Below are 143,759 nucleotides of genomic sequence, written 5' to 3'. Positions count from 1 at the left end.
ATGCAGATTAAGCTTGAAAGGGGGTTGTGTGTGCATTTTTCTTTTTCAGAGAGCTGGTTGTTAAACACTTATCAGGTTGTTAAACATATATATCCCTGGGGCAGGCCACCATAGCTGGAGATCACTGCCTCTTCTTCCTTCATTGAATCCAACCAAGCACCCCTCAAAGTATGAGCACACACATACACCCAGTGTCCTTTTCGTGGAAGAAAAGCCAAGTGCAGGGTAGGGTTGTGGGGGAACCTAAAGAAAACAGCATGAGTGGCCGGCAGTGTGAATGCCTGTGTAGACACACACTCGCTCCAGGTCCTCCCATGCCGTCCAGTTCCTTCTCTCCTGCTTAGAGGTGAAATAGTCCAATTTGTAACCATGGAAACCAAGACAGAGAACCAGGCTTTGAACCCCAGAACCAGCTTGGGGTCAGGATCCAGTTCTTCTGGCCTTACACTGGGGTGAAGGGGAGGGGTCCGTCTGATAAATCTTAGTTGAATGGACTCCAGTTACCGAGCAGAAGCTGAGGCCCAGAGAAGGCAAGTGATTGGGCCAAGGTCACACAGCAAGAACTTGAAGCATGCCTCAGATTCCCGGCCTGGGGCCCTTCCCAGGATAAGGTGGGGACATCACTGAGAGGATGAAGAGGGGCCCCCCCAGGCCCAAAGCCCAGTGATTGGCCTGGGTCTGGTCTGAGTGTGGGGCAGACGGTGATTCAGGAAGAGGCTACCCCTGGGGAAGGGCTGGGCCTCAGCTGATCTCGTGCCCTGGTTTCCTCTCCAGGCCCCGTCAAGAGTTGCTTGTCAGCTGTGGGGGGGGCTGATCCTTGGAGGGGGAGACTGAACAAAAAGACCGGGGCAAGGACAGGTCAGCACAGGCCCTCAACCTCACACATCCCTCCAGGAGCCCTTCCCTGGCCTGGCCCTGCTTCCTGCTCCTTGGGGCCCAGCTGGGGTCAGGCAGAAGGGTCACCCGAAGGGAAGCATCTTTGCGGGGGCTTCCTCCCAGCTGGGTTGTTTGTGCCTCCGTGGTAGCCCAGCAGGGAAGGGGCCTGATGGGGGAGGCTCCATCCTGGCATGGGGCGGCCCCTCTGCCTGCTCACTGGCCTGGAGCTGTTGACAGAGAGTGAGTCCAGCCTGGGGAGTTGGGACAAAGGGGGACTTGTGACCCGTTGGCCCCGGGGATCCCCCAGCCCCAGCAGGATGGAGACAGGAGGCATTCTGGGAACTTCTAACTATTTGCTAAGCTCAGCCTTGGGGAGGAGGGGTTGGCAGCCTGAGCCCATTGGAGTTTGGTTTAAGAAATCATCACAACAACCTGCACCGTGAGAGGGGGGTACACGGCTTATCTCACTTGAGCCTTGGGCTACCTGGGAGGTAGATGCCCCCCCATGCCCTTTTAACAAATGGAGAAATTGAGTTCAGAGAGTTGCCTAGGATCGGACAACTAGCAAGTGTCTGAGGTGAGATTTCTATGGAATTTTCTCTCAAAGCTGAGCTTTTGAGCCAGGGCTGGGCATCAGGAGAGCTGGGGCCAAGACCCAGAAATGAAAGGATTGCTTAGGAGCCCCTTACTCCAGTCCCATTACTTTACAGATGAAGAAACTGAGGCCCATAGAAACTAGGCAGGTTATACAAGGATACACAGTATCAGAGCTTGGCTCTAGCACCTAGAAGAGTTCTTAGAATGTTGTTAGCACCTGGGACACTGTTGTTGCCTGGATCATGCCTAACCATGTTTGCTACTGTTGTTCAGTTGTGTCCGACTCTTGGTAACCCCATTTGGGCATTCCATTTACAGTTCTTTTGTTTTGTTTTGTTTTGTTTTGTTTTTTGCAGGGCAATAGGGATTAAGTGACTTGCCCAGGGTCACACAGCCAGTAAGTGTCAAGTGTCTGAGGTCAGATTTGAACTCAGGTCCTCCTGAATCCAAGGCCAGTGCTTTATCCACTGCTCCACCTAACTGCCCCCACCAGTTCTTTTTCCAGATGAGGAAACTGAGTCAAATAGGGTAGAATGACTTGCTCAGGGTCACACAACTAGTAAGTGTCTGAGGTCAGATTTGAACTTGGGTCCTCCTGACTCCAGGGCTGATGCTCTATCCACTAGTTCAGGGGTCAATGAGACATTTTGGTCAGAATGCAGCCTGAGAGGGGCAGCTAGGTGGCACAGTGGATAGAGCACTGGTTTTGGACTCAGGAGGACCTGAGTTCAAATGTGACCTCAGACACTTAACACTTACTAGCTGTGTGACCCTGGGCAAGTCACTTAACTCCAATTGCCTCACCAAAAAAAAGAAAAAAAAGAATGCAGCCTGAGAGCATATAGGTTTTTCTGTTTGTTTGTTTTTTCTCTCTCTCAGCCCTTCGGGCTGCTTCCAAGACTTCACAAGTAGGTGGCGCCATAGTGCAGAGAGTACCTGATGGGCTGTCAGGAAGATATCTCCCTGAGTTCAAATCTTGCCTCAGACACCTATTAGCTGTGTGACCCTCGGCAAGTCACTCAACCCTGTTTGACTCCCTCTCCTCATCCATAAAATAAGCTGGAGAAGGAAATGGCAAATCACTCCAGTAGCTCTGCCCAAAAAAACACCAAAAGGAGTCACCAAGAGCCAGACACAACTCAACAACAACAACAGCAGACCTTATTAGACATGATCCCAGGAAATCTAGGAGCAGTTCCAGGCATCCTCATTGATACCACCTGCACCCAAGACAAGGCAGCACCAGAGCCTTGGCAGCTGATGGACATCACTACTGGCTGGGCGTGTGCAAGGACTACAGATGTGGCATCTAGGACATAGCTGAGTTGAGATATGAATTTCTTATTTCCAAGTCACGAGAGGCAATATATAACTGTAGAAAGTACATGCTGTGGCTCTGGAATTAGAGGTCTTGAGTTCAGCCCCCACATGCCATAAATCATTTTCTTCTCTTGGATCCTCTCCTTTCTCTAGGTTTAAGAAACACCCCTCCCCCTACTCCTGGCTCTCCTCCTACCTGTCAGACCACTCCTTTGTCTCACTGCTGCTCACATTCACTGACTGAGGGTGCCCCCCTCAGGCTCCATCCTGGGTCCTCACCTACTTCTCATTTGTGGTCCCATCAGCTCTCATGGTCTCAATGATCATCTCTATGCTGATAATTCTCTTATCTATTTATCTAGCCCTAACCTCTCTGCTGATCTCCAGGCAACCTGTCACTTCCAGCATCAAAGAGGAAATCTTCTGTTTGGCTTCCTAGCCTGGTCCCTCCCCTTCCTTCCTAGTCATTGGCTACCTAACTCCCCTCTGCACACCTCACAGGCCTCCTTGATGAGACAACACTCCATCTCCTCACTTTGGGTGTTTTGCTGCCTCTTCCCCATGTCTAGAACTCTCTCCCTTCCCTCTGGACTTCCCTGGCTTCCTTCAAGTCTCAGATGAGATCCTGGTCCCTCCAGCCACTTGTACCTTTCCTCTGGGATACCTTCCATGATGGGGAAGTTAAGTGGCACACTGGATAAAGCACTGGCCCTGGAGTCAGGAGGACCTGAGTTCAAATCTCACCTCAGACACTTACTAAATGTGTGACCTGGGGAAGTCACAACTCCAATTGCCTTAGCCATCCAGGACCATCTCCAGTCATCCTGATGTATATCTTGCACTGGACCCAGATGGCTCCGAAGGAGAGAGTGAAGTTGGTGACCTTGCACAGCCCTCCCTCACTGAAATCCAATTCAGTGCAAGTCATGACATCACCCTGATATCATGGTCCTCTTTAGGAATGAAGGACAAACAACAACAATAATTTTCCAAGATAGATAGAAGGATGGATGGACAGATCGATAGATGAATAGATGGATGGAAGGAAAGATATATAGAAACAAGAGAGGTAGAGATATCTTACATGTACATTTTTGGGGCAAGTTGTCTCCCCCATTAGACTGTGGGCTCCTTGAAGACAGGTTTTTGCCTTTCTTTGTATCTCCAGTGTTTAGCACAATGCCTGATCCATAGGAGGTGCTTCATAAACACTTGCTGACTGACTGACAACCTATCAGTGTCCCACACTTCTCTCCAAGACTATGGTCTTTATTTATATCATCTTTATACTGCCTTAGTATGATAAGGGTTCCCTCATCACTATAGCAGTGAAATCACAAACCTTGTTTCTGTCCTATTGCTGCTGGGTAAGGTATTTCCCCTCTCTGAGGCTCAGTTTGATCACCTGTAAAGTTGATTAGACTAAGGTTTCTATTTCCCCTCCCTGGGCTTCAGTTTCCCTATCTGTTAAACAGGGGTCTAAGATGACCAGCTCGAAGGAAGATAGTAAGTTTTAATAAAGCTCTTGTTATGTGCGTTTTACAAATAGTATCTCATTTAATCCTCACACCAAACCTGTGGAAAGTGTTGCTATTACCCCGACTTTACATTTGAGGAAACTGAGGCCAACACGAGGTTAAGTGACTCACACAGCTAGTAAGGGTCTGAGGTCAGATTGGCACTCGGGTCTTCCTGACCCCAAGCCCAGAATTCTCTTCACTGCAGATCATAGTCCCAGAGCGATGATTAGAAAGTTTAGAATCATTTCTCCTACACTGAGAGCTGCCAATGCCAAGTCTGGCTTCCACTTGGCCCATGGCTCCCCTTGCGAGTTTCTCACGGCGGCCAGGCAGCCCCTTTCCCAGCCTCTCCCATACCCAGGAAAGGGGAAGGGGAAGGGGGAGGGGGCTGGGCTGGGGCTAGCACATCCCCAGCCCCTCCAGTGTTGAACAAACGCTCCCAAGTCCCCTCGATGGGGGGAACTCTGGTTTGGAACTGGAACCATCTCTTATCACGAGTCCCCAGCTCCCGGAGGGGGTGGGGGACAGGCTGCAGCCCTCCTGTGACTGTCCCAGCAAAACACACCCCCAAGGAGAAGGAAAACATTTCTCTGGGCTCTGGGAAAACACTGACAAGCTCTCACAGCCCCTTGGGTGGGGGTGGGGATGGGGGGAGGGCTTGCTTCTCTTTTCCGCCGACAGACTTCACAGACAAATGGTTCATGAAAGGAAGGGGGAGGTGTGTGAAACCCGGTGAGGAAGAAGGGTAGGTGAGTGTACATAGGGGGAGCATGCTGTACTTAAAGAGGAAACTGAGGCCCACATTGGCCACAGGATTACCGACCCAGGGGTGGAAGTGATATCAGAGGTCATGTTGCCCCAGCCCCTTGAATTTACAGAAAGGGAAATCGAGGCTCAGAGAGTAAGTGACTTGTCTAGGGTCACATGTGTGGTGATGTTCAGAGCCAAGGTGTAAAGATGAAAGGGCACTGTGCTAAGTAGTTGTGTGGATCCCTGGGAGGGAGGGAGTTGTGTACCCATGGAGGGTTAGAGTGTTGGAGGAGAGGGGGAAGGGGGAGAGACTTAGGCATAAGAGGCCGTGAGAGGGAGGGGAGAAAGGCTGGAGGAGGGTTGAATGTGAAGGAGTGGAAGGAAGCAGTCTGCGTGGGAGAAAGGTGTGGGGACATCAGTGAGAGGAAGAGGAAGAATGAAGGGGCTGTAAGAGAGCGGAGGCAAGAGGGGGCAGAGAGCCGGGAGAGAGCCGGGATGTCCAGGACCGGACGGGGAGGAGGGCTGGCAGCTAAGGAGAGAGGTTAAGGACCTGGGCGCGTGTGTGTCTGCCGACGAAGGAAGCTGGAGGGGATCGGGGTACGCCAAGGCCCGTGACTGCCCCGGACTCAAAGGGGGTTCGGAGAAGGAGGTAGCTACTCTGTGCTGCGCTGGGCTGCGCTGAAGAGGCCGAAACACGCCGGGAGATCCGGAGGAATTGGTTTGGGAGTGGGGTAAGGAGAGAGGGCAGTGGCAGCTGGGGGTGGGGGGCGGCTGGGGGGCCCCGGCAGTCGGCATCCCGGCCCATCCTGTCCCTGCTCCCGCGCTGACCGGCAGGACGCTGTCGAGGTTCCCTCACTCCCCGAAGGCAGCAGCTGGGCTCCCCAGTCCCCACAAGGGAATGGGGAGGGGGAGAAGGGAGTAGTGGGGAGGGGGCGGCGGGGGGGAAGGAGCTCCCAGAGAGGGGGCGGAGTCCGAATGCGGCTGCAGGGGGAGGTGAAGGGGTCCGGGCTAGGGGAAGCTGGAGCAGGGCGGGGGACTGGGGGTGGTCGCTGGCTTCGGCCCTTCCCCCGAAGGGGTGGGGACAGTGGCAGCGGTGGCCGCCTCTCTTTATAGGGCCCAGAGGGGCCCTCCGCCCACAGACTCCGGCTTCGGGCCGCACTGAGTCGCTAGTGACCGCCAGCCCAGACGGGACGGGACGGGGCGCAGCGGCCGGGCCGGGCCGCGCAGCCATGGAGCCCTGGACACCCGAGCCCCGGGGCCCGACGCTAGACTACTACTACGATTACTACAACGGCACGGGCGGGGCGCAGTGCGGCAGCGGTGAGGAGGAGGCGGAAGACTGGGAACTGTCCTACTCGCTGCTGCCGGTGCTCTACATGCTGGTGTTCGTGCTCGGACTGTCCGGCAACGGCGTGGTGATCGTCACGGTGTGGCGGGCCCCCGGGGGCGCGGGCGCCGGGGCTGGGGCCAAGCGGCGCGCCTCGGACGCCTACATCGGTCACCTGGCCTTGGCCGACCTGGCGTTCGTGGTGACGCTGCCACTGTGGGCCGCCTACACAGCGCTGCGCTTCCACTGGCCCTTCGGGGCCGCTCTGTGCAAGGTCAGCAGCTACTTGGTGTTGCTCAACATGTTCGCCAGCGCCTTCTGCCTGACCGGCTTGAGCTTCGAGCGCTACCTGGCCGTGGGCCGCTCGCTGGGCCGCCGAGGCAGCCCTGCCCCTACGCGCTCCCGGCACGGGGCGTCCGCGGCGCTGGCTGTGCTCTGGTTGCTGGCCGCGCTGCTGGCGCTGCCTGCGCTACTGCTGCGGGACACTCGCGCGCAGCCGCCCGCCAACCTCACAGTGTGCGACATGGACTTCAGCAGCGTGGCGGCCGCGCCTGAACACGAGGCCTATTGGCTGGGCGGGCTGAGCCTGGCCACCACGCTGCTGGGCTTCGCGCTGCCCGCGGGACTCATGGGCATCTTCTACTGCTGCATCGGCTGCGCCGTGAACCGCCACTTTGGGGCCAGAGGCAGTGGGCGGGGGGCTGCGGGCGCAGAGCGGGCGGTGCCCCGGGGCCGGGGCCGGGGCCAGCGGCGGCGCCTGCTGCGCCTCTTGGCCGCACTGGTGGCCGTGTTCGCGCTCTGCTGGCTGCCCTTCCACGTACTCAAAAGCCTCTACGTGCTCAGCTGGCTGGGGCTGCTGGCGCTGCCATGCGCTGTGCAGGCTCTCATCGTGCGCCTGCATCCCTATGCCACCTGCCTGGCCTACGTGAACAGCTGCCTCAACCCGCTCCTCTATGCCTTCCTGGACCGCCGCTTCCGCGCGCAGTGCCGCCGCCGACTGCTGCTCGGTCGTTGCTGCCTTCTGCGGCCGCTGCTGCCCGGCCGTCAAGGGCGCCATGCCTGCCCGGCCGTATCTGGACCCCAGCTCGGGGAGCCCGCAGCGCCCGCTTCGTCCAGCGCCAGCGGAGCCAGCGGCCCCAGCGGCCCCACGCAGCGCTCCGAGCTGGCCTCGCTGGCCACCAAGGTGTGACAGGGTGGGTAGTGGACGGACAGAGATTTCTTACCTGGCAGGCCCTCGCTCAGCTGGAACCCGATAGGAGTCTGGCACCTAGGGATCTGGACAAAGGGAGGGAGGGCACTGGGGACCAGGCCAAGCTGTTTGTGTGTTTGAGTGTGGCTGCCGGGAGTCCAATAAAACTCTTGGCAGGAAAGGCAACCTTTCGTGTGCGCTTCTTCCTAGGGCAGGGCGATCAAGTCATAGGATCACAGATGAAGAGTTGAAGAGGACCTCAGGTGTCAAGTCCAAATCTCATTTTACAGGTGAAGAAACTGAGGACCCGAGAGGGAGAGGAATTTGCTCACACCCATGGTAAATGTCTTCGGTGGGACCGGAACCCAGGTCTTCAGGTCCAGCATTTTAACCCACTACCCAGAATTCAACCAATACGTGCTTATTAAGCACTGGGCAGAGAGCAGTCAAGGACAAATATGAAACAGCCTTTGATCTCTTGGAGGGAAGCTCTGGGTTCTTAATTCCCATAGTGGGCACTTACGTGGGCGTTAAACAAACGGACATTATGTATCCAAAATACTAGAGGCAGCTTGGCCGCTAGGGCAGAAGACGGACACACCCTGTCAAAGTAGGGCTGTGTGACTGACTCCTGCACCAGGCACCCCCAGTTCTCCCCAGAAACTCGACTGTTAAGTTTCAGAGCAACTGCCCGGCTTGACCAAAGATCTGGTCCAAGGGAGTTTATTCGCCGGGAGTTTCTAATGAAACCAAGGTCTGCTCCTTTAGTACACATACAGTGAGGGGGGTGGGGAGAGGGCCCCGACAACTCGGCAGGACTTCACCTTTGCCCTTCCTCCTTGACACTCTGGTGAAGCCCACGGACGCCTTCTCAGAATCATGTTTTTATACCATGGATGGAAATGCTAACTTTCAGCTTAGAGTCTCGTAAAAATAAAGATGCTATTCTCCCCACCCCTGCCCCATAGCCCCATCCCAACCCGGGGACCCCCTGCAATCTAACCCGGGAGTCCTGGAGGTCCTTGGACCCCAGGTTCGGGACCCTCAGACTAGAGGAAGTCGGCTAGGGCTCCTGTAGGAGGTGTGGCTAAGGTTGTACCCAGAAGGGAGTTCGGGCTTCTAAAAGGAGACTCGTGGCCCGCAAAGGTGCGGGGGCGGGGCGGGTAATAGAATTTTGGGAGTGAGAAACGGTACACTGATTGGCCAGTTTGACTTTAGCCAAGGGAGAGTGCGCAAAGGGGATTGTGTTATTGACCAGGGAGGAAAAAGAAACTTTGTTACCGTTTTTTAAAGTGGTAGCTTGGGGGCAGCTAGGTGGAGCAGTGGATAAAACACCGGCCCTGGATTCAGGAGGACCTGAGTTCAAATTCGACCTCAGACACTTGACACTTACTAGCTGTGTGACCTTGGGCAAGTCACTTAACCCTCATTGCCCCGTCAAAAATAATAAATACGTAAATACATAAATAAATAAAGTGGTGGCTATCTTCAGCCCTAGGGCCGAGTGCTGGACACAATTTGAGACCTGGGTGGAGGAAGAGACATACCCAGACCTGGAAGGGGGGAGAGTAGGTGTGGGCTCTCCCGGGCTCTCGGAAGTGGGTGGAGAAGGGGCTTTAAGAGGTAGAAAGCTGGAGTTCCTAATTCCCAGACTCCCCGCCCCCGTCCGCTCCACCCCCGTTCTGCTCAGGTGGTGCTTGGGCATAGGCTCTGTTTCCCTGCGGCCTCCTGATCACCCATCCTGCCCCACCCCTAGCTTTCTTTGTTTCCTTTGTCCTCTCCCCCGCCGCCCCACCCCCAGCCCCCACTTTCCTCCATCCAGGCCAGTGAAGATCCCCTTTCCCGAGTTTCCGAGGGTCAAGACCCTCTTTCTGGGAATACTAGATATTCGATCCATTCCCCTCAGGAGACAGAGGAGGACATTGAGGCCCAGAGAGGGGAAGTCACTTGCCGGGGCCCCACGCCCGCTGGTGGGACTGGGACCCAGGTCTCCAGCCTCCAAGGCCAGGCTCCCTCCCCTTGCCCGAGCCCAAGCTGCCCAAGCCTTCCACTGTCCCCCTTTGGTCCAGGGGCCCCTTGCAACGGGCCTCTAGGGAATGAGGGACAGTTTTGGGTGCAGGAGAACAGAAATTGGCCCTGGTGGAGCCAGTAGGTCCCGCAAAGTCCCAGACTCCTCCCTCCACACTTCAAAGGGTAAGTAGCATCGAGGTTGGGCCATTGAGGCTGTGGGCTCAGAAGAGCAGATGCTCCATTAAAGCAGCACCACCCCTTAAATAACAGCTTCCTAGAATGGCTGCTTGGAGATTCCTAGCCTGAGAATCCCAGAAACAGGGCAGCAAATGACCTTGGCGGGAAGCCATTTCCAGTCAACACCCTCATGACAGGGGAGGAAACTGAGGCCAGCGGAGGGAAGTGTCTCCAGTCCCACAGGCAGCAGTAGTAGCATACATTTGCATAGGGCTGAAAGCAGCTGGTAGGGGCCTAAATGCCATGGCGGGCCATGGAGCCAGGGCTAACGCTAGCTCTTGCAAGGTGTTCAGACTAGTTTATATCTCTTCTTTGAACCTCCCAGCACAAGCAGACAAGCTAGTCTGTATGACTGGGGGCCAGGTACTGTAAGGGTCATTCTAGAGCAGAGCAAAGCTCTTGGGACCGAAGACCCAGGGCTGGAGGGGAGTAGAGAGGTCAACTAGCCCCTAGCTTCTTAAACTGTGGGGGTGACTCCCTATGGGGCCACGTAACTGAATGTGGGGGTCACCAACAATTTGGCAACAGTAAAAGGTTTTGGGTGCCTATTTTATATACCCGGGGTCACGGAAAAAATTCTCAGAAAAAAAGGGGTCTTGGGTGGACAAGGTTTAAGAAGCTCTGATCTAACCCAATCCCTTATTTTACAGATGAAGAAAGTGAGGATCAAAGACCCTCATAAGTGACAGAGACAGGATTCAAATGCAGTGGAGTCCCCGGACTCCACATTCCAAGCCCTTGATGTGGGACATAGCCCAGAGCAAAAAACTTCCTCTAGGTCCCATCCCTTCCCTAAAGGGAGGGGTTCCAATCTTGCCTCAGATGCTTATTGGCTGTGTAGCCCTGGGCAAGTCACCACTCCCCACTCCATGGGCTCAGTTTCCCCAGATGTAAAAAGAGGGGATTTATTAGATGATCTCTGAGATTTCTTTCAGCTCCAGATCTATGATCCCATGTCACTTGTACAGCTTATGCCTTAAATGGGATCTCCCCAGTGATGGGGAACTCCTTACCTTTGAGACTGTCCAATCCTGGGTTTTCTCCTCCTCTTCTTCACCTTCAACTGGATTAATTTAGGCAAGATACCTCCATTCTCTCTCCTTTCACCTTCAATAAAAAGCATGTCCAGCCAATCTCAGGATTTCAAAGTGTTTTCAGATTTTAAAAAGAAGGCGGGACCCAACAATCCATTGGTCCCCTCCCCAACACCCACCAATTCAGCCCCATGTCTATGCTAGCCCCTTAGCTTGGAAGTTTCCATATCCCATCCCAGACTATGTCACTGCTTGGAGACTCTGGTTAGAAAGCTGTTGGCTCCTTTAAGGAAGCCCTCAGTCCTTTTCTCCCCAAAACAAGAAGCCGGGAGACAGCCAGAGACTGGACTGGACATCAGTCAATTGTGGCCTGGCCTTCCAAGCTCTTCCCTATCACTGTCTTCCTTCCAGTTTGTACTGGGTGCCTCCCACCTTGGACTCTTTCTAAATGTGTGCCCTGAGAAGACTTGTATGATGCACAGTCGAGCAGGCAGAACCAGGAGAATAAGAGTTCAAGATATTAAATGACTTGCCCGGGGTCACACAGCAAGTCACTGTTTAAGGTGATGGTTGAACTCTTTCCATTGGGTCACATTGTATAGAGAGCCCAGAAAGAAACAACGTTGTAAAAATGAACAGCTCTGAAAGCCTCTGATGAACTTGGTGATCACCCATAAATCCGGGGAGGAAGCTGCTCACCTTCCTCCCAACGGAGAAGTGATGCTCTAATGAGCAGATTAAGACACACATTTTTAAACATGGTCAATATGGGAATTCGTGTTGTTTGTTTTGTTACAAGGGTGTTTTTTTTTGTTTGTTTGTTTTAAGAGTAAGGTGGGGGGGGGGCAGCTAGGTGGCTCAGTGGATAGAGCACCGGCCCTGGAGTCAGGAGGACCTGAGTTCAAATCCGGCCTCAGACACTTAACACTTACTAGCTGTGTGACCTTGGGCAAGTCACTTAACCCCAATTGCCTCACTTAAAAAAAAAAAAGAGTAAGGTAGGAGGGAGAAAAAGAAACTTAATGAAAAGATCAAATATATTTTTACAAATAAGAACTGGTTATCTGGGCTTCCAAATACAAAAGAAGAATTATGTCCAGAACTGAATGCAATAATCTGTGAGAATTAGCTTAAGGAGAGTTGGAATAGATCCAAGACAGGGTGGTATAGTGGGAAGTGTATTGGATTTAGACTGAGAAAATTTGGGCTCATGAGCTACTTCGGTCACTTTCTTCTGCCTGTGTGACCTTGGAAAAGTCACTTAAGTTCTCACGGTCTCAGATTCCTCATTTATAAAATAAAGTGCTTGGACTAGATGACCCTTTAGATCCCTCCCAGCTAGGAAATCTAAGATTGTATGATCCTCGACACCGCCCCCCCTCCCCAATCCCATGTCTAACAGTAGGCAGAGGCGGTGAGGAAACAGGGAGAATAATCGGTGTCACGGGTGGCCCCAGGGGGTTTCAGTCAGTGCCTTTCCTGGTCTCCTCCGATCTGCCCCCCTCCTCACTCAGACATGGCCAATATTGGGGGAGGTGGGGAAACACAGCTGATACAGGCACCCCCCCCCATGGCAGCTGGGCTTGCTCAGCACCCTCCCTGCCTCCTCTCCCACTCCGTGGCTTCAGAGAAATGTCACCTCTTTTCACCTGGGTCACATTTCCAGCACCGCTTTAAGGGTTACAAATTCTTTATACACTCGTTTAATCTTCACAACTACCCTGTGAAGTCAGTGCTTTTACTAATTCCATTTTACAGTTGAGGAAACTGAGGCTCCAAGATATTAAATGACTTGCCCGGGGTCACACAGCAAGTCACTGTTTAAGGTGACGGTTGAACTCTTTCCATTGGGTCACATTATATAGAGAGCCCAGCTCAATTTCCTCTTTCCCCCTCCCCTGGTCCCCGCCCCAGCCCCCAGCTGCCCTGGGAGGGTTGCAGGCAGCCCTGTCAGTGACAGGAATTTTGCTCCTTCCCATGTTGGACAGCTCCTCTCATCAGGAAGTCTGGCTGAATTGAGCAGGGCTCTGCTAGGATCTCATCTATGACGGCCTCCCACCTGTGGTGCCCCAGCGCCTGGCAGTCCTGTGGGGAGTCAGGACAAGGGCCCAGTGTGTGCCCAGCAGGAAGCCTTGGCACTATCCTCGGGGCTCTTGGCTCTGGGGGCCACAGGAATGATACCGCTAATCCCTTTCACCATCAACTTCCCGCCACCTGCAGGCTGAGGCAAGAGGGCTCTGTGGGGAAAAGAAATAGTGCTAACCCCCCTCCCTGACCCTCCAGAGAAGGAGAGGAGCAGCAGGCCCCTGGCTAAAGATGCTTCTTACTGCAAGGGGGGTTTCCTTGGAGACAAGAGCCGGGCTGCTGATGGAGGACAGAGAGGGGCACACACTTCCCCTCTGTGCCTGGACTCAGACCCAGACAATGGGCTGCTTCACTCATAGCCACCTCTGCCTGGACCCCCACCGGCTGCTTAGCTACTCTGGCTCCCACCTGCCCCAGGAGGGGGAGGTAACAGTGAAGCCAGTGTCAGGGACTGAAGAGAGCTGAGGAGGACCAGAGATAGCTGAGGAACGCAAGGCTAGAGGTCTAGCAGTCAGGTCAGAGAACTGGAAAAGCTTCCAGGGATCTTAGAATATAGGTTGGGGAATTTCAGAGATGACAGGGACCTTAGAACAGAGAAGTGACTTGAGAATGTGAAAGTCTAGCTCAGATATTCTTTGATCAATTAACAGAATTCATTGAACGAATGTTCCCTTCCACCTGTGGCATGTTCTAAGGCCCCTTAAGTCTTTGATGTTCCCTCTTCCTATAATGTCCCTGCCTGCTATGACATGAGCAGGGTAGGTGATCAACAAGGCCAGTATTTTCACAGCCAGGAAGCTTAATCAGTCCCTCATAGCTCGAAGCTCTAGGGCAGGGATTCCCAACCTGGGAATCCCTAACCCTAGGCACCTTCCTCCTGGGATCCATGGATAGATTTCAGTGGGGCTATGACCTATGAAGGGGGAAATGCCATCTTTCTTTTCACTAACATGTGGTTTCCTTTAAAATTCTATGTATTTTATTTTATGCATTTAAAAACAAGATTTTTTTCTTTTCTTTTTTCCTTTCTTTCTTTTTTTTTTTGCAGGGCAATGAGGATTAAGTGACTTGTCCAGGGTCACACAGCTAGTATCAAGTTCTGAGGCTGGATTTGAACTCAGATCCTCCCGAATCAAGGGCTGGTGCTCTTAAAAACAAGATTCTAAGCAAGAATCTAGAGATGTCACCAGGCTGCTGCAAAAGGGTTAAGAACTCCTAATCTAGGGGAGCCCATTCTTGGGGATTCTTTGAGCCACTGTCTTACTCTCATTTTCCCAAAGGAGAAATGACAAAAATTCCCCAACCCCCAACTCCCAACTCCCAACTGGGCCTTTTTTTCCTGCCCATAGAGCTTCTTTACATTGTCAACATTCTAGAATAATGTCGACATTTCTTGTTTTATTTATTTTACTTTTCCCCCATTTATTTAGAATTTTATTTTTTCCCCAATTACATGTAAAAACTATTTTAACATCCATTTTTAAAACTTTGTGTTTCAAATTCTCTTCCTCCTTCTCCCCCCCACCCAAACACAAGCAATTCAATATGTTATACATGTGTACTCATGCACATTTCCATATTATTCAGGTTGTGAAAGAAAACAGACAAAAAAAAAACTTAAGAAAAAGAAACAAAAAAAATGTTTCAGGCAGCTAGGTGGAGCAATGGATAAAGCACTAGCCCTGGATTCAGGAGAACCTGAGTTGTCACCTCAGACACTTGACACTTACTAGCTGTGTGACCCTGGGCAAGTCCCCCCCCCCTGCCAAAATATGCTTCAATCTGTATTCAGATACCATCAGTTCTTTCTCTGGGTATGGATTGCATTTTTCATCATAAGTCCTTCAGAGTTGTCTTGGATCATTGTAATGCTGAGAGTAGTTTAGTCATTCTCAGATGATCATCTTACAATATTGCTGTTATTTTGTAGACAGTACATTTTGCTTTGCATCAGCTCATGTAAGTCTTTCCAGGATTTTCTGAGAGCATCCTGCTCATCATTTCTTTTTTTTTTTTAATTATAAAAGTATTTTGTTATTTTCCAGTTACATGTAGAGATAGTTTTCAACATTTGTTTTTATAAGATTTCTAGTTTCAAATTTTTCTCCCTCCCTCCCCCTCCCCAAGACAGCAAGTAATCTGATGTAGGTTAAATATGTACAATCACATTAAACATATTTCTGCATCAGTCTTACTGTGAAAGAAGAATCAGAGCAAAAAGGAAAAACCTCAAAAAAGAAAAACAATAGCACCCAAAACAAAAGAAATAATATGGTTCAATCTGCATCCATATTCCACAGTTCCTTTTTTTTCCCCTGGATTTGGAGCTGCTCATCATTTCTTATAGAACAATAATGTTCCATCATAATCTCATCCTGCCATTTATTCAGTCATTCCCCAATTGATGGGAATCTCCATAATTTTTATGCTTCTCTAGAGTCTTGTATTTGAAGGTCAAATTTTCTATTCAGCTCAGGTCCTTTCATCAAGAATGCCTGGGGCAAGGGGCAGCTAGGTGGCGCAGTGGATAAAGCACCGGCCCCGGATTTAGGAGTACCTGAGTTCAAATCCAGCCTCAGACACTTGACACATATAAGTGACCCTGGACAAGTCACTTAACCCCCATTGCCCCATTAAAAAAAAAAAAAAGAATGCCTGGGGCAGCTAGGTGGCGCAGTGGATACAGCACTGGTCCTGGATTCAGGAGGACCTGAGTTCAAATCTGACCTCAGACACTTGACATTTACTAGCTGTGTGACCCTGGGCAAGTCACTTAACCCCAATTGCCTCACTTTAAAAAAAAAAAAAAGAAGAATGCCTGAAAGTTCTCTCTTTCATTGAATTGCCATTTCCCCCCCTGAAAGATTATATTCAGTTTTTCTGGGTAGGTGATTCTTGGTTGTGTGATGAAATAATGGGATTTAGCAGATACTCAAAGACCCACCTGGAGATTAATCGAGACTGATTGAATCAAGTGAGAGTGACTGACTGCTGATTAGCCTATTTCAAGTTAACTGGATTGTAATCTGCAAGCCCTGGAAAGAATATATGTGCAACAAGAGGAGAGACAGGTGTATGTAAGTCCATGGTTTGTTTATGATGGCAACTATGTAGAGCACAATTGCTAGACACAGTCCGGTTCCTTCCTCTCTCCCTCCTAAAATAACCTAATTTAACTGAACTTGTTTCCTTTTTGTCTCACTCAGTCTAATCACCTGTGGCCTAGCACAATCACTGGCTGTCTCAAAAACCTGTATGCTTTTAATAAATATTTAATGCCCAAAGACTGGTGCTGAAGCTTCTAATTTAAGGCGACCACAATTTAGATTTTAAACATCACAGTTGCAATCCCAGTTCTTTTGCCCTATAAAATATCATTCCAAGACCTTCAGTCTTTTAATGTAGAAGCTGCTAAATCTTGTGTTATCCTGACTGTGCCTCCACAATAATTGAATTGCTTCCTTCTGGCTGTTGCAATGTTTTCTCTTTGACCTAGGAACTCTGGAATTTGACTATAATATTCCTGGGAGTTTTCTTTTTGAGATCTCTTTCAGAAGATTCTTTCCATTTCTATTTTACCTTCTGGTTCTAGAATATCAGGGCAATTTTCCTTGACAATTTCTTGGAAGGTGATGTCTAGGCAATTTTCAAATTATCTATCCTAGGGGCAGCTAGGTGGCGCAGTGGATAGAGCACCGACCCTGGAGTCAGGAGGACCTGAGTTCAAAGCCAGCCTCAGACACTTAACACTTACTAGTTGTGTGACCCTGGGCAAGTCACTTAACCCCAATTGCCTCACCAAAAAAACAAAAAACAACAAAAAACAAATGATCTATCATGGACCTATTTTCCAAGTCAGTCATTTTTTCAATGATATTTCAAATTGCCTTCTATTTTTTCATTCTTTTGGTTTTACTTTATTATTTCTTGATTTCTCATGAAGTCATTAGCTTCCATTTGCTCAATCCTTTTTTTTTTTTTTTAGGGAGGCAATTGGGGTTAAGTGACTTGCCCAGGGTCACACAGCTAGTAAGTGTTAAGTGTCTGAGGCTGGATTTGAATTTAGGTCCTGCTGACTCCAGGGCTGGTACTCTATCCACTGTGCCACCTAGCTGCCTCTCAATCCTAATTTTTAAGGAGTTTTTTCTTCTGAGGGCTTTTGTACCTCCTTTTCCATTTGGCCAATTTGGCTTTTCAGTAATTCCTCACTGGCTTTCAGTAATTCTTTTACCATTTGGCCTAATCTGGTTTTTTTTCAAAGTGTTATTTTCTTCTGTTGACTTTTAAAAATGATTTTCTTGTATCGTTCTCATTTCTCTCTCCATTTTTTTCTACCTCTCTTAATTTATTTTTGAAGTCTTTTTTGAGCACTTCCAGGCCTGAGACCAATTCACATTTTTCTTGGCAGCTTTGGATGTAGAAGCTTTGACTTTGTTATCTTCTTCTGAGGGTGTATTTTGTTCTTCCTTGTCACCATCAAAACAATCTATGGTCAGCATTTTTTTCTGTTTCCTCATTTTCTCAACCTTTTTCTTTTTCTTATTTTTCTTTTATTATTTTCCAGTTACATATTACATATCAGGATGATTTTCAACATTTGATTTCACTGGACTTTTAGTTCCAGATTTTTTTCCTCCCCCCTCCCTTCCCTCCTTCCTCCCCAAGACAGAAAGCAATCTGATATAGGTTGTATATGTACAATCACATTAAACATATTTCTACATTAGTCATCTTGTGAAAGAATCAGAGCACAAAGGAAAAACCTCAAAAAAGAAGGAAAAAAAACAGTCCAAAAGTAGAAACAGTATGGTTCAATCTGCATTCATAATTCACAGTTCTTTTTTCTGGATGTTGAGAACATTTTCTATCATGAGTTCTTTGAAACTGTTTTGGATTGTTGCACTGCTGAGAAAAGCCAAGTGTATCCCCATTGTTCATCACACAATGTTGCTGTTACTGTGTATAATGTTCTCCTTGTTCTGCTCCTCTCAGTCAGCATCAGTTCATGTAAATCCTATCAGGTTTCTCTGAAATCTGCCTGCTCATTGTTTCTTACAGCACAATAGTATTCCATTACATTCATATACCACAACTTGTTTAGCCATTCCCCTATTGATGAGCATTCCCTTGATTTCCAATTCTTTGCCACCACAAAGAGAGCTGCTATAAATATTTTTGTACATGTGGGTCCTTGACCCTTTTCTATGGTCTCTTTGGGATACAGAAATAGCAGTCCAACCTATTTCTTGACTTTTAACTTTGTTAAAGTGGGGCACTGTTTCCAGGGTGGAGGGCACACTGTCCCAAGTTTCAGGGGGTTTGTGCAGCTGTTTTCAGAGATGCTTCTAGGAATTTGTAAGTTTTTAGTTCTTTCCAGGTGGTATGATTTAAGGAAATGTATGTTTACTACTCTCCTGGCCTGTGCTCTGGTCTGCAAGCAACCACAGGCCTGCTTTTCTGCCCTGGAACTATGAACAGAATCCCATTCCACTGTGGCTGCAAGCTCTGGTGTGCTTGTGCTCCTCCCTGGCCTGGGGCTGCCACCCAAGACTGTGACCTGGATCTGAGTATGGGCAAAACAACAGAGTCCTGCCTCAGTGCTGGCAAAGAGATCCCTGTCATCTCCTTCTGGCCAATTGTTTGGCCCCCCTACCATCTGTGAGCTGAGTTCCAGAAGCAGTTGCCATTGATGATGATTCAGAGGTTCCCAAGGCCTTCTCCTGGTTTACTGTGGCTGTGGCTAGGTCCCATAATATTGGCATTTCTGGGATGCTTTCTGGGTCTCAGTTTTTGGGAAATGGGTGGAATAGGGTGAGGTTTGCATAGACTTAAATGACACGTTGACTGGGGAAAGTATCCCCACTAGAAAGCAAGTACCAGATAAGACAATTGGCCAGAAGCCCCATGTGGCTTTTGACAAAGAACCAAAGACTAGAAAGACATGTGGTTTGAGACTATAGGCAAACAGTCTGAACCCAGAGCCAAAGACAGATTCTTTTCCTCCTTTCCTTCTCTCCTCCCTCCCTCTCTTCCTTCCTTCCTCCCTTTCTTTTCTTTTTCTTTTAAACCCCTCTTCTCAAACTACCCACCTTAGTTTCTTTTTCTTTCTCTTCCTGTCTGTCTCTCTCTTCCTCCCTCCCTCCTTCCCTCCCCCCTTTTAAACCCTTCTTTTTTTGTGTGAGGCAATCGGGGTTAAGTGACTTGCCCAGGGTCACACAGCTAGTAAGTGTCAAACATCTGAGGCCAGATTTGAACTCAGGTCCTCCTGATTCCAGGGCTGGTGCTCTATCCACTGCACCACCTAGCTGCCCCTAAACCCCTCTTCTCAAACTACCCACCCTGGTTAGAGTTTGTTTTTCTCAAGAATGATCCCTCCTTTAATCTACCCTTCCTTTCATTTTCTCCTCTCCTCTTTCCCTCCTGTTTCTTGATGAATGAAATGCATTTATGTACCAAGCTCTGTGGGTGTACCCTTCCTTCCTTTGACACAGTTTGGATGAGACTAAGGTTCAAGTATCACCTGCTTCTTCATTTATATGTCTTCTACTTTTACACCCCAATTATCAGAGATAATTTTTCCCAACCTTCATCTCCCTCCCCACTTCTCAGGGTATTCGTGTCCCTCTCCCTTCCATTTTTCTTTTAAGATCATCAAACATAAAAAACCCACTCCCAAGATGTCCATCTTATTAGACTTACTCTGTGACCTTTCATGAAGAGAAGGTTCTGAGGGGACACACATACCATCTGTAAATAGCTTATCATTGTTTAGTCCATAATGATTGCTCTCTCATGTTTACCTTTTTACATTTCTCTTGATTCCTGTGTTTGTATTTCAATGTTTTTACAAAGTTCTGACCTTTCCATCCGAAATGCTTGGAAGTCTGGAGTGTAAACAGTAATTATTTTATGTTCAGGCTGGAAATCTAAGAGTCTTCCCCTCCCAAATTCATAGTTTTGTGATGGTGAATTGGGCCATCTTTTGTCTCGATTCTTACCTTAGTAACCAAATGGGCAGGGTCTCAGACAAACTGAGACCTGGGAAAGACCTCATTTAGAAGGGCCAAGGTCACCTGCTGTATATATCCCGGGGTATCACCAGTCATCTCGACTTTTGTCCTGCCATTGGATTCTGATGACTCTGGAGGAGCGAGTGAGACTGATGGCTTTGTGTAGCTCTGTTCCACTTCAATCCGATTCACACTCCAGTCAAGACATCACCCTTGTGATGTCATCAGTCCTCTTTGAGAACAAAGAAACAGCTTGGAAGTTCTTTGATTTTATCAAAGGTCCATTTTCCCCGTGGGAATACACTCAAGTTTGCTTAGTAGGTTTGTTGCTAGGTGGCATAGTATAGAGTGCAGGGGCTGGAGTCAGGACAACTCATCTTCATGAGTTTAAATCTGGCCCCAGCCATTTACTAGCTGAGTGACCCTGGGCAAGTCACTGTACCCTGTTTGCCTCAGTTTCCTCATCTGTAAAATGAGCTGGAGAAGGAAATGGCCCATTCCAGTATCTTTGTCAAGACAACCCCAAATGGGGTCACAAAGAGTAAGACACAAATCAAAAATGACTGAACAACAAATATTCTTGGTTGTAAGCCTTCAGGAATATTATGTTCCAAGCTCTTCACTTCTTTATACTGGTGATGGCTAAATTGTGTTTGATCTTAAGTGTGGCTTTTTGGTACTTGAATTATTTCTTTCTAGCTGTTGCAAAATTTTCCCTTTGACTTGGAAGGTCTAGATATTGACTCTACTGTAACTAGGAGTTTTCATTTGGAGATTTCTTTCCGGAGGTAGCTGGCAGATTCTTTCTATTTCCACTTTACTTTCAGTTCTAAGAAATATGGACTGGTTTAAAAAAATGATTTATTGAAATATGTTGGGTACACCATCATGCTTCAGCTGTCTTGACTCCCTTCCTGTAAGCCCCTTCTCCCATTATTGAGTTTTTTCTGGGACCTCCATTTTGGAGAAGGCCTCCAGACCAGCCATCCCCCATTCTCTAGATTACACTACCATGGCCTTACCTGGCTACCTCCTTCCCTCCTCTCTTCTGCTCCTCTTTTACATATTGTTTTCTTCCATTAGAATATAAGCTTTCTGAAGTCAAGGGCTGTCTTTCTTCTTGCTTATATTTGTACATCCATCAATGAACACAGTGTCTGTTATATAGCAAGCATTTAATATTCTTTTTTTTTTTTTTTTTTGGTGAGGCAATTGGGGTTAAGTGACTTACCCAGGGTCACACAGCTAGTAAGTGTTAAGTGTCTGAGGCCAGATTTGAACTTGGGTCCTCCTGAATCCAGGGCTGGTGCTCTATCCGCTGTGCCACCTAGCTGCCCCCATTTAATACATTCTTGTTGACCAATTCACTGACTAATCTTTTTGTCATAGCTTTCAGGTAGTCCAATAATTCTCTCCTCAATTAGTTTTCCAGGTCAGTTGCTTTTGTTATGAGATACCTTACATTTTCTTCTATTTTGTTTTCAGTCTTTTGCCTCTCTTTTGCTACTTCTTATTGTCTTATGAGTTATTATCTTCTATTTGGTCCATTCTACTTTTCTGGAAGTAACCTTGGTAAGGTTTTGTATCTCATGTCAAACTGTTAATTCTCTTTCCATTCTTTCTTCCAGAGCTCTCAATTTGTTTCCATTTTCCCCTCTAGCTCTTCCATTTTATTTAGCAAGACATTTAAAAAAACTATTTAAAAAAACTCTTACTTCACTTCTTCCATGACTTCTAATTGAACTTGTGCCCAAGCAGTGTTTTCCTCCGAGGCCTTTCATGTAGATAGATGTTTTGGGACCATTCTCTTCTTCAAGGTATAACATCAATATATATATATTACTATGTGCTAGGAACTTCGTTAAGCACCTTACCACTGTTATGTCATTTGATCCTCACAACAATACTGGAAGGTAGGTGAGCTATCATTATCCACTTTTTATAGTTGAGGAAACTGAGGCAAACAGAGGTTAAGTGACTTTCTTAGGGTCACACAGTCAGAAAGTATCTGAGGCTGGATTTAAACTCAGGTCTTACTGACTCCCATTCCAGTGTTCTATCCACTGCTTCACCGTGCTGTTGCTGCTGTATGTGTGTGTTTGTGTGTGCATACTTGCACTGAGCATCCCTGTCCCCATAATATGTTCTTTATGGTGGGCTTATTTTTTTATTTGCTAATTTTTTCAGTCTACTTCTTGACTTCAGACTTTATGTTAGGATCAGGTTCTACTCACTTCTAGAGGAAATATCTGGGCTCAGCTTGTGCCCTCTTGGGTCCTTCTGGTGCTTTCTCAGGGGTGTTGAGTGTTTGCTTATTCCAGGATCTCAGGGACAGCTTAGACTGGGGACCTGCAAGCTTTCAGTGGTCTCAAAATGGTCTGCTCCAGGGCAGAATCTGCTGCCCTTCTGATCTGAGTTTTATAAGTCCTCAACCTGGCTTTAAGTCTGAGTAACACATCCACAGGCTTGCCTATCGGTGAGGTTCCATTAGACTGTTGCTGGGTTCCTTTACAGAGGGCACAAACTGGACTCTCAGTTCACTCCACTTTGCATCTGCTGCCTTTCCTGGCTTCAATTCCACAGAACAAGATGCCCTCTGGTGTCCTTCCTCCCTCCTTTTCCTGCTTCTTTTTGTGGGTTGTTGCACTCTCAATTGTAAGCTCCTTGAGGGCAGGGACTATCTTTTTATTGCTTGTATCTCCAGAAATGTAGTAGGCACTCAACCAATACATGTTTATCAGACTGGATTGATTTGTTTTGAACCACTGTCGGCCAGTTGGAGGGCTCTGCTGTTTCAGAGTGACAGAACTGTTAGATTTCCCTTTGGTCTGGGATATCTGCCCTGGTTATTCCTCTGCAGGTTTCAGACTAGGCTGAAATCTGGATCTCTATTCCTAGTATTTAACAGAGAAATACATACCCGATATGGGCAGCTAAGGGGCGCTGCAGTGGATAGAGTCCTGGGCCTAGGATTAGGAAGACTCATGTTCCTGATTTCAAATTTGGCCTCAGATACTTCCTAGCTGTGGGACTCTGGGCAAGTCACTCAACTGTTTGCCTCAATTTCCTCATCTGTCAAATGAGCTGCAGAAGGAAATGGCAAACCACTCCAATCAGATCACAAAGAGTTAGACATGACCAAAGAAACAACTCGGGCAGCTAGATGGCGCAGTGGATAAAGCACCGGCCCTAGATTCAGGAGTACCTGAGTTCAAATCCGGCCTCAGACACTTAACACTTACTAGCTGTGTGACCCTGGGCAAGTCACTTAACCCCAACTGCCTCACAAAAAAAAAAAAAAAGAAAAGAAACAACTCAAGAACAACAATACTTATAAGTCATTATTTGGCTATTAAAATACTCCTTCCGGGGCAGCTAGGTGGCACAGTGGATAAAGCACCGGCCTTGGATTCAGGAGTACCCTGAGTTCAAATCCGGACTCAGACACTTGACACTTACTAGCCGTGTGACCCTGAGCAAGTCACTTAACCCCCATTACCCCTCAAAAAAAAATACTCCTTCCTTTTCCAGCTATTTATCTTTATGAGGCTGGATTTTCTTGATATACTTCAACCAAAGCAGCAGATTGATGAAGAAGCAGATAGAAGAATCCAATTGCTTTCTACTGAGCTAGACATTAAAGAGATTTGTAAAAATAGGTAAAACAATGCCATGCTTCTCACTAATTGTGTTTTGGAAAACATAATTATTATCATAAAAACATTTTATTTATATTAACATGGAATATGTTTATTATTTTAAATCAGTTAATAAATATTTTTAAATGCATCCGTTTAATTCTCTAATACAGCAAATATTGAGAGATGGAACCCACATAAACAAAAGCCCTTTGGGGCATCCTCAATAATTTAAGAGTGTAAAAGGGTCCTGAGACCAAAAGTTTGAGAGCTGCCTGGACCAGAGACCATGTCCTGTGGGGTTTACCTTCTTAGCCCTGAAATTCCCACTGTCCTCATTGATGAATACCACCCAGCTAGGTCAGTCTCACTTTACTTACTGGCTAGTGTCTTGACAATCATCTCTTGGCCATGCCCTCCTCCCTCCCCAGTTTTGGAACTCTAATCAAACCCACCCTGATATTGCTGTTGGAAAGGGAGTCTCCTATGCCCTAACCAAAATACCCTCCCCAAGGGCATCCCCTCTATGTGTCGTCTCCCTGATTAGAGTGCAAGGAGAGTTTTTTTTTTTTTTATTTCCATCCCCAAATCTAAGTCTAGTGCTTGGTACATAGTAAGGACTTAATGCATTATTTTCCTTCCATCCATCCTTCCATCCATCCATCCAGAGCTATTCCAAAAATGGAATAGGTAACTTCAGCAGGTCCTGGGCTCCTAGCATTACAGATCTTCCAGCAGAGACTGGACAACCACTTGCTAGGTAGGTTTGTAGAGGTGATTCTTAAGTATGGGGAGGACTACCTGGTGGCTGGGGGCGTCTCCAGTTCTGATAGTTTTTGAAGAACCAATGGTCACAATCTTTGACTGGAATCATGAGCTAGGTCCGGGGCTGAAATGGGTTCTGGGAGGGACTGGGAAGATATTGTCCTCTATGGTACTAAGGAAGGCGGGAGGTGGGGAGTTTTAAGGTGAAGACGAGTTCAATTTTGGACTTTAAGATGTCTGTCGGACATCCAGTAAGAGATGTCTGAGAGGCAGTTGGAGATGCAAAATTGGAGGCTGGCAGAGACTGGAGGAAAAAAGGTAGATATGAGAATCATTAGCATAGATGGTCATTCAATTCATGAGAGCTGATAAGATCAAATGAAGTAGTATATAGAGAAAAGTGGGCCAGGACAGAGTCCTGAGGGACACCTATGGTTAGAGGATATGATCTGGAAGATGATCCAGTGGAGACAGAGAAGTGGTCACAAAGGGAGGAGGAGACCCAGGAGAGAGAGGAGTGTCCGAAAAACCTAGAAAGAAAGGATCAAGGACAGTGATCAACAGCGTCAAAGGTTGTAGAGGTGTCAGGGAGAATGAAGATTGAGAAAAGGCCATTGGGAGGCAGGTAGGTGGCGCAGTGGATAGAGCACGGGCCCTGGATTCAGGAGGACCTGAGTTCAAATTCAGCCTCAGACACTTGACACTAGTTGTGTGACCCTGGGCAAGTCACTTAACCCTCATTGCCCTGCAAAACAACAACAACAACAAAAGAGCTCATTCATTGGGAACTTTGGAGAGAACAGTTTGGGTAGAATGCTAAGGTTGGAAGCCAGATTGTAAGGGAGAAGAGGAGAGAAAGCAGAGGCCCATGTTGCTGATGCCTTTTTGAGTCTGCTTCAAGTTTAGCCACAAAAGGCAAGAGACATATAGGGCTATACTGGGGATGGATCAAGTGAGGATTTCTTCAGGACTGGGGAAACATGAACATGTTTGTAAGCAGCAGGGAAGGAACCATGAAAGAGGGAGAAACTGAAGATGACAGGGTGAACAATCTGTTGGAGGAGATGGATGGAATGGGATCACTTGAGCAGGTAGAGGGGTCAACCTTGGGAAAGAGTAAGGCCACCTCATCAAAGAGGGATGAAGGAGAGTGGCAAAAGGCATCTGAATGATAGATGAGGAAGAGGGGAGAAGAGGGAGCTCATGGTGAATGGCCTGAATTTCTCAGTAAAATATGAGGCAAAGTCTTCAGCTGGGGTGATGGGGGGGAACATGGGAGGTTTGAGGAGAGAGAAGGGTTTAGAACTGCTGTGGAGAGTGGGACAAAAAAGCCACTCTTCCTTCTTCCCACCTGGCATGTACTCCTTGATCTAGTGACATTGTCTTCTTTGCTGGTCATCATAAGACACTACATGGCCCAGCCTCGGGCACTTTCAATGGCTCTCCCCAGCCCCCCCATGCCTAGCATTCTTTCCTTTCCCAATTCCACCATGACTTTCATAGCTCTCTTTAAGTCCCAAGTAAAGTCCTCCCTTCTGCAAGAGACCTTTCCTGACCTCCCTTCCTTCTAGTGCCTTCCCTCTGAGATTATCTCTAATTGATCTTGTATGTACCTTGTTTGACTATAGCTGGTGGCATGTTCGCTCCTTGAAGGCAGATCTGTGCTTTTGTCTCTTTTATGGCATCCTAGTGCCTAGCACACAGGAGGCATTTGATAAAAGCTTATTGACTTCACTTGGCTTGTTGGCCCCTTAATGAAGGGACCCTGGAGATGGCTGAACTGGATTCTGGGAACCAGACTTGCTGTCCACCTACCTCCATCTTCACAAAGATAATTTCCAAGAAGCTCTGCTTAAAAAGCCCGGGTAAACTCTACCCACCTGGTTGCCCTGAAGCTCACAAACGTGGACACTGGGTACATGCATATATCTTCGTCACTAACTGTACTGTTAAAGGAAGGCAATTCTGGTTCTTCCTGAAGCCCCACAGGGACAGTCATTTTCCTTTCAGTCTTCCCTGTGCTCATTCACGGCCTTGGTCAGCGACAAAGTCTTGAGCTTCCAGAACAAGGGAACAAGGGCAGCACTGGCCTGGGTGGGAGCGCCACCTTGCGGCGGCATCATGCCATAACAACTGCATTGTGTGTGTAATGATGCTATCTGGTCCAACCCCACCCCCCCCAACATCCACACGCATCCTGTCTATAATTTCACCAATTAGTTATCCAAGCTTTGCTTAAAGGGCCCCAGGGATGGGAGCTCAGAATCACCCAAGTCTCAACAGTGGAAGGGAATCCAGAGGCCAAGAGACCCCTTCCTACCCTCACCAGCTAGACAACCCAGTGAGGGAGAACTTCATCCCGGCTTCCACCGAGCTCCTTCGCTTTCTCCTCTGAACCCACACCACCTTCCACTTGGGGACAGCTTTTTCAGAGCCTAGGTTCAAGCTAACATTCCTTGCACCTGAGGCTTGACAAGAGCACAGCATCTGGTTGGAAAACCTAGTGGAGTGATGGTCAGGGCATGCTTCAGGGTGAAGAAGATGGGGAGGAGGGCACCTCGTCACAGGATGGTAGACCTGGAGCCAGAAGGAACTTTACAGGGCACGCAGTCCAACCCCTTCATTTTATAGTGGAAAAAACAGGCCCCAAAGGGGAAAGGATCTGACCGAGGCCACGAAAATCAACTGCAGAAAAAACCCACATTTGCTCACAGAACTTGATTTGGAAGAGTCCCAGTGGCTGAGTTCAGTCCAACATAGTCAGCGAGGGGTCACCCAGCCTGTCTGGAGACTTCCAAGGAGAGGAGCCCCCAGCTGGTGAGCAGTCCAGCCCACTCTGGGGCACCTCTCATCGTCAGACCAGGCCCCTAGGCTGAGCAGAACAGTGATCGTGGCCTCCAAGACTCCTGGCTATTCAGGTTTCATCTATCCACGCCCATCACTACCCTGCCTGCCTTCCTCCCAATGCGCCCCAGCTGGCCAATGTCCTTAAATCAGCGCTCAGAACCAAACACTCCGAATGGTACTGGAAACTACATATGCCCCTCAATGCAGGCCATCACCCTGCTGACTCACACTGAGCCTCACCATGGTCCATTTAAACCCCAGATCTTCTTCTGAACTGTTGTCTCTCCACATCTCTGCCACATGATGGTGGTGCTTTGGGGTCCTCAATATAAACCACTGAATTTCCTAAGATTCATCCCAACGATAGCCTGTTGAGATCACATCGTTATATACAATTATGGTCCGTATTTGCACAGCACTTTACAAATAACTCATTTGGTCCTCACAACAACCCCGGCTGCGGGAGCGACTTGCACAGGGTCACACAGCAGATAAGAGGCTGAGGCCAGACTTGAGCTAAGGTCTTCCTGAGCCAAGCGCTCTATCCACTGCACCACCTTCTTTTCGATTTGGATTCTCTTCGTTGTGTTAGCTTGAGCATAATGACTTTATCCAAGTCATCACAGGGCCAAGTGACGAGCCTGGGGGTGGGGAGGTGGGGCCTCCCTGGAGATGTTAAAGACAGTATTCACCAAGTCTGGCCACATGACCAGTCCTGAGCCCCTCCAACTCCATTATCATTTAATCCGTCTCTCTCCACATTCTCTACAAGGACACAAGATACTTTATTATCAGAAACTTTGCTGAAATCTAGTTAAACTCTACCCACAACATCCCTCTCATCTACTAGTTTAGTGATCGAGTTTAAGAAGGGAATAAAATGAGGTCCAGGCTCCAAGTCCAGGCTCTTCTTCCCCAGCCCTGCCACCTCCAATGGGGGGGGGTCGATGGGGGGTGGTCATGAGGAGAGCACCTGGTTGAAAATGCAGCAGCAACAGTTAGTCCCAGTGCATAAGAACCAAGGAAGATGAGCTTTGGGCCAACCATGTATGAAGTAGAGGAGGCTGTGAAGACATCCCAGGTCCTTCCCCAGCAGTTGAGCCCCACAACCACCTCCACAAGGGGCCCACAGGGATCTGGGAGGGCAGGGAATCTTGGTGGTAGCAAAGATCATCCTGGGTGCAGGCTTCTGGGGGGTGAGGGCACCCCTCCGATCCACAGGAGCTGAGCTCATTTCCTGGACAGTTTTGTTGTTCAGTCATTTCAGTCACGTCCGACTCTCTGTGACCCCATTTGGGGGTTTCTTGGTTTTGCCGTTTCCTTCTCCGGCTCATTTTACAGATGAGGAAACTGAGGCAGACCAGATCAGGTGACTTGTCCAAGGCCACCCAGCTAATGTCTGAGGCCTGATTTGAATTCAGGTCTTCCTGACTCCAGGCCCAGTGCTCTACCCGCTATGGTGCCCCTTGGCTGGGAGAGATGGGATAGTCCCAGGATCAATGATGCTCACGGCGGGAGATGGTCCGGCTTCCAGTTGTGACTGTTGTTCTCTCAGTCTCCCAGTTGAGTTCAATCTGTCGCTAGGCAGACACTGGATGCGGGGCCTCCTGCAAGGGAGGGGCATCAGTGAAATGTGTCCAAACGCACCAGGGTCCTGAGGGAGCTGGGAGACAACACTGTGACCACACCCCGATTCCCTGTCTTGGGTCCCAAGAGGCTTGCCCAAATCCTAAGGTTTCCTGGGTTCCTTGGGCAGCCTGGAAGACAGAGGGACGGGCACCAAATTAGGCCATGGTTGGACTTGGCTGATCTTCTCAATGACCTTCTAAAGCGTGGGGACTGGAGGCTGGAGAAGCTGCCAGGCGCCAGCTGAGGGCCCTGGCACAGGCCTGCTTCCTTTATCTTTGGCACATGGGCTCCCTCGGACCCAGTACAGGGTGGGGGGCCCAGGAGAAAAAGGACAGATAAAAGACCTGCGAGAAGCACGTGGAGTCGTCTACACTGGCTGTCACGGGCAAGCTCTCAAGCGGTGTCGCTTGGGGGTGGGGAAGGTCAGAGAGGCTGCCCCACAGGGCACGGGAGGGCAGCCAAACCAGACTAAAGCAGAACTGGGAGATGCTTAACACAACAGCCAAACAGAGATGTTACATCTTACATTAAGTCGACATATGGCCCAAAGGGATGGCTCCATGGCTGAGTGGTCCCTGTTTCTGTAAGGTGGGTGCCACTGGTGTAGAGGACACAGCACCAGACTTGGGAGTTCAGAGATGTGGGTTCAAATCCTGCCTCTGACACCATCAGGATGAATCCCTTGGTCTCTCAGTGCTCCAGTTTCTTCAGTCACAATAGTAATCAAGATAAAAATAGCAGCAGCTCACACACACACACACACACACACACACACACACACACACACACACACACACACACAGCGTGCTCAAGGCTTCCAAAGCCTCTGTGTGGGTGATCTCATTTGATCCTCACAACCACCCTGGAGGGACAGGCTATTATCACCCTCATTTTACAGAAGAGAAAGACTGAGGCAGGCAGCAGGGAAATGAATCGTCCAGGGCCCCAGGCTGCTGTCCGAGAGGCCAGATTTGAACTCGGGTCTTCCTGACTCCAGCAGCCGAGCACAATGGACATCACCTCCTTCCCAGGGCTCCTCCTCACACAGGCACACACCCCTGGGCCGGTGAAGTCACAGGTGTAGACCACCCTCACCCCCCACCCCCCCCCATACACACACGCACACACAGATACAGCTTAGGGATACGCTACTCATTCCACGCAGGGGCTCATGCTGTTATCGATCCACAACAAAAAAGACGCGCCTGACTCATCAGTGCCAAGTCTGCTTGGAAGAGATCAGCCCCACGCCAGGCAGGTCCTTTGAAACCATCAAGTCCCACAATCTTCCTTTTTCAGAAGAGAAAACTGAGGCCGGTGGGGAAAGGAGCTTGCCCAAGAGCACCTGGTGGAGGTGGCTGAGCCAGGGTTCAAGCCCGAGTGCCAAGGCTCCAGGACCAGCTTGTTCTACCGGTGGCGTGGTGTGAAGCATCTTCAAGTCAGAAAAGGAAGAAACAAAGATGGTGGGGCACCGAGCGTTAAACCTTTTATTATCAGCAGGTTGGGAAATGTCCGCTAGGGCCAAGGGCAACAGCTGGCAAGGCGCTCTCTGCTCTGCCAAGGGCAGAGGACCCACAAGGATGCCCAGCCCATGCCTGCATCTTCTTCATCCCTCCTCCAAGGTCAGAAATGGGGGGAGTGCCCGAATCCATCAAGTCTGTCTGCTGTCTCAGAAGGCCCCAACCCCCTCCTTCGCACCCTTATCCCGGGTAGCCAAGCATATCATGCCCTCGGGCCGCCGTCCACGTGCATAAGCAGGGGTAGAGGGGGAGATGAGGGAGCTTCCAGAAGACCACCCCCCCACCCGAAGGGCCTCTTGCGGCCATAAACGAAAAAGCATTACCTCGTGGGCTCTTGTTTCGTTTAAAAATAAATATTTATAAACAAAGGGAGGGAAATCTGAAGAACTACAAGGTTTCAAAGCTTCCCTTGTGACGACACAAGTGTCTTGGGTGGGTAGAACCTCGAGAAGGTGGTCCCGTGCCTCAGGGCCAGGCCAGGTGCTGCCCTCTTGGCCGCCTAGGTCTCCCTGGCCATTGGCACCTGGCTCAGTCTCCCTTGGTGATCAGGTCCTCGATGTAGGCATCCAGCTCGTCGTCAGTGTTGATGTCGATGTCCTAAAATGGGGTGTGAGAGCCAGGCTGAGCCAAGCAGGTGCCCTGGGGACCCTTGAGAGCCAGCCCTGGCCGGGCCCAGGGAGGCCACTGGGCTCTGAGACCCTGGCAGGGGTGGGGGAGGGGGCTGTGAGGGGCTCTCGCCTGGGCATACACAGCCACCTGCCTTCACCTGGGGCCGCCACGGCTCACTCACGCTGGCCCCCCAACAGCTCCATAGGTGTGTCTCACCTCCACCCCCTCATCTTTGCTCAGGCTGTCCCCTGAGGCCTTTCCCCAACACCCTCCAGATGTTAATGCCCTTGCATGCTGTCTCTCCTGGCTAGGCTGTAAGGCTGCAGAGACCAGTGGAGGGCGCGGCACATAGTGGCGCCTCATTAATGCTTACTGAATGGCCAATGACCCTCACTGTTGCTCCTGGAGATGCTTAGGGTCAATGTCCACCCCAATATCTGGGATCGTGTGCAGGATAAAGACTCTGCATCTGCCTCAGACAAGGTCACCCAGAAGTCATTCTGGGCTAAACTCGAACCCAGAGCTCACACCTGTACACCACAGATGAGGCCCTGCTTACCTCTTGCACTTTCTGGAGCAGGGCCACAATGTTTGTCCTCAGCTTCTGCAACTTCTCTTCGGTCTCTCGCAGCTTTCTCTCTGAGGTGCGGAGGTTCTCCTCCGAGGCCTTGGCGCGGGCATCGGCACGGGTCTGATACGAGTTGCACAGATTCTGTAGGCCTACCTCATACTGTTTGAAATACTCCTTCTGCAGAGGAAGAGGAAGGCAGTCAGGCTGGGTACGAGGGGCCCGAGGGCAGAGGGTCAGCCCCATCTCCTTCCCATCCAGGGTTGGGTCCGAGTCTGGCCCTTCTGGACACAGGACAAGGACTGAAGGAAGAGACCTCCTTCCTGGTCAGCCTGACTTGTCCTGATCTCAGGCAGATTTTTGCAGGACTTCAGGGACTCAAGAGATGCCCACCAGGGGCAGTGTGGTACAAAGGACTTAGGCTCAAGGCAGCTTGAGAGACCTGTGGGCCTGGAGTCAGTAAGATCTGAGTTTGAATCCATCCTTATCCCCCTGCTGTGTAACCCTAGGTGAGTCACTTGGCCTTCATTTGCCTTGGAGCGCTGCTGCGCAGACACTGGGTCTCACAGTGAGGATAGGGCCACAGGATTGGATGGCCTTCAAGGCCCAGCGGACAGAAGATGTCCTTCGCTCCCCTCAGAGCCTCGGGCTCTGCCCAAAGCCCTCCCAGGACAGCTGCAGAGGGGCCCAGCCCTGAGTGGCAGCAGTCTCTTCCCGAAGGCTCTGCGGCATCCCCATGGGGCCGTCTGTATCATGGCCTGGCCTCTGGGCTGGCTCTGGTCTGTCACGGTGTGACTTTTGGCGAGCCCACAGCACTTTGGTGTCTGTACCCCAAGGCCATCCGATGCTGCCCCTCCGTTCCCACGGGTTGAGGAGGCCTGAAGGATCTGGGTCTGTGGATGGGAGGCCCCTGGCAGTGAGGAACCCACAGAGAGCAGCTCGTTTCACGGAGCCGAAGGACCGGCACCCTCCACACCCTGCATCTTCTACATCTTTCGGGTGGCTGTGAGAGGGTGACGCTGCACGGGCCGCTATTCAACGTCACCTATGGAAGCCAGCTGGGCACAGGCAGGCACACAGGCCGGGCGCCAGTGATGTTCTTTCAGTCACCTCTCTCCAGTTCTAACCAGGGCCAAAGTTCCATGTGTGTTCCCATCCAGACCTCTGGCTGATGCTTGACAGGCTGGGAGGTGGGGGTGGGCCTGGCCCGGGCCTCAGGGGAAGGCGCTGCTTCCGCTCTGCTTTGTGCGCAAGTCCCTCTCACTCTCTGGGCCTCCAGGTAAGGCCCATCTGGCTCTCGCTCCATGCCCGGGCCCCAAGCATCACCATTCCAGAACTCTTGGGTGTCTTCAATTTGCCTTGGAATTCCAGGCTGGGACAGGAAATCTGGCTGGCAGGTCCTCAGCCCAGGCTCTGGGCTACTTTCCTCCAAGACGAGTCCACTGAGTCCTGCTCTTTGAGTCTGTGACAGAGCCAGCTGAAGTCACCTCAGTGGTCTTCCATGGCCCAAGTGTCATCTTTGCCTTCCTCATCCTCCAACACAAACAACCTGACTGACAACAGCCAGGCGGATTTGGGAGGTGAATGAAGGGAATGGGCCGGGGTGGGAGCTGTGGGGATGAGAAAACCACCTGCAGACACCCCCAACTCACCAAAGGAAAGGCCATCAGCTCATCCGGGCTCATAGAACTCAGTTCCTTTTTTGAGATGGGGAAGTTGGGAGGCAGGAAATACCGGAGACAATTCCTACAGAGAGGAAACAGACCGGACATGAGGTGTCCCAATGGGACCAGAAGGGCCACACCTGGGGGCCGACAGAAGCAGAGACACCTACCGGAGGGTCTGGACCAGCAGATCCACGGTCTCGTGGCTGCTGCTGGGGGCCGTGGTGTCCGGCTCGATGCGGCTGCAGTCCGAGGTGGAAGGCTCAATGGTGACCACATCTTCGTCCTCCTGCTGCTGGGTGTCGGGGCTTTGGTACTCGGGGGAGGGGGGCTTCATCAACCTTACATCATCACTGCCTTTCTCAACCCTGCCAAGGATGGGAGAGCCACGTGAGTGTGGCTCCGGAGCACCCCTGTGGAGACTCTCCCCGCCCCACCCAGACCAGGGCCTCACCAGCGGTCTCTCGGCGTGGTGTCTGTGGGCACGTAATCAAACTTCACCTTCCAGCGCACCACGTGCTTGCTCACCTCCACGGCAGTCACGCGGCCCGTGTACCACTCCTTGTTCACCCGCACCTCCACGTGCAGCCCTTTGTCTGAGAGAGACGACACTTGTGGGGTTTTCTACTACAGCTCCCCACCTTGTGCCTCAGCTGGAGCCGGTTCCCTCCTTGGTCCCAAGGGAGTTGAGGAGGGGCTTCTCACCAGACAAAGCCCATGCCACACGGAGCTACTAAAAACAACTCTCCTGGGAACAAATGCCAGGACTCGGCCACGAAGCTGGAAGGCCACGTTCCTCCTCCACCCACTTATGGTTCCCGCCCCCTCCCCGCCAGGCTGGGGCGACTTTCCTGGCTCCTCACCTTTCTGGGCTCTTTTAAGCTCTGCCAGGTCTTCTTCGTTGACACTGTCTGAGAGCTGCAAATAGACAAAACCCATGGCTTCATCCAAAGGCATTCCAAGAAGACGGGCTGCCGGCTACCAGCTCCCGTGTGGCACTGCCCGCTTCCTCACAGCAGCCTTCCCCATCACTTCTCCCTGATACATCATTCCCAGGGATGCTGCTGGGCCTGGCAGCAAATGGGCTGTGGGCACCAGAGAGGGGGAGGGGTAAACCCGAGTGACCAGGAGGACGGTGAGACCCTCAGCAGGAAGAGGAAGGGTTTGGGGAAAAAGAGTGAACTAAATCCAGGCTGGGACATACGGAGGTTAAGATGTTTACGAACATCCACTCTGAGGTGTCCAATAGGCAGCTGGAGATGGGAGAAAAAGTTAGGAGAGAGGTCAGGGCTGGATAAACAAATCCAGGAACCATCAGCATGGACCTAACGGAATCCACAGGAGCCCAAACAGAAGAGAGCAAGAGGAGGGTCCCAGGACAGAGCCCTGGGGGACTCCCATGGTCAGGACACAGCAAGGGGACAGAGGAGCTGCCAGACAGGTAGATGGAAAAGCAGGAGACGGCAGTGACAAGCGAGAGAGAGGAGGGAGATCAGTGGCGTCCAAGGCTGCCAAGAGGTTGAGGGGGATGAGGGCGGATTTGGCAGCTAGGAGACCGCCGGTCACTCTGGTGGAGTGATGAGGAAGGCAGACTGCAGAAGGCTCGAGGATACCGCCTGCTCAGGGAGGCCGACCACAAAAGGCAGAAGAGATGTGGGAGGACAGTGAGGGGACAGCCTGAGGAAAGGTTTGGGGGCACAGGGAGACATGGCGTGTGTGGGCACTAGGACAGTAGCTGGGAGACAAGGAGAGGCAGAAGCCAAGTCAGAGCATGGGGTGCTGGAAGAATGGCTCTAACCTCCCTCTCCCTCCCTTTGCAGCTGCTGGCACTGAACTTGGAGGAAAGAAGGGGCATGTCCTGGAGGAGGAAGAGGAGGAGGAAGAGGAGAGGGAGAGCCTCTAGTGGCCACAGCTGGGGAGCGAGGGGCACTCCAAATGGACATGGGTGAAGGAGAACGAGTCCAAGTGCGGCTGGCGCTGGCCAAGGTGGCCAGGGATGGTCATCGGGAGGGAGGCAGGGCTCAATGAGGGCAAGATGGAAGGACTGGGAAAAGAAAGGGTTGGGAGCAGCTCTTCCGAGGGCACCATGGGAGTGATGGGGGATCGGCAGTGGGAGTGGGCATAGAGAACGGTCCAAATAATGAGAATGGAGGGGAAGGGGGCAGTGGGACGACGATGGAAGCCGTTCATCACGGAGGAATGGGCGCTTTCAGAGCATCAGGCACAGTGTGTGGGGAGAGGAGCAGGGCTCTGAACATCTGAGACTCGACGTGCCCCCAAAGAGTCCCTCACTTCTCTCTTCCCGCTGAGGTCCCCAGGGTACCGACTGCACTGTCCTCAAGGACTCACGCTCTCACCACCCACATCTCACACCATCCTCTTCTCTCAAGTCACATCCCCACCAGCCTAGATTAGGAACCCATCCCCTCCTGGACCACCGCTCTCCTGCCTGACACATCACCTCTCTGCTTGAGAACCTTCATAGTCGGCTCCTGGAGGCCTCTAGAATCCAAGAGGACTCTCCTGCCTAGCATCTGGATCCTGCCCAATGGCTCTACTTCCTCCTTTCCAACCTGGGCTTCCCCCAGCCCCTTAAGGGGGTCCATCAGGGCTCTCCCCTATCTCAAATCCTCCTTGGCCTCCCTGGTGCATCCCCAGCACCTGGCACATGGGGCAGATGCTCAATGGGTGCTGGGCGCACTGGACTGTCCGCTACGTCCAGCAGGCGTCCACTCATGTAACCTGGAGGTGAGCTCAGGCAGAACCCAGAGTCTATCACAGCTAGAAAGGCCACGGGCCACGGCCCGGTAGCGTGTGGCTGTCCTTGGGCAAACCACAGGCCGAGCAGGCCAAGCAAAGACTAGGAGGTCGGGGCCAAGCTGGTCTGGGTCCCTGCCTCTCACTTCTCCTGCTTTCAGTTCACCCTCCACACTGCCTGAAAACTGAGTCATCCACCCTTAAAGCACCAGATCCCTCCCTTGGCACAAAACCTCCCAGGGCACCTAGTGCCTCCAGGATCAAGAACTGCGAAAGCCCTGGGGGACCCTGCTCCCAATCTACACCCCGCTGTCATCACGCTGGCCTCCTGGTCAGTCCTACCTGGGCCAGGCCTTTTGGTCCTGAGAGAGGGGGCCATAGGCCTTACAGGCACCCACCTGCCTGCCCATGCAGGCCCCAGGATCCTGGCTCGAGCTGCCCCCTACACACAGCCTCCCCAACTGCTCAAGGTCACTGGATCCCTGAATTCTCTAGAGTTGGAAGGTTCCTCCATGGCCAGTAGTCCAAGCCCTTCATTTTACAAAGGAGGAAACTGAGGCTCAGGGGGACACCCAGTTACGAAGTGCCTCGGGTAGGACTTGAACCCAGAGAGTGGCCGGGCTGCTTTTCAGCTGTTAGCGCTCCCAAACTGCTATGTGTATATGCTGTCAACACCCAGTGGAACATGGGCTCTGGGAGGCTCGTTTAGCACAGGGTCTGGCATACAGCAGGTGCTTAACTGCCGCTCACTCAGTTGCAATCTGTGCCAGTGGAGGGGACACCCACGCACCTGGAGTACCAGAGCCTGCCCTGGGCCAGCTGCTGTCGGGAGGTACAAGGACAAACCCCCGATTGAGGGGGCTTCTGGGCGGGTCTCCGGTCGGGAGTGGGGGGCTCACCTCGACGACGACTTCACTCGACTCCTTCTTCTCGTCTTTCACAAGGATTTTGCCGCGCTTGGACTTCTCCTTCTTCCTGTCCATATCTTCCTCGGCCTCATCCGGTGTCAGAGGAAAGCTTCTCTTCCGGGCACTGACAATCTGGAGACGAGAGGAGCACGGGTTTGTGAAGGGGCCAGAAGACAGGCTGGGTTCAGGCCCCAGGGGCTCTGCATAAGAATCCCAAGCCAACTGCTCGGCCTCCAGGACTCGCATGGCACTCTGCCACACGTCCCTGCCCCTTAAGAGAGGGGCCAAGGGGACTCCAGGAAGCCTCAGGTTAGAGATCACTTCTGACAGGCGCCTTCCCACTGAGAGGTCTTAGGAAGCCGTACAAACTGGGCCTCACCTGGGAGACAGTGGGGTGGGGGCTGCTGGGACCATCCAGAGGACAACAGGGGCCCCCCCCAGTGCAGAATGGCCCAGAGTGCTCGGCCCTTTTCCTTGTCTGGGTTTCTGCTGCACACCCCGGGCAGCACTGACTTGGTAGAGAGAAGGGAGCCCTGGCCTGGCCTGGCCCTGCTCTTGCTCTGCCCACTAAGTGTCCCCAAAGGGAGCCTCTTCCTTCTACACACACAGTAACGAGCTCTCCCCTTCACCTCAGGGGTGGGCAGACACCGAGAGAACAGAGCAGGAGAGTCCTGCATCCATCGTCTGCCGAGCCACCTCCCCCAGCTGTCCCCTCCTCTGACGTGTCTGTGTGCCTCAACTTCCTCTTTGGGAAAGCAGGGTAACGCTACTCTCCTAAGTGCGACTACGAGAGAAACGGACATAAGTGGACAGTGTGGGCCTGAGTCAGAAGGATCCTTGGCCCACTCCTGGAGGAGACACACACCCTTTTACCTTACCCGGAAGGTGGCACGTGTCTAGAGTAAGCAAGGCTCAGACCAATCAGTGGAGGGCAGCTGCTCCCAGGGCAGGCCTGAGACCCCTGCAGATAGTGGGGAGGACAAGGCTGCTGGGGGTGGGCTACAAGTGGCGGAGAAGCGAAGTATCACCTGAGGTTTACTGGGCGGGTCTGGCTTCTTGAGCACTGGGGTCTTCACCGGTTTGGGGATGGGCACGTCACGGGGGGGCCTGGAATTCAGCACAAGCGATGTGGGGGACCTCACCACGGAGACCACTCTGGGAGCCGGTTTGACAATGGCGCCGCTGGACTTCCGGGGAGCCAGAGCTGGGTGAGACATCCTGGATGTGCTGGCTTCCTCCTGGGCCGGCGAGTGGGCTGGTCTCGGGGAGACGGACGGAGGGCCCCTTCTGGCCTGGAAGACTTGTCTGGGAGTTGGTGGGGGTGGGGGAGGTGGGGGTGGGGGTCGGCTTGGAGCGTTCTTAATCACAGCTGGCAGTGGGGGGGACCTGGGGCGCGCAAGTCGGCGTATGGTATGGGACTCCTGGAAAAGAAGGGAGCAGGTGAGAAGAGTAAGCCCACGAAGGCCGTCAGCCCTCCATGAGGATGGGGGGAGACACCCCTGAGCTCAAGGTGGGGCCTTGGATGCCTTTACCTCCACCGAAGGCCTGCTGCTCACCTCCAGAGGTAGCTTCTTCAGGTCAGCCTGGGATCTGATAGGGATCGTTTTCTGCAGGGAGGATAATCAGACGAGTCTGCCTGTGTCCCTCGATCCAATTAAACAGCAGCTCACCCCCCACCCCCCCAAAGTCACCCGAGCCCTCACACAGAGGTCCCAGGGGAGTCGAGGCCAGGAGGTTTACCAGCCAAGAGGGGGACACTTTAAGAGAGGAGGAAAGTGAATCGGAGGAAGGCAGAGGGATGGAAGGGGACGATGGGGACCCGTTCAAATCCAGATTAAGCTCATCCATCCATCCATCCACCCATCCACCCATCCACCCATCCACCCATCCACCCATCCACCCATCCACCCATCCATCCACCCATCCATCCATCCATCCATCCATCCATCCATCCATCCATCCATCCATCCATCCATCCATCCATCCATCCAGCGAGCCTGCAGAAGCATCTCTGTGGTGCCAGGCCTGCTGCTGGGCAGCCTCTGCCCCCTGTCTGAGGGTCTACCTGGGAGATGCTCGATGGGCACATGGTAACTGGAGGACAGGCTGAGTGCCAGCGAGGCAGAGGCCTGCCAGGGCTTCTCCCACTGAGCTCTATGAGGTGGAGGGAAGGAAGGGGTGCATTCCAGGGAGGAGGTGGCAGGCCGAGCCTGGGAACAGTGAGGTGGACGGTGTGCCCAGAGCAAGGCATGGGGAAAGGGAATTCTGAGAACAGGCTGATGGAGTCCAGAGGGGCCTGGCCCACCCAAGGAAGGCTCAGGGGCCGAGCCTGGCCAATGCCTTGAATGCCCCAGGCAGGAATCCTGCTTACGGGGCACCTTCTTCCATGTGTCTGGAGCCCTGTGCCCAGCTGGTGACAGGCTCCTGGCAGCTGTCCAGCCCAAGCTCCGAGGGGCGGAGGGCAGCCTGGGACCCACCCACCTGCAGGGCTTCCAGCTTCTCCTGCTGTTGCCGGATCTTCTCCGTCAGCTGTTTCTGCTTCTCCTCTTGGGTCTTGTAGTCCTTCTTCAGGGTCCCCAAGGGAACCTTTTGCTTCTGCTCAGATGCGTTGCAGCTGTGCCCCCCCAGACAAACAGGTGATGCCGAGGATGAACCTCTCCTGAGGGCCCAAGAGCCCAGGTGGATACCCAGGGGGCACCACCTGAACATGCAGGTGCTCTGCTGGGCACCCCACCCTCTGGGAGCTTCCTCCCTAGCCCTGGTGCCCAGCTGGCCCCCTCACCTGTCCTGCTCAGCATCAGGGTTCATTGTGCACACCCATGTGTCTGGATAGTCCCTCTCCACAGAGCTCAGCTGGAAGGGCAGGGTCCGCCACTTCAGACACAAATCTGCCAGGCAGAGCACAAAAGGTGGTGGTTAGCAACACCCACCCATGCCACTCTTACCAAGCCCTAAGCTGCTGTGGGTGCCGAGCACTGAAGACACAAAGAGAAACAACCACGTCAAGGAGACAGCATTCTCCTAGGGCTGACTTCTTCCTAAGCAGCCGGAGTTGTGGCTCCTTGGGGCGGCAGGACCCTTCTAGTGCAGCCTCTGCCTGAAGCAGGGAACCCACATCTAACTGCCCCTCTCCTCTTACATCCACACTGCACATTCTGAACCCCCGAGGGCTTTCCAAAGCACTCTCCTCATCACCCCCATTTTTTAGACGAGGAAATCGAGGCCTTGACAAGAAAAGTGACTTTTCCAGTTTCTAAGTGTAAGCGAACACTGATCGTCTGATGCCAAAGCCAATGTCCTTTCTCTTAAAATGGCTACCTAAAGACCCCCAGGAATGGAGGGTGGGGGTCCCGCTCTGCTCCAGAACAGCTCCAATAGCGGGACGGTTCTTTGTTCTGCTGAGCGGGAATCTTCTGATCTTCCAGGCCTCATGGGCCCTGAGAAAGGCAGGTCTGCTAAAGGTCTCCAAGCGGGAAGTAACAATGGGCCCCCTCCCCACTCTGTTCTGGACGATCACTTCTGGACACTGAGTCTGAGCCCAGCTCCAGGCCACCCCAGAGGTGGAAGGGAGAAGGCAGAAGTCACAGCCACCCCAGCTGAATCTTCAGTCTGAGCCACTGCCGCCTTTGACATCCTAAAGATATCATGGGGTACGAAGGCCTAGGCCTCTGGCAAAAGTGCTCTGGATCTTGGCCCCAGGGAAGTGAGAGGGCACCAGTGGGGCACTAAGGAGAAAGGGTGTGGTCTGTGCTGTCAGACAGTTACTCTGTTAGCTGGTTTTGTCCAGTTGTTAAAAGGAGAGGGCTCACAGTGGGGTGTATCTGGAAATGACTGATATAAAAATAAGCATCAATAATAATTCTTTAAAATATAACTGAAACCAAAACCTCAGCTCTGGCCACTGACCTGTGGCTGAGCATTTGGACAGGTACTCACCACACTGGATGGTGGTGGGAATCTCCATGGCCCTCCTCCGTTTGTAGCGAAGCTCACTGGATGGGGGCTGGTTCCAGTTGGCTGAGAGGTAGCCAAACTCATCCCAGAATTTGATGATTCCCCGCTGGGCTGGAAAGCAAACCATCCGGAGTGCCACCCTTAGCAGCAGGGAAGGGGCCTGCCACAGGCCCCTGCGCCACTCCTCCCTGTCGCCTCCTTACCAATGGCCACGTCCTTCCAGTACTGGGCCAGGTGCTCGCCCATAGCTTTCAGCAGGTGCCGATACTCCTTGGCATCGGCAAAGTCCTGCTTGTTGTGGGTGGGCTCCAGGACCAGATAGGGCACATCTACCACTCCAACGACCCCACCACAGGCCCTGAGAGAAAGAAAGGAAGATGCCCATCATTAACAGACCCTCAGATCACCAAGAGAGGCTGGCCCATGGTTGGCTTGTAGAAGATACTCACATGCCTCCCTCGAGCTGTGGGCCCACCTTCTCGTACATCTTAATCAAACGACTGCAATTGTATATGAACATGCCGTCCAGATCCCGCTGCTCGATGTTTACCCCAAAGACAAAGTTAAGCTCCTTAGGTTCTTTGAGGGCCCTGGAGAGAGATGAGGGATCGACTGAAGCTGGGGGAAGGCCCATTTCTGAGTAACAGCAACAGCTCTGGGATCCCACGCACACATTCTGGAGCTTTTGGCAATGGTGGAAGGGTGCTCAGGACTCTGAGTGGGTAGAAGGAGCACCCAAGTGGCCCGGACACTGCATATACACGGTCAACTAAATTCAGTTCAATGAGCACTCATCATGCGCCCACTATGTGTCAAGCTAACAGAGCTGGGGAGACAAGGACAGGAACACAAACCAGACCCTGCCCTCAGAGAGCCTACAGTCTATTAAATGGCTCAGAAACATGTGGCCAGAGTAGAATCTGAAGGTCTACTAGGGCTGCCACACGTCTCTCCAATTCTCATAATCTTGGCTTTGACACAACACAACATGAAGCCAGGTCAGGCCGCCCACAGGTGGGATTCTTTCAGCTGAAGCCCCTGATCCTTCAGTTTCCCTCTCAGCCTTCAGGGAGCCATGATTTTGTAGCATGGCCACGCCTTGCACTGACCTAGGCCCTAACAGAGCCTCTGTTAGGCCATGGCTAGAACCCCCACATCACTGGGGGCCAAGCTCAGATGAGCACATTCACACAGGACAGGACCAGCTGATCTGTGGCTGCAGAAGGAAATCTGCTTAAGCTCCTGGCTGATAGGACAGAGGGCTGGACTCTGGGAGTCAGGGAGACCTGGGCTGGATCCTGCCTCAGACACTTCCCGGCTCTGTGACCTTGGGCAAGAGCTCTGACCTTCCAGCCCGTTTCCTGATCTGTAAAAAGGGGATACTAAGATCACCTGCCTCCCAGGACTATTTATAGAATCTGAAGACCATGTTTGTGAAACACTTTGTAATAAAACCCTAAAGGAACTCTGAGGTACCACCTGACATCTATCAGATTGGCTAAAATAACAAAAAAGGAAAATAATAAATGTTGGAGAAGCTGTGGGAAAATTGGAACACTAATGCATTGTTGGTGGAGCTGTGAACTGATCCAACCATTCTGGAGAGCAATTTGGAATTATGCCCAAAGGGCGATAAAGCTGTCCATACCCTTTGACCCAGCAATACCACTTTTGGGTCTTTTTCCCAAAGAAATCATGGAAAGGGGAAAGGGACCCACATGTACAAAAATATTTAGAGCTGCTCTTTATGTGGTGGCAAGGAATTGCAAGTTGAGGGGGTGCCCATCAATTGGGGAATGGCTGGACAAGTTGTGGTATATGAATACAATGGAATACTATTGCGCTGTAAGAAATGATGAGCAGGAGGAGTTCAGAGAAACCTGGAGGGTCTTGCGTGGGCTGATGATGAGTGAGATGAGCAGAACCAGAAGAACATTGTACACAGTATCATCAGCATTGAATGCTGATCTACTGTGATGGACTAGATTCTTCTCACCAATGCAATGGTACAGAAGAGTTCCAGGGAACTCATGATGGAAGAGGATCTCCAAATTAAAAAAAAAAAAAAGAACTGTGGAGTATAGATGCTGAATGAACCATACTATTTCTTTTGTTTTCGGTGCTGATGTTTTTTCTATTTTGAGGTTTTTCATCATTGCTCTGATTCTTCTCTTATAACATGACTAATGCAGAAATAGGATTATGTTATTATGTGTGTGTATATATATACATATATACATATATATATATAACTTGTATCAGATTACCTGCTGTCTAGGGGAGGGGAGAGGGAGGGAGAAAAATCTGAAATTGGAATGCCTGTATAAAGAAAAGTTGAGGGGCAGCTAGATGGCGCAGTGGATAGAGCACCAGCCCTGGAGTCAGGAGTACCTGAGTTCAAATCTGGCCTCAGACGCTTAATATTTACTAGCTGTGTGACCCTGGGCAAGTCACTTAACCCCAATTGCCTCACTAAAAAAAAAGAAAAGTTGAGAACTATCTTTACATGTAAGGGGAAAAAAATAAAATACTTTATTAATTAAAAAAAAAAAATACAGGGGCAGCTAGGTGGTACAGTGGATAGAGCATCGGCCCTGGATTCAGGAGTACCTGAGTTCAAATCTGGCCTCAGACACTTGACACTTACTAGCTGTGTGACCCTGGGCAAGTCACTTAACCCCAACTGCCTCACCAAAAACCAAAAACAAAACAAAAAAAGACAGAATTAAAAAAAACCCAAAAAAACCCTAAAGGGATATAGAAATGGGAGCTAATGGTCAGCAATGTGCTGCCCACCAGAGCATTCAAAGAGAGGCCTCCCGTACTGCTCTCCAACCTCTCCAGGCACCCAAAAGCCCAGCCTGGGGCCCAGGGACCATGGGCAGGCAGGGCCCTCACCTTCATGAGCCCTACCTAGTCCCTTCAATCAAAGGGTGAAAGCATTTTCTCATCTAATCCATAAAGTGACGCCCCTGTGGGCTTGGGTGACAAAGATCACTGCAACAATGCCCAGGGGAGGCTGGCAGCAGAGTGACAGGGGCCTTGGGAGGCATCAGACGTGCCTGACGCTCGGCTATACAAAAGGCTGAGAGGAGGGGGTCCCGGCCCATACACTTACCGTTGTTTGGCCTCTTTGATGCGCTTCTTAATGTCAGCTTCCCGGCGCAGGTTAATGGCTGTGCCTTGGACCTGCCGCAAGGCCGCCTAGAGTTGGGGAGGCAGGAGAAGGCACATCAATGGTGTGATAACAGAAAAAAAAACCAGAGACCTGCAAGCCATGAGATTTGCTTCTCCAAGTCCTGACTCACCAAGGTGTTGAGACTGCCCCTGTACAGAGCTCCCTAGCCGTCAAGAGCCACTACAGCAGGGAGGACAGGAGGGTTCTGTGAGCTTAGGCTCAACTTGGGGCTACCTCAACCATCCCTGCTGCTTCCCCTGCCTCCCCACCTCCCCCTGGACATCAGTGGAAGAAGAGAACGTGGAGGCTGGGCGTTCCCTGAGGGCAGAGCCTGCCCTTTGCCATTTTTGTAGCCCCAGCACTCAGCATGAGAGCATACTCGGGGGTGGCTTCCAGGTCACTCAGACCACCACCTTCAAGCATCAGAATGGCTTTCACAGGGAAGGGAGGGCAATTCCGCTCTACCTCAGAGCTCCGCCAGACAGAAGTGAGATGCATCCATCCCCAGGGGCCACTCTCAGCACAAGGCATGTCCAAACACCAGCTGGCTGGTGGAGGTCACTCCCTTCACTCTACATCACTAACTCTCCACTTCGGACACAGGTGCCTCAACCTGTCACGCCCAACACCCTCTCACGTGCGACAGGATGCCATCCTAGCACAGAGATGGGCAGCAGCCCCGGCGGCTTACCCTGGATTCCCGGGTTAGGTCTCCTCCAAGCCTCAGCTCCAAGGCTCGGGCTTTGTTCTCAGCCTCTCGAGCCTTTTCTTCCGCTGAAATCCAAACAAGGCCACACTGAGGGATGTGGGAAGGAATGGGGAGGGCAGCCCTGGGTGAGTGATCCGAGAGTCAGGTATCTGGGGTGAGGGGCAGGTCCCAGCTTCTCAAGCAAGCTTAAAGAGGAGCAGGAGACTCTGCCACTTACTCTCCTTCCAACCTGGGACCCATTTCCTCCTCCATGCAAAGGGGGCGAGGGATGACAAATCTGTAGCCCATCTCTCCCCCTCCGCAGAGGGTGAAGGTTGCTCAGTCTGCAAGGCAGGGAAGGAGACCCCTGGGACCAAGAGATCTCAAAGCCCCAATCAAGTGGGAGAGAATCCAGGGCAAGTGGGCAGTGTCCTCCTCCAGGACAAGCTCCTGTCTTTAGAAACAAATGGAGATTGGGGCAGCTAGGTGGCACAGTGGATAAAGCACTAGCCCTGGATTGAGGAGGACCTGAGCTCAAATCTGGCCTCAGATACTTGACACTAGCTTTGTGACCCTGGGCAAATCACTTGACCCTCATTGCCCTGCAAAAAACAAAAACAGAAACAAATGGAGGGGGGCTGGGTCTGTCCCTCAAAACGGGCTAAAAGGAGGGCAGGAGGTGCCTCACCAGGAAGAGCAGAGTTAGGCCCAGATGCTGGATGGGTGAGGGTCAGAGGGCATTGGGGGGAGAAAGGAGGGCCATGTTACCTATACGAGCCACATGCTCTGCCTTCTTCACCTCCTGTTCAGCTCTTGTCTTGAAGCGGTTGGAGGTGTATTTGTACATCCTGCGGCAAGAAGACAAGCTGAGGCTTCCAGAAAAAGGCACTACCCTAAGAAAGGTGACAGCCAGCTCCCCAACCTCTGCAGACCTTTGTGAGTGAAATTTCCCCCAACCCTCAGAGATAAGTGATTCAGTATGAAATAATCAGCTCTTTGGTTCTATACTGTGACTCAGTGGGCTGAGTATTCTTTAGTAAGGAGGATAGAAATGATTTAACAAGTTCTCATGTGCCATCTTGTTTCTTGATCATCCTAACTGATGTCCCTTTCACTGTGGTTAAATGTTCCACCAAGGTACTAAAAATAGTATCTTCTAAACTGAAGGAACCAATCAGTGCTGGTAGAATAAGTACTAAAGGCAAAACCTTGGTAACAACCCTCCAAATTAACCCAATGACTTAAAAGCGGCAGGAGGGGCGGCTAGGTGGCGCAGTGGATAAAGCACCGGCTCTGAATTCAGGAGTACCTGAGTCCAAATCTGGCCTCAGACACTTGACTTACTAGCTGTGTGACCCTGGGCAAGTCACTTAACCCCCATTGCCCAGGAAAAAGAAAAAAAAAGCGGCAGGATTGTGGAGCAGCTAGGCCCAAGATGGCCGAGGTGACCCTATGGTCCCATACCACCAGATTATGTCATGGGAATGCGATGGGAGGAGTTGTGTCTCTCCAAGCAGTGTATGAACACACTGAGGCCCTGGCTGAGTATAAGAGCCCTTGGATTCTGCAGCTCAGGGTCTCTCTGATCCTAGACCTGTCTGAGACTGGCTTATTGGGGGATAGGCCCGTGTCCCTAGGGCTCAGAGACTTTGCTCTTTTTCTTGGTCGGACCCAGCAACTTGGAAATCTTCCCTCACACAGGGAGGGGTGCGCTCTCCTCAGGGCAGAGCTTCCACTTTCTTCCTTCCGCACGCCCTGGCCCTCAGGGCGCCCAGGGCCCAAAGCCCCATGAACAGAGCCGGGGACCCACTCTTGGCTTTCTGTCATGGCACCCCAACCCACTCTGCCCTCAAGGGCCTGGCTCAAGAGCTCCCCAGCATGCCACAGCCCAGCTCTGCTACCCGAGACCCGGGAAACCTGGTCCTCTAAAACAACGGCGTCAGCCCGTTCCCGGGTCGACATTCGGCGGGCCTCACAAGCCTTGTGCCCCTGGCTAGGAGCTGGCCATCGACCTATGCCTACCTGGGCTTATACAAGCAGCATGAAAGTCGCTTGGTCTGCACTTTGTGGCCATGAATGAAGATCCTCATTCTGGGGTCAATGTAGAGGACGGCGGCGTAGGCGCGGAAGGAGCGGCGCTCGGGCTTCCTGCAGGGACGAGGGCCCCCCTGTCACTCTCCTTCTCAAGCTTGTCAGGGCCCCTCCTCGGCCTCCACTCGACCTAATGCTGACCAGAGGTGGGCCGTGGATTCTGATCTTGGCTCGCTCACTGACTGACTGACGTGGGCCCCCTGGCAGGTCATCTCCCCCCACATCTTCTTGTCAAATGAAGGGCTTGGCCAAGACCCTCCTAAGGGAAAGTCTGTGGCTGCAGAAGGGCCTGTGAACTCAAGGGGAAAGTGCCCGTGTCTGCAGTCAGAAGGTGCCCAGTGAGCACGGGGCCGTGGGCACCTTTCTGGGCCTGAGAGGCGGCTTCCTCCTCTATAAAGGGTGGGGAGCTCTCCTTTTCTGCTGGTTGCCCCAGGAAGAGCATTCAGAAGACACCATAAGAACCCCCTGAAGTCCTACAGAGCCTCTTGGCAAGGATGTGCCAGCCAGCAGGGCGTGTGGGCACCCCAAACCTCTACTCACGTGCCCTCAGGGGACGTTTCAGCCATCTGGATGTCCCGGGGGTCCGAGACAACATCCAGCTCAGGTTCTCCATTGTCTGTGAGTTTGAGGTTAAAGATGATAACCAGGGTTCCTAGGAGCAAACGTGGGATGTCATTCGTGCTGCCAGGGACTTGGGGCCTGCACTGAACCCACACCCTCGTGATGGACAATCTCTACGCGGTCAAGCCTTCACCCCCTCCCAGAATGAGGCTGTCACAGGGCCCCTTTCCAGGTACACAGGCTGTGGCTTCCCCTGCCTCCCCCAGCGATACAGGGACTGTTGGGTCCACCTCGGGGCTGAGGGACACTTACCCGTCTCCCCAGAGATCTTCTTAAATTGATCCATTACTTGCTGCTCTGATTTGAAAGGCGAATACTTATAGATGAGGTCAATCTCAGTGGAAAACTTGTCCATGTTCTCTGTAATGGGCTGGTGAGTACGGGCATTCCAGGTGGGCAGTGGTACAATCACCTGGAGACCAGAGGGAAGTGACATGGCCCTTCAACAGTTACAGGAGCTGGGCTGGGGATGTAGAGGGGGCATGGAGGGAGAGCGTGGCCCCAAAACGGACCTACATGTGGTGTGTGCTGACAAGGCACCCCTTCCCTGGGGCAAAGGTTGGGAAGGCTGGTCTGGATGGCAACCTCAGCTCCCTCCTCACATGACATCTGAGTCCACACCCTTCTATGGGTGTGTTCCTCCACAACACACTTGGGGCAGCATCACACACTAGCACAAGCAACCCCATTTTATTTTATTTTATGGGGGGCAATGAGGGTTAAGTGACTTGCCCAGGGTCACACAGCTAGTAAGCATCAAGTGTCTGAGGTCAGATTTGAACTCAGGTCCTCCTGAATCCAGGGCCGGGGCCTTTTTCCACTCCGCCACCTAGCTGCCCCACAAGCAACCCCATTTTAGAGCAAGCAAGACAAGCTCTGAGGGACAGGACCAAGGTCCCTGGCCCCCGGGGCAGTGTCTGGGCCAGCCCAGCAGGGGTGAACACTATTTTACTTTGTATTATTTTCCATTTATTATGTATAAACAATCAACCCACATTGTACTGGTTGGCCCCCTCATTCAATGAAGCCCATAGCTTCACTTGCCCATTGTAAAATTTGAAAACTGACATTTCATGATTAATTATTAAGAATTGTATCTAATCATAATCAAGATTGTGGATCACACTCAGACTTGTTAAAATGGCCCTATTTCTGAGTTTAATTTCCCTATTCCTGTGAACCACAAAAATTTCAATGTGTGAGCCAGGGCTGGCTGAGTCAGTCTGGTGATAGGATATTTTCCCCCTGTGGGACTTTCAAAAGTATGTAAATCAGGGGCTGTTGGTCCACCTGGTAAGCAACTGATACAAGCAGCATGAACCCATCAGGGGTGAGATACGTCTGTAAAGTCGCCGTGTAAATGACAACATAGAGTGGCTCTGCCTATCAAACGCATGCTTGACAACTGAGGGACCTTGGATCCAATGCATCAGTATTTGCTGGTCATACTGACCATTGTCAGAACTTTGTGCCTTGGTTCTCTTTATCGAAGATTTTTATTGCAACATTCTCCAGTGGAGTGTACTCCCCCACTGCACCCCCCCCCCCCCCCGCAGCTGTTTGGCAGAAAAAGGAAGAACCTGGCATGGGGTCTACTGACAAGAGGCCATAGTAATGCTTGTGCTTACAACTGTCAGATGCCACACTGGGAAGGGGGAGCTGGCCAGAGCATCACCCAGTTCCCTTCTCCTGGCCCTAGGTCTAGAAGGCGTCAAACCAAGACAAAGTCACAGTGACCCTCCAAAAGGGGAAGGGTCTCCAGGGGGCCTCTGGCCTCCATCTGAAGTCCTCCCATGACGGGGAGCTCACCATCTTCCACAAGGCAGTGACAGAAGTTAAACAACCAAGACAGAAGCTGTGAGCAGGCTCCACTACACCCACGTGATTCAGTGGATTGGCCACAGGCATACAAGAGCTGAAAGCTGTGTTCTGATCCAGGCCTCCTCCCGTGTCAACATAACAAGAGTCGTCACTTCCTGGGCCCAGCCGTACCAGCTCTCCGCAAGGCAGGCTCTGGGCTCCCTCTGGGGCACATGCATAACAGCCACCACAACAAGTGTTCTCTGTGATGCCAGAGGATGGATGCTGTCCTGGGACCCATCTGAGGGGTAGACAACAGCTCTCTGGGCCACAGAGCCCATCCCCGCTTCTCCTGGTGACTGCCATGTGTCTGGCAGTGACTCCTGGGGGGGCCATGTGCTTCCCGTCCCACAGGCCAGGCTGGCTCAGGGTCAGTGGGCAGGCAGACCAGGCCGGCTGTGTGTGAAGGAACTCCCCGAAGCCTGGCAGAAGCATGCCTACCTCATCAATACCTTCTTCTTCGTGAAATGTGCGAGACAAGAAGAGGCAGGTCATGGTATCATCCTTTTTGGTAAAGAGGATGAAATCTTTTCCAATTCTCATGGAGCCCCTAGAAAAGAGGAAACAAAACAATTCTAATTCTCTCTTTTTTTTTTCTGGGGGGGGGCGCCAATGGGTCACACAGCTAGTAAGTGTCAAGTGTCTGAGGCTGGATTTGAACTCAGATCCTCCTGAATCCAGGGTCAGTGCTTTATCCACTGTGCCACCTAGCTGCCCCAACAATTCTCTTTAGACATTGAAAGGGGGTCTCTAAAAGAAGACTCACCCCCCTCTCTCCTGAGAGGGAGGCCTCGGGTGGGGCCACCGTTATCCTATCTCACCACCTAATAGGTAGAGAACCATGCCACCGGTTTTTATTAGAGCTCCATCTTTTTTTTTTTTTTTTAACATGTCACCCTGTTGCTCTGTGGTCTTTCTGGGCTATTTCTGGGAGCACGCATCACAACATAATAGAACTGACCATGCCAGGAACAATGTCTCTCTAGAACAGGGAGTCCAGAGTGAGCTAACAAACATTTGGCCAGTTGGTCATTGTCCTTTGTTCTTTCAGACCAAAATGACATTGCAGTGCCCGACTGTGGCTGACCGTGATACCACAGGTTGGGTACAAATAGTCCGTGTGAAAGTCTGGGGTGGAGATGGTTCTAAACCTGCACATCTCACATTTCCTTTGAGCTCCTGCCATTCTGTTTTGCTCATAGAGCATGGCACCTTCTTTGGCGTGAGCACGCCATGCTGGGCGGCCCTGGGCCAGGGTCTCCCATGTCCCACAGTGGATTCCAAAGTTCTTCAGAGAGACCATGAGCGTATCCTTGTATTTCTTCTTCTGGCCTCCATGGGAGTGCTTGCCTTGTGTCTAAGATGGAGGCCACACTGGGCCCTTCCTCTCCCAACTGCAATCCCATGTTTGTCCCCGGGAATCCTCCGCAGGGCCCACTGACAGGCAGGCCCGCAGGGAATCAATCCTGGAGAGCTTCCCTGGGCTCCTGGCACCGTGGGAACAGCCTCTGATCTGCAATAACCGCTGGATGCCCAACACTGCCCTTTCTACCTCCAGGAAGCACGCTACTTGCATCCCTCCTCTTCACTCCAGTCATGTAGTGACCCCTTGGATTCATACTCATGCTCACCTCACATCTCACATGGACTAAATATCAAATGGCCTTTGATTCAGTGGGTCTCCCTGCCTCAATCCCTGTCACAGGACTTGACAGAAGAGCAGGTCACTCCTCCAGAAGCATCAGTGGCTCTCTATGGCTGCCCGGACCAAACCCAATGGCCTCTTTAGCTCTGAAAGCTCTTCATGACCTCACCCCCCCCCCATCTGTCTGACCGCACTGTACACTCAGCCTTCCTTCACACACCAGACTTGATATGATGCGGGGGCCTGAAGAACGCCCTTTATGAAAAGCTGGGCTGCTGCCTTCTCTTGCCTTTATTGGCACGCCCTCCACACCTAAACGAGTTATTCTTATGACGGTTCTGTATCAGTGGGAAAGGGGGCATCTCAGTCACTGGTCACCAATATTCTCCCGGCTGCCTCTGGTACAGAGAGGAAGCTAAAAATAAGGCCTGGGATTCTTTCCAAGGAAGCTAAGAAAAACTAGGCTCCCCAGATGTATTTATATACATAACTAGCCCTCAAATAGAAAACCCTGCAGAATATTTGGTTTATGTACAATAGTCCTAACTTGAGAGCATCCAGGGGTCCAAATGGCTGTGCTTCCCACCCCCACCCCCTCCCACTTTGGCTGATGGAGACTCGAGTGTACAGGTCACAAACTGGAGGCAGAGCTTGGCCCCCAAGCTCCTGTACACTCTCGGAACCAGCTCTAAAGCTCTGCAGATCTTTGCAGCTTCCTGGGGTCTAGGTGAACCCTCAACTGCAGATGTACAACCTTCCTGGAGGCCACCTAGGTACCAGGGTCTTCCCAGAGCCAGGCTGGGGGAGCCCAGCAGCTGGCCGTGCCTGGGCATTGGGTGACAAGCAAAGGGCAGGTCTTTATTAGGTGATTGAACAAAAGCGCTGTTACCTACACACCAACAGATCCCCAAACACTTCATGGCCCTTCCAGGGCGGGTGGGCAATGGGACAATCTGGGTGACATCCCGGTGGCTGCCAAGCCCCAGGCCTCCTCCTCCCTCCTTGCCCAAGGTGCTGGCAACACGCAAACTCTTGTCACTGATGTTGAGCTGAGCCTCCCCTTCTTAAGGTTTTTCTTGGCTAATTCCTGGGATTTGTCTTTCTTTTGCCCTAATTTGGCAATAATCCTTCCAGATCCCTGATCACAGCTGGAAGAGACCTTAATGATGATCTAGCTGAGCTTGTTCCCCCTTAATCTGCAAAGGGGGAAAGGGAGGCAGTGAAAGGGTCTAGCAGCCAAGGATGTGGGCTCCATTTAACCACCCTGCTGCAGGCAAGAGCTGGGCACAGAATCTGGCGTCTAACAGGTGGGGGGCAGATCCTCCGTGTTTTCCTTGTCTATAGGACTACAATACCCAACACTGTGTAAGTCCATGGAGCTGTGTAAGACCTGAGACAAAAGGGTAGAGACCGGGGAAGGTTTTCCATCAGAGGCGCCATCGGAGTTGTTGGCATAACAGGTGAAGACAAGGAGCCAGGATGTCCCCAGCAGAAGGAGCAGCTGCAGCAGAGGTCCAAGGCGCCAGCACCAGAATCCCGGATCCCAGCTCCACTCCCACCAGGAGGCTGCTCCCAGCCTTGGCCTGGCCCCCAGGGTCCCCTGAGGAACCAATGAGAATGGGCCTGCAAATGCCACCCATCCAGGACAATCAGCTTGCTCTCCAGCCTCTGCTCAAAGCCCCCTCCCCACCCCAGCACTATCTGGGGCCCTTCACCTTCCCCACCTTCTCCTTCCAGCCCTCTGAGATCCATTTCCCACCTCTGCACCTTTGAACCAACTACCCCCATGCCTGGAACTCCCTCCCTCCTGACCTCTTTTGTACAATCTCTTGCTTTCTCCGAGAAGCTCCTTCCTCACTCCCAACTGCTGGGTCCCCCCCCCACCCCCGTTTGTCAGAGCACGGACTCAAAGCTCCAACTGGGCACCCGGTCCAACCTCTCAGTTTGCAGATGAGGAACATGAGGCCCAAATGAGGCAGTGATTTGCCCGGAGTCACCCGACTTCTCAGTCTCCTGACAGCAAGCCAGGGCCCACCCATGCCACACGCTGCCTCTCCCTGCACACAGCTCCTCAGAGTGAGGACGGCCCCATTCCTGTAAATAGGAAGTACCTCTTCCCCAGGCTTCTGAATAAGGCCTAGAACAGCACAGTCTCCGCTGCCCAGCTTGGGCCCCTCTCCCTAAGACACGGTGGTGTCTGGAAGGGAGCACCACTGGCTCACCAACACTCAACCAATCCTGCTCCATCTCTGCTCTCCACTCTCTCCCCAAACCCGCAATCTAAATATTCCACAAGATGCCCCTCACCCTCTGCACGAGGGGCTCCGTCTCCCTGGGAGAGCACCTTAATTAGCCGGGAAGATGCTCAACTGTGGTGGCTAGGATCATCACGGCTTCCACTTCTCTGGGTCCACTCCCTGCCCCCAGCCTTGCTGGGCATTTAGCCCACCTGGCACCATTAGGCAAGACTCCTCCTCCAAAACAGAAACGCCCTGTCACCACTCCATGGCAGCCTGACCTGGGTCTCCATCTGTGTCAACGCTGGCTCCCCTAAATCATCTGCTTTGGGGCATTTCAGAAATAGGCTGCAACAGAACACCACGCCCCAAGCCCCCAACAAGGAAAGTCTGCAGGCAGCAGGGATGAGGGGGAGCATCCCATTACCGTTGGCCCCATCTCAGCACATCGAGAATCCACCCGGTCACCTCCCATTGATGTGGATCCACATAGATCAAGGGCCTGCGGGCCTTGCCTGATGAACTGCTGTGGACAAACCCCTCATTTCCCAGCACTCGGCCTTGAGGGGAGCCCCTCGGCACGCAGCATCACTAAGGGCCAGGCTGGTCCCCTGGCCAGGGCACGTCCCTTTCAAAGCTGGCAGGACTATCCAGCCTGCAGCCTTTAATCCTTTAGCAGAGCCGCCAAGGCCCCAGCCAACCTCCATGCCACAACAGGACCTGTGACTCTCCTCTGGTGCTAGTGATGAGGGGAAAAGGACAACTACCCATCTAGGGCCATGGTTCACCTTGGGAGAAGACACAGCCTCCCAACAAACACACCTTCAACAACTTTTAACTCCCAAGAACTTCATAGGACGCCCCTCCCTCCCCCAACCATCTTCCAAACAAAGACATCTGATCCTGTCTGAATTATCTGCCACTCCAAAGATGGTCAAAAAGAATCAATGCTAAAGTGTGGAATGTAGTATCTTGGTGAAGGATGAGTGGGAAGGAGACATGGAAATCCACAGCCTCGGGGGCTGTGCCAACACTTACGATTTCAAGCCATTGCCATACTGCCCAATCTGCGTGGACTCCGGGGTCCGCTTGGCTGACTTCCCAAACTGTATGACACTGGCGGCATCACCTGAAACATGAGACAACAAAGGAGTGGGAAGGGAGACCTGGGCCCCTGGAGTGCCAGAATCAGGATCCCAAAGTACCCTGACAGGCTCAAGCACTGGCCTGAATCAAAGATGAGGAAATCCAATAGGGTAAATGTCCAAAAGCCAACTTCGGAGCTCAAGATGTGGGGAGGAGCCACGGTCAGGGAGGCTTCTCTGAAAACAATGGAGACTTTCGTGGGCCTCAGGCTCAGGAGGAAGCAGAGGGCACTGAGAGCACCACTACATCAACCTGGGGGCCTGGGCTGCTTTCGGGGCCCAAGCAGATAAGCTGCAAAGTATCCAAAGATAGGCAATCGGAACAGTCACACCAGAGAAATGACCAAAGGGGATGTCTGGCCTAGGGAGGCCTTGGGGGTCACAGAGAGAACCACAGAGAGGCCTAAGGGGGATGAGCTGCCCCGGGAAGCCACGGGCCCCAGTCTCTGACAAAGGCTCATACATAAGCACTCATGGTGGGTGTCACCAAGAGGGTCAAGACCTGGGCTGTCTCAGGCGGCCTTCTCTATTGCTGAACCTCCCAGACCTTTCCACAGCCTGAGTCATAAAAGACCCACTTTTGACCTCCACGTCTGCTTACACGTGTGGCCCAGGCCCAGAGGAGCCGTGCTCTGAGCCTGTTTCCCGTCTGTAAGACAGACCTACTCCCTTCTCTCACAGGTTTGCTACAGAAACAGGAGGTGCTGCTCCCGCTGGAAGGAGGAAGCCCTGGCTCAGAGAGGTCGAGGGGTTGGCCCCAAGTCACACAGAGAACTGTGAGAGATGGAAGGGGGATGCTTGTTCCTGGGCTCCCAGTCCAGCGTTGGCCCTCCGTCCGACGTACTTCCTTGTCAGAGGATGGGATCTGAAGCTTGTGCAGGCACACGGTGGCAAACAGCACCACAAGATAGATTTATAATTGAATAAGTGACCCACTGCATAAATGTGGTGGGGTCTTTCCACACCAGCCCCCCAACACTAAGTGGCTGAGGGATACGAGCCCTCGAGTCTACAGAAAGCAGGTGCCACGGGCCCAGCCTCGGGGGCCGAAGGGCAGAACTCTCCAAATGCCGCGTCGAGGAAGCCGTTCAGAGAGCCCGGCTTCTGTCCAGGTGGGACCTCACGACCCTTTACGACAAAGGCTCTTAATCTGGGGCCCAAGTACTTGGATGGAAACAAAACACATCTTTATGTTCACTAACACTTGGCCTCCTCTGTAATCCTGTGTCCCCTAGTTTGTGCTCTGACAACTGTGATTCAGAGCAGGGGTCCTGTGCTGCTAGTAAAGGCTTGGTAACCACCGCTCTTCTCCCCAGGGGCCCTCAAATCCTGAATGAGCAGTGCTTTGTGAGGGGGTTACCCCATCCCCCACCACCCCTGCTCCCCAGTCACCTACTTGAATCCATTCCCGCGCCATCATCCAGAAAGCAGAGCATGAAGCCTCCCTGGAGATTCTCCCGGTGCTCTGTGAAGAAGCAGTAGGAGACAGTCAGTGGTCAGTAGGTGGTGGCATGCAGCAACAAAGCAGACCATTTTTCAGCCTGGGCAACACCTTAGTGGCATTTAACGACGCCACTAACATCTCAATCCAGACCTGGTTGTGTGACCTTGGTATCCCAGACACCTTCCACAGCAGCCACCTCTCCCCTCCTGGCCCCTTTCTACTCCTTTCCTGGGCCAGCTGCCCGATGCCAAGTCTACCCAAGGTGCCATCCTCCCCCACCCCCCCATCTCCCTACAGAGCAAAGGAAGCTAAGGGCAGCTGGGAGGATTGTGCTGAGCCAGCATTAATACCAGAGGGTGAGGGGGGAGTCTGACCACAGCCAACGTGCTCTTTACCCAATGTAAAGCATGTGGAGCCCAGGATGGGATCCAGGTCTCCAGGGAACAGCCCCATGCCTTCTTCAACAAACTGAGAGCAACTCTGCCATGCCCAAGAAGCTGGGCCCCAGCCACCAGAATAAGCCTGAGCACAACACTGGCCAGCCGGAAATGGACCGGAGCAGGCCCCATGACCTGGAGAAGCCAGTCGTCTCCAGAGCACACAAGCACCAATGCAGGCAGGGAAGCAATTGTTCATCAGACCCTAATGGGCAAAGAGAGTCATCAGTAGGAAGACAGTATGAGCCTGCCTGTTGCTGTGCCCAGAACTGCTGCTGACAGATGGTATGGCCAGCCAGGTCTGCAGGGCTTTCTACCATCCACCATTTATCCAGCCAGCCAGCCAGCCCTTCGTTTCCTTGTAATTCATTTCTCCCTCAAGTTTTGGTTTCTCCCACTTTGAACTTTTACTGTGTGTGGTTTTGTTTTGTTTTTTTCATTTAAAAGAATTGGGGGGGAGGAGGCAGGAATAAAAAGCTGGAGTAACTTCAGAGGGTACCTGGTCAAGGCCCCAGTCCACCCCCCAAGAGGAAGCTCAACCACATCCCCAACCAAGGGTCTGCAAGAAGGCCTCCTGTGATGGGAAGTCCCTTCAGCACCCCACCCCACCCCCACCCCCGGCTGCCCGAGTTCCATCCCCTTCCTGCCTCCACTCGACAAGCCTTCCCGTGTCTAGCCAACCATCCTCTGCCCTGGGTCAGGCTTTCCCTTTCCAGACTAAACACCCTGCGTTCCTTCCAGGCATTCCTGCTCGGACAGGGTTTCCAATTCCTACAATCTGGCCAAGTTCAAATGGCTCTGCCACCTCCAAGTCGGCTGTACCCCGGACAAGGGATACCCCTCATCTATCCATCAGCATGTATCTGCATGGGCATGGGCGTGCAGACCTCCGCCTAGAGAACTCTCCACCTGAACTCCCCATGAAGAACCTCACAATCTGGCAGGGAGCCCAGGCTATGCCGTGTCCTGCCCTTCCCTTGCTTCTTCCCCCAAGGCCACCATCCAAGACTGGGGGCCTCTGACTCTCTTCCTCAGCCCCTCAATACTGGATAGCTGGCCATTCATTGCATTCCATAGTCACACCTCAAGAATGTCTCAGGGCCAGTTACCAGAGGCCTTTGATTAAATGGTGAAGGTAAAATTACTTGAAACCTAGTCCAAGAGACTAGAAATCATGTCCATGCTCCCCAGGGATCCCATCAATAGAGCTCAGGAGCCCAGGAATGGCTTTGGAAAGGCTGGACGGAGGAGAGAGCAGAGAACCCTCGAGAAATCCAAAGCAGATGCAACACAGAGGAAGCAGGGCAGGAAAAAAGCCCCAAACTCCCTTCCAGAAGCAACATCCTGTCAAAGAAACAGCCTCCCCCCGCCCCAACCTTGGCCCCAAGTGGGCCACGGCTCACGATTTAGAGCTGCAGACTCTAGAGGTCACCAGCTTTATCCTATCTCAATGAGAGTGATTTTCTGAGCTACAAGTGCCTGCATCTCTGTCTGGCCGTGCCCACGTGGGCATGGGCTACTGGCTATGGGTGGGGCCAGGTGTCAGTGGATGGGACACTGTCCCAGTTTGGGGTCGGGACGGTCCCAGGGGACAGCCCAGCAGCAGGTCAGCCCCTCCACAAGGAGGAGAAGTCTTTGTGTGGATGGGGCAGAGAAGAGTTCCTGGACTAGCCCCAAACGAAAGTCCAACTGACATCACCTCAGAGGACTCGTTAATGGACTTTCCAGAGCAAAATGAGCTTCCTAGTCAGCAAGTTTACACTATTAAAAAAAAAAAGTGTAAGGTCCCTGAGGGCAGATGTCTTGCTTTAGTATTTGTATCTCCCTAGAGAGATGGGGTTTGCTGTGGATAAAGGTACTAGACCTGGGCACAGATGAACTCACTGCAAATCCAGCCTCAGTCACTTCCTGGCTCTGTGACTTTAGGCAAGCCTTTACTTAGTCTGCCTCAGTTTCTTCAACTGTAAAATGTGGCTAATAGCAGCATCTACCTCACAGGGTAGTTGTGAAGATCAAATCAGACCATGATTGTAAAGTGCTCAGCCCAGTGCCTGGCTAACAAGAGATGCTTAATAAATGCTTATTCCCTTCCCTTCTCTGAAATATAGGAAGTACATTCATTCATTCATTCACTGTACTATATAAAAATGCTCCCTGGGCCTCAGTTTCCCCCTCTGAATAAGGGGCTGACCTAGAACTGTGCTTACTTGAGGTCTGAGCTTTTTTTTTTTTTAATGGTTTCATAATGTCTATTTCAATATAACGGATTTACTTTGTAATTCTATGTATTTTATTTAAATCATCTTCAAACGTTCTGAGAAGCGGCCGTGGCAAAGGGGCAGTCCGAGCTCCTGGAGCACAGGACAGATCACCAGGCTTTCTCTTTGAGGCCTAGATGCTAGTTGGCCTATGGCCAACCTGCACCACAACTGGGTGGGATCCTTTAACCAGGCAGAAAGCCCCCTGAGGCAGGTCTTGTCCACCATTTGGCTGGGCAGGGACTCAAGGACCCGCGGAAGCACCTTTGGGACCAAGGTGCTCTGGCACCTGGAGTCCTTCAGAACCTGGACCCACATACTCTTTCCTGGTTTCTTCTGCACTACAGCCCAGCCATGTGGGCCCACCATTCCTAGCTTGTCTATGCTTGTCTCTAGTCTCCATGCTTTGGCACGGGCTGTGCCCCCATGCCTGGTTTCCTTTGAGACACAACTTAAATACCACGTCGGTATGGATACCAACGTATATGTGTGCATGCTGTTAGGCTGCGAGCTCCTTAGCGCAGACACTTCTTTCTTCTTCGTGTCCCTACTGCTTAGAGCACAGCGTGAAGCACAACACAGCTTTTAATAGATATTTGCAAATGGGAGCTTTAGGGGCTAGCCCAAGAACTGGAACCACACGGGTCTCATTTAATACAACCATGGGCTGGGCCCATTCGTCTATAAATGGGCACATCTGCTTTCAGGTCCAGGAGATTCCCATGTGGGCAACAAAGAGAGTAGGAAGGAAGCTAGCCCAAGGAGATAAGCTGGTCTGAGGGCCTTGTGGGGTTAAAGGTCTAGAACAGACTAGGGAAATGGCACGTAAGATGAAGACAACAGAATTCATGCTTCTGCTCTGTATGCTTCAACACCCCATCGCAAGCATGACCTGGACGACACACACACTCCCTTTACAGGCCTAGGTCCCACTGTAATCCTGTGCTGTTCCTCCCTACACTCTTCACCCAACAGGCTCACCAAGGCCTTCCTTCCTCTGAGTCTCTGGGGTCCATGTCCATGGAACAGGAGGGTCTCCGTTTGTAATCTCTACTTCTGTCACATAAGCAGCCTGCCTCCTCTTCTGGATGTTGTGCCGGCCATCCTTGTCAACACAGCACAGCCTGCTCTTACCCACCATAAGCCTCCCCAACACCGGTCTTACTCCGCTACAACTGCTGCCTTTGTCTGTTTACAGCTCTCCAGCATTGCCATGACAACAACTGGGGTGCAAAGTGAGGATCACACTATACCACCCACAATTCCCCAGGCTCAGTGCAACCCACTCTGGTCATCCTACTGCTTGTTAATCTGGACAAGAGATACTTTTCACACATTTAATTTTTCTCCCATGGATTGTTAAGACTAATTACTTTTTTTGGGGGGTGAGGCATTTGGGGTTAAGTGACTTGCCCAGGGTCACACAGCTAGTAAGTATCAAGTGTCTGAGGCTGGACCTGAACTCAGGTCCTCCTGAATCCAGGGCCGTGCTTTATCCACTGTGCCACCTAGCTGCCCTAGACTACTTCTGAAATAATTCTGGATCCCAGTGAGGCAGTGCTGAGGGCACTGATCTAACGAGGACACTGTCGCCCACAAACATAAGAATCAAAACAGGCTGTGTTGATTCTAGAGAGAAGCCCTCTTCTTCTTGGACCTGGTGCAAGGTAGCCTCCATGCAAAGGTCGACAGACATTTTTCTCTTTTTTCCTCAGTTGCGATTAATCACAGAAAATTGAACCGTTAACGGCAATTCCATTTATTAAGGAATCATGCCCCAACATAGGCCAAGATTCCTTGGTGGAACACTTTAAGGCTCTATCATGGCAAACATCTTTTTTAATTTAAGTTTAATTTTGGTCACCAACAATCACGTGGAGTAGGGTTGTTGCATTTTCTGCACATTTTGGTCATAAAAATAAAACTTCATGGTAAAGAAGTGTTAGTAAGAGCCTGCCTATTCCCTTACATTTTCATTAAGGATACCCTCAAAATGCTATTGAGATCATTACCCCCTGATTCCATAAAGAAAAGGATGCAGGCTGTGGTTACTGTCAGTGCCTTCTGCGTATGATCCAGATGTGATTTCTTCCAATCTTTTGGCTCCTTACCCAACTGAGCCACCCTGCAAAGTGACCTCCATGCCTCCCAGACTGATGGCTTCTACGTGTGCTTGGTCTGTTCCAGCTCCAATTCCCCATGACTATTTCTCCAAGGCCTGAGATGGCCTATCCCCCTAATCACATCAACACATCTGACCCGCCCATGAAAACTCCAATCTTGGGGTGATGGGACTCAGTTGGGTCTCACATCACCCTTTCTCTACCCCTGTTTCTGCTTCCACAGCATTTGACAGTTTGATAAAGCAACACTTCTTGGAATCTCCCTCAGTGTCTTATGAGCCTGTACAGTTGCTCCTTCCACCTCAAAACTTTCCCCACAGCAGTTTCAATATATCTCAGGTCAACATAAGAAACTAAATGGGAATTTGGGGGAGTTTTGTGAAAGCTGCAGATGACTTTCAAAGACCAGATGACACAGAGCCTATGACCAAATATTAACCCAAACTGTACACATTCCATAAAAGAAAAAAAAAATTCAGACTTCTTTGGTATGAAGGGAGGGCCAAAAATTTTAGGTGGATTTTCCAGATTGTAGGGACATCGTGCCCCTAAACCCCCTCGAGGTGGAAGGGGTAATTGTATGCTAAATCAATATTGCCTTTATGTGCTCTCTATTTCAGCTATGTCTATCATTTGCCAGCTTCTGGGTTCTTTTGTCCTCTTAATTGTCATTGTCAAGGTCAATATCTCTGCCTTTTTCTATTTCCCAATTTTCAGCATCAAGAGGACATTTGAATGGAAATGTCAATTAGGTTATTCACACCTACTCCTCATCCCAAGCTTTTCTTCTAAATTGACAGCATGACCTTTGTTTTGACATTCCACACACATGATCAATTCTAATCGACTTCTGCATTAGCACCTTGTCCATGTTCTATTCCATTGAAACACAGCCAATTTCATTTTTCCCCAGTGTTATTCAGCGCTCTCCATGTCTAGCATTAAAAGAAGGACCTCATGAAGGCTGTGTTAACACAAGAATCAAGAATTCTCCTAGAAGACAGATGATGGTGCATGCCCCCTTCCTCTTGGCAAAGGAACACAAGGTCACATGTACTACTGGGTACAATCACAAGAGCAGCTGCTCTGGTTGCACCTGAGCTCCAGTGGAATGTGGGGTCCAATAACCTGGCTGAATCCTGGCTCTGACGGTTATTGTCTGGGCCAACATGGACAAGTCAACCTCTCTTGGCTTTAGTGTCTCATTTGGCAAATGCGAACTCTGAAGTCCCTTCAAACTCAAAATCTATGATCTAATGGAAGAAAGGATTTGTTTCTGGGGATTGGAGGATGGGAAAAAAGAAAGAGGGCATAGTATGTGAAGAAATGACTCGTTTCAAACTGTTCTAAACCCTTAACTTTCCACTCCACCCTTTCTCTCCAAGAGTATCTCCCTTGTAACTTATGTTGGCCATGTGGAAAACACATGCCTCACTCAACACCTTGTGTAGGCCAAGTTATGAGAGCTGCTTCCTCCTTATCCTTCTGACATGTTCCCTGTTCAATGCTTCCATTAATCAAGTTCCAAGTTCTCTCAGAATTCTTCACATTAGCATGGTATAAATGGTTCTGGGTCTGCTCATTTGCTTCAGTAGGTACCAGTCTCCATCTTCCATCAGTGGCTCTGCTTGGGTTTTGCTCCCATCGAACAGCATGAACCCCATGCCCTTGCCCTAGGTACTCTCTGGTTCCTCTCCCCTTTTCCACTTCCTTTTGTATGCTGTCTTCCCCCAATAGATTGGAATCTCCTTGAGGGCAGAGACTGTCTTTGGAGCCGCTGTATCTCTAGAATTTAGCACAAGGCCTGTTTGGCATATAGGAGGTGCTTCATAAATGTTCATTGAATTACTGAATTCAATATCTATCCAGGCCCTATCAAGACCTGGTAACGTGGCACAAGTGAAAGGCCCTGACTTTGGTGTCACAGACTTGTCACAGACTCAGAGGTGAAAGGGACCACAGAGGGCATTTGGTGCAGCCCCCAGTGCCACCCCCAACTCCCACAAACAGGGAGCTAGACAACCTCTCCAGCCAAGGTTGCATGAAGACCTCCAGACTAACACATGATGTTTACTCTTTAGCCTGAAGTCTTCCTAGGTTTCTCTGAATCTGTCATATTTGTTCTTTATTATGACACAATAATATTCCATTACATTTATATCAATCAATAAGTGTTTATTAATTTCTTACTATGTACCAAGTACTGTGCTAGGCCCTGGGATACACAGGCAAAATCACAGTCCCTGGCCCTCAGGGAACTTACATTCTAAAGGGAGAGACTACCTAGAAATAACTGCATATACAAGCTATATGCCATGTGACTGGGAGGTAACCTCAAAGGGAAGGCACTCCAAGGAGGTAGGCAGGGGGCTGGGGGAGCCGTATCAGGCTCCTCTTTTGTTCTGGACATTGTGCTAAGTGCTGGGAATACAAATACAAGCAGAAACAAAGTCAGAGAGCTCATATCCCATCAAGGGAAGACAACACAGAAAAAGAAGCTGAGGGAAGCAGAAGCAGTAGCTGGCACAGGACAGTGGTAGAGAAAGTGCGCACTCAGGGCTAGCCTGGGCACCCTCACGGGATGCTCCTGGGAGAAACCATGCAATGGGGGGTGGGGAGGCAGAGTGTACTTCCCAATGAATGACTCCTGGGCTGAAGTGAGCTCCCAGAAAGAAAACCCAGTCTGGAGAAAGAATGCAGACCACAAAGGTCTCCAGCAGAAAGTAGGATGAAGGAAGCCCAGAAGGTGAAGAGGGTGCCCCTTTCCATCAAGGCCAGCTGAGGAGGTCAAGGGACTTGCCCACAGTCACACACAGAGTAAGTGGCAGGGCTCAGCTGGAACCCGAGCAGCCAGCCTTCAGACAGGCAATAGGAAGTCAAGCTAACTGCTCCTTTTCCTACCCTCTTCTTTTTTAGGCCTGGCAATGACGCCGAAGAAATGGGTCCTGGAAGACTGAAGGTCTGACTTACCTACATAAATATCTATTCTGGTGGCATCGGCATCTCTGAAAGGAAAAGAGAGAGAGTATCAGTACCTCAAGTAGGAGCACCAGGAAGCAGGCCCCCCTCAGCCCGGTTTTCAGTCTGTTCCATGGTTTCCACCCAGCTGACCTCCTGGACTCAGCATTCTACAACTCACACCTCCTCAAAGCATTTCCAGAGCAGGCGCTTAATAAATGTTGCTGACCCTGACTCTAGTGGGGGACTTCCAAAGAGCGATCTCTCTCTCTCTCTCTCTCTCTCTCTCTCTCTCTCTCTCACACACACACACACACACACACACACACACACACACACACACACACACACACACACAGCCAAAGTCTTACTCCTGACTCGCCTTTATATGTATGGGGTATCTGGGGCTGGTTGTGGGATGAGACAATGGGACACAGCAGAAACATTTGCAAAAGGATTAAGAAAAGCTTTCTCTACATATCACGCAATGATTCATCTAGGAGTCTTTTACATTTTTAGTTGTTTTTGTAAACTAGAAAGCATGACGTATTATCAGACCCACTGAGCTTGTCATCAAGAAGCTGGCCAGAGGAACAGAAGTCAGACCTAGAAGGGCCCTCAAGGGGAGGTTCCAAAGCCCAGGCCAAAGTGACTGGCCCCGAGGCAGGCAGCAGGTCCACCACACTTTTTCTCCCCACTCTGATGCTTTCCCCTGGCTTAGTGGAGAACTCTGTTGCCATGGTTCAATGGAAAAGCAGGCCAAATGGAGAGTGCACAGCACTCAGTATGGTCACAAGGGCTCATCTCATTTTCCTGATCCTGAAAAGCAGACGTCTCTCCAAGGATAGTTATCCACTTAACAGCCTTTCAAGCTGGAGCTTAGTCACAGATTTCAGTCACCAGGATCACGGTGGGATCCTGGCTCAAACTGGCCCTCTTTGTAGGATAAAATCCCATTTTAGAGCTGAGAGGACCAGACAGGTCAGTAACCTCCAACACCTCCAGCATACAGGGGAAGACTAAGAAATGGCTCATTAAGTCATCTCAGTTTTAAAAAAAAAAATCAGCTTCAGAAATCCAAGATGGAGGAAACATGGGGGGTAAGGGGGGAACTGATCCCACTCAGGTATTGGGTTGTTTTTTTAATGAACCAAAGTCCATGGTATGAGACAGCTCCCATCACAGGGAACAATGACGGAAACGTATGGAGCAAGGCAAGCTTCAGTGTGGCCACCTCTGCAGCCTTCAGCTTGGGGCGTTTGTAACAGGATGCAGAGGGACCTGCAGACCACATCCTAGGAGGGAGGCCTCCCTTAAGAAGAGCTTTCAGGATGCCCGGATCACTAGGTCCAAATACCTGGCTCACTGAGAATCATCTCAATAGCACAAGTCACGTGCAGGCAGAGAGCGCCCGCTTGTTACTGCGGATGAGTTGGCTCAGAACCAACCCCATAGAGAATGGCTCTGTGAGGTGCTGAGCACCTTCCATCTGGCCCAAAGGCCCAGGCTGGATAACCATATGCTGGGCCCAGCATATGGGATGGGAGGCTGGACCAATTCTCCAAGGTCCTTTTCAACTCTCATTATCATAAGATCATGGCTGGAAAATACCTCAGATACCATCTAGTCTAGTCAACAAACACTCATTGAGCACCTACTATGTGCCAGGCATTGTGCTAAGCACTGGAAACAAAGAAAGGTACAAGAGTCTCTACCCTTGAGGAGCTCACAGTCCAATGGAAGGAGACACATGTGGCTGCTCTCCTTCATACCTGCAGAGAACCAAGATGGCCTCACTAGGTCAGGGCCAAGGTACCATGTGTCCCACTGAAGCTGGTAAGACCAATATGAGCTCGGGAAGCTGGACCACAGGTTGGACCCAAACAGACCATATAAGACAACATGCAAACAACTATGAGCCGACCAGCCATAGAGAGCATATATAGGAACTACTCAACAGAGGCAAGGCACTAGAATTAAGAGGGGCTGGGAAAAGCTTCCTGGACGAGGGACTTGAAGGGAGCCAGGAAAGACAGGAAGTGATGAGGAGGGAGTTTTTCAGGCATAGGGGACAGTCAGTAGAAATCACTAGAGGTGACAGATGAGTGTCTTTACTCAGGAATAACCAGGAGGCCAGCGTCACTGGACCAAGAGCGCATGGAGGGGAGGTGGAGGGCTATAAGAAAACCAGAAGGGGAAGAAGCGCTAATGAAGGATTGTGAATGTCAACAGGACTTTATATTCAGTCTTGGAGGGATAGAGAGCCACTGATGGTGAGGAGGGGTGGGGGAGTGACATGGGCAGACCTGCACTTTAGGAAAATCACTTGAGAGGCTGAATGGAGGATGAGCTGGAGTGGGGAGGGACTTAAGGCAGGCTCAGTCACCAGCAGGCAATTGCAATAGTCCAGGTGAGGAAATGAGGGTCTGCACCAGGGTGAGGGCAGTATCAGGAAAAAGGGGTGTATGTGAGAGACGTTACAAAGGTAAAATGGCAGGTTTTGACAACAGATTGGATGTGGGAAGTGAGAAATAGTGCTGGGATATAAATACAAAACAGGAAGTCAGTCCCTGCCCTCCAGGAGCTTACAAACTAAAGGGGGAAGATAAGACACAAAAGGAAGTTGGAAAGGGGAAGGGGCACCAAAAGATACCCAGTCCATCTGTAGAGCCAATCACCAATCACCAAGCTGAACTGCTAGAGGGAAACAAAGTTCCCTGGAAAATTCTGAGCCCCCTCTAACGGGAGGTTTGAGGAGTTCATTGCTGTACCCTCCAGCCCACCAACTGGGGGGTGTGGGGCGCGCAGCGGGAGTGCCAAGGAGGTGTGGGGTCTCCAGGTTCAATCTATCTCCTGAAGGAGGCAGGATGCTTGTGAAAGAGAAGCAGCCAGGAGAGGAGACAGGGAAGAACTGGAGACAAGCAAGTGAGTGGGAAGGACAGAAGGGGAACCTGATAAGGAAGACAGGATGGAATGGGCTCACTCTCACCAGAGGAAGGCATCTGGGGGACGGGAGACGAGGAGCAGAGGGGGAGTTCACAGTAAATGGCTTCAATTTCTTCTAGTAAAATGAGGTTCTCAGCTAAGGGAGTGGTGGGAGGGGAGAGGGGGAGTGAGTCATGAGAGGCTTGAGGAAGGGCTGGAAGAGGTGAAGCCGACTGTCCAAAGGAAGCTGTAACCACGAGTGTAGATGACATGAATGCACCAACGTACAAGTGAGCAGAGTGTAGTCCATCCATGCCCACCCCTCCTTCGAGACACCAGCTAAATGTGGTAAAATATGAAAGTTTTTAACAGTCGGTTAGGATAACTGAAAGACGCCAAATCATACCAATAAAGTGGCATATGCCAAAGCCATATTTCGAGTCAGTAAAAATGGTGGCACTTTCTGAAACAATGTCCAGACTGGAGAAATCTCACAGTAGATAGAATTAAGGAACTTGCAAATTATGTCTTTGACTCACATGAGGAAAGAAAAAAAATCGCCCCTCTGAACAAAACTTTCCTCTCTTCCTTTTCTGTATTGTTGTTCGCATATTATTAGTCAGCAAAAGTTATTATATTCTTTTTACTGTTCCATCAAGGAAACATTCCGTTTCTTGAGGAAGCAAAGGGGGGAAATGTGGTAAAATATGAAAGTTTTTAACAGTCGGTTAGGATAACTGAAAGACACCAGTTTTTCAAGGACCACCCTTTTGGGGAGGAGATGAACAGTCCGCCTGCTGCACATGTCAGACTGCCTGCCGGGTACAGTCCGCCTGCTGCGCATGTCAGACTGCCTGCCGGGTTTTTGACTTCCGGGGTGGAGAGAACGAGGGTAGGCCTTTTGCCTGCTTGGCGGGACTCCTGACGGCGCGGCACAGACGGTCTCTCTCTCTCTCCAAAGGTGGCCTTTTCGGTTTGATGAGTTTTTATAAGGAATATAGACTAAGCCTAGATTTAAGACGATTTGTATTGTATTTCTATTTTCCTATCCTTCTAATCAACATCACCTTGTGACTATCATACAATAAAGGCTTTATCTAGAAAACCAGAAGCTTCTTCCATTTACTAGTCTGGGAGATAAATTAGGGAAAAGTTAAGTAGGGGAGATTTATGATCTAATATCCAATTTTAAATCTCACATATATCTACCCATCAATATCCCACTCTCATGAGCCTTCTGAACTTCCTGACACTGCAGGGACCCCAACGAGCACAAGGGCTGTCTTTCACGGAGTCTTCATTTCTGCCAGGCCAGCCCACCTCCCTTCCTTGGCCATTTCTCTGCTTTAGACTCCTGCTGGGCGATTCTTCATTGGCTATTGCCTTCTCATGCCCACCCTGCTCTTCTCCACCTCTGATGACTTTCAATACTAATTCCATGGAGGCTGTGGGTAGACAATGGCCCAGTCACGAGGTGTCAAAACACGGGAATGTTGCCGTCTGGGGTCAGTGAGGGCACTGCAGAGGCACCCTAGCTCTTCCTCCTTTGGTCGTTCAGTTGTGTCCAATTCTTTGTGACCCTATTTGGAGTTTTCCTTGGCAGAGATACTGGAACGCTTTTGCCATTTCCTTCTCTAGCTCATTTTACAGATGAGGAAACTGGGGAAAGCAGGATAAAGTGACTTGCCTGGGTTACACAACCAGCAAATGTCTGAGGTTGGATTTGAACTCAGGTCTTCCCATTTCCAGGTTCTGTGCTCTATCCATTACACCACCCAGCTGTTCCTATTCATAGCTAAACCTAGCCCTTTGTCCATCTGCAATGTCAGCCAAGATATCCGTACAATCCAGTGGCAGTCTGGACAATGATCATTCTTTATCCACTTGGTTTTTCCTATGCAGATACTTAGGTCGAAGTATTTTGACTTGTGTATCTCACTGAGAAGGCTTGGCAACATTCTAGGGCTTGAGCTCATCACCACCTAGATGGACTCAGTTTTTTGCACTTATCCCATTCTCACTCCCATTTGATTGGAGGCCTGGAGGGTGAGCCTCCCTTTACAAAGGGGACTCTATTTTCCATCAGCAGTTCTACATGGTTTCTGCTACAGGGACCATGTTGTAGGTATCCTCAGTGGCTCCTTACACCCCAATTTTCAGCTTTGTTTTATGTTTATCTTTTCCCATTAGACTCTAAGCTCTGTCAGGGCAGTGCCTAGCACACAGTAGGTTTTTAATGAAATTGAACCAATGTAGCCAACATGTTTGCCTGTAAATGAGGCCACCTGGAATCTCTTCCATTTGGCGTATGACCTAAGCCTCCCTCACAACAGTGGCAAACACCTCTGGCTTTTAGAACTCATTTGATATGAGCAATAAAGTCATTTCTTCTCTATCTTTCAGAGAATCTTCCAAGATGGACGTATACAGAGGAGACATCTTGATGGAAGAAAGTTTCATAGGGCATCTTTTGCTATACTGCCTCAGTTCTTAACCTGAGGTCTATGAAGCTTTTTTTCTTATCTTTTGATAAGCGTTTCACTGTAACTCACTTCCTTTTAAAATTCTATGCTTTATGAATTTTAAGACATGATTCTGAGAAGATAAGACACCCGTGGGCTTCGCCAGGTGGCCAATGTCCTTAAAGTTTAAGGACCTGTGCTCTATGGAATCTTTTCTTTTGCACTACAACAATGAGCACAGTGGGATAATCAAGGCATCTCTTCATGTTTGGCCCATCATATGACTGTGGAGCTGAGGTGAGCTGTAGCATATGGCTCTTGATAGATTCTTGCTCCCTTCTCACACCTTTATGAAGACTGACTGATAACTGAACTGGCTGAGCTTGGACAGATGATGAAACGCACCTTCCCTCTTCTCTCAATGGAGGTGAGGGAAACATTGTCAGTGGCTGCTGGTTGGGTTGACAGGTTTCACTTGACTTGTTTTTCCCTCATGAGGATGAAGGCTGAGAAATGATTGAAGCATAGAAACACAAAGCACCACCAAAGGAGGTCCTGGGTGCATCCTCAAGACAACTTAAGATAATTCTGCAGTGAAGCCCCAGGGGTTAATGTTGTTGGTTTTAAACTGCCTTATTGCAGCAATCAAGTCCACAAGTTTTCTCCCTTTCAGCTTTCTTGGGAGCTGGTACCCAAGTACCCCCAACTCCTGTCACATCCCTTGTATCCACTGTTCAATCCACCCACTCTCTCGTCTTTATGATTCTTCATGCAGGACACTACAATATTGAGATGAAAGGTGGTGGCTCCACTGTCCTTGATGAAGGTCTGTCACAGAAAGCTTTGATTTTTTTTGCATACTGTTCACTTCCTTCCTTCCAATTTCACCCTTAAAAATCCTAGAATGGATGAAGTATGGTTGGCATGAAGCAGCTTTGTTAGTCATGGGAAGTTTTGAGACTGATTCCTACATAAAGGACATCCAGATGGAGATGTCTAACAGGCAGTGGGACTGAGTGGGAGCTCAGGGCTGGATCTACAGATACTGAAGAGAAGTGATAAATGAGTGTGTGGGTGATGAGATCACCAAGACAGAGATGAAAGACAGAGCATTATGGGATAGTCACAGTTAGGGGAAAGAATATGAAAAGGAGATGAGAAGTATTTAGGCAGATATACTGGCAGAGAACCAATAGAGCAGAGTGACATAAAAATCTTAAAAAAGAGAAATTAACTGGAAGAGGGAGTGCTCAAGAAGGTCAAAAGCACCAAAAGATGAGGAGTTGGAAGAAGGCACAGGACTAGATAACTAGAACACTGATAAATGCGGAGAAAGCAGTACAATCTGTGATGGGGCTAGAAGCCAGCTAGCAGAGGGTTAAGAAGTGAGAGAAGAGAGATAAGAAATCTAAATTAGTCTGATTTTCTTGGGGGGGTAGGGGATGGTGGTGGTGGTAATACCCTCTAAGGGATGCCCAGGTGTAGCATGCATTAACATAAACTCTAATTCCTCAAGTTAGGATCAAAGTTAATACAAAGAGCAGGCCACCAAACTGTTTTTTGATATTTTACAGGAAGGAGGAAGGAGAATGGTCAGTTTCTCCAGGGAATGTTTAACCTGCTCAACAATGCCTTCATCCACCACAAATTTCTTTTTTTTCTTTCTTTTTTTTGGCAGGGCAATGAGGGTTTAAGTGACTTGCCCAGGGTCACACAGCTAGTAAGTGTTAAGTGTCTGAGGCCAGATTTGAACTCAGGTCCTCCTGAATCCAGGGCCGGGGCTCTATCCACTGTGCCACCTAGCTGCTCCCTCACCACAAATTTCAAAAAGGGAATAAGAGGCATGGTTGGGAGACAGGGGGAATAAAGGAGATAAAATATTTCTGGAGCTGACAATTGGGACCAGAGTCTGACAACAGACATTCCTTTGGTAGATACCTGGTAAATGCACATGTTATTTTCTGGAAATCAGAAGAGAACAATCCCAGAAAGCTCAGGCTGTATGATTCCCCCATGATGTATCAGGAGCCGAGTTAGATCTGATCACTACTGAGCTGGTGATCAAGAGACCTGCATGTGTTTTCCACATGAACTTGCTGTTAAGCCAGGTCTTCTCTACTGAGTATCCCAAACCAATGTAAGGGCACTGAACAACCAGAGGGCAGCAGTAGTTAGCTGTAAGGCCTAGAAAAGCAGAGTCATGGGAGACCCTCCACACCAAAGGTGATTATTTTGTCACCAGCTCAACCCCCAAGTGCCCAAGCAAAAGACCCTAAAAGAAATGAAGGCCCTGCAAAAGACCCTAAAAGAAAAAGCCATGAATATTTAGCCTACTCTACTTACTAGGGCAGAAAAAGGATTCATACATTGTGAACACTTTTTTCAATGAGAATTAGAAGGAAAGGATGTTTTCTTCAGGTCAAAGCCTCACTGGCCCTCACATCTCCTTGAAGATTTTAGCTGATGAAAATTTTTTTGTTATAACTACTGATGTAGGAGGCAAAAAGGGGTTAACAGAAAAACCTAAGATCCAAGTTCTAATTCAGATATTAGCTCTAAAAGGGATTCAGACCTCAGTTAATGGATAACTTACAAGTCAGGATGCTACGTTCTCTTACCCACTGTAATCAGTACCCAAAACGGGAACAGAGGGAGCTAGGCCGTGAAGACCTTAAATAAAATGACAGGCTATAGAAATTCAGACTAGAAATAAATGATAAATGAAGATGTTCTGAAACTAGCCATGGGAATCAGAAAGAGACATGCGCAGAAAAGGCCAAATTTGTCCTCAGATTCACCTTATGACGTGTAATCCCCAAATCACACCTCCACAGGAAAAGGTACCGGCCTTGGGCATTGGTTTAGGACCCCAGGAACTCCAAATTAGAATAATCCCTCCCCTGTACCTCCCTAAGGTGGAGATTATTATAATGAGATTGATAATCAATTTATCCATGCTAAATATAACTGTCTTTCCTTTCCTTATTCGAGAGATATCTTTCCACTTTTCTGGTTCTTTCCCTGTGGTCACCCAGAGTATTGCAATAAAACTTGGGAAACTGAGTCACCAAGTCCTAGAATTCTTTTGGGACAATCAATCCTAATTCCAGCCCTCATCAGCTTCAAGGGGAAAACCATTAGCAAACACTGATCAGGACTTGAATTTCTACCATCAACTCTAATTCTATCCATTGGCCTAAGATCTTCTGCAGCCATTAGAGTTATCAGTGCTGGTGGACAAATGTTTGGCTTTTAATCAACATATCTATATGGTTAAGTGAACAAATAACTCTACTTGAAAGTATAACAAAAAATAGAACTCCCACTCACCTTGCTTTGGAGGGCAAAGGTCAGTGAGTTAACAAAAACACATCCACAACACAGAAGCCTCCCATCCAAACGGGACAGATAAGCCCAAAGGATACAAACCTGGCATTGTCCACGAGCTCAGCAAGGGCCCCAAACAGGAATTCATGGGTGGTTCTGAAAGATCAAAGGCAGAGTCAGTGAGGTCACAGAGACACCAAAATCAGCACCATTAGAAAACTGAAAAATCTAAGTCACTGTGGGCAGCGGTGGCCACTAATGAAGGAAACACCTCATCAAACAACTGCTTCCTGCTCTCTCCCTCAGTTTACCTATCTTTTGTATTTCTCATTTACTGAAGGTCCTTCCCATCTTGGTGGGGCCTCAGGCCCTTGAATACCGGCAAGAGGAGGCCACCCACTCTGACTTACATTTCTGCCTGGCTCTACCTCTGCACTGTATGTGGTGGTGTTGGGAGAGGCAGGCCCTGGGAGATACCTACTACTGCTAGTCCTACATGATGCCAGCCAAGCCTTTTCCCACTTTGGGTCCATCTCCCGACCTGTAAGATGAGAGGTTGGAAAGAGGGGATCCCCTAAGCTCCCTTCCAGCTCCTGCTGCCAGTTTCCCACCTGAACAAGCTGCTCCAGCTCAGAATCCCGGACCTTCTGCGGCAGGAGGGAACTCAGAGTCACCCAGTACAACAACCAAAGAACCCCCTCAACAACAAACTGTATTTTTCAGATTATTTGCTACTTATGTAGCTATTAAGCCTGTTTTGGCAGTAAACATCTATTATTAATATTATATATTAGTAAAACATTGACCAAGTGGCATTTAACAGAAGAGATCGCACATGGCCCCAAGGAGAGTTCAGAAGGCCTGTGTGTTACCTACACTGTCCTAAGAGGAGAATGTGCACCAAGAGCTGGCATTCTGAGAAAAGGGAATGGGTCCAGGAAGCCAAGAATGCTGAGCCCAAGGTTTTTATCCTCTTTGATAGAGGCGGGTCATTATACATTGATCAAAGCTAACTGGTTAGCATCATTCAATTTCATTGGTTGACGTAACTTAAGGGTGGCCCCAATTAAAATGAAGCAAAGGGTGAAGTGGTCTTTAGGTGGGGCTTAATCCCATCAATTCTCTTAGCTAAACAAAAGAATCAATCTCTATCTCTATAGTACCCTTGGGCTGGCTCTAAACAAGATAAAAACTTCCTCAAGAATTTCAGGAGGGGGAAAGAAAGGGCTAAAACTGGGTTCCCCCAATAAACTCATTATTAATAATTATTTTCAGGGCAGCTAGGTGGTGCAGTAGATAGGGCACCGGCCCTGGATTCAGGAGGACCTGAGTTCAAATTCAGCCTCAGACACTTGACACTTACTAGTTGTCATTTAATCTTCACCGTACCACAAAAAAAACAAAAAAAATGTTTCTCATAACACCTGATGTGGTCGTTCCAGTCTTCACCAAGTGACAACAGATACTCCTTCCTGAATAAGAAAATCTTAAACAATTTGAAACTATGCCCAAAGGGCTAGAGAACTGTGCATGCCCTTTGATCCAGCAATACCACTACTAGGTTTATTTCCCAAAGATATTCCAAAAAAGAGAAAAAGACTTATTTGTACAAAGATATTTCTAGCAGCTCTTTTTGTGGTGGCAAAGAGTTGGAAATTAAAGGAAAACCCATCAATTAGGGAATGGCTAAACAAACTGTGCTATATGATGGGGATGGAATATTATTGTGCTATAAGAAATGACAAGCAGGATGATTTCAGAAAGGTCTGGAAAGCCTTATATGAACTGATATATAGTGAAGAGAGCAGAACCAGGGGAACATTATGCACAGAGACAGCAATATAGTTTGATAAGGAACTGTGAATGACAACTATTCTCAACAATACAATGATCCAAGACCCTTCTTGAACCCAAATTCAGGACTCTAAAAATCTGATCCTAGTTCAATTTGGCTCAAGGTTCCAGACTTTTAAGATCTTTTGGGTCCTTGACTCCATTTATCAGTTTTTGATGGTAAAGGACTGACCAAGCAACTCCTTAGCTTCTTGTGGTTCCAAAGAGAGTGCATGGCTACTTGTCCAGGTTTTTAATCCGTTTTGATAAAAGGATGGTCATTATACATCAATCAAATCTAATTGGTTCACGTAATCAAAGGTGGATTACATCAGGTCAGAACATCCCCTTGATTTGGGACAGTAACTCTATTGTATAAGATGATGTGGTCTACTTGCTAAAAGAAGATTATGTAATAATGTCTAAAAGAAGATTATGTAACAATGTCTAATATAATCAGCTATTTACATTCATTTATTATTTATATGTCATTATACTCTGGGTATGGTTTGGAATTATTGTATATATCACTAATATATTCTCAGTTATGCAGCATAGCACACATTTTTACCATCATATTGTCTTTGGTGAAATTAATGAGATTTCAGAAATATGGAAACTTATCATTTCAGAGACTAACTTGCTGTGAACTCTGATGCAGGCCCTGGAGAGAATATATGTGCAACAAAAGGAGAGACAGGTATACATAAGTCCATGGTTTGCTTATGATGGTGACTATGTAGAGCACAATTACTAGGCACAGTCCAGTATTCATCCTCTCTCCCTCCTAATTTAACCTAATTTAACTGAACTTACTTATCTTTTTATCTCACTCAGTTGAATTCACCTGTGGCCTAGCACAATCACTGGCTGTCTCGGAACCATGAGATATGGTATGATAACCTTTCCATAACATTTTCAGGTGTCATGAACACATACTAAATTTGACTTTGATCCAGACACATGGTGGTAAAAAGTGTTACTGATTGCAAAATGCTATGCTAAGGTTTAGTAAAAAAAAAATACAGCAATTCAAACAGTTAAAGAAGAAATCCAGCTTTCCAGACCAGAGTCCAGAGTCCAGAATCCAGACCAGAGTCCAGAATCCAGTTTTCCAGACCAGAATCCAGTTTCCTCCTGATGACATCTTACCACTTCAAGAAGACAAGAGAACTCAGAGACTTTATATGAACTGTTTTGCTTTATTAGCTTTTACTATCTCCTTTCTGTTATATACTATCTGTAACATGTACTCTCTGCAGAGGCTCTCCCTTTGCAAGACTAATGTCAAAGCGTCGGTTCATGAGGAAAGAAAAAAAAATCGCCCCTCTGGACAAAACTTTCCTCTCTTCCTTTTCTGTATTGTTGTTCGCATATTATTAGTCAGCAGAAGTTATTATATTCTTTTTACTGTTCCATCAAGGAAACATTCCATTTCTTGAGGAAGCAAAGGGGGGAAATGTGGTAAAATATGAAAGTTTTTAACAGTCGGTTAGGATAACTGAAAGACGCCAGTTTTTCAAGGACCACCCTTTTGGGGAGGAGATGAACAGTCCGCCTGCTGCGCATGTCAGACTGCCTGCCGGGTACAGTCCGCCTGCTGCGCATGTCAGACTGCCTGCCGGGTACAGTCCGCCTGCTGCGCATGTCAGACTGCCTGCCGGGTACAGTCCGCCTGCTGCGCATGTCAGACTGCCTGCCGGGTTTTTTGACTTCCGGGGTGGAGAGAACGAGAGTAGGCCTTTTTGCCTGCTTGGCGGGACTCCTGGCGGCGCAGCACAGACGGTCTCCCTCACTCCAAAGGTGGCCTTTTTTGGTTTGGTGAGTTTTTATAAGAAATATAGACTAAGCCTAGATTTAAGACGATTTCTACTGTATTTCTACTTCCCTATCCTTCTAATCAACAACACCTTATATACAATAAAGGCTCTATCTAGAAAACCAGAAGCTTCTTCCATTTACTAGTCTGGGAGATAAATTAAGGGAAAAGTTAAGTAGGGGAGATTTATGATCTAATATCCAATTTTAAATTTCACACTATATTTGGTAATTAATCCAAAGAATTCAGACCCTATCTAGACTGTACCAGGACTGGCTATTATCTATCTGGGTGTGGTCCTGAGGGGGAGACATTGGAGTCTAGCTGACAGCATGTAACACAAAGGGGAATCTGAAGTTCCCCATACACTGGTAATCAATAATTATTTTCTCACAGACCAATTAGGCTAGATGGCACCTGAATTGAGTACAGCTCTGTCATGTCACAGCCAGGGAGCTAAGGGGAGCTAACAAGTCAAGTCCCTCAGTGATGAGTAGCAAAAGCTGGATTCAAACCCAGGTCCTCTGAAACTAAGGTCATATCAAGTGACAAAAGCACCCCAGGCCGAGCACACCAGTGTGTGGGGAGGAGAGCAGCCTCCTTTCCTCCGCTTGGCCCCACAATTAACACATCAGGGTGGATTATGACTGTAACCGGTAACCCTGGCAATCATCGCCTGTCCACTGATGAGCTCCTTCAGGTTTCCTGGGCTGACGGCAAGTCTGACACGTTGCCGGACTTCTTCACATTAATCTATCGTTTGACAAAAACATCCACAATGGCCACTAGTCTCAAAGTTTTGTCTGGATTAGGTTCTTAACCTGGGGCCCATAAGACCACAGAGGATCCATGCATAGGTTTCAGGGGGTCTATGAGAATCTAAATGGGGAAAAAAACAGTCTTAATTTTTTTACTCATCAGTAACTAAAATTTAGTATTTCCCTCAATTACACATGTAGGTAAATGCTGATTATTCCAAGAAGGGGGTCTGTAGGCTTCAGACTGCTAATATGTTAGCAAAAAAGGGGAAGAACCCCAGGCCTAGATTACAGAACTAGAGGAGTCTGTTGACTATCAACTGGGATTTGAACCTAGGTCCTCCTCCACTCCAAACTGTTCATCTCAGGGGTAGGCAGTGACTCTCTAGGAAATGAGTCACCTCTATGTGAATCTACTGCTCACCCCCAAGAAAAAAACTGTTGACAAAACTCAGCTACCAACTTATAATGAGCCAAATAATTAAGTGTAATTGACTTCTAGTTCAGCAACTGTAGGCAGTTTAACCTTTCTGGATAACAAATTCTCTTCGATTAAATGAAAGGTCCCCTGGGATACAAAGGAAGGAAGGAATTCCTGCCTCTGTGTGTGTTGGGGGGGAGGGGGGGGCAATGAGGGTTAAGTGACTTGGCCAGGGTCACACAGCTAGTAAGTGTCAAGTGCCCGAGACTGGAGTTGAACTCGGGTCCTCCTGAATCCAGGGCCGGTGCTTTATCCATTGCATCACCTAGCTGCCCCCTAGGAAGGAATCCCTGAATGCAAGATAAACAGTACCCTGGCTGGCATCCCTGGTCACATGTGCATTCAAAAAAATAAAAACATGAAGATTGTTTATAAAGTGAAAGCTTTCAAAAGCCAAACTACTCAAAGACAGAAAGGCTTCACAGATCCCACAATATCCAGAACAGCTCTAAGGGAGCAAAGATCAGGGGGTGGGGGGATGATATCTATGAATGGAGAACAAGTAAACTGATGATCTGATGATGTCAAGGGATATCCCAGAGGAGCAAGAGAAAACTTGCATGAAGTAGAAGGAAATGATGCACATGGATAAAAATGTGAATGAAAACAAAACCAGTAAAATTCTAATGAAGGAGAAGAGTTGGGGAAATGTTCCTCCTTTCTTTCTTGGGAAACCTAGAGGAGACTGGAATGCTGGCAGCACAAAGCACAAGCTTTTGTCTGAACTCTTCTGATTTCATATCTCTCTCTCTCTCTCTCTCTCTCTCTCTCTCTCTCTCTTTTTTTGCGGGGCAATGAGGGTTAAGTGACTTGCCCAGGGTCACACAGCTAGTGTCAAGTGTCCGAGGCCGGATTTGAACTCAGGTTTTCCTGAATCCAGGGCCAATGCTTTATCCACTTCGCCACTTAGCTGCCCCCTCTATCTCATTTTTTGTTCTGGGGCACTGCTATGTGCGTTAGGACAAAAAGGTATCAAACTAGTCTTTTAAAAAGGAAAAAAAGCTAACATCAACTAAAACCTTCTCCTGGCCCTTCCAAGCATGAAGGTCACTGTGAATTCATGACACCAGGGGAACCACAGTCCCAACAGGGGTCACCAAGGTGTAATGGTTTTAAGGACAGGCCCAAGAGGACCACCCTAGCAAAGTCTGAAGAAGGTACCCATAAGGTAACACTACTTGGGAGTTCGCCCATCAGCCTGAGTCAGTCAGATCCTGGCCAGTGGACTATCGTACCCCAGGGAGATTGGGGCAATTCAAGAAGGCCTCCTGGGGTCCCAACCTGTGCGGCAAACAAAGCACATTCTGGATGTTTCTAGATGACATAAATCAGAGATTCCAGAAGAGCAGGGATGAGAGTTCTTCTAATCCAAACCAAGAAAAAAGATCACACGACAAAAAGAGGAGAAAATGAATTTTTCTGGCTCTATCTGAAGTCTAAATTATCTTAAAAAGGCATGATCTGTTCAGGAGGAGGAATCCAGTTAAAAAAGACTCTGGATCTTCATTTCCTTCTATCTCTTGCTCTTAAGTAGCCTATTCAGGTTTACCAAGGGCTTTCCTCACAAATCACTTGTCTGGGAGGCCGTGGGCTCCATTTTCTCCATTTTTTAAGTAAGAAAACTGAGGCTCAGAGAGAAGGGACTTGTCCCAGCTAAGTGGGCAGCAAGGTTACTGTCTCTATGTGCCATTATAATGATGTTCATCTCAGGGTCTTCTGTATATCACTGGATTTTAAAAAAGCATTCTGTAGGGGCAGCCAGGTGGCACAGTAAATAGAGCACCGGCCCTGGAGTCAGGAGGACCGGAGTTCAAATCCGGCCTCAGACATTTGACACTTACTGGCTGTGTGACCCTGAGCAAGTCACTTAACCCCCAATTGCCTCACCAAAAAAAAAAAAAGCATTCTGTAGTATTCCATTATGAAAACCAGGGAGAAACTCATAAAGACCTAAGACCAGACTTTGTGTTAGCACCACCTTTGGCCCTGAAGACTCTCCGGCTGTCCTTTGCCAGCTTTTGAATCATTGATAAGAATTTCCAGAGGCTGCAAAGGTGCCTAAGACATATTTAACCTCCTCAAACTACTCCAAATATTAACAGGTTTCTTCCTCCTTGACATCTAAGAAAATCAAAGGGTGAAAGATTTCAAGGAAGCACAATGCCCTCAGACTAGAACAAAATGCCAAAAGGCAACTGCTAGAAATTCACAAGAAAATTAAAGCTATGAGAGGAAAATGCAGAGTCCCAAGTGTTGACATTTAATGAGGGCTGGGTGAGCTTGGCTAAGTGATTTAACCTAAGCATGTTTTCTTCATCTGTAAAATAAGGGTCAGTTCTTATACCTTTATCAAAGAGCTATTGTAAAGAAAGCACTGATAGTGTATAAGGGGGAATTATGGGAATGGAGGAAGAAATGCATATGGAAGCAAAGAAATCCTGAGTGACATGCTCAAGAATTCAAATGAGCTTGACCTCAGCTAGTTGAATCACAGATGAAAATGCATCTGAAGACAAGAGGGAGGGAGTGACGGTAGAACAGAAAGAGACTGATTCTTCACAGGAATTCCAAGATGAACTAATGACAAAACTCTCCCAAATGGAGACCAGAACAGAAATTCAACTTTTAACCTAGGCCTTTGTGAAATCAACATACAGGAAAACTGGGAATAATGGAGGACATCTCTCCGTTATCTTTGGTTATAAAGGCCAGGCGATTTGTCTATTCAAATCCAGAATGGAGTCTTTCAATGAGATCCTCACAAAGAGCTGAAATGAATTCTAAATGACAGGAAGTCTGCAGATCAGGAGTCTCTCAATCATTTTCTTTCTTTCTTTTTTTTTTTTTTGCGGGGCAATGGGGGCCAAGTGACTTGCCCAGGGTCACACAGCTAGCAAGTGTCAAGTGTCTGAGGCCAGATTTGAACTCAGGTACTCCTGAATCCAGGGCCGGTGCTTTATCCACTGTGCCATCTAGCTGCCCTATGCCATCTAGCTGCCCAATCATTTTCACAGGACTGGATTTAGAGTTCAGAGACCCACAAGATCATCTCTCTAGTCCAATCCCTTCATCGTACAAAGAGGAAACTGAGGCACAAAGAAGGGAGGAGATCTGCTTGAGGTTATGTATTATTGTTGTCCAGGTGTTTCAGTAATGTCAACTCTTCATGACTCCATTTGGGGCTTTCTTGGCAGAGATACTGGAGAGGTTTTACCATTTCCTTCTCCAGCTCATTTGACAGATGAAGAAACTGAGACAAACAGGGTGAAGTAACTTGCCCAGGGTCACACAGCTAGCTAATGAGTGTCTAAGGGCAGATCTGAACTCAGATCTTCCTGGTCCATCACTCTATCCACCTATCTGGCCTTTAAATTTAAGTTCATATAAATAGTAGCAAAACCAGGATTTACATTCAGGTCTTCTGATTCTAAATCCTGTCTCCTACCATCATCACACCCCAACCACCATCCTACCAGAAATCAAGGCACTGAAGAACACAGCAGATGGAGATGTTTAAAATTTAAAAACAAAAACTTTTAAAGGAACCAGTCTTATGACATTTTCCTATCAGGTAACATACTAAATTAATGAAATTAATGTTCATAATTATAAAGATGCTCCCACAAAAGATAAGTAGCCTTTCCACCTCAATTTAGAACAAAAAAAAAGCAGATCTACCTAATGAGGAATTTGCAAATCCCCTAAGAATTTAGCACTCAGAAATCAGATTAATCTGCAATCATTTATTAAGCACCTACTATATACCAGGGGTTGTGGACAAAAAAACCCACAAAAATGGAATGATCCTTGTCCTGACAGACATGCCTCCACATGCTACCAAGGAAACAATATGGATAAGGCGCCTACCGGTAAAGAAACAGAGGAAGGAGGCCCTCAAAGCTGGGCAGCAAGCTGGGCTCTGGGTAAGAGTTAATTCTGACAGGCACAGGGGCAGCTAGGTGGCACAGTGGATAAAACACCGGCCCTGGAGTCAGGAGGAACCGAGTTCAAATCTGACCTCAGACACTTAACGCTTACTAGCTGTGTGACCCTAGGCAAGTCACTTAACCCCGATTGCCTCACACACACAAAAAAAGAGTTAATTCTGACAAGCACAGAAAACTTTCTTCAATCTGAAGGGAGAAACAAACCAGCTTGGCACCATTTCCTTTGGGACACCAGCAAATGGTTCCATGAGTACACAAGCTCTTGTCCTGGGATCATGCATACCCAGCACTACCCTCAGAGGCCAGGGGACCTCCCTGAGGGTCCCCCCCCCCCCCCCCCCCCCCCGGCACGTCCCCGAATGCTAGGGCAGCTTCCTCCCAAGTGATCTCAGGTGGTTTTTTTCCCCACTTACACCAGTCGAGATATGCTTGGAATCTGAATTTAGAGTGAACATAATTTCAGAAGAAAACAATCTCTCCAGGCACAAGTCGGGCTCCCAAAAGTGCAGCAGGTGCAGCTTCAAGTGTAGAGACATGGCCACGAGGATCACAGGCCAATAACTCTCAGCTGGCAAATGACACACCTTAAAAAAAGCCCTTCGGAGAAGTGGGTTATCATCGGACTTTCCGAAATCAGAGCCCTGAACGTCAACACTTTCCAGGCCTTCCCTCAAAGTGGCCTCAACAGCCCTGCCCTACAAGAGAGCCAGACTTTCTGAACAAGGGCCAAGTCAAGCTTAAAATCCCATTCAGCCAATTCCATTCTTTCGCCAACTTTCCAAAAAGAACCGTATGATAGAAGAAGTGAAAAGCCAGTCAGAGCAAGGCTTCGACCAGCAGGCCTGGTTCTGCTGTGTGATCATAGGCAGGCAAGTCACCGCTGTTCTCCAGGCCTGATTCTTCATCTATAAAATAAGGTGGCTTGAAGTAATACGGTTCTTTCATCCCATGAGTACTGTTACTAAACCCATGAAGTAAGAGCTCTTTAATTATGCTCTATTAACACATGCCTTACCAAACTAAGAAGGCTCATAAGAAACATAAAATATACTCTATGACCCTTCTGGGTATGTATCCAAGAGACATACTATCAAATGAAAACCTGACTTTTTTTTCTAAGTCCTCTGCCTGTAGGTTTAAGAGATCAATCACTTAAAGATGATTTTCAACAAACTCTTCCACAAAGTTTCTACAGAAAGGACTTTGGAATTATAAACTCACTTTTCATTGCACGATAAAATTAGTACAAAAAAACATAATTACATATTGAGATACTTTATCTAGTTATGCTCAGGCCTGAACCAGGATCCAGAAATTATTAGCTTTAAACTTAGCTCAAGTGTATTTTCTTGGTTTCTAGTTTCTCCAAGAAGGAAACGCTGCTCATAGCTAAGCAGTTGCCCAGATTTCTAAGAGAAATTTAAGAAGAGATGTTTTGTATCCAGAATAAATTTATGACAGTATTTGTGCTATAAGTTGACATTTTAAAAGGTGCAAAGCTGTTAAAATGAGCCTAGTAATCCTATTTGGATGGTATTTCCATATCCATTCACAGATGGGTAAACCAAGATGAAATTATCATGTGACCACAGGTTAGTCTCTAGGGCCAAAGAATCTTGTCCCCAAGCCCCCACGTTCAATTCCCAGGCCATCTACAGTATTCAAAACATTCAAACCATTAAATGACTAAGATATACCATTATGACGCTGGGGGATGGGGAGTGTCTTACCACCTTCATTAAATTCTACCATGCTATTACTGTCAACTCTTTTACATGTACTGTTTTTCATAAGCAAAACCAAAGCCACACATACCAACTTCTGTCACTAACCACATCAAAACCACGTAGTTGATATCCAGTTTCTAATACATCCCATTAACACGAACCAAACACATCCAACACCAAAAGCACAATGTACAAAAACCCTTAGTTCATTAAAAAAAATTTCCACCTGTAGTTAGCTCTATCCTAATATCTGAATATCAAAGTAAATAAGAAAATGGTCATAACGGGCCAGAGAAAACAGTTCAAAGCCTAGACAGAAATCCCTTTTCATGTCATCATCAGGGATAGGCACAAAGTGGGCGACATCTTTGACAACAGGGTTTCAATGTGACAATAGTAAAAAGACACTTCTCTACCACGAGCCTGGAAGCTCATGGTTGGGGAAAACCTCATCACCCTGCAAAATCTCATCAGCTTGGATAGTAACACCTCATTACTACCCCCTATGTATCTGATTAATCTAGCCTTAGACACTGACTAGCTCTGTGAACCTGGGCGAGGCATTTCATCCTGTTTGCCTCAATTTCCTCATCTGTAGATCTGGAGAAGGAAATGACAAACCATTCCAGCATCTTTGCCAAGAAAATCCCAAATGGGGTCACAAAGAGTTAGACTTTACTGGGGGGTGGGGTTGGTTGGGAACCAAAACAACCAAATGACAACAAATTGCCTCTGATCTGGGTGGAACCATGAACTCTCAGACATCCATTTATCAAAAGGGCTCCTTTCCCACTTGATAGCGCTACTTTGGGATTTCTCAGACTTCTCCACATGGATAATCTTCCCCTACCCTCCTTTTTCAGCTTCCTTTTATGTGCTGCCTTCTCCTATTAGATTGGAAGATCTTTGAGGGCAGGAACTGTCTTGAACTTGCATCCCCAGCACTTAGTACAGTGCCTGGCACAGAGGACTTAATAAATATTTATTAACTATTGATTCATTGACTTCCTGTTTTTAAAAAGCAACTTTTTCTTAATAAATGAACAAGAGGTTGTTTCTTATATGGTTCAGAATCATTCAAACACGATGTTAGATTCTAAATTAAAAGACAGGGCCAAAGCCTAATTGAGTTTGGTTTTAAAAAATCGCAATAATCAGAGTAGCCACTAATGAAAAAGAGATACCTTTTTTCCCCTAAAGATGCCTTGGTCAACAGCTATGGGGCAGTAATTTCCATCTCAATGCCTAAGAGAACCGCAAGAATTTTAACCTAGCACAGTACCTTGATGCTGAAAAATCACACGTAGGCTCCGACCTTGCCTGTCTCAGGCCCTGGCCTTGATGTGTTCCAGCTACAGCCTGTCCCTGCTTTGTCCTTTGTACGGTAATCACTGACCTCATCCTTGTTTGATACATTTATACGTATCTTGTTTTCCTGCAATGATGACTATACCACTATGCATCCTTTGTAAGGAAATCATTGACCTCATCCTTGTTTGACGCTCATCTATGTTCTCAGTACTTGTTTCTTTCCTTCTGGAATTGGCATTTGAGATAGATTCTAACACCATGACTACATACTGGTCTCAAGCCTTGTATCAAAATCTGAACATGGGGGTTTCTAAGGCTCAGTGAGAATTCCAACCCTAACTCTAATTCTGAGGTCAAGAAATTGTGCTTTGTTTCCTTCACTGAATAAAGTATCTTAAAGAAGGTCTACCTTCTCTCCTGGCTGTGGTTCATAAACTAAGTATTTATCAGGTGCTCAAGACTGACTTAGTGGTAGATGCAATAAATGGTGTCCAATCAGACCTTCTCTAATGCTTCGGGACAGGAGCGGTGGTTTAATTTCAAGAAATCTCAAGGCCATATGATTGAGGTTGAGAAATCTACTCAATTCAATTAGATGGACTGGAGAGAAAGTGAGAGATGGAAAAGCAAGAGTTAGACTAATCTGACCTTCGAGGCTCCTATTCTGAGGGTCTATAACCTTCCTCAAACTTGAAAGTCATATAATCCAAACAGTAATCACCACATCTTCCAAAGCATATTCAACACTATGATGCAAGTGCTTTTTAAAAAAAGTAGCTGCAAGCTGGTATGACCTGAAATCCAGAAAAAATCCCCAAACCTCCTTTAAAATTATTTTTGTCTTTTTTCCACAAACTGAAATAAAAGTAAAAACCGAGCAGCAAAATGAATTTGCTGCATTTCCCTTCTCTCCCTCCCTTGCCTCATTCCCAAGCAGAGCTTCATCAGATCTAGCTGCCTTGACCCCTGACACTTGGGGTCTGTGCTCTAGAAATCATTTCTGGAAGTAGCAAGAAGAGCATTTTCCCCAGGACCAAAACAAACAAATAACCCTGATCTTATCACTGCCACATCAGAGATCACTACTTCCTAAATATCCTACTCCTTCCCAAGGGGAAAATTAAGGCAACTCACTTTTTCTGTAAAACTCTTCCAGGGAACTTTAAGAGACTAAGACATATTGTCCTTTTCTACCAACACTCAGCACCCTGGCAACATGTGAATCTGGAACTAGAAGCTTCTATTCTGATCCAGACAGAGGACACCAAGAGCAACTGAAACTTCTTCAACTCACTAATCACAGAACCTTAGAATACTTACCTTCCTCCCAGGAGTGTTGGTGGAAGGCCTTGCTTAAATAACACACTGAACAAGTAGTAAAGCAATTCCCTCATTCTGGTATATCAAAGAAAAAACTACCAACACAAGTACAAAAACAATGTGCTGCTACTACAACCGGCCTCAAGACTAGAAGAGTAAGGATAGTCTTTCTAGGTACAAGAGGTGAAGCCCCATAGACAAATCATTTTGTGAATAGCTGTGTCCCTACTTGGAGATTTCTGGATTGCAATCAGCAGATATTCTTGAGATAGATTGTTTAAATATATGATTTAAATGGATGCTATTATTACTGCCTGCTTATTCAAGAGATATGCAAACTCCCAGGAAAGTTTGCACCTATTCTGTTTACCACTAAAAATAGGATTATTCTTCTTATGAATTATCATTGGCAGTTCTTCTCCAAAATTGTTTCCTTTCTTTAATACACTCATTCCAATAATCATCTTTTTTTTTGGGGGGGGGAATAGGGGGAAGGGCTGCTCCCACTAAAGGAGACAACAGTTGATGCTAGGAAATCCTCCCTTTTGGAGATCCACAGATCAGCCAGCCCTTGGTGAGTTTTGGTTAAAACACTTCCATGCAACAGCTCCATATATAAAATGCCTTCAATCAAAGCTTCTCCTTGTTAGATCAACACTGTAGAACAGCTTGAGCCAATAAGTTGAGAATTCTTCTGCATCAACTACCCAATACTTCACTGATCCCTTTTGTTCCGGAGACTCCCCATGGCTTGAGTCAAGCTGCTGCACCTGTGAAATCTCAAAGGTCAAAGGAAAATATGGCTCCCGCATTCATAGGAACGCTGCTAGGGGTGACTTTAGGAAGCACCCCCAGGATACTTACGAATTTGTATGGAGATATTCAAATGTCAGCTGAGCTCGATTCAGACTGCTGTAATTAGCAAATGCCATGACTGCTAGTCTCGTCAAGATCGGAACATGTGGGTCTCTAAGGCCCAGTCAGAAGACTTAAGTTTTAAATCACTTATCCTAATATTTTTTACGCCCCCAAAGAACTACAGTTGAGGTGCCAGCGTTCCTCTTGAGTTAATTTCAGAAAGTCGTTAAAAGAGGCCTCCAAAGAGACAATCAATCTGTACTGACAGAGGGTCAACTTTCCAGTCTGCTGTAGGAAATGCTGTGGACCACCTTTCAAAGCTCTCTTCAGGAAAAACCAGGTTTGAGAGGTTCCTTGGCCAGCAAGTCCTGCCACCATTCCATTGAAGGGAGGGGGGAGGCTCAGAGTTCTAGAATAGTTTGTTTTTTTTAAACTGTCCTCTGATACGCTAATCCAGATCTGGGTTCAATGGGTACCCTCAAAGCTCTACAGGAACTGCTTAATGAATTGTTCTTCTCTTTGACTCCTGGCTATGAGCTGTCTCCCCTAAAAGTCTTCTAGATGGTGGCAGTGCTCCCTAACAATTTTGGGGTCAGAGGCCTCCTACAGCCCAATCTTGGAGACGGGGTGGGGCAAAGGAAACTTTCCCGAGTCTTGGAGTTTCCTTACAGTGAGCCCAGGACGTGTGTACTTCCTAAAAGTCTTGGATGGGGGGTGGGGGGTGGGGGGGGTCCCTGAGTCTGGGAGGCCAGGGGTAATGCTCCCTAAGAGTCTTTGGGCAGGTGTCAGGAGGATTTACTGCTGGTACTGAGGCCGGGGGATCTTGGTGCAGTGAGGACCCCCCCCTCCCCAACTTCCGATCTTGAAAAGCAGAGGGTGAGCTTCTTTCGAGGCTTGGCGAACCGGGTGATCAGAATTCAGGAGGCAAGGGGTGACCTCCCCAGGAACCTGGGGGGGTGGCCGGAAAAATGAGGGGGCGGGGCGTATAGCTCGAACCTCCGCCGCTCTCGTTTCCGCCTCCCAGGGCGGCTGCACGCGGCGGGGGCTCTGCCTCCTCCCCCTCGAAAGCGCAGGCTCCGACTCTGTCTCTTCCTCGGCCTCGGCCTGAGGCCTCCTCTTCGGGGGGTTGCGGGGGAACGAGTCACGGGAGCCCCGAGGGCAGCGGGGTCGCCTGGTGCGGAGCGCGCGCCCAACCGTCCCCCGCCCCCGCGAACGTTGCAGTAACGGCCACGGAGCGCGCCCCGCCGCAGACCATGTGCCGCCGCTTTCGCCGCCGCCGCCGCCGCAACCGCCGCTTTGTCTGCTCCCGTCCGCCGTCTCGAGCACACTGCTCGGCTCTGGCCTCACCAGCCCCACCCGTCTTGTCCTCCACCCCCTCAGCCAGCCGCCGACCAATCCCAGCGCCCCAGCCCCGTTCCGCCGACCAATCATAGGCCCCGGCTGCGGCGTCCATCACAGCGACTCAGCCCCGCCCACGTGCCATTCGAGGGCGGTTCCCCCCCCCACCTCCCGCTACCCCTTCCCCCACATCTGCAGACAATCGAGGAACCCCGCCTCATCAGTCAATCACGTGGGCAAAAGTCCCGCCCTCCGTCCCTACCGACCAATCCCAGTGCCCCTCTTTATCCGAAGGTCCTAGGGCCCGGATGATTAAAGCACTGGAACCAATGAGAGCATGGAACACATAAAGCGAGACGAGCACAGGCCTGGAGGCGTCACGTGAACCGCCTGCCCACGCCTTTTAAAGAGACCTTGATTCGAGCGGGCCTCAATACTGTATTTTCAAGGTCGTGGCCGGCGGCTCATGGGCTTTTGTTGGGGAACTGGAGGGTTAAGAAATTATGGGTCTTGTCGAGGAGGAAGAATTTCCACACTCACACTCCCCGCCTCCACATAACCTACACACGTGGTAGCCCTCCCACCTGTCTTTCTAAGAGAGCCCGAGGGATCGATGATTCGGTCAACCGCTGCTTGGTCTTGCGGCTTAAGCTCGGGAACCGTGCTCGCGCCTGCGCGTTCCCGCCCCGCCCTCTGCCCCTTCGCGCCTGCGCGGAGGCGCGGGCAGTTGTTTGTTAGTTCGTTAGTTCGATCGATCGTTCGTTCGTCTAGCGCGCGGCTGCGGACGGGGCTGGAGGCCAGAGCGGAGGCGGTGAGGCCCGGCGCCCGGGCCGCCTGAGGGGAGAGGAGCGGGTCGGGGCGGCGGGAGGGGAAGGATTGGTGGCGGGCTTGGCGCTGACGCGGGGCCGGGGCGGCGGGCGGGCGGACGGTCGCGGGCCGGGCCCGCCACGCCCGTTCCTCCTGCAGGTCAGGGACCGGAGGAGTTGAGGGAGGCGGGGTGGAGATCTCTTTAGAGTTGCGATGCCTTTTTTTCGGCCTGGGTTCGTGGGCGGGTTTGGCTTTGGAGCCAGGCCTCTCCCTTCTCCCTCTTAGCCTCAGTTTCCCCATCTGCCACAGGGCTTCCCGCTCCCCTCTTCCTCGAAGGTGGGGGAAGAAAGAGATCGAGATCCTTCTAAACCACCTCATTTAACACAGGAGGAAACTGAGGTACAGAGAAAGGAAGTGACTTGTCCCATTCGCACAAGTCACTACCAGAGATGTAACAGACTGGGGGTGGTCCCTTATCAATGTAGAGACAGGAAACTGAGGCCCGAAAGAGGGAAGTGACTTATTTGTCTAAGCCTGCCCAGGCAGTGAAATGGTGGAGCCCATGATGCCCCCCACGCTTTCCACTGAGCCAGATCCATGATATCAGAGCTCCCTGGACCCAGGCACATGGTCAGATTGTTTAGAACATCCAAGCTATTTCCTAGGACTGTAGCAGAAGAGTTCATAGATTGTAGCTTTAAACCTCTACAGCCAGGCATATAGTTGCAGTAGAAGTTTACAGGAGAAGAAACTTTAGGCCCTAAGAGGGGGTGCAGATCTTATTCTCCTTTCTTAAGCACACTTCCAGCAACTGTGAGTTATGTCCTTGTAATACACAGGCCCCTGAACTGGAAGTTAGGAAATGTGGGTTCTAGTACTAGCCCTGCCATTGATTTCAAATAGGAAGTCATCTTCCCTCTGTGGGCCTAAGTTTTCTCATCTGTAAAATGAAAGTGACTTGACTGATGGTGTTTTCTAATATTAACTCTAGTACTGATAAAATTTAGATAAATTTTGTAAATTCTCTTGATATCCTGGCTGCTATCCTCAGGAGGCAAAGAGTCAGGGAGGAATGAGGAGCAACAGGAAGAGAATCCTTAGATTTTAAAAACTTGTAGGTGTTTGGACTTAAAGACTCCTAATATTGTTTCTCAGACCAAATTTGTCCTGGCATAGTAATGACTGTCTTAGAGAAGTAAGATTTGCTTTTGTAAGAGTACAATTCTTAGGCATGTGAAAAAAATTAATTTTGCCCAAAATTCTTGTCTAAGGCCTTATTGTGGTATAGAGGTAACTCTGGGTCTTAGAAGACTCTATTTGTTGAATAAAAGCTCTGGTAGGATTAACGAGCTGGAAATACATCAAGGTAGGTAAATAACTGATTTTTTATCTGTTGTCCAGTCTAAATTCAGAGAGGTCTCACTACCATTGATGAATTCTTTTGACCACAGCAACTCACAAAGATTAAGGCTTGGAAGAATTTCAGTCTGGCTCAAGGATCCTTTGCAGTAAGTACATATTTACCAGTCTTCTTCGGTCTCAAGCAGAAGTCAGCCAGATCTCGGAATCATCTTTCTAGGAGCCAGAACTGGAAAAGAAGCAGTCCCCAAGATGTGGCTGCTATAGAGAAAAACATCATCTTTGGTAGTTATATGTGGAAATATGTCCAATGAAGTATAATTCTGATGATTGATACATAGTCCTTTTGAAGGAAAAGAGAAAAAAAGCAACTAAAACGCAAGCTTGAATTTCTCAGTAAATTCATAAGCTGTGCAAGGCAGTTCATATGAATAGTGCCATTGTCTGTTACAAGAGTACCTTACAAAGACCACCCATAGTACATATCACCCCCCTGGAGATTCTTTGAGGATCCTCAAGCAAGTCCAGTAATCAATTTCAGGATAAAAGGTTCCTATAATTATAGTGACCATTGAAGAAAGGTGTTCATTCCTTACAGCAAAGTGTCACCACAGCCAGGATTCAGGAATCCTGCACAGGTATAAAGCAAGGACATCTAACAGAGCTACGGACCAGATCCCCTTGTTAAAAATGCCTCCTAGAATCATAGTTGGAATACACTTCAGAAGCCATTTAACCCAAGCCCTACCTGAAGTATGAATCTTCTGTTCAACATCCATGACAACTGAATTCAGTTTCTCCTTGAAGACCTCCAGTGACTGGGGAAATCACTACCTCCAAGTCAACTTCTTCCATTTCCGTTATAGCTCTAGCAATTTGAAAGTTCTTTGAGACCATAGGATTTAAATCTAGCAGGGACTGTAGAGATGACTTAGTCAAACTAATTTTGTAGGCTTGGAGAAACAGTTATTCCCCTTCCAGACAACCTCCTTCATTGGTTACTCCAGGCAGCAGACAAGCTTCTCTGTAGGTCAGGCACTGGTTGGGGGAGTTATTAGACATGTTCTTGTGGCCCTTGCCCAGGAAAAACTTGAAGAGAGAAAATAGTTCATAAACTGGGGGTATATGGGGCACTAATAAACAAGGATAAAGAAGCAGGCATTTCACTGTTGCTTTTGTTTTCTCTTCCAAGGATAATTGTCTTTGAAAAGAATATAAAGGGGGGGGGCAGCTAGGTGGCACAGTGGATAAAGCACGGGCCCTGAATTCAGGAGGACCTGAGTTCAAATCCAGCCTCATACACTTGACACTTACTAGCTGTGTGACCCTGGGCAAGTCACTTAACCCCCATTGCCCTGCAAAAAAAAAAGTATATAGGGAGTGAAAACACAAGATAAGTGCAAGGAGATAGTAAGAGAGATGCCATCAAAAACAAAATTCCAGTTGAAAGCAACCTCAGGCGTTTTCAAGTGTTAGCCACACTTGAAAAATTACTCCCTTCTACTACATACTTGGTCATGTAACCTTTGTTTAAAGACTTCAGGTAAGGGTGAATCCACTACTTCCCCAAGCTGCCTGCTAACATCTTGGGATATCTCTAATTGTTAGAGAGTTTTCCTTCTATCAGGCCTAAATTTGCCTCTTTGTCTTTCTGTTGCTTCTGGATCTACCAGCAGGGACCTACCAGATCAAATCTAATCCTTTTTACATGTGAAACACTTTGAAGTACTTAAGGAAAGCTTTCATGTCCTCAAGTCTTCTGTAGGCCAGATGTCCCTAGTTCCATCATCTGATCATCAGTGTCCTTCCTAAAATATGGCACCCAGAACTAAATACTTCAAATGTGACCCATCGCCGCCTTATAAATGGAGACTAGGCCTCTCAGTGAAGTCATAGATTGCAATATGTTGAGTCATGCTGATCTATATCACCAAACCCCTCAGATCTTCAGAACACATAGCCATGCCTCCCCTATTTTCTGCCTGTGAAGTTGAATTTTTTTAAACGTAGGTGTATAACTGCATACGTCCCCACCAAATTCCATCCTATTTGATTTAGTCCTCATTTTCTACCTGGTCAAGCTCTTTTTAGAAGGTGACTATCATCCATTGTATTAGCTAATGCCTTAGGTTTGAATCATATGCAAACTTGATAAGCACACCATTTATGCTATTATCCAAGTTGTTGATAAAAATGTCAGCACAGGGCTGAGCACGGGTCCCTGGGATGCTTCCCTGAAGACCATCCCAAGTTGATGGTGAATTTTTTTTTTATTTTGCGGGACAATTGGGGTTAAGTGACTTGCCCAGGGTCACATTGCTAGTAAGTGTTGTGTATGAAGCTGGATTTGAACTCAGGTCATCCTGAATCCTGGGCTGGTGCTCTATCCACTGTGCCACCTAGCTGCCTCTGATGGTGAATTATTAAAGAATATTTGGGTTTAGCCATTCAACCACTTCTAGATCCACCTAACTGAACTACCATCTAGCCTGCATCTTAACTCTTCCACAAGTATAATGTTCAAGACCTAATCAGATTCTCTCATAAGATCTAAGTAAACTAGTAACCACATCAAAAGCAATAAGTTAATTTTGGTGTGATCTGTTGATACCTCAAGTGACCAAGCTGTATATGATTTTTTAAATAACTAATAGTACATTTTTTAAAAACCAGGCTTACTGACCTGTTAATTTGCAAGATTCAGCTTCACGTTTGCCAGTTCTTTCAGGAGTGTTAAGCTCAGAATGAGCTGAGCCAGGTGAGGAAAGCTGAGTAACAAGGGCTCAGGCCTTTTTTTTAAAGGGAAAGTTTGGGGACATTACTTGGGATGGATAGGACAAGGATAACTGATGGCAGGGAATGCACTGCTGCCCACCTCTTTAATTTTACTAATGTTTTCTCTGCCGAGAAAATGACCTTTGATTTGGAAAGGATAAAAATAATGGGAAGTTGATATCCTAGATGAATAAGGAGATAATAGAGAGCACTCTGATGAGTTCAGATTCCCTGCGCTACAACCGGGAGTATAGAAGAATTTGAAAACAAGATGAGAAAAAGCAATTTAAAATAAAACATTTTATCTCAATACAAGAAAATTCCCTTTAAACATTTCTCTCTTCACAGGTTTTAGAAATCAATTTCACTCTTAACACCTTAATTTCAAATAAAAGGCATAAGGCAGAACTAAAAAATATACCTCTTTTGCATGGTCTCTTAGAAACACTTCTTTGGATGACTGTACAATGATTTTCCCATCCCCAATTCCAAAGTCTTATATGCTAGTTATCTATTTGGCTTCTCCTTCAAATGTCGAATGCAATTAGTACCTGAAGTATTGTTACATGACCAATGAGGGAGAGGAAGCCAATGAAACTAATATATTTGGATCTTGGATGTTGTGGGGAGAGTTCTTGTGGTGGGATCTTTCCATCGCTTGTTATGACATCGGATAAGTCCTATGGCCAAATGGAAGTTGTAACTTGCCTCAGTTAAAAGAGCTATTGTGAAACAGGAGATTTGAATTCCCACCTCCAGCCCCACACTGTTGCATAGCTAATAATGTTTGTGTTAAATTCTGTTTGATTTTTTCTTTTCCATGTCGTCATCAGATATGATAAGTAAATAAAGATTCTTTGAACCTAGACCTAGAACATGAGATCCGACAAGGCCTACAATGTTAGGAAGACTTTGAGTACAGGTTTGATAAGGAGCAGTTTACCTCTTTTCAAGGGTCTATCCCGGCTAAAGGGACTTGAGGGTTGCCTCCCTCAATTTTTCTCCCAACACTGCAGTAGCACTAGTCTTTGTTAGTGGTTAGGAAATTCAATAAAACCTTTCCTTTATGTCTTTTTAGAATTAGAAGGAAATGTTGTAAAGATTGTAAGTAAAGAAAAACAGACCCTTTTTTATCAGACTTTAACAGCAATATGCTAAGAGAAGGCAATGTGGAGTGGAAAGGATTGGATTTATAGCCAAAGAGACCAGGGTTTTGGTTCTGTTTACTACTGTGACCTTAAATCACATCTTCAGTATCTTTTTTTTCTACCCATATGTGTATTTTGATTTCTGGTGTCCTTTCTCAGTGTCCCATGATAGAGATTTTTGAGTAAAGTCTTTATGGATTTCTTCATCCCCAGGAATCAAGCCTTCTGAAAGGGTAGATTGTTAGGTTGTTTTTTCTCTTGTTAAACTTTTTATGATTTTAGAAGGCCTCATGAGGTGTTGTTATAGTGGGTGATTTACCCTTGTTGGGGTGCTAGGCTGAGAACCTATGTTCTCTGTAATGCATTTCTGGAAATAAAAGTAAAATGGCAAAAATTAGATTTCCTGCACTGTTTGCTTAGAAAAGCTATAAAGCTGAACTTGTTCTTTTTGGAGTCACCATGGTATAGTAGAAAGAAACTGAACTGAGAGGGCCTTAGTTTGAAGTTTGGTTCTGCCATTTACTAGGTAACTCAGGCCATGCATTTCTTCTCTCTGAACATTGGTTTCCTCATCTATAAAATGAGGGAGCTAGATTTAGATAATCCCTTAAGGTTCTTTCCATCTCTATCCTATGGACTAATGAAGCCAATCACAGAGAAGCTGTATTTGTAAGGGGAATGCCCACACTGATGATCTTTGAAGTACTGGTTTTCTATAGTCAAATAGAAAAAGTTTAACAGTCAGTTGCTGTGATGGAGCTTTCCTGGAAATAGAAATACATTCCTATCGCCCCTGAATCAGCAGGTTTATTTGACATTTGAATGCAATTAAAAACTTTAAAGGGGTTTGCAAAGCCAGCAAGAGTATCCTCCTTTCCAGAGACTGAAAGGAAACCTTTCTAATGTTTCTCTTCCTTAGCATACAAGCCTTTGAGAGATTCTTAGTGATCTTATCCTTACCGAGTTCACACTTTGAAAGAGCTTAGTACTCAAGAATTTTTTGGACATTTGTTTAAGCCAAGCAGAGGCTTAATGTACAAATGTACTTCTTTTAACTTAGAAACATGAGACCAAACTAAAATTTGAAAGATATTTATATTTCAGGAAAACCTTGTCTTCTATTTACCTAAGCCCTTCCAACATACCATATGGACCCTCTGAAGCCCTTTGAATGCAATGACAGATTACCACTGGTTATAATAGGCTTTGTATCTAGTGAAAAGACTCGAGACAAAGTAGTTTAGATCACCCCCACAAAGTGTTGGGATGGATCTTCCCCATCTAAGTCTACCAGTAAGTCAAAGATGCTACCCTTAAATTGAATTAAGCAGTAAAAACCTTCAGTCAGAATTTGATCTAAGGATCATTTTGTTTTGCCCCTAGTTTGTTTAACCTTCATTCCCATTTGGAAGATTGCTGATAAATTCCCTACAAAAGAACTAGGTCAGAGGGGTGGGGGATATTGTGCCTTGAGGCCTTTGGAAGAAAATTGATCTGGGGGAAATGGTTGAAACCTACCTCCCTGTAACTTTACCCATTTGTTATAGTTTCTCAAGCCAGGGAGAACAAGTTCAGCCCTCTTCCACAGTAATGATTTGGTTTTGGATTTGTTGGCACCTTACCTAACTAACTGGCTTTAACTTTTAACCCCACTCCTCTTCTCAATGATAAATGGTGCTGGATAAAGAAAGGATTTCTATTGAGAGCCCATTGGCTCATCTCTAACCCAAAGCTGGTCACTGAAGGCTTCAACAATGTTTGAAAATGGCACATATTCTTTATCTCAACTGTTTTGGTCTATGTGATATGGCCTGTTGGGAGACAATACAAGTTGTAGAAAGGGAAGTCATAAGTATGATTAATGTGGGGTGTCATAGAATGACATTTATTTTCCCAGTATTCTGTAGTTAAGTAATCGAGCAAATTTAGAGGTCATTGGATGAAAATCTGAGTTCACAAATCCCCTGTCTTTGGGCAGGTTGTCAATTTCAATGATGTGGCTGTATTCCAGTTGCAAGTAGCTGATGGATTATGGAATTTTTTTTCTTACTCAAATGGCTGTTCCAATCTAGTAAATATTAGAGCATGCTATTTTAAAGCCAGATGGTACCTAAAAATCCTCTAGTCTCACTTTTACATTACAATCATTACAATCTAAAAGTTTTAGTCTAACCTAATTTCCTCTTGATATTGTCAGCTATTTTGTTCTGTTGAGTTGTTGGGCCCTAGACTTATTGACATGAAATTCTGGATAGGTATATAGGCAACTTCACATATGCAAGACACAATTGGACATTAATTTTTTTTTACTGGGATGAATGAAAATTAGGCTGAGCCATTCAAACCTATACATTTCACATTCCCCTAAAATCTTATGTAGATTGAGAATAACTGGGATTGAGCTAATTTTTATTTTCTTTTAAAACATTTTTTTAAGATTCCAAATCTCCCTTTTTCCCTTCCCTCCCCAACTCATTGGGAAGGCAGTCATGCAAAACATTTCCATATTAGCTACACTGCAAAAGAATATACTTCAATATGCACTCAGCTCATTAGTTCACACTCTGGAAGTAGATGATGTTTTTTAATCCTTTTGAATTGTGGGTCATTGTACTGATTGGATTTGCTAAGTCTTTCACAGTTGATTGTCATTACAATATTGCTATTATGTACATTGTTCTAATTCACATCAGCTCATGTCTTCCAAGTTTTTCTGAAACCATTTCTTATAGCACAATAACTCCATCACAACCATATCTACTATAACTACTTCTGACATATCACAAAAGAGCTGCTATAAATATTTTTCTTCATATAGGTCATTTTTCTTTTATCTCCGAGGTACAGACCTAGTGGTATTGCTGGATCAAAGGGTATACACAGCTTTATTGCCCTTTGGGTAGAGTTCCTAACTGCTCTCCAGAATGTTTGCCCCAGTTTACAATTCCACCAACAGTGCGTTTTTGTTCAGTCATTTCAATCATGTGCAACTCTTTGACCCATTTGGGTTTTTTGGGGCAGATACTAGAGTCATTTGCCATTTCTTTCAGCCCATTCTACAGATGAACTTAGGCAAATAGGGTTAAGTGACTTGCACAGGGTCACATAGCTAGGAAGTGTTTGAGGCATGGTTCTCTATCCACTGTCCCACTTACCTGCCAGCAGTGCAGTAGTGTCCCTACTTTTCCACATCCATGCCATCATTTGTCATTTTCCTTTTCTATCTTATTAGCCAATATGGTGGGCATGAGGTGGTACCTCAGAGTTGTTGTAATTTTTATATCTTTATCGTGATTTAGAGCATTTTCATACATAAATATCAATAGCTTTGGTTTCTTCTGAAAACCTTTGGCCATTTATCATTTTGGGAAAAATTGAAGAAATATAAGTTTCAGATATGCTACCATTAGGACTGAATGGAGATAAAGTGTCTCATAGAAGTAGGATAGGCAGAAATATAAAGACTAAGAATGGGAGATTAGAAACTCCAGATCATGACTAATGGAGGAGTGAATTAATGACAGAAGAGAAGAAAGGAAGGGAACTTAGATAATTGTTGTATGTGACAAAAGCCCAAAAGGAAGTTCTGTGGGCAATAAATAGGGAAGCCACATAGTTCAAAAGGGTTTTTATTTTCTAAGTACAAAAAGGCTACAAAAGAACTGTGGTTTGGGCTAAGAGGTGAATAAAAGTGTGAACTGTAGGAAGCGAAATAAGTGATTTCAAGTTAAAGTCAGTAAATGGCAACTTTGCAATATATACAGTTCTAACCTAGCAAATTTCAGTTATACAAATTCAACTTCATATATAAAGAATTCTAAAAGAAATCTGCATCCCCCCAAATATATATTAACTTTACAGTAATGTGCTCTCCCTGCCCCTTACCCCCACCAAAAAAAAGTGAAAGCAGAAGACTAGGTACCCGGCAGCCATCAGGGCTGAATAGTGGCTAGCATTGAGAGCAAATCTTTAGGTTAGCGACAGGACTTCCGAGGTGGAGCCAAGATGGCAGAGGAAAGTAAGTGAGCTCTCAAACTCATGACACAGTCGCTCAAAAAAACCCATCCAAATAATGCCATAGGACAAAGCCTGGAACAGTAAAACCCACAGAGAGCAAATCTTTGCCCCATCCACATGTTAACCCCTTGTGTCTGCCATTTATCCTCTATTGGGTAGTGTCTCCATCCTCATCTGCTCTTGTGTTCTCTTCCTTTCAGGTCTGGCCACCATGTGGCTGGCTGCACATGTTCCTCTTCCTGCTCTCACTTCTCTGTCCCTGACTCCCACATGTTTTTAAACTGTTTGCTGGTCCCCTTCCTGCCTCCTTCCCTCCCCCATAGCTGCAGGCAAATTTGCATTAAATATACTTATATAGAGGCTTACAGAAAGGCCCACTTACATAAAGTGAGAATGGGATGTCTCTAAGGCTGTGCATGCTGTGGGGCCGCTAAGTGAATAAAGCACTGGTCCTAAAGTCAACATTTATAGTTGTGTGACCCGGGGCAAATCACTTAACCCCAATTGCCTCCAACGTCGGAGGCTCTCTCCAGTCGTCCTGACGTCTGTCTTGCCAATGGACCCAGATGGCTCTGGAGAAAAGCGTGAAGCTGGTGGCTTTGCACAGCCCTCTCACTTAAATCTAATTCATTCTAAGTCATGACATTACCCTGATGTCATGATCCTCTTGGAGAAAGGACATCGTGATACATGCTGTACTTTGGATGACACTGATCCTACAAAATTAAAGTACTACAGATGAGTTGAAAAATGGAAGCAATCCCTAAGGCAATATTTATGGAGAAGAAAAACCTTGATTCTTGAAAGCAGAAAAATAAACATTGGTTAAAACAAAAAATTTCAACTTAGTGTTTACTTCCCTGAATGGCAGTTTGTTACAAGTGTTGCCAACAATGGATCCATCATTTGCAATGTTCCAAGAATTTTGTCTTGCTGCAGTGAGGGCCCAGTTGAGATTTTGTAGCATACCTTTACAGCAGATCCAATCAGCATGATTCCATGATTTTCTCCAGCTCTGTTCAGCAGCATATAAACTAGATCATAAGCAGCTGAAATGGATAGCAACTCTGGAAGTGGCTTTAACAGTGAATAGGTGGGGTGGGTGGTAATGCAGAACTTAAGGCTTGTCAAGGAGCCAACATTGCTTTGACTGTTGGGAATTCCCCATGGGTGATGGTCCTCCCTACTGGGTACAGTTTTGACCCCCATTTATGTATATATCTTTTATATAATAAAGGTTATGTTCAAAATGTCTATTGGTTGTTGTGAGGGGGCGGTACGGAAGTGGGATAAGAGCCATATAATGCCAGGAGGCTTCAAGATGCAATTCTGATTTCATGTTCTGCAAGATGCCCTTTTCCATTCTGCCTACCCACCACCCATCCCTGTATGTCCCTTCTACATTTGCTTTCCATTCATACTGTATATATGTTATTTGTAGTTTTATTGCATGTTGTCTCCCCCATTAGAATGTGAGGCCTTGAGGGCGGCTAGATAGCACAGTGGATAAAGCACCGGCCCTGGATTCAGGAGTGCCTGAGTTCAAATTTGGGCTCAGACACTTGACACTTACTACCTGTGTGACCCTGGGCAAGTCACTTAACCCCCATTGCCCCGCAAAAAAACAAACAAACAAACAAGAATGTGAGGCCTTCAAGAAGAAGCCTTTCTTTGTATCCCCATTACTTAGCACGGTGCTTGCTATATAGTAAGTGCTGGGGGCAGCTAGGTGGCACAGTGGATAAAGCAGTAGGACCTGAGTTCAAATCCAGCCTCAGACACTTGACACTTAACTAGCTGTGTGACTTTGGGCAAGTCACTTAACCCTCATTGCTCCCCTCCAAAAAAGGCACAGAATACAAATATAGTAAGTGCTAAACAAATGCTTGCTGATGAATAATGGACAAAACACCCCCGCTGCCCTTGGAAAGCCTTTTTGCCTTCAAGCTGGCTATTACATGGCAGCTCTTTGCTTTTTGGGGGGAGCGGAGTGAGTGGGAACATTTGCCTACAGCCATTGTCAACCACTTCCTTGCTTCCATAGAGATTTGAAGTCTCCTGTAGCGTCAGTACTTTGAGCCCACAGTCATTCAGGAAACATTAAGACATGCTGAAAATCCAGACAAGTTCAGTCAGGTGGACGTGAGAGGAGCTCTCCACTGTCTCCAATCAAAAGGAGGAGGGCACAGGCAGGAAGTACTGAGGAGGTGGGAAGTTCAGAGTTCCCACAGAATTGAGAGAAAGGTAGTCTTTGTTGTCCTCTAGTCAGTGCATAGACTCTGCCTGCCTTGATGATGTAAGGGAGAGAAAACCATTTTCATTTGCCTAGTCCCTATGGTTTACAGGTGTATATGGACAGGCTGCAGGAACACATTGCAGCCTCATTTACTAAAGCTGCATTCAATAAACCAAATACCTAAGTCACATGTAGATATATAACGCTATGTGTAGGAGTCGCTTCCAGCATATCTTAGTATGCTTGTTAACCTGAGTGCCATCCTCTGAAGGTGGTATATGACTGCACTAACGGTGCTTTGTAAACCAGCTTATTGAGAGGATGATGATGCATTTCTTTGATGGCCTGCTGTTAGTTAAACCCAGAAATTCCACAAGCTCTGTAGCTAAGTTGTTATCCTTAGGCTCACTACAATTCTGCATCTATAGATATGAGCTGAGTGCTGTCTCTATGTGGTGGTGGCCTCTGTTCTTTTGGGGCCTTCATAGCTGAAGTATCAGCACCCATACTTCTGACAAGGCAATTTTGATAGAGTTCCTCAGTGTTTTTTTTTTTTAAAGTACACTTTGGCTTTTCATGCTGACTTTGACCTGTAGCTTCCCCATATGGGCTACCATCTGACTTTAGCTGGTTGGGTGACTCCTCCTTGGGGTTCAAATCCTTCTCCTGCCTCGATCCTGTCATATTTCCAGAACTCCCCTGAGTCTCCCTATGGGTGACAAATATTTTCGGCCCCCTGGGCTCCGTTTCTTCATCTTTAAAATGGAGTCAAGTCAACACACAGTAACATGCTTACCATGTCTGCTAGCCACTGTGTTGAACTCTAGGAATACAAAGAAAGGCCCTTAAAGTGCTCACAATCCAATTTACTAGAGTTGGGCCAGATCTTTTTTTTTTCCAGCCAATAGTATTTTTTTCCAGTTACATGTAAAGATAGTTTTCAACATTTGTTTTTATAAGATTTCGAGTTCCAAATTTTTCTCCCTCCCCTCCACCCTCCCCAAGACAGAAAGCAATCTGATATAGATTAATATATGTACAATCACATTAAACACTTCCACATTCGTCAGGTTGTAAAAGAAGAATCAGAACAAAAGGGAAAAAAAACAAAAAATGTAGAAACAGTCTGGTTCAATCTTCATTCAGATTCCACAGTTCTTTTTTTCTGGATGTGGAGAGCATTTTCCAGCATGAGTCCTTTGGAATTGTTGTATTGCTGAGAAGAGCTAAGTCTATCATAGTTGATCATCACACAATGTTGTTGATGGTATATAAAGTGTTCTCCTGGTTCTGCTCACTTCACTCAGCATCAGTCCACTTAAGTCTTTCCAGGTTTTTCTGAAATCTGCCTGCTCATCATTTCTTATAGCACAATAGTATTCCATTACATTCATATACCACAACTTGTTCAACCATTCCCCAATTGATGGGCATCCTCTCAATTTCCAATTCCTTGCCACCACAAAGAAAGATGCTATAAATATTTTTGTACATGTAGGTCCTTTCCCCTTTTTTATGATCTCTTTGGGATACCGCCCTAAAGGGTATTACTGGGTCAAAGGAGACCAGATGATCTTTGAGATACCTTCCAACTCTGTGATCCTATTATCCACAGGACTTTGACCGTTATCTTTGGCTTGTGTACACTGGTCTATTACCCAGTCTTTTTATTATATGGTATAGCAGTAGCATTCCACCAGTTCAGTATCTTATGTTTTGTGAGGACAATAAGGTTTCACAGAGCTCTTCCATGTCTGGATTTCTGAAAATAAACTTAAATAGTATGCCATTTATTCTCTGTGCTCTTCTGAGCTGGGTACTTTATGAGGCAGTAAGTCTGCATCAACTGGTCTCTCAAAATGACATACTAGTTTTGAGTTTTTATTCTCCACCTTCATATACTTCCAGCAAGACCACTACTAAATCTGTTTCCCAAAATGATTAGGGTAAAAGGAGAAGAACCATGTGTTCAAAAATATTTATAGCAGGTCTCTCTATGGTGACCAAAACTAGAAATTGTGAGGATGCCCATCAACTGGGAAGTGGCTGAAAAAGTTGTAGTATGTGATTGTGATGTACTGTGCTATAAGAAATGATGAGCTTAATGAGCCTAGAAAAACATAGACTTGGATGAAATAATGGAGAGTGAAATGAACAGAACCAAGAGAATATTGTATATAGTAACAATATTGTTTTAAGTACAACGTTGAGTGACTAAATCATTTTAACATAAACATTCAAATTAACTACAAAGGACATATGAAGGAAAATGATATCTGCATCCAGAGAAAGAAATGATAACTAGAAGTATTTATAAAATAGTTTTACACATACAAACATATTTGTATCTAATGATAGCCAGCTCTAGGGTGGGGGGAGGCAGGGAAGAAAAAAGAAAGCTATATAACTATTATATATTTCAAAGGAACAGCAAGTTGTACATAATAGATTTGCAGTTTCATGTACAATCATCTTTTTTCTACTCTTATGGAAATGCTTGTTTTAATTCTTAAGTTCAGAATAAAATAATTTAAAATGTTCTTAAATTAAAAAAAAAAAACACCCATAGCCCAACTTCCAGACTGCTTTTTAGGGCCAGCTAGGTGGCGCAGTGGATAAAGCACTGGCCTTGGATTCAGGAGGACCTGGGTTCAAATCCAGCCTCAGACACTTGACACTTGCTAGCTGTGTGACCCTGGGCAAGTCACTTAACCCTCATTGCCCCACAAAAATTAAAAACAAAAAACAAACAACTTCCACCAAAACAATGTGTACAGGGGTGGAAAGCCTATATCATTCCTGGTGGCATTCTGGGTGTCCATTTAAAAATTCACCTTTGATTATGCTGAGCCTTCTAATCAGGTTTCGGGTTCCCAGCGTATCTATTGAGGTGCCATGAAAACATTATAAATTCTTGATGCCCTTGATCATGATGTTCTAGGCACTGATTCCTAGAAGGAAGACTATTTTTGAGTAGCATGCTCGCAAAACCCTGATCTTTTTTCAGAATAACACCTGGCAAGAAAGAAGTAACTGAAAATACTCTTCCTGTATCACTTTTTGGTCATTGCAGAAACCTTCTGGTTCCTAGTTATGTGGGGTTATGAAGTGATTTTAAGCCACTAGGGTGTTGCTTATTTTCTTTCTATACTTTTCCAAAGATAGGAAATCTGCAAAGAAATTCTAAAGGCTTGCTTTTGATTGCTCTCAAAGTAAGCAGCTAGCTGTTTTCATTAAATTGGCAGCATTAGTTATTTGCTCATAGCCAATTGATGACCCTCAGCCTGCAAGCGAGCTTGTTATTGACCATGGTTGTAGATAAGAGATTGTTTCAAAATTACTACATTTGCTTCCAGAAGTCCCCACTTTCCTCTATGCTTTTTTCCATTAGTAGTTCTCCTCTCTACATGTCATAGATTGCCTTCACTATTTCTATTATTTGGATGAATGGGGTATCTGTTTCCATATTAGCTCTCTTTAACTGGTAATGCTCTCATGGTTGGCCAAAGCCAAGACCCATTTTGGGCTGGTGACATTTTAAGCACTTGTTGGTGGATTGAACTGATGTTTGTGTTTATACTGTATATTTGCAGGTTTCGGACCTGCCCCAGCTGATTTTTTCAAGTGACAGTAAAAAGTTTTAGCCCAGGGGAGGAATGTAACCCTTATCCCAAAGTCCATTGCACCCATAAGGACGTATTCCTTACTGGTGAAGATGATGACTGCCCTGCATTAGGGAAGGGGCAGAGTTGGTGAGAGATGAGAAAGTTCTGGTCTTTGTCAATCCCTTTCAGGACTCCCCAAGTGAGAGTCCCCATTGTGTTCTGCTTTAGGACTCTTCAGGACCAATTCCCCTTCAGGATTCTTCAGGAACAGTCTTGCTTTGGGACTGGTCAAGCTTCAAATTTTCCTCAAGTATCCAGTCAGCCTCCAGCTTCAAAAGATGGAAGAGGCCAACTACATTTCAAGTTACTGAAGGAAAAGACTCTGGGAACACATAAGAGCAGCTGGCCAGCCCATGTCCCAATCCCCAGCTTGGTACCCTAGAGACTTCAGGGAGTTCCCTTTAGTGAGAAATAGGACTTTCTCTTGGTTGAGCAGAGTTCCCTTATTTCCAATAGGATAACACCTTGAGTCTGTATTGTCTGGTATATATTCTCCTACATAGACCTTCCCTGATTTCTATTTTACTACTGATTTGGATAAATGGGTTTCCTTGCTATTTGCTTATAGAGTCTTATTACCCATGTGGGACCCACTTTTTCCTTACACACTGACTATGGCAAAGGTGAGGTGAGGGGATATGTGCCCCATAGGGAAAGGGAGTGGCCCATGGAAGGGGACTAAAGTTGGGAAAGATGACATGTTCTGTGTTTGGGTCTATGGTGGGTTTTCCCTATTCCTTAGGTATGTAGAATGGGGAGAGAATGGAAGAAGGTGGTTTGTGTATGAGTAAGTGACTTTTTCATATGGACAAGGGAAATAAGCCAAAGAACCATGAGCAAGCCCACCCTCCTCACTACATTGCTGACCATAACAACTGGCTGTCCCTGCATATGACTAACCTGGAAAGAAAAGGCAATGCAGAAGAGTACACAGCGAAGGATAAATTCATTTCAAAAGTTCATGCGTGGCCCATTTCCTGGCTACCTCTCTGACTAAGCAGTTTTAACGCACCAGATGAACCAGCTGATTCTCTGTGCCCTGTGGTAGCGCACAGCCCCCCAAACTCAAAGACATACTTCCTCGTGAGCTGCAGTGAAAATCTGCCCTTCATCGTAGCTAGCATTTGTACAGTACCTAACTATGTACCAGGCAGTGTGTATAGCAATTTCCAAATACGGTGTTTGCTGCCTGACAACTCCAGGAGAAATGCCAGGAGCAGAACAGAGGTCCATATACAACATTCATCAATCTAACCAAGACCTTTGATATTATCAGTCATGGGGCTTTGTGGAAAATTATGGCAAGATTTGGGTGCCTGGAGAAGTTCATCAATATTGTACATCAGTTTCATGTTGGCATGTTTGCCCAAGTTATGATTAATAGACAATGTTCTTGTGCTGTCCCAGTCACCAGTGGAGTGAAACAGGGCTCCCATGCTTTTTAACATGATGTTATCAGCAATGTTGTCAGATGCCTTCAACTAAGAAAAAAATGCATCAAGGTCAGCTACCATAATGATGATAAATTCTTTAACTTGAAAAGGTTACAAATCAAGACTAAAGTGGAGGGAGAGTTGGTTCATGATTTTTTGTTTGCAGATGTTGTACACTCAATGCAACCTCTGAAGCTGAAATGCAAAAAAGTATGGATTGATTCTCTGCAGCTTGGGTTAATATTGGCCTAACAATTAGCACCAAGAAAACAGGTTCTCCCCAAGTCAGTACTACATCATGCATACATGGAACAATTGGCTATATCAAATGGAGAAATATTGAATGCTGTGGATAAGTTCATTTACCTTGCCAATATAGTTTCTAGGCATGTCCACATAAATGATGAGGTTTATGCACACATTGCAAGAGCTAGCTCAGTGTTTGGGAAGCCCCAAAAAATGTGTGGGAGAAAAGAGGTATTAGGTTGCCTACCAGCACCATGCCAGGAAACTGAATTGCTTCCATTTGAATTGTCTTTGGATGATTCTGAAAATCACCTGGCAAGATAAGGTACTGTAAACTGAGATCCTTTCTCAAGCTAAACTGCCAAGCATTCAAACTCTACTGCCCTGATGGGCTGACCATGTTGTCTGAATGCCAAATGTAGGTTTGCCTCAAAGACTTTTATGGAGAATTCACACAACACAAGTACAAACATAGTGGTCAGAAAAAGTGATACAAATACACTCTCATGATCTCTCTGAAGAACTTTGGAGTTGATCATGTGACAGGGGAGACACTGGCAAAGGACCACCCAGCATGGTGTGCCCTCATCAAAGTGCTGTGCTCTTTGAACAAAACAGAATTGAAGTAGCTCAAGAGAAACATGAAATGCACAAATTTAGACATCTCTACTCCAAATGTTCACATGGGCTATTTGTGCCCCACCTGTGATAGAGCCTTTCAAGCTCATCTTGGTCTGATCAGCCACAGTTGGACATACTGCACCTTGACTCCAACATAGTGAAGTCATTCTGGTCCTCTTTGAGAACAAAAGATGACAATCAATAGCCCATTTCAAAGCCACTTTGTATAAGATGAGTCACTGCCAGTAGGCCCTCTATTTACCAATGTAGCAAGCTTTTGATGACCATAATTCTCTAAGTACAGAACAACTCCCAAACTAGCATCAGTATGTGGCATAAAGAGTTTACACAGGTTTACACAGATCAATACTGGTACATACATTATGCAGTTTTTCAAATCTTTAAAAGTTCTTGTTTTCCATCCAAATATCCTACAAATAATGCCTGAAGAATTTAAGTCAAGTTGGACTTTCTTGACTTCTGGTTCTTCCCAGTCATCTATCTTCAGTTGAGATCAGTGATCTCAATCAATAAAAGCATAGTTCTTCACAGATTTTTAATAGGAGCCATTGAATCTTGGGAAAGTCCTTAATTTGCCCCAGTTTTTTGGACATGGCTAATTGAGAAGTGCTTCTGTCTTTTCTGAACCTATATTCACTTCTTTGTTGTTGATTTTGGACAGCTAGGTGATGCAGTGACTAGAGTGCTGGGCTTGGAATCAGGAAGTTTCATCTTCCTGAGTTCAAATCTGGCCTCAGACACTTAATAGCTATGTGACCCTGGCCAACTCACTTAACCCTGTTGCCTCGGTTTCCTCATCTGAAAAATGAGCTGAAGAAGGAAATGGCACACTACTCCTGTTTCTTTACCAAGAAAACCCCAAATAGGGTGTGAGAAAATAATGGGGTTCTATGAGACCCAGAGAACCTGGAGAATTTAAAATTGAACTTCCTGACTACCTAAAGAAAGTTAGCTCATGGACCATCCTCCTCAAGTCCAGTAAATCAATAGATTTGAATTATGCTAGCCAATTAACTTTGAACAATGTGGAAGGGCTGCTTCTTCTCTGGACCTGCAAGCTTCCACTCTGACACATGCTCTTGGCTTTTAATACTCAAGGAGGCAGAACACAAATTATTCTCTCTCCCTCTATCCTAGATAGGCCATCTGAACTCTCTGAGTCATGTGCTCTCTTTACTAATATTTAATATTCTTTGATAATGCCCCAAATTGATACAGTAGCCATTAAATTTCTAAGTAACTATATATTAGAACCCCAGCTAATTTTCCCTAAAACTTGGGACAGAAATAGGGCAACCTCATAATTTTAAACAACACAGGGGTCACAGAGAGTCAGAAACAATTGAAAACAACTGAATAACAACATGTCTCACTAGAATGAGGTATGACCTGTATAGTAGATAGATCTTTGGTAAAGCTGGCATTTATCAACTGACAACTTCAGATCACCTTCTGCCTGGTCTAAAATTTTCATAAGTCTTGCCTCATGCTTCCAGCATTTTTCTAAAAACTAAGGTCATCTATGTACACCAATATATATGTTTCATGTACTCCACTTGCCATCTGATGCTTTCCCTGGTTTCAGCTATAAGAACAAGATAACCCTCCCAGGATAAACTCATCATGTCTAATCTCATCACCATGCTACTAACTCAAGCCTGGACACCATCTCCCTCAGCCTTTGAATGGCAGGCTGAAGGATGGGTAACCAAACTCTTCTCAAAGCCTTCCTTTATAGAGGGCAGAAACCTGACTTTGTGCTCACTCCACTTCACATCTGCTTTTTTGCTTCTTTCAACTTCTCAGAACAAGATGCCCCTGTACCAACCCTGCTTCCCACAACCCAGCTTTCCCACCTCCCTTTGCGTGTTGTATCTCTCCATTTGATGGTAAGATCCTTGAGGGCAAGTACTATCTTTCTTTTTCTTATTACCACTCCCCCTCCCCTCCCCCCTCCCCAGTGCCTATAAATGCTTCTTGGATTGGATTTGTTTGGATTGGACTTCAAAAAAATCAAAGAGGAAAAGATTCTATATGTATAAAAACGTTTGTAGTAGCTCTTCTTATGGTATCAAAGAACTTGAAATTAATGGAGTTCCATCTAATAAGGAATGGATGGACAAATTATAGTACATGAATATAATGGAAGGTTATCGCATCATAAAAATTATGAAAGAAATGTATTCAGATAAACCTGGGAAGACTTGTATGAACTGATGCAAAGTAAAGTGAAGACAATCAGAACAATTAATATAATAACATTATCATAAAGGCAAATCAAAGACTTTGGAATGCTGATCAGAGCAATGAGCAGCCACAGCTCCAAAGGACTCATCATGCCATCTACCTCCTGACAGAGATATGATAGACTCACAATGCCAAATGAGATGTGCATTTTTGACATGGACAATGTAGGAATTTGTTTGCTTGACTATTCTTTTTTTATTTTAATAATATTTATTTTTTTCTAGGTACATGTAAAGATAGTTTTCAACATTTGTTTTTATAAGATTTTGAGTTCCAAATTTTTCTTCCTTTCTCTCTCCCTTCCCTCCCCCCTCCACAAGACAGAAAGCAATCTGAAATAGGTTATATATGTACAGTCACATTAAACATATTTCTGCATTAGACATGTTATAAAAGAAGAATCAGAACAAAAGGGGAAAACCTCAAAAAGAAACAAAAAAGTAGAAACAGTATGGTTCAATCTGCATTCAGAATCCACAGTTCTTTTTTCTGGATGTGGAGAACATTTTCCAGCATGAGTCCTTTGGAATTTTCTTGGATCATTGTATCACTGAGTAAAGCTAAGTTTATCACAGCTAATCATCACAAAATGTTGCTGTTACAGTGTACAGTGTTCTGGTTCTGCTCATTTCACTTAGCTCATCATTTCTTGTTATTTTATTTTATTTTTAAATTTTAATTTTTTTGGCAAGGCAATGAGGGTTAAGTGACTTGCCCAATGTCACACAGCTAGTAAGTGTCAAGTGTCTGAGGCCGGATTTTGAACTTGGGTCCTCCTGAAGCCAGGGCCGGTACTTTATCCACTGCGCCACCTAGCTACCCTTGCTCATCATTTCTTATAGCACAATAGTATTCCATTGCACTCATATACCACAACTTGTTCAGCCATTCCCCAATTGATGAGCATCCCCTCCATTTCCAATTCTTTGCCACCACAAAGAGCTACTATAAATATTTTTGTACATGTAGGTCTTTTTCCCTTTTTTATGATCTCTTTGGGATACAGCCTTAATAGTGGTATTACTGGGTCAAAGGGTATGCACAGCTTTATAGCCCTTTGGGCTCTCCAGAATGGCTAGATCAGTTCACAACTCCACCAACAAAGCATTGGTGTTCCATTTTTTCCCACAGCTTCTCCAAGATTTGTTATTTTCCTTTTTTGTCATATTAGCCAATCTGATAGGTGTGAGGTGGTACATCAAATTTGTTTTAATTTGCATTTCTCTAATCAATAGTGATGTAGAGCATTTTTTCGTATGGCAATAGATAGCTTTGATTTCTTCATATGAAAACTGCCTGTTCATATCCTTTGACCACTTCTCAATTGGGAAATGGCTTGTATTCTTATAAATTTCATTTAGTTCCCTATATATTTTAGAAAGAAGACCTTTATCAGAAACACTGACTGTAAAAATTGTTTCCCATCTTTCTGTTTTCCATCTAATTTTGGCTGCATTGCTTCTGTTTATACAAAACCTTTTTAATTTAATGTAATCAAAATGATCCATTTTGTATTTCATAATATTCTCTGTCTCTTCTTTGGTAATAAGTTCTTCTCCTCTCCATAGATCTGAGAAGTAAACCATTCCTTCCTCTACTAATTTGCCTATGGTATCACCTTTTATGTCTAAATCATGTACCCATTTTGACCTTATTTTGGTAAGCAATGTGAGACGTTGGTCTGTCTAATTTCTGCCATAATATCTTCAAGTTTTCCCAACAGTTCTTGTCAAATAGTGAGTTCTTATCCCTGAAGCTGGAGTCTTTGGGTTTATCAAGCAGTGTATTACTATAGTCATTTACTACTGTGTCTCCTGTGCCAAACCTATTCCACTGACCCACCATTCTATTTCATATGTAAAATATTATCATATTTGTATAAGAAAATTTGAATAAAAAGAAAAAACAAAAGAAAGTGAAAAATAGCATGCTTCATTCTGTGTTCCATCAATATCAGTTCTTTCTTAGGAAGTGGATAGTCTGTTTCATCAATAGTCCTTTGGAATTGTCTTGAATCATTGTATCGTTGAGAATAGTTAAGTTTTTCACAGTTTTTCATCAAACAATATTGCTGTCTCTGTATATAATGTTCTCTTGGTTGTGCTCTCTTCACCATACATCAGTTCATTCAAGTCTTTCCAGGTCTTTCTGAAATCATCCTGCTTGTCATTTCTTATCGCAAAATAATATTCCGTCACTATCATATACCACACCTTGTTTAGCCATTCCTCAATTCGTGGGCATTAGTGGATTCTTTCAATGACTATTTTATTCCCTTATTGTACGATATCAGGGAAGTTCTCGATAATTTTCTAGAATATGGCTTGATTATGGCTTTTGGGTAGTCCAATAATTCTTAAATTATCTCTCCAGGTCAGTTGTCTTTCTGATGAGATATTTCACATTTTCTTCTATGTTTTCATTTTTTAAATTCTGTTTGACTGATTCCTGGTGTCTCATGGACTCATTAGATTCCATCTGCCCAATTCTAATTTTTAAAGCATTCTTTTCTTTTTTAATTATAAAAGTTTTATTATTTTCTAGTTACATGTAGAAATAGTTTTCAACATTTGTTTTTATAAGATTTCTAGTTTCGAATTTTTCTCCCTCCCTCTCCAAGACAGCAAGTAATTTCATATAGGTTATATATGTACAATAACATTAAACATATTTCTGCATTAGTCATGTTATAAAAGAAGAATCAGAGCAAAAAGGTAAAACCTTAAAAAAGAAAAACAACAGCACCAAAAACAAAAGAAATAGTATGGTTCAATCTGCATCCATATTCCACAGTTCTTTATTTTTTCTGGTTTTAGAGAGCCTTTTCCATCATGAGTCCTTTGGAACTATCTTGTACTGTTGTATTGCTGAGAAGAATCAAGTCTATCACAGTTGATCAACATACAGTGTTGTTGATACTATGTATAGTGTTCTCCTAGTTCTGCTCACTTCACTCAGCATCAGTTCATGCAAGTCCTTCCAGGTTTCTCTGAAATCCACCTGCTCATTGTTTCTTACAGCACAATAGAATTCCATTACATTCATATACCACAACTTGTTCAGCCATTCCCCAGTTGAAGGGCAGCCCCTCAATTTCCAATTCTTTGCCACCACAAAAAGAGCAGCTATAAATATTTTTGTACATATGGGTCCTTTTCCCTTTTTTATGATCTCTTTGGGAAAAAGACCCAATAGTGGTATTGCTGGGTCAAAGGGTATGCACAGGGGCAGCTAGGTGGCAAAGTGGATAGAGCACTGTCCCTGGAGTCAGGAGGACCTGAGTTCAAATGAGGCCTCAGACACTTGACACTTACTAGCTGTGTGACCCTGGGAAAGTCAACCCCAATTGCCTCACTAAAAAAAAAAAAAAAAAAAAAAAAAAAAGGTATACACAGCTTTATAGCCCTTTGGGCATAATTCCAAATTGCTCTCCAGAATGGTTGGATCAGTTCACAGCTCCACGAACAATGCATTAGTGTTCTAATTTTTCCACAGCTTCTCCAACATTTATTATTTTCCTTTTTTGTCATATTAGCCAATCTGATAGGTGTCAGGTGGTACCTCAGAGTTGTTTTAATTTGCATTTCTCTAATCCATAGTGATTTAGAGCATTTTTTCATATGGCAATAAATAGTAAAGCATTATTTTCTTCAGCAAGCTTTTGCACCTCCTTTTCCATTTGGTCAATTTATTTTCCCCTTTGGACAATTGTATTGGGGGGGGGGCAGTGAGGGTTAAGTGACTTGCCTATGGTCACACAGCTAGTAAGTGTCAAGTGTCTGAGGCCACATTTGAACTCAGGTCCTCCTGAATCCAGGGCTGGTGCTTTATCCACTGTGCCACCTAGCTGCCCCTGGACAATTATTATTATTTTTTTAAGTGAGGCAATTGGGGTTAAATGGCTTGCCCAGGGTCACACAGCTAGTAAGTGTTAAGTGTCTGAGGCCGGATTTGAACTCAGGTACTCCTGACTCCAGAGCCGGTGCTCTACCCACTGCACCATCTAGCTGCCCCGATGACAATTGTATTTTTTAAGAAGTTGTTTTCTTCATTCAATTTTTTTGCTTCCTTTTCCAAGCTGTTAACTCTTTTTTCATAATTTTCTTGTGTAACTCTCATTTCTTTTCCCATTTTTTCTTCTGTATCTCTTATTTAATTTTTAAAAATCTTTTTGAGCTCTTCCAAGAAGGATTTTTGGTCTTGAGACCAACTCATTTTCCCCCTTGAGGCTTCACAGGTAGGCATTTTGACAGTATTGTCCTCATCTGAGTTTGTGTTTTGGTCTTCCCTGTTGCCATAGAAACTCCTTATGGTAAGGGGCCTTTTTTGTTTCTTACTCATATTTTAGCCTATCTTTTTTTTTTTTTAACTTTTAAAGTTGAGGTCTGCTCCTGGAGCACAGAGGCCATTGTTGCAAGCTTCTTGGGCTGGGGGATAGGGACCTGGTCTCTGGCTTTCTGCCTCTGTGGCTTGTGTATTTGTTACTGCTCTGGGCTTGCTCCATGCACAGGGATGGCTTGGCCAGTCATGCCTGTCCTGTGGGTGGTTCTCTAGCTGGCCTCTCAGCCAGGTCTGGGGGGTCTCACAACCAGCCTGCTGAGCTAGGACCAGGGGCCTCAGCTTCTAATCTGTGCTGCACTCCCCTTTTGCCCAATGAGACAGACTTTTCCTGGTCTAAATTATCTTAAGTTGGAAGATTATGTCTGTCTTTTTGTAGATTCTGCAGCTCCAGAATCCATTTAGAGTCTTGATTTAATGTTGTTTCTGAGGAAAACTCAGGAGAGCTCAGGCAATTTCCTGCCTTCTTTCCACCATCTTGGCTCCACCACAGTTATTCCTATTTTTTGTTTTGTTTTGTTTTTTTGGTGAGGCAATTGGGGTTAAGTGACTTGCCCAGGGTCACACAGCTAGTAAGTGTTAAGTGTCTGAGGCCAAATTTGAACTCAGGTCCTCCTGAATCCAGGGCCGGTGCTCTATCCACTGCACCACCTAGCTGTCCCAATTATTCCTATTTTTAATCGGGATTTTGTTTCTCTTTCTTTTTCAGTTAGGAATTGAGGAGTGAGGGTAGTGGGAAGAGAAAATATTTGTTCATTGAAAAAATAAAATAAATATTTAAAAATAAATAACCCCAACCATAAGATGGATTTATACACTGAAAAATATAATTATGAAATGTTCATCTGCTACCCAATTTGTGTGTGTGTGTCTGAAATTTATACATGTAGCATCTAGGCTGCATCATATGCATGAGCATACATATGTATGTACTACAAGACATGTTTCTAGTTGCTAAGTGTAGAACAAAACATGTGAAGCCCCCAAACAGAACAATACTTGGATGTAGATTGAAAATGAGGGGGAGGAGGCAACCCAAGGATTGAGAAACCCTCAAGAGATAGGATCAAGAGGCTGGGTTGCAGAGTAGAAAGAGCATTGAATAAGAAGACTTGGCTTTAACAAGTGATTTCTTCTCTCAGATAATTTTCAGCTCTAAATCCTAAAATCAACAAGTATTTTTTAATTTGCTTCCTATGCTCCAGTCATAAAGCAGGAACTCAAGGGATTTATTTTTTTGGTCCAATCAGATTGAATTTAGACATGAATTTCTCCAGCATCTCATAACTTTCAGTAAGAAAGGATCACATATAAATCCTGTTTAGTGTTCAAAGCCCTCATAATTTGGCCCTCTCCTAACCCAAGAGTCAGATCAGATAATTTCTGCTGTTGGGAGAAGGGGTTTCTAAGTGTGAAAAGTGTGACTTCCCCAAGAAATTAGGGAGGGCTTTTTCCTAAGCTTGGGAAGATTTTTATGAACTGATGCACAGTGAAGTAAGTAAACACCAGAAAACAATTACATAATGACTACAGCCACATAAATGAAAAGAGCAATAAAATGATACTGACTGCTGTATAATTATAATGACTGATCTTGGCTCTAGAAAAGAGTTGAGAAAATTCACTTCCTTTTTTTCTTTGCAAAAATGGAGAAGCATGGCTGTGAAATGTATGTACTACAAGACATGGTTTACATGTTGGTTGGTTTTGCTGATCTGCTTTTCCCTCTCCCTCCTTTTTTTTCTTTATTACAAATAGTGGCTCACTGGGTAAGGAAGTGTCATGGGGTGCAGAGCACCCCAGAAGTTCTCTGGGGCACATCAAGGAACCTTCTCCTTGAGAAACTAAACCAGAGGACAGATAACCTAGAGAGATAAGCTGAACCAAATCGGACTGAGCTAGCTTCAGAATCCTACCCTTCATTCTGGTCTTCCTTACCCTGGGGAGATAAATTTGGGTGTGGCTGCGGCCTTTGAAGAGGGATCCCTAGTCACCCCTCACCCAATTCCTCTAGTCACTACCAGTGGGGGATGGTTCTCCACTCCTCACCCAATTCCCCCAGCTACCACCAGTGGGGGATGGTCCTCTCTCACTAAAGGAACTTTTCACAGGCAGATGGTCCACCCCCATCAGGCCTCTATAAAAGTACCTTCCAGTCTCCTGTTCGAGGAGATTTGGTACCTCTGAGCCATGTGCTTTATGCCAAATCTCCCCATGAAAAATCTAAGGATTTCTTTCATGGTTTCCCTCCCCGCACCCTTCCCTTCCCTTGCTCCTAAATAAACTACCACCTTATTCTAACTACGTTTTGTGTGCAAGAGGGTGTAATTCTTTAAAGAGGAATTCCCAAGAACCCCAATCCCTAACACAACCCATACCCCATTTCCCCCCATAACATCAGTAAAGATTATGTCAAAATAAAATATATAAATAAAATGGCAAGAAATATATTAACAATCCTTACATTGAGATGGCAATGTGTAGTATGGGGAAAAAAACTGCTGAATTTGTAGTCAAAAGACATTGGTCTGAATTTTTTATTCTGCCAGGTACTCTTCCTTCTACTTCTCAAATTACTCTTCCTCAGTCTTCTCTGCTGGATCTTTTTCCAGGTCATGCCTGCTAACTGTCAGTGTCCCACAGGGCTCTGTCTGGTGCCTTCTTTTCTCCCTCCATATTATTTCACTTGGTGACTTCATCAGCTCCCATGGATTTAATTAGCATCCCTATGCTGATGATTCCCAAATCTATTTATCCAGCCTTAACTTTTCTGCTGACCTCCAGTCCTGCATCTCCAACTGCCTATTGGATATCTCGAGAACTGAATGTCTCATAAACATCTTTTTTGGGGTTTTTTTTGTTTGTTTGTTTGTTTGTTTTTGCAGGGCAATGAGGGTTAAGTGACTTGCCCAGGGTCACACAGCTAGTAAGTGTCAAGTGTCTGAGGTCGGATTTGAACTCAGGTCCTCCTGAATCCAGGGCTGGTGCTTTACCACCGTGCTATCTAGCTGCCCCTCATAAACATCTTAAGCTCAATATGTCCGAAACTAAACTCATTATCTTTTCCCCAAAACTTCCTCCACTTACAAACTTCCCTGTTACCATCAAGGGCCTCACCATCTTCCCAGTCACCTACTATGAGAAATGAATATTTCTCTCACATTTAATAACTAATTATTGAATCAGGACCAAGGTTTTTTTCCTTTTCTACTTCCTAATCCAGAACCATCCAGTGTGGGAAATCTCTCAAAGATTTACCCAGGTCAAGATCTAATCAGACAGTAAAAGAAATTCTAAGTTTGGGCTAATGGGTACATTCCTGCTTATTGTGTTTACTCAGACAGGTCTGGGGAAGTATTGATTCTCTCTTTTGTCAAGACAAGTGATATGGAAATTGAGGTCTCTTTGATCAAGATTTGGGCGACCCAAGTCACCCCAAGACCATCATTTTAATGTAGCCTACCTCTCATTGTGTTAACCAGTCAATTGCCACCCTTCAGGAACACCTACTCTTCAAAGGGCATATGAACTGTGAGCTCCCACCCCACCACACCATTAGGGATCTTTAGTCTAAGAGAGATGGCCAAATAATTAGCCTTTTATTAATCAACATACTGGTCTTATTAAGAAGATGATTAAATTACCCAGAAGCTGTCTCTTGAAACTTTTTAATCACACGAGGTTCACAACTTAGGCATGATTTTCATCTTCTCACTCTCACTCCCACCCCCATATCTAATTTGTTGCAAAGTCCTTTAAAAAAAAATCTTTTGTAACATTTTTACCTTTGTAACATCTGTCTTTTGGGGGGTGGGGACGGGGGTGGGAGACAGGGCAGTGAAGGTTAAGAGACTTGCCCAGGATCACACAGCTAATAAGTATCAAGTGTCTGAGGCTGGATTTGAACTCAGGTCCTCCTGAATCCAAGGCTGGTGCTTTATCCACTGTGCCACCTAGCTGCCCCCAATAACATCTGTTCTATATCCCCCTTTCTTTCCTCTGACATTGTCATTCTTCTGGTTCAGGCTCTTAACACCTCCCACATGGACTATTGCAATAGCCTGCTGATTGCTCCACTTGCAACAAATCTCTCTCCACTCTACTGTCAAAGTGATATTCCTAAAGCACAGGTCTCACCGTAACACTTCTCTACTCAATAAACTCCAGTGACTCCCTAGTATTTCCAGGATCACATATAAATCCTATTTAGTATTTAAAGCCCTCATAATTTGGCCCTCTCCTAACCTAAACTTCTCTCTAGATTTCTAGTCTTCCCCTAACACACACGCGTGCGCGCACGCGCGCACACACACACACACACACACGCGCGCGCACACACACACACACACACACACACACGCGCACGCACTCTGTGATCCAGTGACATTGGCCTCTTTGCTGTTCCTCAAACAAGACACTCACTCTCCTCAGTCTGACGGCAGTGTTCCCAGAATGCCCTCCCCTTCTCATCTCTGCTTCCTTCAAGTCCTAGCTAAACTTCCACCTTCTACAGAAAGCCTTTCCCAATCTTTCCTAATTCAACTGGCTGTTGCTGTCGTTATTCAGTCATGTCTGACTCTGTGACCCTATTTAGGGTTTTCTGGGCAAAGATATGGGAGTGGTTTGCCATTTCCTTCTCCCGTTCATTTTATAAATGAGGAAACTGGGGCAAATGGGCTTAAGTTGTTGGGGGGACTTGTGACCCAGATCATCAGGAGACTAGCTCACCCAAAGAATTGGAGGCTCACCAAGAATCTTGTAAAACAAAAAGAGATTTACTAGAAGAGAGGAATATATGGCCAGGAGACAGCAGCTGGGGACTGTCTCAGTGGGTGAGAGAATGCCTGGTCTTTTGTATGTTTACAAGCAAAAGCTGTATGCAATGCAACTGGGAGGGGCAAAACAACTGGGAAGGAGTTCCTGGGTATGAATAGCATCCATCCATATCAATATACTGTCTTTGTTGCTTTCACCCTAGGGTCTTTGTGGTCAGCCACATTGTATTCCTGAGGTGGGAAGCAGAGCTGCTTTTCCCTTGGGAAACTTTAAGGAATCCTTGGGGGTTGGGGTCCCTTGTCCCACAACAAAGTGACTTGCTAAGAGTCACACAGCTAGTATCTGAGTCCAGATTTGAACTCAGGTCCTCCTGACTCCAGGGCTAGTACTCTATCCACTGTGCCACCTACCTATCCTAGCTTATCACATATTAGGCCTTTGGTAAATATTTATTGACTTGACCCACTACCACTTACTCATGCCTCTTAAATTCTCTGGATCTCAGTTCTATCTGTAAAGTAAAGGAATTGGATTAAGTGACCTCTATAATCTCTTTCAACTCAAAATCTATGATAACTCTGCTCCTGTGATGCTTGTTTGGGACCCTTGTGGTACCACCTGCAGTGAAAGAAAGGGTGATTTGGGAAACCCTGGTATAAAACACAGGAAATAGTGGTTACTTTCACACTAGAGTTGGTTGCATGGAATAAGGATATTCGATAAGGATGTAATTAATATCTAAGTGGGGAAATACCCATGGCATGAACATTGTCCCAGAGCCTCTATTCAGATTGTTGAGACAGTATAGAACAGGAGAAAGAGCCCTGAATTTGGAGTCTAAGGATTTAGCTTGAAATCCTGGCATAGTTGTTCCTTTAACAGCAGCCAGGTGTCATGGGGCGCAGAGCACCCCAAAATTTCTCTGGGGCACACCGAGGAATCTTCTCCTTGAGAAACTAAACCAGAGGACAGATAATGCCTAGAGGAACCAAATCGGACTGAGCTAGCTTGGGATTCCTACCCTTCATTCTGGTCTCCCTTATCCTGGGGAGATAAGTTTGGGTGTGGCTTCGGCCTTTGTGTCCTGAAGAGGGATCCGTAGCCACCCCTCACCCAATTCCTCTAGTCACTACCAGTGGGGGATGGTCCTCCACTCCTCACCCAATTCCCCCAGCTACCACCAGTGGGGGATGGTCCACCTTCGTTAAAGGAACTTTCCACAGGCAGATGGTCCACCCCCATCAGGTCTCTATAAAAGTACCTTCCAGTCTCCTGTTCAAGGAGATTTGGTACCTCTGAGCCATGTGCTTTATGCCAAATCTCCCCATGAAAAGTCTAAGGATTTCTTTCATGGTTTCCCTCCCCCCACCCTTCCCTTCCCTTGCTCCTAAATAAACTATCACCTTGTTCTAACTAAGTTTTGTGTGCAAGAGGGTGTAATTCTTTAAAGAGGAATTCCCAAGAACCCCAACTCCTACCCCAACCCCGTACCCCATTTTTCCACTATATCACAGGTCACGTTTCTCTGTCCTCAGTTCCTTCATCTGTAAAAACAAGCTTAGTTGAGATAATCCATAAGACCTCTTACAGCTGTATGCAATAAGCCCCTACCAACAGGAGTGGGTAAGGACCTCCCCCTCAGGCATTCCCAGGGCACTTAGGCTCATTAGACAGGGGGCAGCCATTGAGGAAAAGCAACAGCCTAGAGGCAATGGCAAGCCAAAAGGGACTGATGGCCAGTGGGAGATGCCAAGCCCCATGTGGACATGAAGAGCATCCGGCGCCGCATCATGGGAAGGAGTTGGTGGAAGGTTAAATGGAGATGCTGAACCATCTGGAGACCTGGAGAGGGGACCGGCCTGTGCCTGTGGGACCCCAAGAGAATGCAACTCATATCACTAGACGGTATATATGCACCTAGGTCATTTTCAGGGTTTGGTGGCAAGGAGGAGAGAAGATGTGTAGCAGATGTGGGCCAAGAAGACTTAGGTAAGCCCTTACAAGTTCCTCCTGCCCAGACTCCCACCACAAATATGAAGGAGGGGAGCTATGAGGGCCACAGGAGGCAAAACAATGGGCAGTAACCCTGGGTGGACCTGGAGGTAGAACTAGGGCACACAGGAGTTGGCACCAGAGATACCAAAATAATATAAACCTACAGAGAGATTGGTGTCATGGGGCGCAGAGCACCCCAGAATTTCTCTGGGGCACACCGAGGAATCTTCTCCTTGAGAAACTAAACCAGAGGACAGATAAGGCCTAGAGGAACCAAATCGGACTGAGCTAGCTTGGGATTCCTACCCTTCATTCTGGTCTCCCTTATCCTGGGGAGATAAGTTTGGGTGTGGCTTCGGCCTTTGTGTTCTGAGGAGGGATCCATAGCCACCCCTCACCCAATTCCTCTAGTCACTACTAGTGGGGGATGGTCCTCCACTCCTCACCCAATTCCACCAGCTACCACCAGTGGGGGATGGTCCACCTTCATTAAAGGAACTTTCCACAGGCAGATGGTCCACCCCCATCAGGCCTCTATAAAAGTACCTTCCAGTCTCCTGTTTGAGGAGATTTGGTACCTCTGAGCCATGTGCTTTATGCCAAATCTCCCCATGAAAAGTCTAAGGATTTCTTTCATGGTTTCCCTCCCCCCACCCATCCCTTCCCTTGCTCACCTTGTTTTAACTAAGTTTTGTGTGCAAGAGGGTGTAATTCTTTAAAGAGGAATTCCCAAGAACCCCAACCCCAACCCGTACCCATTTTCCCACCATATCATCGGCATAGCACCCAGAGGGAAGAAGCCAGCAGAGATGGAGATGTGAGCTACATGTGGACCTGGAAAGAGGATTGGGTGTCTTATGTGTGAGCCCTAGAGGAAAAGATCTGGTGACTGAGACCTTGAACCATACCTAGACCTGGAGAGGAAACAGAACTGAGTGGCATCAAATCCACCAGGAGAGAAGCAGCAAGCGCCAAAGGAGAATGTTGGCCTAGCCATGGAGTGGCAGAGCCCTTGAATGGATAAAAACCATGGCATCACAGGGAGCCAGGGCCTCAAGGACCAAAGGAGATAAAAAACTAGGGACAAGGTGCAGGACCAGGCGTGACATGGAGGACTGAGCCCAGACATTGACCTTTCCTGATACTATCAATCGTGTAGGCTGTTTAGACTCTGGGAATCAAAGGGAAGGCAATGGATTGATAAGCATTTAATGATTCCTACTATGTGTGAATCACTGGAATAGACACTGAAAGTATCCATATAGAGAATGAAACAATGGTTTTTCTCAAAAAACTTGCATTCTATTGGCAGGGACAATATGTGTGTGTGTATACATACATATAGAATATGTAATATCTTATGTGTATACATAAAGATACTGTATGTATTGTAAGGGGCTAAAATTCTAGCTAGTCTGTCTAAAATATCTAATGAGTTGTTGCCAATAAATTATAAGCTTTAGGAAGAGTTAGACTTTTAAGCATTTATAAAGGAGAATAAGAACTTGGTGAAGAGAGAGAGAATGGCCTATATGTATCTATCTATTAAAGGGAGAGCACATTTTAGCTCCACTCTCCACAAGAGTCCTCATGAAAGAGTGCCAACCATACCTTCCTCAATCCCCCAAGCCTCCTATGAAAACTGGAAATGTCCTGTCCCCCCACACACAGCTCTAAGCTAATTGGCTGATAGCTTTGATCAACAGTACCCATAAGCAAATGTCACTTCCTGATACCAAGGACCTGACCACATGGCTTGCCCTCAGACGCCTTCTCCTCATGGCGGAGCTTTCCTACAGTAGCTCTCCAGGAGGTGGCGTCATTCCAATCATTACAGTATATACCATTATATATGTATATAATATATAAATAATATGTGTATGTATAGATACATAGTATATATAATATTATATTGTTGTTGTCCTTCATTCTCAAAGAGGACCAAAATGGCTTCACTATGTTGGAGTCAAGGTACAGTGTATCTAACTGTGGCTTGTCAGACCAAGATGAGCTTGGAAGGCTCTATCACAGGTGGGGCACAAATAGCCCATGTGAACATTTGGAGTAGAGATGTCTAAATTTGTGCATTTCATGTTTCTCTTGAGCTACTTCGATTCTGTTTTGCTCAAAGAGCACAGCACCTTCTTTGATGAGAGTACACCATGCTGGGTGGTCCTTTGCCAGTGTCTCCCCTGTCACATGATCAACTCCAAAGTTCTTCAGAGAGATCTTGAGAGTGTATTTGTATCACTTTTTCTGACCACCATGTTTGTACTTGTGTTGTGTGAATTCTCCATAAAAGTCTTTGAGGCAAACCTACATTTGACATTCAGACAACATAGCCAGCCTATCAGGGCAGTAGAGTTTGAATGCTTGGCAGTTTAGCTTGAGAAAGGACCTCAGTATGCAGTACTTTATCATGCCAGGTGATCTTCAGAATCATCCTAAGACAATTCAAATGGAAGCAATTCAGTTTCCTGGCATGGCTCTGGTAGACTGTCCAGGTTTCACAGGCATACAACAATGAGGTGAGCACAAAGGCTCTGTAGACCTTCAATTTGACAGGAAGCCTAATATCTCTCTTCTCCCACACTTTTTTGGGGGCCTCCCAAACACTGAGCTAGCTCTGGCAACGTGTGTGTCAACCTCATCATCTATGTCAAAGCTTCTTAAACTGTGGGTTATGACCACATATAGGGTTGCATAACTGAATGTGGGGGTTGTGAAAAATTTGGCACAGTAAAAGGTTATGTATCCCTGTTTTATAGACCTATATACCTAGGGTCATATAAAAATGTTCTCAGGCAAACAGAGGTCTCTAGTGGAAAAACTGTAAGAAGCCCTGATCTATGTGTACATCTCTGGAAGGTACTGCCAAGGTAAGTGAACTTATCCACAGCATTCAGCATTTCCCCATTTGCTATAGCTGATGGTTCCACATTTGGATGGTGTGGTGCTGGCTGGGGAAGAACCCGTGTTTTCTTGGGGTTAATTGTTAGGCCAAAATTGGCACAGGCAGCAGAGAATCCATCCATACTTTGTTGTATCTCAGCTTCAGAGGCTTCATTGAGTGCACAATCATTTGAAAACAAAAAATCATGCACCAATTCTCCCTCCACTTTAGTCTTGGTTTGTAGCATTTTCAAATTAAATAATATTGTATGTGTTCATACATAGTATATATTATGCTTGTGTAGCACATGTGGAATATAGACTATGTATATGTGTATATAACATATAGCACATTTACATAATATGTATGTATAGAATATATCACATATATACATGATATGTGTATATATGTAGTATATATAGTCATATATGTATATGTGCTGTTAACCTGTAAATTAAGGAAACAATCAGTATAGAAGAAAATCAGGTCTTTAATCAGGGCAGAAGAACTATAGCTCTTGGTATCACAAAGCAAGAAGCTAGGAATACCCAAAGATGGGAGCCTGGGACAGGGTTTTTATGGGGTAACAAACAAAAGGGAACTTAATGTAAATGAACCTTTAAAGAAAGAAACCATAGAACTGCTCCTGAGTTAAGTATAGATGCTACTTAACTCTAAATAGAAATGACTTAATGTAGGTGGACCCTTATACATAATAACATAAAGTCCAGGGAGTAAGGTGGAGAACCATTGGGGGGGGGGGATAGTTTTGCTTGGGGGGAGGTGGGGGAGGTCCATAAGTCAATCAAGAGTCTGGAATTGACAAAGATTGGTTAGCCCCAGGCAATCCATTGGCCTGGGAATGAAGAGTAGGTAGGGATCAGTCAGTTCTCAGTAAATTTGTCATTATCAATGTACATCATATTTACATAGAGATATACTATGTCTAGTATATATACATAGTATATTATATGGTTGTTCTTTGTCCTTTTTTTTTAGACTTATTTTTTTTTTTGCAGGGCAATGAGGGTTAAGTGACTTGCCCAAGGTCACACAGCTAGTAAGTGTCAAATGTCTGAGGCTGAATTTGAACTCAGGTCCTCCTGAATCCAGGGCCGGTGCTTTATCCACTGTGCCACCTAGCTGCACCCCCCTTCTTTCTTAAAGAGGACCAATGACGATGAGGATGATGTTCTGATTTACAAGTTAATTGGATTTGAGGGAGGCACAGCTGTGTCAAGTCATCAACTCCACTCTCTCCTCCACAATCAAAGTCCAGTGGAAAGGGAAAAGTCAGGATGACTGGGATGCCTCGGGATATGGTGGATGACCTTGGTCTTTTTTTTTTTTTTTGGTTTAGGTGTAAAATGTAGCTTTTATTAATAAGTTGGATTTCAAGTGAATGTCAAAACCCTACACACACAGCATTTTCTTGGAGAGCTAACCTTAGGCAAACAGGGGCTAAAGATTTCCTAGGATTCAGAGTAGTGACTACAGAAGCTATTAATCAGTATTTATAAAAGTTTTTCTTACTGGGGAGGAAGTTAATAATTCCATAGTATCAAATGTTCTTCTGTGATAAATGTTAAGTAAATGCAGAAAGCTTGTATTTACTGGTTCAGTTACTAGTGGTGCTGTTGATGCAAAATAAAAATCAGCCCAAACAGAAAACAAATCAAACAAAAGCAAAGCAACACAGCGATTATTGTGCTTCATCTTCAGGACAGGAGTGCCAAGTCAGCCTCTCCTCATAGAAAGCGATGACTAGGGCAGCTAGGTGGCACAGTGGATAGAGCACCAGCCCTGGAGTCAGGAGGACCTGAGTTCAAATCCAACCTCAGACACTTAACACTTACTAGCTGTGTGACCCTGGGCAAGTCACTTAACCCCAATTGCCTCACTTAAAAAAAAAAAAAAAAGAAAGGGATGACTAGGTGATGACCATCTGAGGGCATTTCATGTTTGCTTCCTTGGCCAGCACCAAGTCAACCTCATCAGAATCTTTCCACTTCATGAGAAACATCAGCTCTCCACTGCTGTCTGTAGCACCAATGGTTCATTCTGGATCAAGGCCCCACGCAAAGCTTCAAGGCTTGTCAGCTGACTCGCGCTTCCAGGACTTGCTGCCATCCAGCTCACTGTCCTATAAAGACCTTCTCTCGGCCCTGTCTTTTTCTTTGCTGGCCTTCTGAGAATTCAGAAACGCTTCGATCAGCACAGGACAAACCAAACTCCTGTCAGGCTCCAATGGATTTTGGGCTCTGTGAATCCTTTCCATTTTAAGAAATATTCCACCTTCCTGTTGACCACTCACAGGTCCAGCACCTTTTCCACCACAAACTCCTCAGGCTCTGCTTCTTCTACTTTCTTACTCTTGCCATTCTGTTTCTTTCCCATTTTTGACTGTTATTAGTTATGCACTTTAAAACTGAATCACGGGGCAGCTAGATGGCGCAGTGGATAGAGCACCGGCCCTGGAGTCAGGAGTACCTGAGTTCAAATCCGGCCTCAGACACATAACACTTACTAGCTGTGTGACCCTGGGCAAGTCACTTAACCCTCACTGCCCGGCAAAAAAAAAAAAGGGAAAATTGCTGTTAAAACCTCACCCATAGGGGCAGCTAGGTGGCGCAGTGGATAGAGCACCGGCCCTGGAGTCAGGAGTACCTGAGTTCAAATCCGGCCTCAGACACTGAACACTTACTGACTGTGTGACCCTGGGCAAGTCGCTTAACCCCAATTGTCGCACTTAAAAAAAAAAGAATAATAAAAGAAATATAATGGTCCAAGATAGTTCCAAAGGACTCATGATGGAAAATGCTCTTCAAATCCAGAAAAAAAGAACTATGGAATCTAGATGCAGATTGCACCATACTATTTCTATTTTGTTTTTGTTTTTCGTTTTTGCTCTGATTCTTCTTACACAGCATGACTAATGCAGAAATACATTTAAGGTGATCGTACATATATAACCTATACCAGACTGCTTGCTGTCTTGGAGAGAGGGGAGGGAGGGGAGGGAGGGGAGGGAGGGAGAAAAATTTGAAACTAGAAATCTTATAAAAACAAATGTTGAAAACAATCTCTACATGTAACTGGAAAATAATAAAATACTGTTATGAAAAAAACTATTTAACATCTAGTTAACCTGAGTGCTTGCAGGGAGCTGAGGGCTTGGTTTTGGAAGTAAAATGAGGTAGATACTCTAGGGTTTTCCTGGGTGGATGCGTAAACCAGAGAGATTTATGAGAGGCATCTACAAATTATATCTAGGTCCTTGTAACAGGAGGCATGCCCTGAAACCAAGGTTTCCTTTCAATCCTGTGAAACACAATGGTCGCCCAGGACATAGTTTGGGGAACACTGAGAGAGCCAATACTTCCACATTTGGATAAAATTCTGAAATGTTTACTGTGAGTGCTTTCTCTTTTGGTCAGAAATAAGAAGTTCCTGTCCTGATATCCTCTTCATCCTGCAATGGCGCTGTAGTGATGAAGTTAGAAATGATTTCAGAGTTTAAGGAAGAAAACCCCTTAAAGCAAATTCCTAGGGCTGATGGGTTGTTCCTTTCAGATAAAGAAAAGCATTCATCTGGCTGTTCTAACTTGCTTTCAAATTATTTTTCATGAAAAAAAGAAGCCAAGAAAAGCAGACTTGTCCCTCCACATGATAAATAGAGGGAACTGCCTGCCTCCAAGCACACACATTGTGGGTGAAGGAAGAAAAATGGGGGAAAGCGAATACAATCAGAAAATGTGGGTTTGATCCTAATGGGCCACATGGCCAGTTTGATATTAATTTGGGCTTATCATTCCCCTCTCTGATCTTCAGCTTCTTCATTGGTAAAACTAGAGCAATAATATTTTGTTTCTTTCTCTCTTTTTTTTTTCTTGGTGGGGCAATGAGGGTTAAGTGACTTGTCCAGGGTCACACAGCTAGTAAGTGTCAAGTGTCTGAGGCTGGATTTGAACTCAGGTCCTCCTGAATCCAGGGCTAGTGCTTTATCCACCTAGCCACACCCTAGGGCAATAATATTTTGAACACCTAGCTCTTAAAGATAGAAGATGGGGTGAAAGGAATAGATCATTATCTCTATTTTAACAATAAGCAAACAAAATCAGAGACACAGAGAGAGAGACTTGTCCAAGCTCCCATCATTCTCCATTTCTGATCTTCAGTTTCCTCATCTGTTAAATGGAGATAGTGTGGCATGGTGACTTTTGACGCATATTGACTATCTGACCCTGGGCAAATCCCTTAATATCTCAGAGCCCCCGGGACAACTCTATGAGACTATAAATTCCAGGCATATTATTATTGATTTGAGTCCATAGAGAATCTTTCCACATATGGAAGAAATCACAGCTTCTGGCCAAAAGAAAATGACAACAGCAACAATAAACAAAGCCATCTACCTCACAAGGTTATTGTGACAGAAGTACTTTATGAATTATGAAGGTCTATAGAAATGGGGGCTGTATTTATTATTCTCACAGATTTGAAAAGGAGTTATTGATATGTTTGTGATGTTGAGAAATCTAAACTAGACCCCAGGGGCCACATTTGGCATACCCCAACCCACCCTCAACCAGGGGAAACTTATAGGATATCACTAATGAAAGTCACATGGAATGGGCAGGCATGGCTGGCTAACTTATGATCTGCATTTTGGGAGGTAATACCCACATCAGTGAATCCATAGGGCCATAGAGATGCTAGAGTTGAAAGTTTTTTGCTCATCCATAAATCTCTCTATTCTGCCAATAGTTTTGGTGCTCAAGTCAGTTGAAACACAAGTTTTCTGTCAGTTACTGGAAAATGAATGGTGTTACCAAACCAGACACTTCCTTGATATCTAGAACTGATAGTGTTACTTCTGCTGAGATAAATGCCACCATGGGCTTAGTCAAGGGATACTGACATGAAGCTGAGGCTAATAGGGCAATTACATATTTGAGTTGTTATCTTTGAGAACTAGACTCCAAAGGCCTGGGTTCAAGTTCCTGTTTTGCCACTAACCCTCTCTGTGATTTTTAGCAGTTCACATTGAGTCTTAGTTCCCTCATTTGTAAAAATAGAGACGATGGGGGGCAGCTAGATGGTGCAGTGGATAAAGCACTGGCCCTGGATTCAGGAGTACCTGAGTTCAAATCCGGCCTCAGATACTTGGCACTTACTAGCTGTGTGACCCTGGGCAAGTCACATAACCTCCATTGCCCTACCAAGAAAAAAAAAATAGAGACAATGAATGCTTGTTTCCAGCTATGGTCTTGGCTGACAACCTTCTGTAAGAGATAGGTAGGAGCCCTGTGCTGTGTCTGTTTCCCCAAGTACCTACAGGTGAATTCAGAGTTGGATCTTGCTGTTTAAGCAACTGATGCAGGAATTCAAGTAATGTCCAGGTACAGCCTAGAGCCAATGGAGCTGATTTTCAGCATTTTGAGTTCAAACCCTCCCTCAATCTCTGAAGAAAGGGGTGCCTGGTGGTGGGAGCTGGGGTGAGAAATGCAAGGGAGAGCTTCAAATGGAGCTGGAGGTGGGAAGGTGAATGTGGATTAGAAACCTTCATCTTGGGGCAGCTAGGTGGTGCAGTGGATAGAGCATTGCCCCTGGATTCAGGAGGACCTGAGTTCAAATCTGGCCTCAGACATTGACACTTACTAGCTGTGTGACCCTGGGCAAGTCACTTAACCCTCATTGCCTTGCAAAAAAAAAAAAAAGAAAGAAAGAAACCTTCATCTTGGAGCCACCTTCACTGAGGCTCCAAGAAGCTGTAGTACACAGTGGCCACACTCCAGTAAACTATCTGGACAGATAGGCTGTACCAGGTTGAGGGTAACCAACAGGCCTCAAACACACAGGTGAGTGAAAAGGGTGTCTACCCCAAGCATGTGAAGGCTTCTCCTGGCAAAATGAGTAGATGAGAATTATTTGTTCCAAAGGCCATGCTAGAGCAGGTACTATGGAATGTGTGGCATTTAAAATTATATGTGGTCGAGAAATGGTCAAAGGATAAGAACAGGCAGTTTTCTGATGAAGAAATCAAAGCTATCTATTGCCATATGAAAAAATGTTCTAAATCGCTATAGATCAGAGAAATGCAAATTAAAACAACTCTGAAAAAACAAAACAAAACAAAAAAGTTCAAATCCAGCCTCAGACACTTAACACTTACTAGCTGTGTGACCCTGGACAAGTCACCTAACCCCAATTGCCTCACTAAAAACAAAACAAAACAAAAAAAACAACTCTGAGGTACCACCTCACACCTATCAGAATGGCTAATAGGACAAAAAATGAAAATAATAAATGTTGGAGAAGCTGTGGAAAAATTGGAACATTAATACATTGTTGGTGGAGCTGTGAACTGATCCAACCATTCTGGAGAGCAATTTGGAACTATGTCCAAAGGGCTATGGGACTGTTCATACCCAGTGGTACCACTGCTAGATCTGTATCCCAAAGAGATCATAGAAGAGGGAAAAGGACCCACATGTACAAAAATATTTATATATAACAGCTCTCTGTGGTGTCAAAGAATTGGAAATCAAGGGAATGCCCATCAATTAGAGAATGGCTAAACAAGTTGTGGTATATGAATGTAATGGAATACTATTGTGCTGTAAGAAACAATGATCAGGAGGAGTTCAGAGAAACCTGGAAGGACTTACATGAACTGATGCTGACTGAAAGGAGCAGAACCAGGAGAACATTGTATATAGTAACAGCAACATTGTGTGATGAACAATGGTGATAGACTTGGCTCCTCTTAGCAATGCAACAATCCAAGACAATTTCAAAGAATTCATGATAGAAAATGTTCTCAACATCCAGAAAAAAAGAACTGTGAATTATGAATACAGATTAAACCATACTGTTTCTACTTTGGGGCTTTTTGTTTGTTTGTTTGTTTTGTTTTTCCTTCTTTTTTGAGGTTTTTCCCTTGTGCCCTGATTCTTTTTTCCCAAAATGACCAATGCAGAAATATGTTCAATGTGTTTGCACATATATAACTGTTAAGGGTTAAAATTCTAGCTAGTCTGTCTAAAATATTTAATGAGTGGTCGCCAATAAATTATAAGCTTTAGCAAGAGTTAGACTTTTAAGCATTTATTAAGGAGAATAAGAATTTGGTAAAGAGAGAGAGAAAGGTCTAGATTCCTATCTATTAAAGGGAGAGCGCATTTCTAGCTCCCTTCTCCGCCAGAGTCCAGAGGAAAGAGGCCCGAGACTCCGCGCCAGTCTCTTCCTTCCTCCTCCCACTAGTCCGCGTCACTTCCTGATACCAAAGACAAGACTCCTGGTCTTGCCCTCAAAGACCTTCTCTTCATGGGCAGAACTCTTCTACAGTTAGTATCCAGCAGGTGGCGTTATTCCAATCGTTACAGTCCCCCCTGTTGTTCCTCAAGAAGCAAAATGTTTCCTTGACGGAACATAACCTATATCAGATTGCTTTCTGTCTTGGGGAGGAGAGAAAAATTTGGAACTAAACATTCTATGAAAACAAATGTTGAAAACTATCCTTATATTTAACTGGAAAATAATACTTGAAAAAAAATTGTATGTGGTCACCTTATTTCTGTCCCAAGTTTAGGGAAAATTAGCTGGGGTTTCTAATATATTGCTACTTATAAATTAGAAGCTTTAGCAGCAGTTTGGGGCATTGAGCATTTATTAAAACATACCAAATATTAGTAAAGAGAGAACATGTGGCTCAGAAAGTTAAGAAGGCCTATGTACCCTAGAGAAGAGATAGAGCTCAGCTGGGCTTCCTTCTTTCTCCAAGTCCTCCACCACTAGCACATCCAAGAGCCTCTTTCCCTCCTGCTCTCAGCGGGACTTTCCATCCAGCTCCAATCTAATTGGCTAGCATCCTTCAAATCTATTGGTTTACTGGACTTGAGGGTGGTCCATGAGCAGAATGTGCTGAGGTCAGAGTTCAGAGAAGGCACCCTCTGAGGGCCAGGCTTTCAGGTAGGTGTGGTTTTAATTAAGTTAACTTTATGTGAGTTAATCAGCAAAGTCAGTCCAATCAATCTTAACATTATCCCCTGGGGGGGCCCCTCTAGGCATCCCCAAACCCATTATTTTCTCACAAATGTTTAGAATTTGATCTGACACTGAAGATGCCAAGATCATTCACTGCATTCCAGGCCATCACCAGTCATCACCCTGACTTTTTTTTTTTTTTAGTGAGGCAATTGGGGTTAAGTGACTTGCCCAGGGGGTCACACAGCTAGTAAGTGTCAAGTGTCTGAGGCCACATTTGAACTCGGGTCCTCCTGAATCCAGGGCTGGTGCTCTATCCACTGCGCCACCTAGCTGCCCCCATCATCACCCTGACTTTTATTCTGCCACTAGACTTTGATGACTCTGGAAGAGAGAGTGAGGTTGATGACTTGGCAAAAATCTGCCTCACTTAAATCCAATTCATGCACCAGTCAGAATATCGCCCCGTGGTGTCATTGGTCCTCTTCAAAAATGAGAGACAAACAACTGAATACCCTACACTAAGTGCATAGAAAAATTTTCAATAGGACCAGACTTCCTTGTTATGATTATTGATTACTTTTGCTAATGTAATAGCAAATAACTGAATAGCATAAAAGCAGCTGAATCTTTATAGGTGTCATCCTAGACTCTCTCTCCCTCCCTCCCTCCTTCTCTCCTTCCCTCTCTCATTCACTCTCTCTCCCTCCCCCCTCATCCTCTTTTCTCTCTCCTTCCCTTCCCCCCTCCCCCAAAGCCAGCCTATTGCCAAAACCTGTACATTTGACCTTCTTTTTTTTTTTTTTTTTTTGGTGAGGCAATTGGGGTTAAGTGACTTGCCCAGGGTCACACAGCCAGTAAGTGTTAAGTGTCTGAGGCCGGATCTGAACTCAGGTACTCCTGACTCCAGGGCTGGTGCTCTATCCACTGCGCCATCTAGCTGCCCCCTACATTTGACCTTCTTAACCTCTCTTCTAGATATCCCCTTCTCTCCTCTGACATTGTCCCTTCTCTGGTGCAGACCCTCATCGCCTCACACCTGGACTATTTCAATAGCCTGCTGGGTGCTCTTCCTACCTCAAGTCTCTCTCCTCCAGTTCACCCTCCATGGGACTGCCAATGTGATCTTCATAAAGCACTGGTTTGACCATATAATGCCCCCCCCCCAATAAATTCCAGTAGCTGCCTAACAGAATCAAATATAAAATTATTGGGTTTTTTTAAGGCCTTCAAAGACTGGTCCCCTCCAGCATGGAATAGTTTACCCATCAGGTCTATGGATAACTGTGCTGTTTAAAAATCTAAATTGTGGGTTCTAATCTGCCGGGGGGGGCAGTCTTGGGGGGAAGCTGGCTAAAATCACTGATAAATTCAGCAAGAGTTTAGGCTTTTAAAGATTTATTAAAATATATAAGTTAGAGAAGAGAGATTGAGAACAGATTCCTTTACAGCATAGAAATCCTAGCTCAGATCTAATTCAGTATAGCCAGAGAGAAAGAAAGCAATTTCCTTTCCTATCAGCCCACATGAAATATCTCACCACCAAGCCGGTGTCCGAATGACTAAGAGGGCGCCCCCACCCCACCCCCATCTGCCACCATGCTCATTCCTCCTTACCAAAAAGAGAGTTCTTCTATGAGCAAGAGTCTAATTCCTCATTCCTCTCTCCCTCCCCCAAAGGGGAGGTCCTTCAAGCTGGTTGGCTGAGAGTGGTCCCCCTGCTGATGTCAGTAGTACACCAACATGTCACTAGGGCCAGCCAGGTGTGGCCTCCATCCAATAATCCCCAAGTAGGTACTTAGTTTCTCATTCTCACCCAATTCAAACAATAGTAAGTCAATCAGGTGGCACCCCTGGGCATTTGCCAAATTCCATTATTTTATCACATAAAAGAATGATTTTTGACCAAAGAAGAGACAGAAAGCATTACAAGAAGTATAATGGATAATTTTGATTACATTAAATTAAAAAGGGTTTGTACAAACAAATCCAATGCAGCCAAAATTAGAAGGAAAGCAGAAAACTGGAGGAAAAAAATTTATAGCAAGTTTCTTTGTTGAATTTATAAGAATGCAAATCATTCTCCAATTAATAAATGATCAAAGGATAGAAACAGGCAGTTTTCAGATGAAGAAATCAAAGCTATCTGTAGTCATATAAAAATTGTCTAAATCACTGTTGATTAGATAAATGCAAATTAAAACAACTCTGAGGTATCACTTCATATGTATCATATGCATCAGATGAATGTTAGGGGAAATATGAGAAAATTGGGATACTAATGCACTGTTGGTGGAGTTATGAACTGATCCAACCATTCTGGAGAGCAATTTGGAACCATGCCCAAAGGGCCCTAAAACTGTGCATACCCTTCGACTCAGCAATACCACTACTAGGTCTGTATCTCAAAGAGATAAAAAAGGGGGGGAGGGGGAAGGACCTATCTTTTTGTGGTGGCTAAAAATTGGAAGCAGAAGGGATGCCCATCAATTGAGGAATGGCTAATGTGAGATTTAAAATTGGATACTAGAGCATTAACCTCCCCTTTTTAACCTTTCCCTTATTTATCTCCCAGACTAGTAAATGGAAGAAGCCTCTGGTCTCTAGTTAGAGCTTTTATTGTTTGGAAATTACAAGGTGATGTTGATTAGAGAGACCGGAAAGTAGAAATGCAAAATAAATAGTCTTAAGTCTAAGCTTAGTCTATATTCCTTATAAAACTCACCAAAAACCCAAGGCCACCTTTGAGGGGGAGAGCCACGTCAAGCACGGGCCGAGTCCAACCTCCATCAGCGTTTTTAAGCTCGCACCCCGGAAGTGGAGTGCCTAACAGACGGAGGTGGAGTGCATACCGTTTGTCACGGTCTCCTCCCCGAAAGGGTGGTCCTTCAAAAACTGGCGTACTTTTTACCACACTAAGCAAACTATGGTATATGACTGTCATGGAATTCTATTGTAATATAATAAATACCAAGCAGAATGATTTCAGAAAAACCTGGAAAGACTTACATGAATTGATGCAAAATGAAGTGAGCAGAGCCAGGAGAACAATGTACACAGTCACATCGATACTGTACAGTGATCAGCTGTGAAAGACAGTTCTCATCAATACAAAGATCCAAGACAATTCTAAAGAACTCATGATGAAAAATGCTGACCACCTCCAGAGAAAGAACTGGTGGAGTCTGAGCACCGGCCCTCAATTCAGGAGGGCCTGAATTCAAATGTGGCCTTAGACACTTGACACTTACTAACTGTGTGACCCTAGGCAAGTTACTTAAACCTCATTGCCCCCAAAAAACAAAAAGAAGAAGGGGGAGGGGGAGAATTTGAAACTCAAAATATTTTTAAATGAATGTTCAAAATTGTTTTATATATAATTGAGAAATATATATAAAAATATGTATGTATATATATTAATACATGTGTGTGTGTGTGTATATATATAAAGACTGCTCCCCTCCCCCCATCTTCCTAGTCTTTTTACAGTTTACACCCTTCTTCCTACATACTCTATGATCGGGGAAGCTAGGTGGCACAGTGGATAGAGCACCGGCCCTGGATTCAGGAGGACCTGAGTTCAAATCCAGCCTCAGACACTTAACACTTACTGTGTGACTCTGGGCAAGTCACTTAACCCTCATTGCCCTGCCATTAAAAAAGCAACAACAAAAAAACATACTCTGTGATCCAGTGACATTGGCTGCTGTGTTGTTTGTTCCTCACAGAAGACCTTCTATCTCCCGACTCCAGGCATTTTCCCTGGCTGTGCCCCCTGCCTAAAATCTTCTCCCTCCTCATTTCCACTTTCTGGCTTCCTTCAAGATGCACCTAAAATCCCACCTTCCACAGGAAGTATTACTCAATCCACCTTAATTCTAGCACCTTCCCTCTGTTAATCACCTCTACTTTATCCTGCCTATAGTTTGTTTGTACTAGCTTCTTGCAGGTTGTCCTCTGCACACACCCCGCCAATCCACACTCCCCCCACCCCCCCACCCCCCCCACCCCCCCCACCCCCCCACCCCCCCAACCCCCGGGCTGCTTGAGGGCAGGCACTGTCTTTTGTTTTATATCTCCAGCACTTGACATGGTGCCTGACACATAGTAGCAACTCATATTTCTGAGTCCAAAGCCACTTTACATATGCTGTCTCATTTGAAATTACTTTAGGAGTCCCAGCAGATGGTCATCTCCATATAAATCTCCATATGACTCAAGTGATTTGGCTGCTGTGTTCAGTGCTAGGCACTCAAACAAGTTGTAGGGCATCCATATGAGGTGAGGCTGACAGGGAATGGCATGGGGACTGGAGACTCTGTCATGTCAGGCAGCATCTTAAGGAGCTGGCGATGATTATCCTTCACGATGATACAGTCTTCAAATCTCTGAAGGTCTGTCCTGTGGAAAAGGGACTAGATGTTAGCACCTGGGCCGGGGGGGGGGGGGGGGGGGGGGGGGGGGGAGGGGGGGGGGGCAGAACTAGCATGAGCTGCTGGAGAATGTGGAGAAGCAAATTTAGGCCTGATGTCAGGAACAAATATCCCCATGATGAGAATGTTTCCACTCGGATAGTGGGGGGCAGGGGGGTTCCCCTTCACTGGGTCTTCAAGTAAAGCGAATGTGTGGGAGAAGGGAATCTTGCTTAGGGACAGGTTAGAACAAGTGGTTTCCAAAGTCCCTCCCAATTCTGGGAATCCCCGAAAGCATTAGGGAGAGCAATGATATTTCCATTTTACAGATGAGAGAAGTAAGTAAGGTGGGTTTTCTCATTAGTGAAAATAGTAATGTTCCCATTTTAGAAATGAGAAAAATGAGGCTCAAAAGTTAAGTGACTGGGGCAGCTAGATGGCGCAGTGGTTAAAGCACTGACCCTGGATTCAGGAGGACCTGAGTTCAAATCCGGCCTCAGACACTTAACACTTACTAGCTGTGTGACCCTGGGCAAGTCACTTAACCCCAATTGCCCTGCAAAAAAAAAAAAAAAAGAAAGAAAAAAAAAAGTTAAGTGACTGAAGGTCATAACACAAGTCTGCCATAGGTAACAGAGCTGGGCCTCAGATTCAGATTTCCTAATTCCCAAGTAAAGAAGTTGTTATATCATGCAGCTCATTAAACTAAATGGGGAAGGAAGGAAGGGAAGGAGGGGAGGAAGGAAGGGAAGGAGGGAAGGAGGGGAGGAAGGAAGAAAGGAAGGAAGGAAGGAAGGAAGGAAGGAAGGAAGGAAGGAAGGAAGGAAGGAAGGAAGGAAGGAAGGAAGGAAGGAAGGAAGGAAAGGAGGGAGGGAGGGAGGGAAGGAGGGAGGGAAGAAGGGAAGAAGGAAGGAGGGAAGGAAGGAAAGAAGGAAGGAAGGAAGGAAGGAAGGAAGGAAGGAAGGAAGGAAGGAAGGAAGGAAGGAAGGAAGGAAGGAGGAAAGGAGGGAAGGAGGGAGGAGAGGAGAGGAGAGGAAGGAGGGAAGGAAGGAAGGGAGAGAGGAAAGGAAAGGAAGAAGAAGGGAGGGAGGGAGGGAAGGAAGAAAGTAAGGAGAGAGGGAGAAAGGAAGGAAGGAAAGGAAAGGAAAGAAGGAGGGAGGGGGGAGGAAGAGAGGGAGAGTGAGTTGCAGTGAAGCTGCACCCAGATGACCACCACAGAGCAGGGAGCCTTCAGGGCCATTTTGTCACACGGCACCAAAGGGCCCTCGGCACTAGGGGGCCTGTATTGGCCCTGACCACTACCCCAGCCCACCTGTCCTCAGGCCAAGCTGCTGCTGGTCAGATCCCATCCAAGCCTGAAAGCCTCCCTGTGCTTTTCCACTCCTAATGTGGAGCTATTCCTCCGTTCTTGGCTTCACTTTTTGTCCTTGTCCTTGGGCACATCAGCATGAGCAGGAAGGCTGGGACGTTCCTACCCTCGCTCCTATTCCTGGGCACTTTCTCCATTTACAAAGAATCTCAGTGGGTTTGAGAGCAAGTCCCTGGTTTGCAGCAGCTTGGCCTCTTGGTAAATGTTTTCATACTTTGGGCATTACACACTTCAGCCTCTGTGCCATACTGGTCTGAAGATAGCACCACGTTTCCCCCAACCAAATCTGGCTGATACAAAACCTTAGCCTGGCCTGTGATCAGTGTGATATTTTAGTATGTTCCTGTGTGTTTATGCCCCAAGAGACTCAGAGTTGGAAAAACCTCAGAGGTGTCTAGTTCAACCTCCCCAACAAGTGGTCATTCAGCTTCTTCTTGAAGGGGGCAAAGAAATAAGCATTTATATAGCACCTACTGTGTACCAGGCCCTGCACTTAAAGAACTCCAGGGAAGAGGAACCCGCTACTTCCCAACAAAGCCCATTCCATTAGAGATAATTCAGATTTTAAGGAAACTTTTCCTTACATCTGGTGTCAGTCTGTCTTCTTCCCCCAACTGTGCTTCATTTTTCACTCAGGAGACAATGGAACAAATCTGAACCGTTTCCCACATGAAAGTCTTTCGAATACTTTGGCCATCCCATTCCGATAGTTTATCTTATTCTGTGTGCTCTGAGGTCATAGGCCCATAGATTTAAAACTGGAAGCAACTTCAGAGGGTTTCTATCCCAACCTCCTCATTTTACAGGTGATGGACCTGAGGCCTGAGGAGGTGATATGATTTTCTTTTTTTAGTCATGACCCCTTTTGGGGTTTTCTTGACAAAGATACTAGAGTGGTTTGCCCTTTCCTTCTCCAGCACATTTTACAGTTGAGGAGACTGAGGCAAACAGGGTAAAGTGACTTGCCCAAGGTCACACAGTAAGTGTCTGAAGCCAGATTTGAACTCAGGAAGATGAGTCTTCTGATTCCAGGCCCAGTGCTCTATCCACTATGGCACCACCTAGCTGCCCCCTGCTAATATCACACAGGTAGTCAAATGCCAGAGGTGACTTTTGAACACAAATCTTCTGACTCCTGAGACAAACTTTTTATCATCTTCCTTTCAGAAAGATCTCCCTCCAGAGGTGTGGTCTATAATCAGCCTTTATTCAGACTAATAGGGCAGGAAATGAGGGCCAAATGTCACAGAACCTCCCAGAGTCCAGTCATCTGGCAAACAGTTTTACCTAAGCAGAAATCCACTTGGCAACAGTCTGGAGTGGCAATAAATATCTTTTCTTTGCTGAGACAGTTTTCAAATCACAGTCACGAGAAGTCAGAGACCATCTGGTCCAGACCCTTGGTGTAGATGAAAAAACTGAGGCCAAGAGAGGGGAAGAGAGCACTGTGCCCCAGAGTTTGGAATGAAATGTCCTAGACCCTGATATATTAAACTCAGAGTGGGAGGAGACCTTGGAGATCATGGAATCCAACCCTCTCATTGTACAATTGCAGAAACAGGGGCGGCTAGGTGGCACAGTGGATAAAGCACCGGCCCTGGAGTCAGGAGTTCCTGAGTTCAAATCCGGCCTCAGACACTTGACACTTACTAGCTGTGTGACCTTGGGCAAGTCACTTAACCCCCATTGCCCCACCCAAAAAAACCCCAAAAAACAAACAAAAAAAAAAATTGCAGAAACAGAGGCCCACAGACAGGAAGTGACACCCGTTCATAAGCCAACACCAACACCAGCGTGCTTTAGAGGAGCAATCAAACAGACCCATTTAATCTGTGGGAAAGACATTTACTCAAATAGCATGAAAAGAACAGTGATTACAAAACATTTCCCCCAAAAAACTTGGTCAGAGTCTCCCACAAATACACAGCAAATCTTTCATGAGAAAGAGGGGGTATGAATTTAAAGTACAGTGATAGCGACTTTGCACAGCTCTGCCTCACTTAAATCCAATTCCTGTGCAAGTCAAGACATTGCCATTGTAATGTCATTGATCCCCTTCAAGGACCAACAACAACAGAGACAATCTATGCCCCAGAACAAGTATATCAAATATATTGTCCCACTGGCTGAATTCATATGCAGTTGAGCTATCTAAACCTCAGACCCATCATAAGATGTGTAGGAATTCTCTGTTTACATCTAAAAAGACATCACCTTTGTAGTTTATTGTCTCTGCTTTTGCCCCTATGACCCTCAAATCCAAATTTGGAACATCCTTCCACAAAGGAAATCAAATAAGATAATGTTTACTCTCTACTAAAGTGATCTGATCAGTTCCCATGGGTTCAGTTATCATCTCTATGCCCCAAACTACCAGATCTATGATTCCTGCTCTGGTCAATCTCAGCTCTAGTCCCATATCATCAACTGATTGCTGGACATTTCCACTTGAATGTCCAATCAGAACCTCAAACTCAAGATTCCAAAATGGAACTGATCATTTCCTGCTAAACCTGCCCTTCCGCCAATCTTCCTGCTTCCTTTTGAGGGCACTACCCTTTTCATTGTATATTTTTTTTAAATCTTATTTTTATTTATATCTTTTGTGTATAATATTACTTTCACTTGTAAGACCTTGAAGACCCCTGATGAGGAGGTATCTACCACCTCCTAAGACAATCTAACTCTTTTAGGACAATTCTAATTATCAACAGATTTTCCCCAGGGATAAAGAGAATAATCATAATGCATCTTTTAAGAGAAACCATTCAAAAATGTGAAATTAACTATTACATTCCCCTGAGTCTTCTCTTCTTGAAGCTAAATTTGCCATTTCTTCAAATACTTTCTTGTATATAGGTCACGGTGGAGCAATAGCATTTTATAATAAAAGCTATCTCTGAGTGTGTGCTTGTGTGCATGTGTGTGTGTGTGTGTGTGTGTGTGTGTGTGTGTGAGAGAGAGAGAGAGAGAGAGGGAGAGAATAAAGAGTATATACAGTTATCCCTTCCAAATGGTAACTTCCCCATTGTGGTTTAAATATATCACGGGCCAGCATAAGAAATTGAAAGGGAAAAAAAAAAAAGAAATTAAAAGAAAATTTGGGGGGAAGTTTTGCAGAAGCTGCAGATGACACATGAAGGCCAGCAGATGACAGTTTTGAAACTCAGAAATGCATAAAATATATGTATAGTAGTGTATTATATCAACATATTCTCTTTTAATGCCTTGATAATTCAGACTTCTTCTCTACACAAAGGGAGACCACAAATTTTACATGGATTTTCTAGATTGTAAGGACACCACACCCCTAACTCCATGATGAAGAAGGGATAATTATATATTTTATAATACCAATAGTATAGTAAATATAGTATATATACCACAGCTATTGTATATATACACACACTCCATATGTATAGAGTGTGTGTATGTGTGTGTTATCTCATTTGATCATATTTGTTATCTCATGAAATAGCAAAGAGAATGTTGGGCTTGTTCAATTTATCTGCAGGGTCCCTTGATATACGGGGCTGTGGTTTTTCTAGGGAAAATGTCTTTCCTTTCCTCTCTCACTTTTGTCCTCTTACTTTATTTGGCACATGTGCTGTCCAAGCAAGCACCGTTTTACTATATTTGGCAAATCTCTGGCTGTTTGGAGGCAATGGAGGGGAGCTGGGCTTCCTCCCAGCCTTACCCTCAGCCATCTTGCTAAAACTCCCTCCAACTGCATGACCCAGAGCAAGCTTTCTATACCTCTCTGTGCCCTGGTCTATAAAATATGGAGAATGGCCCCTGTTACTACCTACCTTTTTGAGTGGTTGTGAGAATCAAGTGTTATGGGCCCAGAGCACCCACTTCACAAGGAAGTCATTATATAAAAGTGAGCTGTTATTTACCATGAACTTAAAGTCTTTTGTGACTCTAACCGCCAATTATGGTTACCTACACAATTCAATTCGATTCAGCAAATGTTTATTAAATATCTTTGAGTGTGCTTGATGCAGGGGATATAACACAAACTATGCTTTCAAGGAACTTGCCACCTAATAGAGAAGAAAGACAAAAACAAATACCTGTGACATGAGGAAAATAGGGTAGGGGGTTTGAGAGAGGAGTTTGGGGTTTGGGGTCCTTAGAAATTCCTCTTTAAAGAATTACACCCTCTTGCTCACAAAAGCAATTAGAATAAGATAGTAGTTTATTCAAGGTCAGGGGAAGGGAAACCAAGAGAGAAATCCTTGGACTTCTCATGGGGAGAAAGGCATGGCATAGAGCTCAGCTCTGAGACACCAATCTCCTTGAGCAGGAGACAGGCAGGTACTTTTATAGAGGACTGATGGTGGTCCAATGAGGTGATTGTCTGACTGTGGAAAGTTCCCCAATTGAAGGAAGACCATCCCCCCTGGTGGTGGCTGGAGGAGTTGGGTGAGGAGTGGCTGGGATCTCTCAAGCCATCTCTCTCCTCAGGACACAAAGGCTGCAGCCACACCTAATCTTATCTCCCCAGGGGTGAGGGAGACTAGAGTGAAGGGTGGGGGTCCCGGGGCTCTGCTACAATCTGGTTCCACTTATCTCTTTAGGTGTGTCTGTCCTTACTTCTGGGGTGCTCTGGGCCCATAACACCTGTAATACAAGGGAGAAGGAGCAAAGGACCATGGGGTTATGGATGCAGAGCTGAAAGGGACCTCAGAACCATCTAGTCTAATCCTCCCATCTTAAAGATAAGGAAACTGAGGCTCAAAGGAGGGGAAATGATTTGTCTAAGGTCACACAAGTAGTGCGTGTCAGAGGTAGGATTTTAACCCAAGTACTCTCACTCCAGATCCATCACTCTTTTATACCAAGCAGCTCTCTAGAAACCCAAGTTAGAGACCAGTCACTGATGTGTATGAGTGGAGGGATTTTCCATACCAGGGAATTCTCCACACTGATAAAATCCCAGGTCCAAGATTCCCCTCCCATTCCTTCCTCCACCTCTCCCCAAAATGTGAAAGCATACTATAAAAGTACATTTAAATTCTCATTACTTGAGGCCAGAATTGTCACTGAAAAAGACTGGCCTTCAGGTAATGGAAAAATAATTTCTCCCTCTGATTTGCATGTGAGGTATGAGCCCAGGGGCTCCTTGGAACTTCTATGAGGAATTCCAGAGATTACAAACCAAATCTTTTGAAACACTACAAATTTCCATGAACAAAGACCTCATGGATGAGACTCAACACCAACACACAGCTGGGAGTGAGTTGCCCCTTGATGAAGGGGATGGCACTCAGGTGGGATGTACTTTTTCAAGTCTGGCTTGAAGTGGGCAAATCAGGGCTTCCGAACCCAGTGGCCAGTCTGAAGATAGATAGACCAACCTACCTGGATAAGGCAAGCAGGTGAGGTCTCAGTTTCAGAATCATAAGATTTTGGGGTTGGCAGGGGCCTTATATGACAAAATGTTAGCCCCGGGAAAGGTCTTAAAACATCTAAAACATGGAATATCAGAGTTGGGAAGAGGTCTTAGAACAGAGAATATCAGGTCTGCTTCTCTCCCTCCGGCAAACAAAATCACATGATTCAAGGAAACCCTAGGCTGGTTGCAATTGGATCTGCTCCTGAGTTGTGTCCATATAAGGGAGGAATTGAAGAGTTGTCCCTGTATCACTCCCCCCATTGGCTAAGAAATACTGCATTCCGATTAGCTAGTTTTGGTAGCTTAGATTGTAACCCTTGAAAGAGGGAGGGGACTAGGGGATAAAAGGCCTGCAAGATTCCATTTTGGTGGTCACTCCACAAGATGGGTGAGGGGTGGCTCATTCTCTGGAGAATGACAATAAATGAGCCTTTGACACATCACCAACGCTGAGTTCCAGAAATTATTGAAATGATTTTTCTCATAAGTGACTTGCCCAGTGAGTGTCAAGTGTCTGAGGCCGAATTTGAACTCAGGTCCTCCTGAATCCAGGGGTAATGCTTTATCCACTGCACCATCTAGCTGTCCCACAACCTATTCATTTTCACTGTAGTCTCCAATACCTTCCCTCCTTAGTACTGGGCCCATCACCTCTGCTTTGGCTGTGATAACTACAAATTTACTGAGAATTGACTGATCCCCTCCTACTCCCCATTCTCAGGCCAATGAATTGCCCAGGGCTAACCAATCTTTGTCAGTTCTAGACCCCTGATTGATTTAGGGATCTCCCCCAAACAAACTACCCCCTCCCAAAGATTCCCCACCTTACATTAAGTAGTTTCTATTTAGAGTTAAGTAGCTTCTATACTTAACTCAGGATCAGCCCTATGGTTCCTTTTGTTAAAGGTTCATTTACATTAAGTAGTTTCTATACTTTATTCAAGAACAATCCTATAGTTCCCTTCATTTTTGTTGCCCCATAAAAACCCTGTCTTCATGTTGTGGGCCCAAAGTACCCCAGAAGTTCTCTGGGGCACATCAAGGAATCTTCTCCTTGAAAAACTAAATCAGAGGACAGATATGCCTAGAGAGATAAGTGGAACCAGATCAGACCTAGCTAGCTTCGGGACCTCCACCCTTCATTCTGATCTCCCTTACCACTGGGGAGATAACTTTGGGTGTGCCTGCTTCCTTTGTGTCCAGAGGAGATGGCTTGAGAGATCTACAGTCACCCCTCACCCAACTCCTCCAGCCACCACCAGTGGGGGATGGTCCTCCCTCACTAAAGTAACTTTCCACAGTCAAATGGTCCCCCCCGCCCCCCATCAGTCCCCTATAAAAGTACCTGCCAGCCTCCTGCTCTAGAAGATTGGTACCTCAGAGCCATGTGCTTTGTTCCATACCTCTCCCCATGAGAAGTCCAAGGATTTCTTTCATGGTTTCCCTCCCCGCCCCCCTTCCCTTGCCCCTAAATAAACTATCATCTTATTCTAACTGCTTTTGTGTGCAAGAGTGTGTAATTCTTTAAAGAGGAATTCCTAAGATCCCCAACCCCTACCCCAAACCCTTACCCCATGTCCCCCCATAACATTCAGTTCCCAACTTTGGGTATTCCTAGTGTGAGGAAAATGACTCCTGCTCTCGAATTCAGGCAGTGACGCGTCAAAGACTCATTTATTGTCAGTCTCGTGAGAATGGGTAACCCAGTGTGCAGCTGGTGGGTGCAAAGAATGGGGACTCATGGGCCCCATTTTAAACCCTAGTCCCTGTGAATGGATCCTCCCCTTTTTCATCACTGGTCCGATTAATCAAAAGTTACAATCTATGCGCAAAAACTAGCTAGCCTGAACGCAATATTTCTTAGCCAATGGGGGAGGTGATACAGGGACAATTCTTCAATCCTCCCTTATGTAGACATAGCTCAGGAGCTGACCTAATTGAGACCAGCTCAGGGCTGACTTGAACCAGGTGATTTTGTTTGCTGGAGGGGAAGGAGGAGAAGGAGACCTGAATGGTGACTATTATATTCTTATTGAGAGGAGAACTTCCTTATTTCCTCACACCTCACATCCTGCTTTGCAATACTGGGAGCCATAGTTCCTCTGCCCTGATTAAAGATCTTATTTTCTCCATGATTGTTTTATTCATTTACAGGTTAACAGCTGCACCCTCCTTCCTTTCCCAAACTTGACCCCTTGGTGAACTCAATCAACCCCATACTATCCTCTACTCTCAAATGCCTTGCTCCCTCGTCTTATTGCCAGCTGTGCCTTGCCAAACCCACCTCTGGATCATTCTTGCCATCTGTGCCTTCTTGGCGGCTGAAGCTGGAGGAAGGAATGAAACTGTGTTGCCTGGGTGCATTGCAAATTCCTTATCTAATCTCAACCTAGGCATCCATCCAGC

The 143,759-nt window shown here is 46.6% G+C and overlaps 2 protein-coding genes across 4 annotated transcripts; one reads left to right on the top strand and one right to left on the bottom strand.

Moving 5' to 3' along the window:
* The first annotated feature begins 4,965 nt into the window (after positions 1 to 4,965).
* On the top strand, positions 4,966 to 8,946 carry LOC122735022 (apelin receptor B-like). The gene is made up of 3 exons (XM_043976266.1): positions 4,966 to 5,062; positions 5,642 to 5,794; positions 6,177 to 8,946. Exon 3 carries the CDS (start codon positions 6,293 to 6,295, stop codon positions 7,577 to 7,579), a length of 1,287 nt encoding a protein of 428 aa, XP_043832201.1. The 5' UTR covers positions 4,966 to 5,062; positions 5,642 to 5,794; positions 6,177 to 6,292; the 3' UTR covers positions 7,580 to 8,946.
* Positions 8,947 to 25,102: 16,156 nt separating this feature from the next.
* MORC2 (MORC family CW-type zinc finger 2) lies at positions 25,103 to 87,574 on the bottom strand. 3 transcript variants are annotated; one of them, XM_043972165.1, is made up of 26 exons: positions 86,274 to 87,574; positions 72,316 to 72,369; positions 63,512 to 63,546; positions 55,676 to 55,744; positions 54,173 to 54,263; positions 49,694 to 49,802; positions 47,645 to 47,804; positions 47,312 to 47,423; positions 46,703 to 46,828; positions 45,449 to 45,528; positions 44,684 to 44,766; positions 43,933 to 44,018; positions 41,264 to 41,404; positions 41,018 to 41,172; positions 40,797 to 40,925; positions 39,643 to 39,748; positions 39,342 to 39,474; positions 38,393 to 38,467; positions 37,889 to 38,281; positions 36,852 to 36,992; positions 34,059 to 34,113; positions 33,650 to 33,791; positions 33,366 to 33,563; positions 33,184 to 33,277; positions 31,523 to 31,711; positions 25,103 to 30,951 (listed from the first exon to the last, which is right to left on the bottom strand). In XM_043972165.1, the coding sequence occupies exons 1-26, from the start codon at positions 86,339 to 86,341 to the stop codon at positions 30,883 to 30,885; spliced, it is 3,093 nt and encodes a 1,030-aa protein (XP_043828100.1). In that variant the 5' UTR covers positions 86,342 to 87,574; the 3' UTR covers positions 25,103 to 30,882. The 3 variants fall into 3 exon arrangements, with proteins under 3 accessions (XP_043828100.1, XP_043828095.1, XP_043828088.1); XM_043972160.1 differs by lacking the exons at positions 63,512 to 63,546; positions 72,316 to 72,369; positions 86,274 to 87,574 and having other exon boundaries at positions 38,003 to 38,281; positions 55,676 to 55,741; XM_043972153.1 differs by lacking the exons at positions 63,512 to 63,546; positions 72,316 to 72,369; positions 86,274 to 87,574 and having other exon boundaries at positions 38,417 to 38,467; positions 55,676 to 55,741.
* Between the last annotated feature and the right edge of the window lie 56,185 nt (positions 87,575 to 143,759).

This window comes from Dromiciops gliroides, chromosome 1 (assembly GCF_019393635.1).
Source record: "Dromiciops gliroides isolate mDroGli1 chromosome 1, mDroGli1.pri, whole genome shotgun sequence".
Lineage (NCBI taxonomy): Eukaryota > Metazoa > Chordata > Mammalia > Microbiotheria > Microbiotheriidae > Dromiciops > Dromiciops gliroides.
The sequence above is the reverse complement of the archived record's forward strand: the minus strand, read 5'-3'. Positions and strand labels throughout refer to the sequence as shown.

Excerpts from the sequence above, each read along its gene's own strand:
- LOC122735022 (XM_043976266.1), top strand. The coding sequence starts at position 6,293 with ATGGAGCCCTGGACACCCGAGCCCCGGGGCCCGACGCTAGACTACTAC.
- MORC2 (XM_043972165.1), bottom strand. The coding sequence starts at position 86,341 with ATGGCATTTGCTAATTACAGCAGTCTGAATCGAGCTCAGCTGACATTT. Across the intron at positions 63,547-72,315 it reads GAGCTCGTGGACAATGCCAG|AGATGCCGATGCCACCAGAA; the intron begins GTTTGTATCCTT and ends TTTTCCTTTCAG. Across the intron at positions 41,173-41,263 it reads CCACAGCTCGAGGGAGGCAT|GGCCTGTGGTGGGGTCGTTG; the intron begins GTGAGTATCTTC and ends TCTTTCTCTCAG.